The sequence below is a fragment of the Aethalodelphis obliquidens genome, unplaced genomic scaffold, assembly GCF_003676395.1.
Source record: "Aethalodelphis obliquidens isolate GAN/ISIS:26980383/991018 unplaced genomic scaffold, ASM367639v1 scaffold3, whole genome shotgun sequence".
NCBI lineage: Eukaryota > Metazoa > Chordata > Mammalia > Artiodactyla > Delphinidae > Aethalodelphis > Aethalodelphis obliquidens.
Window position 1 is genome coordinate 66,544,164 of NW_020837947.1, and position 144,179 is coordinate 66,688,342.

The 144,179-nt window shown below is 44.3% G+C and overlaps 3 protein-coding genes and 1 pseudogene across 3 annotated transcripts; 3 read left to right on the forward strand and 1 right to left on the reverse strand.

Annotated features, from left to right (window-relative positions):
• Positions 1–5,382: 5,382 nt before the first annotated feature.
• Positions 5,383–32,315, forward strand: UBE2J1 (ubiquitin conjugating enzyme E2 J1). The gene is made up of 8 exons (XM_027090601.1): positions 5,383–5,963; positions 14,170–14,243; positions 15,645–15,776; positions 17,932–18,016; positions 18,299–18,404; positions 21,001–21,130; positions 22,363–22,482; positions 28,803–32,315. Exons 1-8 carry the CDS (start codon positions 5,933–5,935, stop codon positions 29,079–29,081), a joined length of 957 nt encoding a protein of 318 aa, XP_026946402.1. The 5' UTR covers positions 5,383–5,932; the 3' UTR covers positions 29,082–32,315.
• A 1,562-nt stretch (positions 32,316–33,877) lies between these two features.
• Positions 33,878–72,350, forward strand: GABRR2 (gamma-aminobutyric acid type A receptor subunit rho2). The gene is made up of 10 exons (XM_027090618.1): positions 33,878–34,038; positions 35,828–35,878; positions 41,816–41,922; positions 59,965–60,032; positions 61,746–61,969; positions 63,043–63,125; positions 63,314–63,454; positions 65,553–65,705; positions 67,169–67,365; positions 71,619–72,350. The coding sequence occupies exons 1-10, from the start codon at positions 34,022–34,024 to the stop codon at positions 71,928–71,930; spliced, it is 1,353 nt and encodes a 450-aa protein (XP_026946419.1). The 5' UTR covers positions 33,878–34,021; the 3' UTR covers positions 71,931–72,350.
• A 6,715-nt stretch (positions 72,351–79,065) lies between these two features.
• On the reverse strand, positions 79,066–79,166 carry LOC113613316 (uncharacterized; annotated as a pseudogene).
• Positions 79,167–103,266: 24,100 nt separating this feature from the next.
• Positions 103,267–137,228, forward strand: GABRR1 (gamma-aminobutyric acid type A receptor subunit rho1). Its single transcript, XM_027090633.1, has 9 exons — positions 103,267–103,388; positions 119,496–119,602; positions 121,070–121,137; positions 122,198–122,421; positions 126,386–126,468; positions 128,606–128,746; positions 130,716–130,868; positions 133,403–133,599; positions 134,761–137,228. Exons 1-9 carry the CDS (start codon positions 103,267–103,269, stop codon positions 135,052–135,054), a joined length of 1,389 nt encoding a protein of 462 aa, XP_026946434.1. The 3' UTR covers positions 135,055–137,228.
• The last annotated feature ends 6,951 nt before the right edge of the window (positions 137,229–144,179 follow it).

The following is a 144,179-nucleotide window of genomic DNA, read 5'->3' on the forward strand; positions in this document are numbered from 1 at the left end:
TGGAGATTTTACTGCATCTCAGGAACCATTTGTTAAACATTGGGACAAGTGTTTTTTTTCCCCTGCATATTCACCATCTCCGCGAATAGGTCTTGTATTCCTTTTTCTAATACCTTTGTAAGAAGCTTACTAATTATGATCTCCAATGCTTGTTCTCCGTGGTCATAACCTCAGGAATAATTAATACATATGTTTTCACCGTTTCCCCCTGATTTTGCTAGCTGACCTTCATAAGATAGAAAACTGCCATCCCTTGAGGTCCTTTCAAGAGATGGTGTCTTCCTGAAGAGTACTTTGCTCAAAAAGGACACAGTAAAGAAAAAAATATAAGGCAACTCTCTTTTCTGAAGAACAATATTTTGGGGAAAGATTTGCTTTCTATCCTGGCATGTATGGTGTATACTTCCATTCAAGAACATCTGCACTTAAAACCCAGTTCAACTTCTGGGGAAGTCAGACTGGCCCAGCTCTTTTTTCACAAGATGCTATAAGGCAGACGGAGTATGGCATACCTGCAATTTTTTGGTTATTTTGTGCTAAAAGAATTCATTGTGGGGAAGTCCAGGACCACTTTTTAGAAGTGGATGATTTGGTTATTTTTCAAAATTTGCCTATAATCGTAACGTGAATTTTAATGGGAAGCAGGTAGGGTTGTTTGTTCTAAAGCCGTTAATAATATTGTCTAAATGCTCTGTGGCTGCAGAATTACTCTGAGTCCCATAATTCCTGTGCACCCTGAGCATCGTGTGTGTTTTGCACATCTATGAACTATTATTTTTTGAAAGTTTGTGGATGCTATAGTGGTAAATAAAATACAAGTTTGTTTAAAAGTATTGAACTCATAGTATTTTTTGTCGTTTTGCAATTTCCCAATAAATGGAAACCAAAACTTCTGTGAAGGTAGGGAGCAGAGTTCTAAGCTATTCTGGCTGGTTTGTAGCTGACCGAGTGTCATCCATCAGCAAGTGGCTAAAAGGGGTCCAGAGAGTGACAAATCGGGGTGTCAGGATATGGGGACACAAGAAAAAAGGCACAGACAGAGTGGCAGAGGGACAGTGCCCGAAGAGCTATTAGGAGAGGACTCGGTGCGAGAGAGAAGACGCAGCTGTGTAGGACTCTCTGCTGGCGCATCATGAAGTACCTTTCTTTCACTCATGAACACCAGTTTTATCTTAGTTGCAGGTGTTTCCTTTAGAGCTAAGTTTAGCAAATGAAAGATCTCGTGTCAAACTCATTGGTTCATCAGAACTAAGGAATATAATATGAGTATTGTCATTTTTGTTGCTAATTTTAAAAGCACCTTTATTTTGGAAAAAAAAAAACAAAGAAATGCAATCCACGCAAATAAAGCAAAAGCACAATACTAAGCAGGTTTCCTTTTCCTCATCCCTACTACCAAGAGCTGTAATTTGGGAGATGTCAGATAATTCAAAGCTATGGTAGCAAATTAGGTTTCCAAGAAAAGACGTCATTTTTAAGAAAGCCACAATAAAAATCATTTTAATAATGTTGCAAACAACTATTAAGTACTGTGTTTAGAAAATGCTTCTCTGCTTATTAATGGGGAAAATCTTTTAAAATGAGGTACGGGGTCATCTGGTGGAAGAAATCTACTGCACTAGTATTGTAAGCACTCCACTGGTTTCAAGTATACTCACTTGATGTCTCCCCATAATATTTTCTTCTGGAATATAGTATTAGAAATTGTTCAGATAGAATGAGCAGGGAAGACATTATCTCGACTATAGCAGAAATTGAGAAAGAAAAAATGAAGAGGCGTTTCTCTCCTGGATCTCTCAGCTGGCCACCAGATGGTAGACAAAAGCAAAGCTATTAGACCTGCAATGCAGTAAGGCGAGGCATGAAAAAAACAAAGAACTCCTTCCTGGCGGACATTTTTGTTTAGGTAACGAGAGTTTAAACTTGTGCCCCTGATAATAACCAACATTTCCTAACGTTAATACCAGCCAGCAAATTAGTACCATTTTTCTTATTAACCATTACAAAGGGGAAATCTTGGGGGGAAAAAAATAGTAGGAAAAACTATGCCAGCATTATTTTTGTTTTTTTTTTAATGAAAAATCAAAACCTCATGAAATATTCTAAGTAATTAATAAAATGTTTACAATAAAGTCAATACATGGCTTTCCGAGGTGTTTTTTATTTTGAATTATACTCTAGGAAGACACTGATATAAAATTTATCAATTCAAACTGTTAAAAAAACAGAATTCAACTGAGTTAAAGATCTAATTGACTTTATTGAAGGATTCATGAACCAGGCAGCATCCTATCTAACAAATAAAAAGGAGTTCCAAGGAGTTGTACAAGATGGAAGGCTTTTATAGGCAGAAAGGGGAAAAGGGTGGGTTATTTCAGTTTTAGATAACCTACCTACTGGGATGGCAGGGGGCTCTGTGGAAGATTACCTCATTGGTGCTGACCAGAAAATTCGACTGACCAGTGCAGAATGCATTCCTGGAAGAGGTCGTAACTACAGTTAGATTGGGTATTGAGTCTTGATTTGCTGACATGGGGCTTAACACAAGTGACTCCATTTTGGGCCTGTCATTTCCTTTTTAACAACATAAGGCAGGGACTTCCCCGGTGGTCCAGCGGTTAAGATTCTGTGCTTCTACTGCAGGCGGCACGGGTTTGATCCCTGGTCAGGGAACTAAGATCCCACATGTCTTGTGGTGTGGCAAAACAAACAAACAAACAAACAAGAAACGAGTCATTACTAGCTCTGTGGCTCGCAAAACAAGCAAGCCAGTTAGCTTATGGCAGGTATTTTTAGTGTAAAAAAAGTATAAACAACAGAATTTCAACCCTAATAACATACCTATGCTTTCTAAACAAAGGCTAAAGGTAAATACACTAAAATGTTAATCATGGCCATTTCTGAGCAGTAGAACTATAGGAGCTTTGTATTTTGTTCATATTCTAAATATTAAACAACAATCATGTATGACTTTTATGCTCAAGAAAAAAATCATTAAAAAAAAATAAAAACACTTTTAAATTTGGAAGAATAAATATGTTAAAGCAGGACCCTGCGGGGCCCTCCCAGGCACAAAAGTCTTCCTGTGTCCCCAGTTTCTTGTTTGGAGGAAAGAGGCTTCAGCCCCCTAGACTTTCTGCGAATTCCAAAGGGCAGATTCAAACGGTTACTGATCAGGGAAGTGATGTAATGCAGAAACAAAGGGAAAGCACTCAAGAAACAATAGTACAGTGAGAAAGCAGAGTCCTAGTTCCTCCTCAAGGGATATACATAGAGTCCTTCTATAGGAACTAAGGCCCCCATCCAGGTGGAGGATGGTAACTTCAGGCTGAGCGCAAGTTCCCTGGAGCACCACCCTGTTACCTCCCCACCAACCAATCAGAAGAAAGTCACACACCCTACAGCCCTCACCCCAAATGTTGCCTTTAAAAACTCCTCCCTGAAAACCATAAGGGAGTTTGGGTCTTTTGAGCACGAGCCGCCCATTCTCCTTGCTTGGCCCTGCCATAAACATTTCTCTGCTCCAAACTCCAACGTTCTGGCTTGTTTGGCCTCACTGTGCATCCAGCACACGAACTTGTGATCAGTAACAATAGTACCAGCTTCATAAGCCTCTCCATTGTGAGGCCTATTGCACGAATGCTGGCTTTTGCAGAGCTGTGGTACAGAGAGCGTGTCAAGCATTAGACAATTTGAAGATTCAACACAAAGAATGAGTGAATGAAGCAGCACACTGTGGTTCCATTTTGGATGCATACATGTGCCAATCAGTTTACCAGTTTACTTTTCAGAAAACATCACGGAATGTTTTAAAAGATACTATCTAGTTTTATTTTTGATATCCTCCACCTCCTACCCACACCTCCTCCAAATTTCACTCTTTACAAAGGGTTGCTGATACAATCAGATATCAAGAACTCAATTCACTTTACTTTTTTAAAATAAATAAATTTATTTATTTATTTATTTGGCCGCACTGTGTGCAGGCTTTCTCTAGTTGCGGCGAGTGGGGTCTACTCTTTGTTGCGGTGCGTGGGCTGCTCATCGCAGTGGCTTCTCTTGTGGTGGTGCGAAGGCTTCTCATTGCCGTGGCTTCTCTTATTGCGGAGCACGGGCTCTAGGCACGCAGGCTCAGTAGTTATGGCTCGCAGGCTCTAGAGCTCAGGCTCAGTAGTTGTGGCTCGTGGGCTTCATTGCTCTGTGGCATGTGGGATTTTCCTGGACCAGGGCTTGAATCCATGTCCCCTGCATTGACAGGTGGATTCTTAACGACTGTACCACCAGGGAAGCCCTCAATTCACTTTAGATTCTTAATTTTAACAATAGAAAATATAGGGAGGAAAATAATTTCCCTCTACTCTTATGAGTTCTTGGCTGAAACCCCTTGTAATACACAGATGAACAAAAGAAAAACAAGCCAAGTAACTCCCTGATTTGGCCCAAGTCACCACCTTAAATACTATCTTCAACTAAAGACAAAAGAAAGCTCTAGGGGGATTGGAGGGAGGCCAGTTATGGGAGGTCATAGGAAAAGCACTTAAACAAGGGTAAAGATTAGTTTGCAGATTTGTCAGTGCCTTCTCCATTGAGACTCTCTTGTGATTTAGAGTCAACCTTCCTTCTCTTTAGAGAGAGGGAGACGCTAACAAACGTAAATTTTGCCTAGAAAAGGGTAATTTCTACTCTGTTTTCAGAGATTCTCTTGAGCCTGCTCTTTCTCAAAAATACTCAGCTCAAAATAATCCTTATGCCAAAGAGGCATATTTTGAGGTGGCATATTCTGCTGCCTTTCAAAAAGAAAGTTTTCTACTTTTACATACCAAAATGAAACTTGCCCAACCTGATTAACCCTCTTCAACCCACCTAGACGTCTTTCCTTCCCTCTTCATCCTCCTCACCATCCCAATCTCCCCTCTTCCTAAGTCTTTGCTCCTGTTATAAGTCTTCAAAAGCCCCAGTCCTGTCCTCTTTTTCTCAATCCCACTCTTTCCGCAACGAAGCCTAAAGTGTGTTCTTTAAGGATATACCTTTCATATTTGTATGCTTTCCCCGATTCAATTCCTTTTTTTTAATCTCCCCAAATGCTTAAGTGCCTTGCACCTAAACACATTTGTCTGAAAAAGAATCCTTATAAAGCCCTACTCAATCCCTTGTCACTGGATTTTATCTTCCCGATTTAACTGTTTCCACCCCAAAACAACTATTGATCTAAAAACAAAGCTCTTGGCAGGCGCCGGTGCACGCGGGCGCCGGGCCGGGGGGGCTCTGAACCCGGTGTCGAGGGCCCGGGCCCGGACCCAGCCCGCCGCGAGCAGGGCCGGGGCGCTTCCTGCCGCGCCGCTCCGCGGGGAGCTCCGCGAGCGCCTGGGGACGTCGGATGGGCCCGGCGGAAGGTTGGCCTCCGGGCGGCCCTGGGTGAGAGGAAGACGACCTGGGCGCTGCTCGCTCTTTCAGATCTCGGAGCGGGCTTCCCGGGGCCGGCGAAGTGGCCCACGGCCGCGCCGCCCTCCCGCCACGAAGCGACTGCCACGTCAGGACAACTTCACAAAACCGGGGAGAGGGCGGGTGACGCAGGCAGGGCAGCCGCGCCAGCGTTGGACCCGCGGCCAGACGAGGACGCTGACCTCCAGCCCGGGCCCCCGCTTCAGCGACACCCGGGCCGGCGCCGGCGCCTGCCCAGCCCTCAGGGAGGCGGGGGAGCAGCGGAGGAGGCGGCGCTACCGCGGAGCCCGCGCCACTGCGGAGCCCGCGCCTCGCCCGTGCCTTCCCGCCCCGCCTGCAGTCCTGGCCAGGGCTGGGCGGCGTCCCCGGAGGTTCCTGGGCCAGGTCCGGTCGGTCCGAGCCGCGCTGAGACCCGGGCGGCAGCGGCGCGGAGAGGTGGCGGCATCGGCGGCGGCGAGCCGGGAGGCCGGAGCCGGGACAGCGACCCGCCATGGAGACCCGCTACAACCTGAAGAGTCCGGGTGAGCGGGGCTGCAGGCTGGGCGCGGTGCCGCACTGTGGGCGGGAGGGAGGAGTGACCCCGTACTCCAGGGCCCCGCGCCGTCGTCCCCTCGCGTCGGCCGCCGCTCGCGGCCCCGCTCCCGGTTTCGCGCTCTACGCGAGCCCGCCGCCTGCCGGGCTGGTGCAGGCCGCGCAGCAGGGCTGCCGAGCGGGCACCAAACCTGGGGACTCCCCTCGGCACCGCGACTGCCCTGCCCTCATTTTCGTAGCGTAGAGCTGGGTTATCAACTCATCCCCGAGCACAGGTGTAAAGGTGATGGCTCTGGGTAATAGTGATCATCAGCCCCTCGCCCTACCTGCGCCTTGAACACCGTCGTTAGCCCTTCTCCGTCACCGCCACCGGACTTTTATTAGCTGCTTGACCCACTCGCATTTGAGGATTTAGTTTAAACGTTCTGTTTGCAGCATTTGGGGCGAATAGAATTACAGACATAAAGGAAATGTTCTGGACCATACCAGTTAACCAAAAAGCTACGAAAACTAGTTGAGCCGTGTACTTTAGAGCTAACCATGATTTTTGCCATACTGACTAGTATGATGTATGTCTATGTTCAGTCATAGAAACTTCTCTTTCTGTATTTAATGCCCGTGCTTCAGTCACAGAAGCAGCCAAACGATCCTAGCCTCAAATTCTTTTCTGATGTATCATAAAGATGCACGAAAAGTAAGCGGCTCTCTCAGATTAAGACAGGCTTGAAATGAATCTTTGTGTTCTATAGATGGTATTCGAGCTGTACCTTGATAAATTTGTTAGGAGGCAGAAGCTCCACACTTTAGCTCTAAATGATAATCCTAGGATGTTAGTGATGGTTTGACCAACCCTTGCTAGTTCTTTTTTTCCTTCCAAAGAAGCAGTTTCTCAGTAAGAATCAGCAAGATTAGCATGCTCGTGGAAAGAGCTAATTGTGGATCCTTGATTTTTTAAAATAACTTAAAAACGTACAAAGAATCCAGAAAAGCCTGAGGATAGTGATTGAACAGAGCTTTGTTAACCAGAGTGCTGTCAGGCTAAGACACGTTCTTAGGTAACTAAGTTTACAGAATTGGTCATAACATTTGGGGAGGCAAAGACTTTTAAAAAAATCTGGCAAAGGCCATGGGCTCTCCAAGAAATACATTTATAGATTCAATTTCAGTGGATTCACAATCCCTGCCCCCAGCCCATCTCCTAAGAACACCAGGAAAAAAAAAAAAAAAAAGGAGATCAAAGAGAAAGAGGGAAAGAAAAGCTTAGTTTTAAGATTAGATGGTAGAATGACTAGATTGTTAAGATTGTGCTAGACTTTAATAAACTATGTAGGTAAAATGTAGGGTGACTCCTTGGTCACATGGTATCAAGTTCCTTGAGACAGCTGAGGTACTTAGTGGGATGTCCAGAGAATAATGAAAATGTACAATTGTACAATAGTGCAATTTGGAATGGAGGATTGGTAGGTCCCAAGAGATTGTTGTCAGAGGACCTTGCTCAGTTTTGTTAGGTTATCATACCTGAGATTGTGGTAAGCATTTAAAATTCTCCAGAATGTTGTATGTTTCTATACTATATGACCTACTTGTCATCTGGCCGAACTTGGGTAGACATGTTTCTACTGTGTAATAAATTGCTTCCTCTTTTTGGTTTCATTTCCTCAAAGGTAGTGCTGCTATTCTAAAAATGAAAAAAAATTTTTAAACCTTTTTTGGTCATTGTACAGATTATTTAGAGTTCATGGAAAAGGTAAATTAGATGAGATATGGGACTTATTGAATAAGTGCAGGAGGCCTAGTGCAAATGTTTCCTTCCTTTGTTTTATTGTCTTGTAACATTTCGTAGGGTAATGCATGTGTGAAAGGAAGTGTTTAAAAACACTGCACAATGTAAGAGATATAACACTTTTTCTCTCTATCTGATGTGGAGCTGTCTTAGAGGTATGGATGGGGCAATTAAGTTAAGACAGTACAAATAACTGGTTAAAGGCCAGTGTGTTAGCATATGGATAGTAAATTTGTTCATTTTATAGATGGGAAAACATTTTTTTAAATATCTTTATTGGAGTATAATTGCTTTACAATGGAAAACATATTTTTTTACAATCTTTCTGGAATGGACCTCTGGCTGTGTGCAGAGCTCTGTGTGGAACCACTTCATAAGCCTCTGGCTAGCGTATCAGTACTTGCCTCTGCATCAGACTCCCTGATCTCTTTTTGGGTCCGTTCTGGCCAAAGTCGCAGGATATCAGAGTACGAAGTAGGGAGACATATGTGTAATGAACCTCCTGTGGCAGATTTCTTTGGAAGAGCCCTATGGGTTGCGTTCAGCAGGTGATTGGCAGGCATATAAGAGATTGGTGTAAAGGCACCTACTACCTCCATCAGAAACCTAGCAGTTATTCTATCCATGCCCAGATGTTTACTGCCCCTTCACACTAATCATTCTCAAGCTTTAATGTCCAATTTAAACCCTTCTCCTAGGCTGTAGATACATAGAACTTACTGGTGATTTAACATCTTTACCCGAATTTCCCACAGACCAAAAAAATCTCTCCTAGGTATAAAAACCCAAAACCAAACTAATCAGTTTTCTCTCCTCCCCCAAGCTTGCCCCTCACCCTAATATTCCTAACCCAGGGTTTGACAGCCACCCAGGAATCCACTGGCGTCGTCTTTGATCTCTTGGTCTACTCCTTTACTCCACGCTCTACCCTGAAACACACACAAATGCATGCATTTTCACGCAGGTGCCAATACACACAGTCACATATATCTAATCCTTCGCTGTTGTCACCAGATCAATTAAAACAAAACAAAAACTGATTAGGTCACTCCTCAAATTGAAAACATTTCAGTAGCTTCCTGATAGCTGTGGATTAAGTTCAAAGTAAACTGTTTAGCTTGCCCTCCTCACCAGCCTCGTCTCCTATCACTCCTGTGCTCCTTTGCATTTTTACCATCTACCCATTTTGCCTGAGTGATTCTCCAGATGGAGCAGCTCTTCTCACCTATATGCCTTGGTCCCTGTTGGAACCTCTGCTTGGAATGCCTTCCCTTTTATCCATTTGAACTTCCTATTAATTCTTCAAGCTTCTTTAAGGTTCTGCCTTGTCCAGCTCCCATAGGCAGACTAAGGTAGTCCCTATATTTGTGCATACTTGGTCAATATTTGTGTTGTAATTGTTTTCATGTCTTTCTCTCTCACTACAAGCTTTTTGAAGACAAGAAGCAGGTCTTAGTCATTCTTCTATCTCCATGGCTCAGATATTTAAATTGAATGGATACCTTTGCAGGGTCTTTGTGGGCAGAAACATGAGTCCTTAAGTATTTGCTTAAGTGCCTTCACTATGGGAGCAGGAAGATGTGGTTGGGGAGCATGACGTTGGATTCACATCCTCGATAACCTGGAGATGGATGATATCAAGATATTCATTGATACTTTCCAAGAGAGACAGATGCATGAGAGACAGGGACGTGTAAAAGACCCCTTTAGCTGGAGCTTTGTCTCAAAGCCCAGTGAGCTACCTGGGCATGTGAAGAGCGCTAATGGGAGGCCCTTAGAGCCTAGAGTTTGGATCCAGAGTGATCATGTGGCCTCCATGAAAAGGAAGAACGAGGGCAGGCATGCAGGCGCTCCCCACCCTCCTTCTCTTTCCTGGCACATCTTGTCTTACCATGGTTGGAGAGTTCCACTGATAACCTTGCAAAGAGATAAGAGAGGAGCTGGAGTGGAAGAAGTTTCCTCACTATCCGTGTGGTAGCAAGAGATGGAGTATCAGGAGAGGCAGACTATGCTCTAGCCCTAGTTTCCAGGTGGTACTTTGAATCTTGACTATTCCATAGCAGTGATATTTCTTTTGGGGAGCTAGGGAGCCATGTCATGTGGCCAACTACATATACTTATGGCCTGGATTTGAACCAGGGAGAATCATTGAGAGGGCCTTAAATCTCAGTCCATTTCTGACCTGGGGAAGAGGAAGGGGTGAAAAGGAAAGAATTATGTGACAAAATTATTGACTTTCATTTGACAGATATGAACATTGAGGCAGAATAAGATTATAAGTGACTTGTTCAAGGATTTAGAGCTACAAAATATCAGAGCCATATTTTTAAAAATTTATTTATTTATTTATTTTTGGCTGCATCGGGTCTTCATTGCTACGTGTGGGCTTTCTCTAGTTGCAGCACGCAGGCTTCTCATTGTCGTGGCTTCTCTTGTTGTGGAGCACGGGCTCTAGGTGCGCAGGCTTTGGTAGTTGTGGCACGTGGGCTCAGTAGTTGTGGCTTGCAGGCTCTAGAGCACGGGCTCAGTAGTTGTGGCTTGCGGGCTCTAGAGCACAGGGTCAGTAGTTGTGGCGCACGGGCTTAGTTGCACTGCGGCATGTGGGATCTTCCCAGACCAGGGGTTGAACCTGTGTCCCCTGCATTGGCAGGTGGATTCTTAACCACTGTGCCACCAGGGAAGTCCCCAGAGCCAGAATTTTAATGCAGGTCTAATTCCAGAGTCCACGTTCTTTTTCACAAAGGTGTTCATAGTATATGTTGTTTCAGAAAAAATAGATTATAAAAACACTAGAATAATCTTACGTTATGTTTGGCTTTGTACTTTGTCTCTCACATGGTATGTGCCTGTGTGGCCCGTGGACTAATAAAATCAACTTGTGTAGTGGTTGAGCCAATGATTGTTCCTTTAAATTCTTTCCTGTAGCAATTCCGACCCTTTCATACATCTCTCATAATATCCGTTGGGTGTTTATTTTCCTCTGTTGAACGGAGCTGAGTGACGAAGAGGCAGAGAAAATGTGGTAATGTTATGGAATGGCATAAAATCTGACCTCTTCTGCTTAATCATTTTGCAGCCTGCTGATGAGGGATAAAGAAAAAACAGTCTTCCTGGCATCTTTGATTGCTGACAGCAGTAATCAAGTTAAACTAATTAACTTCATAACAACTTCCATGATTTTATTTATATCTAATTATATTCTTAGTGATATTTTTACACGGCTCTAAAACAGGGGCTTTCAGTTCTTTTTCCGTGGGCCCCTTAGGTAGAATGGGCGGATGGGGGTAAATAGCCTGAAGGCCCTTCCATGCTGGCTCTGCTGTTATGTTTTACCTATTGAGGTTCTCCTTAAACTTTTCTTTGAACAAAGGATTTTATCTCATTATCAAATAAATTTGAGTTTTGTTTTTTTTTTTGCGGTACGCGGGCCTCTCACTGTTGTGGCCTCTCCCGTTGCGGAGCACAGGCTCCGGACGCGCAGGCTCAGCGGCCATGGCTCACGGGCCCAGCTGCTCCGCGGCATGTGGGATCCTCCCAGACTGGGGCACGAACGCGTGTCCCCTGCATCGGCAGGCGGGCGGACTCTCAACCACTGCGCTACCAGGGAAGCCCCCTGCTTTTTTTTTTTTGACCACGCTGTGCGGCTTGCAGGATCTTAGCTCCCTGAAGCCGTGCCCCCTGCAGTGGAAGCACGGAGTCCTAACCACTGGATCTCCAGGAAAGTCCCCCAAACCACTGCATTTTAATCAGATCTTTGGAAAGAGTTTTGTTGGGGGGAAGATAGTAAAATTCATTTCAGCTAATATTTGAGTGCTTACTGTGTGCTAAGCCTTGAGGAGACTGCAGTGAAGTAAATGTTGTTGAGCAGGAAGGACAGGTGTTAATCACAAGTGAGATGAACTTTATGAAAGAAAAATTACAGGGTGTTAAGAGGACTTAGAGCAAGGGGACTCAAGCCAGTATCCAGGGCAGTGGTTTCCAAACGAAATAACTTAGAGAGCATTCCTGCGCTCCACTCTCCTGCCAGGACTCCTCAAGGATTTTTATTTGTCCAAATGGAAATCTCTAGTCGCTCCTCTGAGAGTGGACAAAGGAAGGTGTCAGGGAGACCTTCCTGAGTAAATTTCATAAAGGTCTGGTGGGAGCCAGACTCAATGATGAAGTGGGGGAAGGGAGGAGGAACAGCAGTGCAAGCTGAGGAATTGCTATGTAGGAAGGAAGGTCTGAAGTAGAGAGAAAGTGAACTGTGTGCGAAGAATTGAACAAAGCCTAGTTAGTGTCTGGAACTTGGCGGGAGATCGTGTCTCAGTATATATGTGCGTGTTTCTAATATAGCATTCATTTATCATGCTGATTTGTATTGACTCCTCCCCCCAGCCTATAAGCTCCTTGATAACAGACGCTATATTTTATTTTGGTTGTAGCTATAGCATCTAGTATGAACTTAATGAATATTTGCTAATCAGATGAACAAATTCTCTGTGTCAGAGATGGGAAAGAATATTAATAGTTATGGAATAGGGTAGTGACTTTAGAGTTTTTTTCCAGCTTAGGAACCCTTGATTAAAATGAAATTTTATGCAAAAAGTCCTGACACATACCGAACTGTTTGGTTGTAGTGTGTGAGAGTTGCTTCTCAGTTAACCTCTACCCGTAACGTTCCAACCTGTGCCACCACAAATTTACTTTTATTGTTTCCTCTGCTTATTCATACCGAGCTGGGTAATTCCTACTGTCTTTCTTTTGGATGTCAGTACCTGACCCCTTTTCTCTTCTGTCTGCTCTCAGGTTAGGTGCCCAGCTGGTGCACACCTCTCTCATAGCATGTATTGAACTGTGTCCGTTGGTTCTCTAGCAGAGTTTTGTAGAGCCTTGGGCCATCTGGTGTTTCCGTGGCTTTGCTCTCCTGCATCCTACACCAGTATCCTGACATTTTTTTAGCACCTAAAGCTTGAGGGCGAGGGGGCTGGAATCAAAGGATTGACCTTTGTGAACCAATAGGGGAGGAAAGAGGGTACAGATACACATAGGATTGTAAACTGTCATAAGCTATTAATAGTCATTGATCACGGGGCTAAAAGTCTGTGCCATTAACTGAAAGAGGCGGAAGAGAATTGAGAGTAAATAGGTGTGAGATAGTCTTGGACTTGTTGGAGGGGGTTGGGTGGAGGCTTCCTGGAGAAATGTAGGAACACAGGGTGGCATTGTGTCCCAGTGGAGATTGTTGTTAATAACTCTATAATGGCATCAATGTGCCCGTCTCTGACTTTTTAAACCCCCTTCAGTAATACTCAGCTGTTTGGGTATAGACTCCAGATAAAAAGATGGTTGGGGGACTTCCCTGGTAGCGCAGTGGTAAAGAATCCTCCTTCCAATTCAGGGGACACGGGTTTGATCCCTGGTCGGGCAACTAAGATGCCACAGCCGGCGGGGCAGCTAAGCCCGTGGGCCACAACTACTGAGCTCCGTCTCAATGAGAGTCCGCGCGTGGCAAACTACAGAGCCCACATGCCCTGGAGCCCATGCGCCACAACGAAGAGCCTGTGTGTGGCCACTAAGACCCGACACAGACAAAAAAAAAACAAGCCATAAATAAAATAAATATTAAAAAGAAAAAGAAGATGGTTGAGTTGACTCAGTTAGAATTAAATTTTGTCAGGGGAACATGAAAGAGGAACTCCTAAGAGCCAAAAGTGTGGATGAAGAGGGAAGTGAATATAGGTATAGGTGGGGTGAAGAATGTTATGGCGTCAGTGGATTGGAGGTTTTAATTAAGCCGAAGAATCATTTCAAAAAGGAATTCAGCTAGGGCTATAGAGATTCATTGACCTCTGGGGACAGTGCCATTAAGTTAATGCAAGATAGTGGGTAGAAAGTCCCACGAGGTTGAGGATATAGGGGTTTACTGTTCATGAGCATGAGTTCCAGAGGCCACGTTTTTGTTAAATATTTTAACAAGGTAGAGTTGGACTGCCTGTGTTGGAATCCTAGCTCTGTCATTTGTCAGCTGTGTGACCTTGGACGTGTTATATAATTTCTCCATGTCTCAGTTTCTTCATCTGGAAAATGGGGTTAAAAATCGCACCTATCTCATAGAGTTGTTTTGAGGATTACATGAATTAATATTTGAGTGCTACCATATAGGAAGTATATATAAGTACTTACTAAATAAAAATAGTGACTTTATGAGACTTCCCTATATATAATTTAACGTGTAACTCTTCTAGTGCCTAGCTACCATTTCCTCCCCACCATTATTACTATTATCCCATAATTAAATGATATGCTCTGTTGAACAAGTCCTCTACACATTTTTTGTTGAAGTAGAAACTTTTTCATTAGGTTTGTAAATCTGTGCTAATCACTTAGAAAAGTAAATTTTAAATGTCTCTATCTTGTGAATTTTATTTTAGCCGTTAAACGTTTAATGAAAGAAGCAGCAGAATTGAAAGATCCAACAGATCATTATCATGCACAGCCTTTAGAGGTTAGTTTCTATCTCTGTCTTCTACATATGTATTTTAATACTTTAATATTTTAAATAAGTTTCTTAAAATTATTTTTTCATTGCTTTGAGTCATTACAGATGTGTTTGATATGCTTTATTGATATATTTTATTCCCTATAGTTCCTGAGTTTTTTGGGTTTTTTTTTACTTTTTTTTAACCATTAAAAAAAATTGAAGTATAGTTAATTTATAATGTGTTAGTTTCAGGTGTACACTGAGTATTTCTATTAGCCATTCAGAATCAGACATTTTAGAAGAAGCAGATTTCTGGTCTCTATAAAGTGGGCCTCAGATACTAAATTAATTTTAGGTCTTCCCTCAGGAGGGAAAGTGGAAAGAACTCCAGACTCTACAGGTGGAAGACTTAGCCCCTTGAAGGGTCTCTACAGCTAGTTTGGGCTTTTTGTATGAACATCTCTACCTCTCTTCAGTCTTCCCATCTGTGAAAGGAGGGTATTTAAATGTGCCCAATCTGGTTTTCATGGTAATAGTGAGAATAAGATGTGATAATATGTGCAAGCATTTTGCAAACTATGAAGTACGTGGTTAACTGTAAGATGATGTTAACAGCCTATGTGTTAATATTACTGACCACTTACTAAAGAGCTTTTAGGCATCTATGAGGGATAATTTTTAAAGGTTTGCTAAAACAATCTAAATTTATAGTAAATTATTTGATTATATAAATAATAATTATCACTAATTAGGATATAAGGATTAATTTACAGTTTAATTAAGTCTATAATCTTTTTTTAGATCAAATGATTTTTTAACTAATTAATTAATTAGATCTCCATCCAGAAAACAATCAGGCATGAACTCAGAATAAATATCTTTTCAGACATACCAGAACACAAACTTTCTTCCTTGTGTTCCTTTCAGAGGCACATAGTTGACAGTAAACCACATCAAAATAATGCAAAAACCAAAAAAAACAAACAACAAGAAATAAATACAGAGGAAGATTGAGATTCCAGTAAACCTAGAAGACACTCAAGTGATGAATTTTGGAATGTGTCAAGAAAGCAATTAGTCCAGATTAAAACTTCAGGACTCCAGAAGAGATTTTCAGAGAAAATAGATGGAGCTAAAGTAATAGGAAATATGTAAATCTATAATCTTATTTATGAATATATAACAATGCTCAGATGTTTTAAAATGCATTTGTTTAAAAACATTTTAGCTCTTATGGGACATGAAAACTAGATTTAATAGCTTTTATTTATAACTTTTATACTTGAGACATTGTGTGCATTAGAAACTGTTCTAGCAGTATTATAAAACGTTAATTTTTCGCACCCATGTTTCTAATACTCACTGATAAAAAAAATCCAACTTTTTAATGTTCTTGATTCCTTGTTGGTTGTTGTTTTTGTCCAGGATAACCTTTTTGAGTGGCACTTCACAGTTAGAGGGCCCCCAGATTCAGATTTTGATGGAGGAGTTTATCATGGACGAATAGTACTGCCACCAGAGTATCCCATGAAACCACCAAGCATTATTCTTCTAACGGTAAGAATTCTTGACTTTTTGGAATGCTTCTGGTGTAACTCTTCCTGGTGGCTGTAAAGTGTGTATGCATACTCATTTTCATTAAGAAATAAAGTGGACCATTATTATTATAACTTTGCTTTTGGAGATCAGACCTTGGACTGTATTTTTTTCTGGAAAAAAATTCTTAGGAAGTTGAAGCATCTGAGAAGTACTCATGATACTAATTGCCATAGTGTGGTTGTTAGGATTCAGTGAATTAATGTATGCAAAGTGCTAGGCTGGCACATGGTAAGTACTCAATAAAGGGTAGTTACTGTTATTGTACCTCTTAATCACGTTATCTCCTTCAGTTTCTCACGTTTCTTATGCTTTGTTCTTGAGTTTCCTCATCTTTACGTGCAGCTCTTAGAATAAGAACTGACACAGTCCTCAATAAATGTTAGCTATGTTATTACTATTTATTTATATCTTAGAATTTCTCTCCATCTTCACATATTTTATCTCCATGTAAAGGAAAGCTGTTGATCCAGTTTTCTCTTTGGTTTCCTGGGACAGTATTCCATCAGTAAATTCCTCTCTTAAGTGTTAAGGTTTTCTTCCTTCATTTCCTTTCATTTATGTGTGTTTAATTATCCCCTAACCTTGAAAGAAGCAAAAATAAAACACAAAAACCTTCCCATATCTCTGCTACCACTTTAAGCTGCAGTTATTTTTCTCTTCTGATAACCTTCAAGGCATGCTAACTCTAGTTTAGCCTGTTGTGTTCTGGTTCCCACACATAGCACCCTGTTTAAACAGGCTTAAGACACCAGTCTCAGAGACCGGTTTGAGAAATCTCACCACCTCTTCTCAGTCTTCATCCTATTCCATCTAAGTTTAAGTTAAACATCTGATACACATGGGGTTAGCAAATGGTAAAAGAAAAGATATTCATTATCACCAAATTAATGTTGCTTTTACCTATATTGTTTGGTGTAGTGGAAAGAGCATTAGTTTTAGAACCAATAGCCCTGGATTCTGGCCAGTGCGGTTTCCATTACACCACGGGCAGGTTACATAAGCTCTTTGAAATTCAGTTTTCTCATTTGTCAAAAGGGATGTGTATGGTAAATATAATCACACTATAAAGTTCCTGGCATATAGAAGCTGCTTCCTAAACACTAGGTGTTGTTGAGAATTGTTAATGCTGGCAGTAGGGCTGGAGCAGGAGGCCCTGGAGGGGCCCTTCCCTTCTTTTAGTTGCTAGGTCGTGGGGAGAGCCAGGTGGTCTGAAGGGAGGGCTGGTGCGTGGGGAAACTGGTGGGGGCCAGTGGGGCAGCAGCTGTTCACTGATGATATCGTCATGTGTACTGGTTTTCAGTACTTACTCTTTCTGATTCACTTCCTCTCTTTGAAAAGTCTTCTCCAGCCTTCATTCAACAAATATTTATTAAACACGTGTCATGCACCCTGTGGGTGTGGCAGAGAATAAGTCAAATTCTCTGCCCACGTGGAACTTATATTCTAACTTCATGCCTCTTTTTCCTATCCTTCCCCTCAGTATGGATAGTCTACGAGTTCAGACTACAGCTGTTTTCTCTTATTTCTATGAAATGGTTTCAACGATCACCTCTGTGAAAGTCAGGTACCAGAAATGTATTATCTTCTTCTGATGCCAGCATGTCTGTATTTCTGCCTGCCTGCCGGACATCATCAGTAGCTCTTCTGCCAAGACAAAACTGAAATCATTCTCTCTCGTGTTTCACTTCTGTGTTCCTGTATGAAATTGCATCATCCTTCTGAGAATCACTCCCATCTCAGAGCCTTCCTCCCCCGTATCTAGTTTCTTCTCTTTTAGATCCTTCCCAGAGTCTAGCACCATACTAGACACAGAGGAGGATATCAGGACATCTTTATATGTCAGTTATTTAGATGTCACTTGTGCAACTCAGTTTCACAAAGCTGCTACAACTTCTAAAAACAGCTTTTATTATTCATTCAGAATCCAGCAAATATTTGTGGAGTATCTGTAAGAGGACAAAAATCTGTATCCCCTTGGAGGTTCCATCCTTTTAAAATTCTCTAAAAAATTATCTTTAAAAGTTCTTTATGTATAAAATATATTTATACTTTAAAGTATAAAACATTAAACACACACATGTATAACATTTAAAATACCTTATTTATTCCTAAGGCTAATGGACGATTTGAAGTAGGCAAGAAAATCTGTTTGAGCATCTCGGGACATCATCCTGAAACTTGGCAGCCGTCATGGAGTAGTGAGTATTTAAAGTGAATATAAATCTTATATAACTTTAGTCAATTCATAATAATAATGTATAATACTCTCCTGAGGTTGAAGCTGTTTTGGATAAATAATTTGATATTATTGAATAAATGATAAAATTCTTTTCCTTGTCTAGATTTTTGCATCATTTTAACACAATCCCCTACTTGTACCTCTTCAGTGAAACCCTATGAGTCTTTTCTTTTTCTCTTTCCAGAGTAAACCCAGTTCCTTTTACAGAGCAACTTAGATTGATGTTTACTTTTTATTTCAGTAAGAACAGCATTATTAGCCATCATTGGGTTTATGCCAACAAAAGGAGAGGGAGCCATAGGTTCTCTAGATTACACACCTGAGGAAAGAAGAACCCTTGCGAAAAAGTAAGTTTTGCATTTCCTTATTTGTTACGATCTGAATACTGTTCTGGATAATGGCTACTAGGAGCTAGGCTCTGTCTCTTTGTGACTCACCTTGGTTCTACAGGATCTAGTCTTAGTTTTGCTATTTCAGAAATTCAGTTGTATCAATTTCCCCAGGGGCGACCAGACTTTAAAGAATTTGTTTCATGCTATCTAGTTTTAAAAAGTAGTTGATAATATCAACCTACAATGAGCGATACCTTCTAGAAGATAGTACTGGTCATTTATCTCCACTTGGGCAGTTTTACAGATGGAAAAGAGCCAGAGTAATGATATGTATGTAGCTTTCCACAAAAGTTTAAGAACTCCTTGAAGGCAGGGAGGGAATCCATTTTATCATCTTTGTATCTGTAGCATCTGCCACATAGCAAGTGCTCATTAAATGATCTGGAATAAAGCAAAGATTTTCTTTATCAAGTTGTAGTTTCCCAGTGGTATTGCCTTCTTGGTTTTTTTCAAGTACATTCTGTCTGTATAACCCAGATTAGTCATTAGATTCAGAGTAGCCTCTCCTTTGAGTAGTGCTAAAACTAATTCTTGATTTTTTTTTTTTTTTTTTTTGCGGTACGCAGGCCTCTCACTGTTGTGGCCTCTCCCGTTGTGGAGCACAGGCTCCGGATGCGCAGGCTCAGTGGCCATGGCGCACGGGCCCAGCCGCTCCGCGGCATGTGGGGTCCTCCCGGACTGGGGCACGAACCCGCGTCCCCTGCATCGGCAGGCGGACTCCCAACCACTGCGCCACCAGGGAAGCCCTAATTCTTGATTTTGATCATTGTCCTGTTCTGGACTTTGCTGCCTACCACCTTTCAGACCTATTATGTTAATTAAATTATAGTATATCTTACCCTAGCACAGCCCAGAATTGGCCCTCCATAGATGTTTGTTAAATCAGATAGACTTTAGCCTCGGGAAGATTTGATACACTCCCTGTTTTATCAGCAACTTTTCTTTCTAAACCTTATTCCCAAGTTTGGTATATACCTTACAGCTACTATTCACAAACTATAATATGTACTTGGAGTACATAGCATTTGTTTTGATTTCCTATGTCGACTTTCTATCTTGATACTTCCATCCAGTTCATTTCATATACAAGGTAAAAAAAAAAAAAACCAAAAAACTTTTTGTTTAGACGTCTCACTCTATATATTCTAGGTTCTTAGTCTGTGATACAGGCTTTCTAAAACATGATTTTGCATTCAACCATGGTAGCATACTGTCCTTGTGGATAAACTAATACTAATATATTAAAAATAAACTTTCTCCTTTAAACTTCATCTGACTTCTCAGTTAAAAGTGAACACATTTTAAGGTAAATAATTTGGATACAACTGATTCTCAAAGGATATGGACAGCAATGCTACTTCTATTGAAACAAAAAACATTCATCAATAAACACTAAATTAGGGCTTCCCTGGTGGCGCAGTGGTTGAGAGTCCGCCTGCCGATGCAGGGGACACGGGTTCGTGCCCCGGTCCAGGAAGATCCCACATGCCGCGCAGCGGCTGGGCCCGTGAGCCATGGCTGCTGAGCCTGCGCGTCCGGAGCCTGTGCTCCGCAACGGGAGAGGCCACAACAGTGAGAGGCCTGCGTACCGCAAAAAAACCCGAAAAAAACACTAAATTAACACAACTTTTACATATATTTTGTCTACATGAAGTTATAAATAGTATATTCTTCAAGATCTAAGACTCTTATTTTGTTGAACTAGAAGTAGGACAAAGTAGTTTTTTTAAAAGTTCAGCAATGTAACAATATATATTTCTGCATATTATACACATTTACTTCCAGTCATACAAAGAAGAAAATAAAAACATACAGAAACAAATTAATATTAGGAAATAGTCTAGTTAGCAGGCTTATTTTGAGCCTCTACTTATTATAATGAATGATGAATTTCAGTGTCTGGATTTTCCACAAGTTCTCTGATCTTTCAAGTTGTACTACTATTTTGATGAGTAGGGTTTGTGAGTTTTTCCTTGGAAATGTCTGTAAATTCTATTTTATTTTATTAAAAAAAATTTGTTTTTATTTGGTTGCACCGCACGGCTTGTGGGATCTTAGTTCCCCTACCAGGGATCAAACCCGGGCCCACAGCAGTGAAAGTGCCAAGTCTTAACCACTGGACTGCCAGGGAATTCCCGATTTGAGCTTTGAAATGAACTTTTTACATAGACTTAACATAGGCTTGTTATGTGTGATCTTGAGGACAGTGTAGTTAAACAATTTATATGTTTTGTCTTACAGATCTAAAGCTTACTTTATTTAGGCAGTATGTTAGGGAAAAAAATGAAATCTAAGCCCTAGTTTGTGTTGTTTTTAAATTTCAGATTGTTAAAATTGAGGTATAATTGACATGGGTTTTTTTAAAAAACAGTTTAACTTGTGTATTTGTCTCAGAACTATAATTATTGCCAAAATTGTCTAATTTGCATGTAGATGAGTGTGATACGGCATTGTTGAGGGATCTTTTAAATTTAATCATTCAGTATTTGACTGTCTTGGATTAACTTTCAAGTATTTGATTTATACCCATCAAAAAATTACTTCTTACCAGATCACAAGATTTCTGTTGTGAGGGATGTGGCTTTGCCATGAAGGATGTCCTGTTGCCTTTAAAATCTGGAGGCGATTCAAGTCAGGCTGACCAAGAAGCCAAGGAACTGGCTAGACAAATCAGTTTCAAGGTACTCTAAATTTGTAAATAAATTCTAATTCTGTAGCCCTTTTGTTTATTGCCAACTTTTGGACAGAAAGTAAAGCAATGTAGTTCTGTCTCACTGAGATTTTTACAAATAATTTTTTCTCATTATAAAACTAATAATATATATTCACAGAAGCAGCATTATTATTATAGCATAGTAATGGTTAAAACCTAGACTCTGGTATACTGTGCCAGGGTTCAAATCTCAGCTTTGCTGCTTATTGTTAGTAGGACATCAGGCATATTACTTACATTGTACCTTTTTCTCATCTGTGAATAATAATGGTACTTGTAGGATTCTTACGAGAATTGAGTTGATGCTCATTTAAATGTATTGCATTTAGAACTGTCTCTGGTGCTTAATAAATTTTAAACTATTATTATAGAAAATATAGATAAACAATAAGAAGAAAATAACAGTCATGCATAATCCCATCCCCAAGAAATAGCTGTTATTAATATTTTGACATGTCTCTCATCCTTTTGCTCTGCATATAATTCCTTCCGGAATTTAATTTTTAGCTCCATCAAAAAAAGTCAACCTGCCTTAAGCAACATGCTGCCTCCTCCCTTTTCTCCCCTCTCTACATCTTGTATATCCTCCCGTGTCCAGTTCTTGGGAGAAATTTTCCCTTCTGTTTTACTGCGGTGCCTGGAAGAGGAGGTGGTTAATAAATGTTGGTTATTTTCTTCCTTCTGAGGATTCCTATTGTGCTTAACATTACTTCTCTGAAAATCTTAGGGCCAGATGTCTTTTGTACATCAGAATTTCAGATTTTAGGAATATTAAACCTATACTAACATCCATAGTGGGATCTAGGGCAGCACCCCATAATCAAATCTATTAATATCTCATCAGCAAACCTGGGAATATTTACAGTAATGTGCGATCGAGACTGTTCATAGCCTCACATGTCAGACTTTGCCTGAAAAACTACAAAAATCTTTAGTTTTTAGAGCTTTTTGGAGTGGATCGTGAACCAGAAGTGTTAGTTTTGTTCCTCACCAAGTAACGGCTCCTTGAGAATAGGTATTGTCTACTCTTCCTAAAATATCTAGCACAGTATTGGACACGAATGAATGCTCAGAGCTTAACTGACTAGTTGATATTAAAGTACTAATTAAAATAAATCCAGGAGAGGACTTAGTAGGTTGTGGGTTATTCTGTACATCTCCTCTTGTGACACTGCTCTTGGGTGTATCTTTTTTTTGTAGGCAGAAGTCAATTCATCTGGAAAGACTATCACTGAGTCGGACTTAAACCACTCTTTTTCACTAAACGATTTACAGGATGATATACCTACAACATTCCAGGGTGCTACAGCAAGTACATCGGTATGGCTCTTGTCTTTTATATCTATATCTATATCTATACCACTGTCATTATTTGCAGTAGAAGAGGCGATATCTAGATGAAATATCTGAATATTTTGGTCCTCCTAACAGTTGGGTTCTAGCCTAGCTCTCCCTCTAGTGAATTATAGTATCTTGGTTTTTTTTGTTGTTGTTGTTGTTTTTTGCGGTACGCGGGCCTCTCACTGTTGTGGCCTCTCCCGTTGCGGAGCAACAGGCTCCGGACGCGCAGGCTCAGTGGCCATGGCTCACGGGCCCAGCCGCTCCGCGGCATGTGGATCTTCCCGGACCGGGGCACAAACCCATGTCCCCTGCATTGGCAGGCAGACTCTCAACCACTGCGCCACCAGGGAAGCCCGAATTATAATATCTTAAGCAAGTTATTCATATCTTCTGAGCCTTCTTTTTTGTTAAATGGGGCTGGACTAAACAAATTTTAGGTCCTATTGTCCTTCCAGAATTCTATGACTTTCCTGAAAAGTTAGTTTCAATATAGTGCTAGACTCTGAATGAAACAAAATATACATACATTAGCTGCTTTCTAAATAGGCACTCTATCTCTGGAAGGTTTATTAAGCTGCATTAAGGCACTGACTTAAAGGCATTAAGGCAGTGACTTAAAGGCCTGGAGTCAAAGATTTGCCTTAGACCATCTCTGTCCAGTACAGTAGCCACTAGCCACATGTGACTATCTAAATTTGTATTTACCTTATTCAGAATGAAACTAAATTAAAAATTCAGTTCCTTAGTCACACTGGCTACATTTCAAGTATTCAAGAGCCACATGTGGCTAGTGGCTACTGTCTTAGACAGCATAGATACGGAACATTATCATCTCAGAAAGTTCTGTTGGACGGTGCTCCCTTGTACATAGTAAGTGTCTAATAAATAATTATTGAATGAAAGATTCCACGGATGCTGTGGGTCTTATTAGTTGTGCCCTGACCTATTGTCTAAACATTAGCGGGCTTTGGTCGTTGGAGAGAGTGATTAAGAAACTGTGACTGGACTGTTGCTAAATAATTAAGATTATGGGGGAAAACACTGACTTTCCTTTCTTTTTTTAAATTTTTTAATAAATTTATTTATTTATTTTTGGCTGCATTGGGTCTTCATTGCTGTGCATGGGCTTCCTCTAGTTGTGGTGAGCAGACACTACTCTTCCTTGCGGTGTACGGGTTTCTCTTGTTGTGGAGCACGGACTCTAGGCATGTGGGCTTCAGTAGTTGTGGCACACGGGCTCAGTAGTTGTGGCTCACGGGCTCTAGAGCGCGGGCTCAGTAGTTGTGGCGCATGGACGTAGTTGCTCTGCAGCATGTGGGATCTTCCTGGAGCAGGGCTCGAACCCGTGTCCCCTGTGTTGGCAGGCGGATTCTTAACCACTGCACCACCAGGGAAGTCCCTCCTTCCTATATATAAGAGAGGAACTGTCTTTTTCGTAACAGATTGTTTGGTTGAGTAGCCACATCTTTCCCCCCTGTCCACTTTATAGAGGATTTTAAAGGGTCAGGAAAATTGAAATAGAAGCTGGGCAAACACAGATTTTCCTTTTACTCAGGAATACTTATTATAAAGTGGGACTGAGTGATCTTCTCCCATTCAGAGAGTGAGATGGGCAGAAAGAAGTGGATTGGAGAAAGCAGGGGAGAGGGTGCTCTAAAGGAAGTTTTTGGGGGACTGGAGATGGAAGTATAAGAAAAAAGTGCATGCTAAGAGTTAAATCATTTTTACGTGTTGCCTATGTAATTTCATGAATTACAGAGATATAGTGAATTAATTTTAGTCAGTAAATGTTTTAGCTTGCAGTACTTTAAAAAAATTCAGGGCTTCCCTGGTGGCGCAGTGGTTGAGAGTCTGCCTGCCGATGCAGGGGGTGCGGGTTCGTGCCCCGGTCTGGGAGAATCCCACATGCCGCGGAGCGGCTGGGCCCGTGAGCCATGGCCGCTGAGCCTGCGCGTCCGGAGCCTGTGCTCCGCGACGGGAGAGGCCACGACAGTGAGAGGCCCGCGTACCGCAAAAAAAAAAAAAATTCAGATTACTTTTCACCTTTAGAATTCTAATCATTATTTATTTATTGGCTGCGTTGGGTCTTCCGTTGCTGTGCGTGGGCTTTCTCTAGTTGCGGCGAGCGGGGGCTACTCTTTGTTGCGGCAAGCGGGGGCTACTCGTCGTTTCGGTGTGAGGGCTTCTCATTGCAGTGGCTTCTCTTGCTGTGGAGCACAGGCTCTAGGCATGCAGGCTTCAGTAGTTGTGGCACGTAGGCTTAGTAGTTGTGGCTCGCAGGCTCTAGAGCGCAGGCTTAGTAGTTGTGGCACACGGGCTTAGTTGCTCTGCGGCATGTGGGATCTTCCTGGACCAGGGCTCGAACCCGTGCCCTCTGCATTGGCAGGCGGATTCTTAACCACTGCGCCACCAGGGAAGCCCTCTAATTTTTTTTTATATCATAAATAGTTTTTTTTTAAATAGAACCATCCTATTACAGACAGGAGGAGGGTAGTAATCATTTTTCACCTATAAGGACAGTCTCCTAATACTTGTGATGTATTTAAATCTGTCTTTAGTCTATTTTAAATCTATGTCAAGTCTCCTGTTGCATATTCCAATTATACTTATTCCAGTTGTAATTTATTTTATAATTAGTTATTTATTGTCTATCTCCCTTCCCAGAATGTAGGCTCCTTGAGGATCAGGGCTGTCTTTCTACTGCACGATATCCCTAGTGCTTGGCATAGTGCCTTGTATATAGTAGATGGTCAATCGGTATTTGTTGGTTGAATAAATGAATCTTAGGATTGGCACTTTAAAAAAAATACTAAAAAAATACTAGGAATACAGATAAAGAAGTCAAGAAGTTTAGTAAAAACTTCGATTGCACAAACAGTAGTTTTGTTATTGCAGTAGTCTTTTCCATTTTGATTTTTTTTCTCATTTTTTCTTCCAGTTTTATTGCAATATAATTGACATACAGCACTGTATAAGTTTAAAGGTGTACAGCATAGTGATCTGACTTACACCATGAAATGATTACCACAATAAGTTTAGTGAACATCCAATATCTCAGAGATACAAAATAAATGAAAAAAGAAAAAAATATTTCTTCCTTGTGATGAGAACTCTTAGGATTTCCTCTCTTAACAACTTTCATGCATAACAAAGAGCAGTGCTCATTCTATTAATGGTATTGTACATGACATCCCTAGTACTTATTTATCTTGTAACTGGGAATTTGTACCTTCATCCATTTCCCCTACCCCCAGGCCCATGTCTCTGGTAACCCCAAGTCGGATCTCTTTTTCTATGAGTTTGTTTGTTTTGGAAGTTTAACTTACCTACAACACTACGTTAGTTTGGTGCACAGCATCGTGATTTGATATTTCTATACATTGCAAAATGATCACCACCCATTTAGATTTTAAAGTACATAAAGCAGAACTCTTTTTCGTAGGTATAGGTAATTGATACCAATTCTGGTTAAAACAATAATTGCATACAGTTGCAAATTTAGCTCTTAACTACATTTACATACAGATTATCTCAGAGTGTGATTATATAATTTGATCACTGTGGAAGTAACTGAAACCTCATTTTGGCTGGGGATAGCTGCTTTACATGCAAGTGTAATATAAATTCACTGAGATGTTATACATCAAATCCCAGATAAGGTATGTTTTTTTAGCCTTGAGGGGGCGAGAGATTGCCCAAAGTCTAAATACAGCAGATAACATCAGGCCATCTGTTTATTTGATGCAGATTTTTTAGCTATGTAGAAATGGGAACAATACTGATGGTCGATTTATGTTTTTCCAGTCTATCAGACATTTTTCTTCTTCCCAGGGATTGAGGTTCTGAATAAGCCATTTCATTTTTTGTTAAAAAGCAAACACAAAACTCCCTCCCAGATGCTATTCTAGGTTACTATAGAAAAGCTTTTATATATAACAAGGGACTTATCTGTGACTGTGATTTTTTTATATATATTTAAATGTAATTTAATTAAATATAAACATCACATACTTTTACGTTCCCAGAAATATCACTTCATCTTAATGAAGGAAATGGAAACTATTATGACTTAAGTCTTCATTCTGTGATATGTGTGTTTGAACAAGTTTAGGCAAACAGCAGAGATTTAAAAGTCCTACCACCAAACCTCTGGCATTTTGAAAATGCTAAGGCCCACTTGATTCTCCATCTGCAGTTCAATGTGAACCACCAAAATTTAGTCCAATTAGTCCTTCAACTCCAAATAATCATACTAATAAAGTTCTGAAAAGCAGCCCTAAATAAAGTTCTGAAAAGCAGTCCTAAATAAAGTCATGACTTTTTTTGTTACCTAAATCTGGAGCCTTCAAAGGGATATATCGATAGTAATATTAATAATGACTAACATTTAATAAGCAATTGTGTATCCTAAGCACTTTATATCATTATCCTGTTTAATCTTCTCACCTACTGAACTGGATCGTATCCTTGTACAGGAGAGGGAGCTGAGTCTTAGGTTAAATGACTTGCTTAGGGTCACACATCTATGAAGTGGCGAAGCCAGCCTAGTAATGATAAGACTCCCTGTTTTAGTCAGGTATATGGGCAGGATAGTGTTCTCCCCTCAAACTAATGGAAAAAACAACATGTATAAAATCAAAGCTTTAGGATGAGTCAGTCTCTTATGCTAGTTTCTGAATTGATACTACCAGCTTGTTCTTTTATTTTCCTTAAGAACCCATTTCCCTGTAAGCCCTGAGTACTTTTGCTCTATCAGGCACTTTTGTCTGCTTGGCTGAATGGCTGGAAGAATGGGAGATTTCCCGCGGAATGTTGTAATAAGTCATTACATGACACAGTGCGGCAACATTAGACATCATAAAATGTAACAGCTTTGTGTATCTGCTCTTCAGTGAGCACCTTGCTCCTGAGCCCTGGAGTATGGAAGTCCAAGTTCATGCCCCTCTAACTCAGCATCGGCACTTTTAGTTTTAACTCAGAGTGGGTAGTTCCTTTCTGCCTCTGGGTTATGGGTCACTACATGTGAGTGCTTCCAAAGGATAGTTTTTAGAAACTCAGATTATTTAAATCTTTTAATGTTGGGGTGCTGTCAGAATTAAAATGTAATTTCTTCTGCAGGTAACTTAGATCAGCAGTTTTTCCCTATGTTTACAGTTGTTGCCAGGACAAAGCTCATTCTCTTACCTTTAAAAAAAAAAGGTATTTGAATTACATTATTAGATTCCTTTTTTTCCTAAATATTGAAAATTTCTATCATGAAAAGTATTTTCGTTCAATACTTTTTTTGTAATTACTCAATTTAAAAAGTTATTCTGAATAAAACATACATTCTTATTTTTTATTTGAAAGAATGTGTCTTGACACTATTATAATCAGCATAAAGTTGTTTTCAATATAAGAAAGACTGTTGGGTTATTAGAGGTAGAGTTAAGGTATCTATATAAATAAAGTGGAATTCATATTTTGTAGAGCTTTCTTGTCTATAGAACACATTGACGATTTTGAATCACTGGGTACCACATTGTGTTTATGCTTTGACCAAGCGTTCATTGAAACGATGGAAAGCAGTTGACATCCAGTGCTTTTCAGGGGGATACACTGAGTCTCCCCTAACCACCTCCACGTGTTTCTCAGCACATACCCAGGGCACTCTTGACAAGAGTTCATGCCTTACGTTCATAGAATAACACAGTTCAAACACACAGTAAACAGTTCTTCTAGACTTGTGTTCAATTCAGTTGACAGGGATTGTGAGAAATGATAAGCCTGGTTTGAAAACCACATCTATTTTTTATAACAATATTATTATGAAGAACATATGGTTTGAAATTATTTCCTATGTTCTGTGATTGTTGATGTAATAAGATAACACTGGGGGAAGAACACTGTTGCGAGTTGCCCTTTAGAATATAGCAAATTTTTATGTAGGAGTGGGAATCAAATTGCTTCCCTCCTTGACTCTCCTGAAAGAAGGGAGGTACCCAGATGCCTAGCAGATACTGTTTGAATTGCTGCTGGAGGAGAGTACAAAGCGATCTATGGAGAATATGGGCAAACTCTGTCCTTGTCTTATTTGTTGCTGGTAAATCCCTCCTCTACCTGGTGAGCACTCAGAATAAATTGTGTTGCTGGCTTATTCCGGGGGGTGAAGTACCAATCTCAGCATTCAGAGAATTCTTGGTAGTTTTGCCCTTAGTCATATTCAGCGCTCGGAGATTCCTCGTGCTGTTGAAGAGCCTGTATGTACGTATACAAGTGTTCTTTGCCAGTTTCAAACAAAATGTGTTAAAATTTCATAGTGTGGAGTCCAGAACACTTTAGCAGCGTCCCTTCAACAACCTGCCCAACCTGTAGCTGAGGATACCTCCATGAGCCCTCGACAGCGCCGGGCCCGGCAGCAGGGTCAGAGAAGGTCGTCTGCTTCACCAGCTGTGACCCAGGGCCGGCCACCAAGAGACCACCACACTGATCATGGCGGATCTGCTGTACTGATCGTCATCTTGACTTTGGCGTTGGCAGCTCTTATATTCCGACGGATATATCTGGCCAATGAGTACATATTTGACTTTGAGTTATAATATTGTTTCGTGTCTTAAGAGCTGTGACTCATCTACTTCATTAAACATTCTGCATTGGGTATAATCTAAGAATTGTTTACAAAAAGATTATTTTGTATTTACCCTTCATTCCTTTTTTGATCCTTATAATTCAGTATAAATAGAGCTAGACATTCAGACTGTGTCCTGCTTAGTATAAGGGACTGGAAGTCAAAGTCCCTTGTCTCTCTGTATGACCTGCTTTATAGGGAAATAACTTATTGTTGTTTCTCATGCCTCAGCTTCTCTTTATGTAAATTTGTGATACTTTTCTGTATAGCCCTTTAAACTTTTTGGATAAAAAATGGTATTTTAAGTTCCAATGAGTATTACTAGTTACTCAATACCATTTATTGAGTACTCTGTTTCTACTTAATGTAGAATGATATAGGGATAAGAGTTGAAAAAAAAGGGAAAATAAAACTCCTCAAATAGCTTGCTTAAAATGTATTCACATGAGACATACTGGAATTGCCCATTCTGTGACTGACGTTGTGTCCTAAACATTCTTCGGTGAAAGTAAACTATTTTGGTCAAACATTTCTGAGGAAATGAGATTACATCATTATTATTGGATGTTACTTGAAGAGGGAATAATGCTTTGTAACCACTTTGATATGCTGTTATCCCCTTCTCTCCAGTTCACACACAAGATTTTAAAAGAAAGAAGGAAAACAACCCTCCGTAGAGCTTTGATTTAAGGAAGGAAGGATCCAAGCCAGGAAACTGCTTGATTTTCTTCCACAAGTTAAAGGGGAGGATCTTAAGATTGGAATGTTTGCTGTACTTTGAATTGTATATCTTTTGAGTTGTATTATATGCCTAGCTTTATAATCACTATAAATTTAATTATTCCAGGAATATCATAATATTGAAATATTTCATGTACCATTTTAATATAAAAGCTCAGGGCCCATGTAACAGTGATAGAAATTAGAACTGCCCACCTAATCAAAGCCCAAGAGATAATTTTCAGTGCAAAATCAATATATCAATATATATCCATATATTTATTGATATATTGATCAATAAATCAGTATATAACTTAGTGCTAGCTAGCTCCACAGACTCTAGTAGATAATTTTATCATCATAAATAATGCCTGGTGAGAACATATAATCACAGAAAAATGTTACCTTCAGCATGTTCAAGAGCAGCGTTGAGGGCACTCTTGAGGGTATTGTTAATGAAGATTTAATTTTTAAATACAGGCAGTCCCCAGCTTTCAAATAGGTTATGCTCTAAAAGTGCATTTGTAAGTTAATTGTTTTTTTTTTGTTTGTTTTGTTACGACTCAGTGTTGTAAATCATGTTTAGGTTCTAGACAAGGCCACATTAGACAAAATCCATTAGTCCATAATGTATCTTGAATACTTAGGGGAATGGTATTTATAAAGTCCTTATGTAGCTTTAACTAACTGAAATTATGGACAAGATAGAAACAATTTGTAAAATGATTTTAAAGGCAAATTTAATTTTTACTCCTGCTCTGATAGGATTTTGGTTCTATGAACTATCTGACACAATTTGTTTTCATCTTATAGCCAGTTATGTCTGCATCTAAAATAAGAACGTATTGTATACTACTATATAATACACAGTTTTCTTAAATTTTAATAAATTGGCATTTTTAAAGTGTTTACAGATTGTTTCTCTTATATCTACAGCTGAAGTTGGTAAAGTCTAAAAGGCCCAAGGACTTTATGAAGACCTCGTATGTCAGGAAAATTATAGGTTACCATTTTATACCTTTATTGCCATGAGAAAGTACATTCTGAAGTCTTGGTTTGGAATGTAAAATATTAGAAATACTGGTTCAGTGGTCAGTGGTCTCCTAGCAAGAGGTCACTGACTCACGGGGGAAGACCAGGTAATGTTATCACCTGAGAAGAAGGAAATCCTCATTCTCTCAGCCTATCCTGAGGTTAATCGTGTGCTAGGAACAATCTTCCTCTCCATCACACTGAGCCAGCCTCGATCTATGTGATCTCGTTGCATGTTTCCGTGGTGTGTCTATACTTTAAAACTGATTAAGCCAAGAAGATTTCACGTTCTACAGATCTTCCTCTATCTGAGTTGCCTCTCTTCTTTCACCCATCAACAGCCAGGCCATCTCCTTCTTTGTGCTGTTTTTTTTTGTTTGTTTTTTTTTAAGCACCTGATACACGTATCTGAAAGTGGCATATCTTTTGCTTCTTCCCTTTCAGCTCATATTGCTACCTGAAACTCCTTAAGTTGTTGATCTGGCCCCCATTGTGGGGTTAATGAACAAAACTGGCCTTTGGAGCCATTCTTACATCCCGATAAAGGGCCTCTTCAGAAAACTATTATTTTTAAAGCCCCAGTTTAACCCCTTATTGACAGCATAAGGCCAAAACCGGACGTGTGATCTGGTAGGTAAAGGCTTAGGACTCCTTCAACCCTCAGGTTTAGGTAACTCATGGCTTTTCCTTTGACCGACATAGCACATATCAAGGTGGTTAAAATAGCATATGCTTGAAAAGATAAATAATGTCTGTTTCACCTGCAACTGTTTAAACCAATGAAACCTTTCAGATTTTATGTATCATGGGGCTTTTATGTAGCACTTTATATTTTCATGCTGCTTATAGTTTTATTCTACTGAAATAAATTTCATCAAAATTCTCAACTACTTTTTTTAAAAAACCTTCAAAAATTGTTTATTATTTTGACTATGAAAACATAAAATTTCCTATTTCAGGAGAGTAAGAAATCGTTTTGTTCTTTTGGGCTGTGAATAAACTTTCTGGTCCTTCAAGACCTCCCATTCTTATAGAGCAGAATCAGTAAACAGGCAGACCTCACACAATTGGACGTCGTTGTTCAGAAACCTAGGCTGAAGTACTGAAAAACTAATATTGTTTTATTACTTGCAAAGAAGTATATGAAAGGTGAATGCATTTAGTGAACCTGAGTTTTAACAAAGAAAAATGTGTATGTTAACATGTGTACTCTGGGAATTCCCTGGAGGTTCAGTGGTTAGGACTCTGCGCTTTCACTGCCCAGGGCCTGGGTTCAATCCCTGGTCAGGGAACTAAGATCCTGCAAGCTGTGCGGTGCAGCCAAAAAAAAAAAGTGTACTCTTAACAGGCATTGTGGGAGGCTGTAATTGCTCCAAAGCTATTTGCAGTGCCTCTTTAAAAGTTGCCTTCAGAACTAGTTTGAGCTGCTTAATAAAACCAGTGACTTTATTCATACCTGCTTTTGAGTTCTTTATGTCATTTGGTCTTATCTCCTGTTCATCGTACCTCCTTGAATATTCTCTTGCATTTTTCCACTTCTCTTCATGCTCACTGCCACTGCCCTAATTAGCCATCATCTCTCAACTAGTGCAATTATCTCTAACAAGTCTCCATTCCTGCCCCACTCTGCACACTGCAGCTGGAGTCTTCTCCAGTGCGTGGTACAGATCTGATCCCGTCTCTCCCATTGCTCTTAAAATAGGCCTGAACCCTTGATGTAGGACACAAGGCTGTGTGTGACCAGAGTCCCACCTAGCTCTGGCCTAATCTGGCTGCAGATGCTTACTGGGGCCTTTCCACAGCTCTTCACTTGATCCTCTGTCCTGAGAAATAAACAAATGTTAAAGTTATACACCCACTGCCTCATACCACATGCAAAATTAACCCAAAATGGATCTGAAACCTTAATGTCAGGGCAAAAACTCTTAGAAGAAAACATTGTCAATTTTTGTGGCCATGGGTTCAGCAGTGGTTTCTTAGATACGAGATGATTATATTTCATCAAAATGAAAAACCTTTTGTGTTTCAAGGAACATCGTTAATAAAGTGAAAACACAGAATGGGAGAAAACATTTGCAGATCACATATCTGATAAGAGATTGTATCGAGACTAAAGAACTCATATCTCAACAATAAAAAAGATAAATGACCTGGTTAAGAAGGGGCAAAGGATTTGAATAGACATTTGTACAAAGAAATACGTGAATCAGGCTTCCCTGGTGGCACAGTGGTTGAGAGTCCGCCTGCAGATGCAGGGGACATGGGTTCGTGCCCTGGTCCGGGAGGATCCCATATGCCGCAGAGCGGCTGGGCACGTGAGCCATGGCCACTGAGCCTGCGCGTCCGGAGCCTGTGCTCCGCAACTGGAGAGGCCACAACAGTGAGAGGCCCGCGTACCGCAAAATAAATAAGTAGATAAGATTTAAAGAAAAAATTGGTAGGATCTAAAGTTACATCTGGAGTGCAACAAAACAAATATTTCTTTAAAACCAACAACATCTGTGCAAAATTCTAGGGTTCCAGTCAGTCAGCCCTTGATAGGCCTGGTCCAAATGGAAGAGAGCAAAAGAGATCTTTTGAACAAAATTTATGGAGAAGAACTTTCATAAGTCTCATGTCTTCCTCACTAAATCTTTGGCAGGATTGAGACTTTTAAACAAATTACCTGGATAATTCTGAGGAGTGGCCAGATTTGGGAACCACTGAGTCGGTCCCCGTACTAAATTACTCCATTTCCCAGATTCCTATTTAATTCATTGCAATTTGGCTTCTTCCACATCACACAACTGAAACTACAGTTTATTGAAGTTAGGAGCAATGTTCTGGTTCTCAGGTCCAGGAACATATTTTGTTCACTTACGTCTGCCCAGCACTGACTGTTAACTGTCCCCCTCCTGAAGCTCCTTTGGTTTTCGTAGTCAACATCTCTGCTAGTTTTTCTATGCCTGTGTTCTGGCTGCCCACCCAGCCTTTAAGAGTACAGAGTCTCTAGGATTCTGCACTTGGGCTCCGACTTCTGTTCCGGGGAAGATCTCATCTTTTCCTGTAATTAAACTACCACCATTACACTGATGGTTCTGCATCTATTTCTTCAATCCAGACCTTTCTCCTGCGTTCCAGGCTCATACTCCAGCTGCCTACTGGGCATCCAGAAGTCCCATGATACCTCAAACTCCGTAAGTCAAAATTTATCTCATCCTCCCCCCCCGTACCCCACCAAACTTGTCCACCTCTCAGGGACATCAGATAATGGTGGCACCAACCCACCAGACGTGCCTCCAAACCAGGGTCCTAGCTTCCATTGTGTTCTCTCACCTCCTACTCTATTCAATCACCATGTATATTCTCCTTTGGTGATAACTTGACTGTTACATTCTTCTGTCTTCCCTCTTCTTCTCCTTCCCTCTTCCCATCCCTTAGAGCAGGACCTCATCCTCTTTTTTTTTTTTTGCCGTACGCGGGCCTCTCACTGTTGTGGTCCCTCCCGTTGCGGAGTGCAGGCTCAGCGGCCATGGCTCACGGGCCCAGCCGCTCCGCGGCATGTGGGATCTTCCCGGACCAGGTCACGAACCCGTATCCCCTGCATCGGCAGGCGGACTCTCAACCACTGCGCCACCATCCTCTTTGGTGGATGGGGAAGCCCCATCCTCTTTTAACATAGTCAAAAGAGATCAATCAGTTGGGTCTTCTCTGACCCAACTGATCCCACTTAGGAATTCCTGAAAAAATAAAGTGGATCATATCATTCTACTTTGCTTAAAGGGATCAAAAGAGCTTCTCTTGATTCTTTCTTACATAAGAAAACCCTAATTCTGTTTCAGTTTTAGCTATTGCTCCTTCTGACCTCCATCCTCATCTCCCTATGTCTCTACCACACTCATCATCTCCATTCCCAGGACACAGCAAGCAAGCAATAGGTAGTTTTTAAACATTTTCTTCTGCAGAGTATATGAAACATAACCACATGTATCTTTTCACTTCTAATGTTCATAATTCCATATCCCAGAATAGGAATCAAGCCTCATTTATGATGACATTATACATTTTTTAACATCTTTATTGGAGTATAATTGCTTTACAGCGGTGTGTTAGTTTCTGCTTTATAACAAAGTGAATCAGCGATGACCTTATACATTTTAGGATGAAAGACCAACATTAATCTAGTGCTCATGCTAGGAAGAAGAGCTTACATAATCACAAATTCTCCTTTGGTTTTTGCTTTCCTTCAAAATCAAAATATGTTTTATGTTTTGATAAGATGTGTTTTCACTGAAAAAAAAAAAGATGTGTATTTGGGGAAAAGCAAGCACCCTTGGCCATAGGTGAAGCACAGGCTCTTAGCTCAAGAAATAAAGCAACCCTGTGGAAACAGGTCATTTGAGTGTTTACTCAGCATTTCCGGGGCACATTCAGGTGCTCATCTCCGTGTGCACAAGTCTTCCCTGCAAATCCACTCAGAATCCAACCTGCTCCCTGGCGGATGTGACAGACTGGTTTTATGTCGCCAGAGAGATGGATTAATGATCTCAGCAAAAAGCTGGCATGTCCAAGAGATTTAATTTTTTTTTTTTTTTTTTTTTTTTTTTATATAACAGTTTTAGCCAAAGCTGTTCTAGGACTCAGCGGAAGCTGACCTTCACAGGAGAACCAACTTACTAATAGCCAATCACTAAGTAGCAGGGAAGGCAAAGCCTTGGTGTTTGTGTCATGGCCTGAGGGGGTGGGAAGTAGGGTGGCACAAGCATCAGTATCAATATTAAATCGGGAAACTCAGCCTGGCCAGCCATGCCCTCCTTGCTGCCCTGGCTCGAGGCAGAAGACCGAGTCAATGGTTAAGCCTGGGGGGATCTGCTCCGCTGCAGGTTACTGGAAAGCAGCTTGCAGCATCACAGACGTTCACAGGATGCCTTATTTTGCAAGACTCATTTTGTTCTTGTTTTGCCTGATGGTTCTTGTGGAGACCAGAAAGCCCAAGAAGAGGAGATGGACAGGGCAGCTGGAAACGTCCAAGCCAAGGTAAAGCTGTGGGCGGGAGGGGAGGGAGGTGACTCGTGGTGGCAGTGACACACAGTGGGACAGCTCCCGGGAGGGCTAGGGGTTAGATCGCCCGTCCTATTGGAATCTGTTTTCCAGCCGGGGGTAGATAGGACCTCGCCCTCACTCAACACAGCCTCTCCCTGGGCACAAATACACTATTGTGTCACCAGCAGCGAGAGAGGGAAGCTAGACTAGGCTGAGCCTTTCATTCTGATGTCTGTGTTCCACCAAAGCATTTTGATTTAAGTCAGGCAGTTGAAGACTTAGTGGGTAAAGCATCTTTGTACTTCTCAGATTGTGCCGCTTAGTTTCTTGGGATTACATCCTGTAGGGACCATAGATGACCTGCTAAGGAATCACACTCAAGAATTTTTTTTTTTTAAACTACCCACCCCATATTTCAGGGCTGCTCTCACTTTCCGAGACTACCCCATGCCCTCGGGCCACTCTTGCCTTCTGAGACGGCTCACGTTCTGTCTACAGAGTGTGTATCTCTCTAAATAAACCCGCTTTCACTTTAAAAAAAAAAAAAGAATTTTCTTTTTTGAGGGGAACTGTATATAGGAATGTAGTTTGACTTATTAAGAAAAAAATGTAACTGGGAGTTGTCTTCTTTATTTGATTGGGAACAATTTTATAATGCTATCAGGTTTCATTGTACTGTTTTGAATCTTAGAGAAGATGTTTGAAATTTGCTAGGTTATTAAAAATATACATGTGGACAACAGTGAAGGCTATTTCATGGTGTAATGGAAACACTTCCAAGAAATCACTGGTTAGGCCCAGAATTTGCACTTAACATAATTACATCACAAATCAAAGTTCCTTAATACGTTTGTTTTGAACTGATGTACGAAGCACGATATGCTAGGCCTGTTCAGCATGAAGAAAAGAGCAAGCAGCTAAGATATCCACGCCATGTGTAACACGCCATGTTACATGTCTGTTTTTCCATTCTACTAAGCACTGCGTGATTATGAATATTAACTAATACCTTGAGGCACATTTTCTAGGCCAGTGGTCTCCCTTTTTGATCACGTACCGCTATCAGTGACCATTTTTTGAAACCGTACCCCGTGATGTGTATACATATATATACACAAATTACATACCTTACTATTATAAATATGTAAATTAAAGCTGAAAAGTTTCCTTATTTTTATTTTTTTATTTTTAATTTTTTAAACATTTGTTTCTCACAGTTTGTTTTTTTATATAAATTTATTTATTTTATTTATTTATTTTTGGCTGCATTGGGTCTTCGTTGCTGCGCTCGGGCTTTCTCTAGATGCGTTGAACAGGGGCTACTCTTCGTTGCGGTGCGCGGGCTTCTCACTGTGGTGGCTTCTCTTGTTGCGGAGCACGGGCTCTAGGCGCGTGGGCTTCAGTAGTTGTGGCGCACGGGCTCAGTAGTTGTGGCTCGTGGGCTCTAGAGCTCAGGCTCAGTAGTTGTGGCACAGGGGCTTCATTGCTCCGCGGCATGTGGGATCTTCCTGGACCAGGGCTCAAACCCGTGTCCCCTGCATTGGCAGGTGGATTCTTAACCACTGTGCCACCAGGGAAGCCCCAAAACTTCCTTATTTTTAGATAAAAACTAACTATAAATGAGAGTTACAATTTCTACTTCTTGCATCCCAGTGGAGCATCCAGGTGTGCCCCTACTTTGGAGACTGCTGCTCTGGGAGATGTAAATACTCTGTGAAGTCTACTTCTACTCAGTCAGAAAGCCAACAGGTACAAATTGTCCAGGATATTGGGAAAGAGGCACCACTCTCGAAGACGCATCCTGGTTATGTAGCCAGAGTCCTAGGCTGTTGAACTGGCAGGAACTTCAGAGGTCACGGGGTCCAGCAATTCCCCTGAGTTCTAATTCTGTGAAATGTGAATAGGTGTTGTATAAAGAGGGGGTTCCAGGGTCAAAGAAGGTTGGGAAATCCTGGTTTAGACAGGTATCTTTATAGCAGAACTTATAGAACATTTATTATGCCAATAGAGGTTGTGAATCTGGAAGAGGAGGATAAATTATGCAGTTTTTCTTTAAAAAAAAGAAAAAGAGCAACACTTTTTTTTCTGGACTATCTGTGGGATTCATAGTCCACAGAGCACACATGGGGAAACACTGTCTTATTTTACAGATAGATGCTAAAACGTCGGCATGAGTAATTCATACAGCTCGGTAGTAGCTTGACAGGACCAGAACCTAGGATCCTGATTTACTAGGTCTGAAGGGAAATCGTGGTCTGAACCTGTCTCTTTTCTAATAATGGTGCTGGGGTTCAGCACAAGCCCCTCAGGGACCCTCAGGGATCCCACTTGGCAGCCTGGGCAGTTACAGCATCTCTGTTGCTCTCAGAAGACCCACAGTCTCATTCCCAGACACCTGCATGAGCTTGTGGACAGACTGAATTTATTAAAAAAATTTTTTTAATTGCAGTATAGTTGGTTTACAGTATTGTATTAGTTTCAGGTGTACAGCATAGTGATTCTAAATTTTTATACGTTATACTCCATTTATAGTTATTATAAAATATTGGCTGTATTCCCTGTGTTGTACAATGTATCCTTGTAGCTTATTTATTTTATACATTGTAGTTTGTACCTCTTAATCTCCTAAGCCCTATTTTGCCCCTCCCCCTTCCCTCTCCCCACTGGTAACCAGTAGTTTGTTCTCTATACCTGTGAGTCTGTTTTTTTAAATATTCACTAGTTTGTTTTGTTTCTTAGTTCCACATATAAATAATACCATACAGTCTACCATTTGTCTTTCTTTGTCTGACTTATTTCACTTAGCATAATACCCTCCAAGTCCATCCATGTTGTTGCAAATGGCAAATTTTCTTTCTTTTTTATGGCTGAGTAGTATTCCATTGTATATATAGACCACACTGTCTTTATCCATTCATCCGTTGACGGACACTTAGGTTGCTTCCACATTTTGGCCATTGTAAACAATGCTGCTACGGACATTGAGCTGCACATATCTTTTCAAATTAGTGTTTTCATTTTCTTCAGATATATACCTGGGAGTAGAATTGTTGGATCATATGGTAGTTCTATTTTTAGTTTTTTGAGGAAACTTTATACTGTTTATGGATGGATTGAATTTGACCCTTAGGGGTGAAGATAACTTTTTGAAATCTATCCCATGAGGTGTTAAAGTGGATGAAAAGATGAACATACACATTCAAAGAATATAAAATAATTATTGAACAGAAGCTGGGAAAAAGGATAGAGAAAATGTATCAGGGAACATGCTTCTAGGCCTTTCTGTAATCCACCAGGGCGTGCACACGCTCAGACAATCATAGAGCTACGTCTGTCTGTGAAAAATTTCAGCCAAACATCTGACTAAAAGGTACTTTCATTATTGACACAAGAGTTAAGCTATGCTAATAAATAGGAATGAAATGACCTGAACCTTTCTCATTACAGTCTTAGAGCAGTTCAGCTCTGTGGAGTAGCTCCTTCTCTTAGAAGTCCTGTTCACACACACACACACACCGAGAGGACTTCTTCTAACCTGTCAACCTTCCCTGTGTCACCCTGGCCAACACACCCTCGCAAAACAATTATTCTGTCCAGCAACTGCTTTTTCAAAACTGCTTCCGGTTTTCTGATCCTTTGTGTCCCTTTACTGAGTTGCTGCCAAGTGAGCCTGTTTGCTCTTAGCTGTTTGTTTTGTTCTGTTCTTCCTGCCTCTCAGCCTCCCAGGTTTATTCCCCGCCCTGCTGCCTAAGGCGGCCTCCCGACCACATGACTGCTTTCCTGCAAAGAGACGCCCTTCTCCCTTGAGATCTGAAAATACACCAAGATCTGGGAGTCTGGGCTCTGCCCTGATCACACTGTGTGGCCCCTCCTGGTCCCGAAGCCTGAGGTCCCCTTTCATCTTTCCTTCCCATTTGCTGCCCCTTTGGTTCCACCTGCCCTTGGCCATCCTTCTCTCCTTTGGCATCATGGTTCCAGTGCTGGACCCAGGAGCCGCTTTGCTCTCCTGCTACCCAGTGACCCTCACCCTCCCTAGAGTTCTGGGGAAGGAAGTGGGGTTGGGAAGTCAGGAGAAACCAGGTTCAGGCAGGTTCAGGCCCTGCTTCTGCTGCTCCCTGGCTGTGTGGCCCTGTTTCCTGACCTTTCTGAACCTGATTTCTCCAATTGAAACCCCCTGGAATGGTGTGTTGATTGCCGCTCACCAGCCCTGCTTCTCAAAGGCATAGTGAGCACTTTTTCTTCTCTCCCCGCTCCACACCCCGACAAGGCTGGGTTTGAGGTTCCGTGAAAGTTCTGGCAGCCCCGCCGCGGGGCTGGGGCTCGGCATATGGCCCCTGGAGTCTGGGGTGGGAGAGCTGGGCCCCTGGAGTCTGGGGCGGGAGAGCCGGGCCCCTGGAGTCTGGGGATGGGAGAGCCGGGCCCCTGGAGTCTGGGATGGGGCAGTGGCTGGCATCTCCTGTGGAGGATGGGTGCAGGGCATCCAGCTGACACCAATAGCCCAAGGATCAGGATATCAGCGGCCTGTGTTATCAAATAACTGGACCCGTAAGAAAAATTCTGGGTCCTTATTAACGGCACTGGGATTTCAATCTCCTCCCTCTCTCCAGGGTGCTGGCATGCTGGAACTTCCCTTCCCCTAATCCTCCCCTCTCAACTGAGAAACTGTGCTGACCGGGAGGGATTTGCTCCCCGCGAGCCAGGGCTGCCCTCACAAGTTAATGTCTGTGATCGGCTAAGCCCTCAGACTGAGCTCTGCTTCCACGTTCCCGGGGTGTCTCTGCTGGGGCTTCTGTATACGGCCCCCCAGCAGTCGCTGCACGGGGAGCCGGGCCTGGTCTGGCTCCACTTCTTGCGGAAGAGACCCGGGAGGGCAGAAGCTCCTTGGAAGGGCCCCTCCATGACCACACGTGTTTCTAGGGAACTTAGGTCCCACCTCCCAGCTACAGGAAGAAGCCATCGGCCTCTCGTCCTCGGAGTGTGCAGCTGCAACGGGCTTGTCCAAAAGCGTATCTGATCATAGCTTCTTTCTCCAAGTGCCCAACACCCTTCCTCTTCTTCCTTGGCTTTTGGATAAAAATAAAATTTTTTTTTTCTTTTTTTGGCCACGCAGCACACGGGAGCGCAGAGTCTTATCTGTGCCCAGCTGTGGCCTTGATGGCCGCTGGCTGTGAACTGTCTGTTCTCCCGAGGGTTGAGGCTCTCTCCACCAGGGTGGATTCTTCAGACAGCTGCCAACTGGATAGATGGAAAGAGCATCAGGTCTGCCTAGGATAACACCAGCCTTTTAAAACTTTAACTACATTTGTCTCAGAATTTTATTTTATTTTTTTAAATATGCCACTTTGGTATATTGATTTTAAAAACTATTTATTTATTATTTATTTATATTGGCTGTGCCGCGTCTTAGTTGCGGCATGCAGGATCTAGTTCCCTGACCAGGGAACGAACCCGGGCCCCCTGCATTGGGAGCGTGGAGTCTTACCCACTGGACCACCAGGGAAGTCCCTAAGAATTTTCCTTATCTCAAAACCAATATTATAAGAACACTGAAGAGAGATTTTAACAGAAAAAAAAGACCCATCATAATTCTCCACCATTAGACCCAACCATTGGTCATCCAATCAGGACTTTGGGCAAGACAGTTAGGAGCTTGCCAAGGTAGGATGGTGTCCTGCCTTGGGGGGATCTACTTTAGGAAGCCTCTGGAAGGGCCAGGTCCTCGGGCCAGCCCACCTGTGAAGGCCCGGGGTGGTGGAGGTAAGGGGTGGGGGGGACCCTTTATCTCTCGACCTCCCTTCAATGGAGAAAGAGGTGGTAGGATGGGCGAAAAGGTGAGTAACACGTAGACCCTGCAGGAAGTCATCTCCCCGAATCTTCTCACGCGATGTCTTGGTGGGCTGACGGAAAACAGTTTCTTGCTTGCCTTTGCAGTCACCTATATAAGAAGAACCTTGATGTGACCAAAATCCGAAAGGGAAAACCTCAGCCACTTCTCAGAGTGGATGACCATGATTTCACCATGAGGCCTGCCTTTGGAGGTAAGACTGCGTCCTCCCCTCGGCCCTCTGGGGACTGATCCCAGGGCTGCTTCCTGCTGCTCCTGCACTGGGTTCCCTTAGACACAGCCCTCCCCCCGGGGTCCCTGATTTTCCCCCTCACACTCAGAGAAGCCCAGCTGGCTCCCAGTCATTAATTATCCCCAGGAGAAAAGAGCTGGAAGGAAGTGAGTGGAGAGGGCTGTTGAGAAAAGGACCTGAGGGTGATTAAGCTGTTTACATTCACCGAGGCCCAGCACTGCTGCTGCCAACTTTCCTTTATGAAAAAAATAAGAGCATAAGAGCTGCATGGGCAGGGGGCAGGGGGAGGGTGGGTGGCAGGGCTGGAGCGTCCACACAGAAAAGGACCCCCTCGCTCTGCTATCCCGTGCCTGGCTGGGAATTTGGGGTTCTGAGGGGGGGCCCCCTGCTTGCCAATGCAGCGATAGTTTAACGCCTGGCAAAGGTCCCTTGCAGAATTGCCCCAAAGGAGCTTCCCTGCTTCGGCGGGGTGGGGAGGAGTGGTGGCCGGAACAGGAGGAATGCCACAGAGGGGAGGGGGCTGGGAAAGGAGCCAGCCATCTGCACCCACCAGGCAGGGAGAGGGATGAGAACTGCAGAATGCATGAGACACGGGGCCCACGTCCCCCCTGTGCAGGTGGGGAAACTGAGGCCCGGAGCATGGCCGCTGATGGGCCTCCGGCCAGAGAGACCTAGGCAGGAGGGTTTCCATTTCCCCTTTATCTCGCTCTTGAGCTCCTCTCAGGTGCAAACGTTCTCCTGGGGCAGCAGGAAGAAGTAGAGGTGAGTTGTGGGCAAGTCACCGACCCTCACTGAGCTTCTGCTTGCTGGTTTGTGAAATGCGGATAGTAATCCGTCCATCTGGGGCTGCTGTCAGGATTAAATGAGATCATGTATGTAAAGCCCTGGCACATACAGGCTCACAGCCCCTTAGAAAAACCCAGCTGTCAGGCCTCCCTCGTGTGACTGTTAGGGGATTAGGACATTAATTTATCCCAGAGGCCGTTGCAATTTACAAGGACTCAAAGCCTCCCACTCAGTTCCCTGAGGCCTGACACCTGCCGAGCAGGAGAAGAGAGCAGGTGACAGATGACAAGCCCCTGCCTCTTCCTCCTGCCCCGATGGAATGCTGCACAGCTAGGGGTTCTGGTGCCCTCGAGGGCTTGTTTTGGGTAATGCCACCAAAGAGTTTTTTCTAAAATTCAATAACATTTCCGTGAATAAGCAGCTCTAAAATTAGCTGTATGTGCTCCAGGAAGTCCAAGCTAGACATCCTTGCTCCCCTTGACTTTCCTCTAGAGGGTCGGGTAAGATGCAGAGGGCAACTGGAACAAGGTTGACAAACAACAGCATTAATGACAACGAACAACTTCTAGTGACTTCTGTTTCAGGCACCATTCTACTCAGGGTGCTTACAGACACGATCTGACTTCATTCCTCACAACTCCGTGAAGTAGGTACTATTATTATGCCCAGATGGGGAAACTGAGGTGCGGAGAGGTGAGGTGACTGGTCCAGGTCACACAGCTACTGAGGCAGGCCCACTCTCCTAGCTGGGTCTCTTTCTTACCCCCTCAATCCGCATGTCCCCCAGTGCTGGGCCACTAGGCAGAGCAGGCGTGTTTAGGGCTCACAAGGAATACTCCTAGGGGCCCCTGATAAGATGTTATTTTAAAGTCAGAAGAAAAAAATAAAATTTTAGGTAGAAGAAAACGTTAATATATAATATTAATATATTCATCTTTATACCACCACAGTTGTATGCTTTTTAAATATGTTTTTTTCTGGTGGAAGGGCCCACGAAGGCAAAAGTGCCCAGCACCCTCAAAAGTCGCAACGTGACCCTGCCTCAGTGCACAGTGTTGTAGGGCAGCTGTGTGTATCTGGGTGTGGGTGATCTTCTGAATAACACATTGTAACTTTCTGACGGAGGCTGATGTTGCAGCAGGAGCCTGAGCCATCACCTGGTTAGGACTTTCAGTTTACAGAAGAAGAGCCTGGGGTCCAGGGGGTTAAGTGATGGCCACAGAACAACTGGGGGCAGAACTTGGGTTTCCTCTGTGATGTCACATGCAAAAGTGAAAGCCTCATTAAAACGCCCTCCTCCTCTGGGAGAAAGCCAGGGGAGCCAGGAGCTAGCTCTCAGGACTGGCAGGTGAAATCCTGCCACGTTCCCAGAAAACCCAGCTCTGAGTAGAATCATCCAACAGGCTGCGGCCTCAGTCAGGGTGCTCCTTCCTCGAGCCACATTTGAGGAGCAAATTGGACTTCGTGTATCCTGATCCCTGCAACTTCTGGTGCCGCCCAGAGTGTGGAAGATGAGGACAGTCCCTTGCCCCTGCCTGAGTGAGCCTCTGAGGCTGGGAAACACCCTGACTTTAGGGAAAGCCGCCGGGGAAGGAGGTGTCACCTCCAGCAGGTGCGGTAAGACCTGAGGCTCTTACATCAGCTGTCAAGATCTGGGTCACTAAAGCCAAGGGAGGGGCTATACCTCCTTTCCGAGCCCTCCCCCCAGAGCAGCTGGTCTTCTGGGCACCGTTTCTCCCCTGCAGGGCTTTCCTGGATGTCTAGATGTCACTTGGATGAAATAGGACCAGGGGAGCACATGGTGAGGTACACACACATGAACTCATAAATAAGAATCTTTGCAACTCGTGGAGTCCTGGCTGTTGCCAATCTGGCTCCCTGTGCACCGACGCCGGATAAAAATACGGAGACAGAGAACTGGAAGATAAGAGATAGAGAGGCTTTTGATTTTCCTTGCCAGGCAAAGGGAAGACACAGGAGGCTAACGCCTCAAGAACTGTGCCCGCCTCCTTGGGGAATCGGAGACGATTTTACACGTGGGCCTCGGCTCGAAGCGGTATATGATAAGGATCAAAAGTAGTGAAGGTCTTGCATTTCTTTTCTTCTGCAAATTCATGGCCAAAGCTGGCATCAGGCAGCTCAGCACCCGGGTCTGGTGTCCCTGAAGTTATCGGCCCGTGAACTCCTTTCTGAGATGAAGAGTGCTACAAGGGAGTGTAGGGGGAGAAGAAAGGCCAGGTGCAACGGGTCATTTGTATGGAGTCAGAGAGGAATCAGCTTGTGAAGGACAAGTCTAGCTACAAGTGTTTGTTAGTAGTAACAGCTAAACAATAACCAAGATTGCTTAACTCTTTCAGACCTGTTTATGTTGATTCCCCAGCCTGTTCATTGTTTCCTTATTTTCCTCGTTTATCAGAAAGGTCTCATTTCTATTTTTGCTGCAACATGGCCAAGCAGGCTGGATGGGGCCATCAGAGGAGGGAGCTTCCCACCGCCTGGGGTTCCAATGATTGCCATAATCCATAATCCCTGGAGCATCTGCAGATGGTTTAGAGCCAAGAAGCCTTCCTTGCAGGTCCTCCTGAGGGTCTCCATTCCATCCAGCCCCTCACTTCTGCGCAGAGGCACTGGCCAGGGGGTGCGTGTGTCTCTGAGGGAGGAGGCTTGCAGACAGCACGTAGATGGCTCTGTGTGAGTAAGAGAAAGGCCGCCTTCCTTGGGGGCAGCCCTGTGCCAGATACCTGGTCCAAAGCAGAGCCTGGGTTCAACCGGCCCTAATGCCTGCCCAGCCTAACACACCCCTCTAAAAGGCAGCCATGCACGCTCAGCAGGCCATGCCAACAAGATGCCCGTCAACAACTGTGGGGTACGTGTTGCATCCCTGTATTCTCTTCCTAACTTGTTTTTCGAAGAGGGGCTTCCTTGTGGACTGACATTTAAAAATAATTGCTAGAGAGGAATTTGCCTAAGGCTAGATATCCCTCGGATGACCTTTTCAGTCTGGAAAAAGAAAAGATTAAAAATCTAGCAGCTTCCTAATAATCCCAGGGATCAGTTGAAACAAAAATATCTGGTCTAAGCTCCCAGCTGCCTGGTTTGCTGGTGTGTCCTGGTTAGGAGAACCTCCAGAGGCCTGGGGTTTCCCCTCCATTTGTCAGGAGAACGAGTGCAATGCTGATTTTTTAAAATTAAAATTCAAAAGACTGTGCTAAAACACACATAGCAGAAAATGTACCATTTTAACCATATAGTTCGGTGGCGAAAGAATATTCACGTTGTTGTGCAACCGTCACCAGCACACATCTCCAGAACTTTTTCATCTTCCTAAATTGTCAACGAAACAATAACTCTTTTTTTTAAAAAACAAATTTATCTATTTATTTTTGGCTGCGCACAGGCTTTCTCTAGTTGCAGAGAGCAGGGGCTGCTCTTCGTTGTGGTGCGTGGGCTTCTCATTGTGGTGGCTTCTCTTGTTGCGGAACATGGGCTCTAGGTACGCGGGCTTCAGTAGTTGTGGCTTGCGGTCTCTAGAGCACAGGCTCAGTAGTTGTGGCGCACGGACTTAGTTGCTCTGCGGCATGTGGGATCCTCCTGGACCAGGGATCGAACCTGTGTCCCCTGCATTGGCAGGCAGATCCTTAACCACTGCACCACCAGGGAAGTCCCGAAACAATAACTCTTTACTCCTGCTTCCCCCTGCCCCTGGCAACCACCATTCCCCTTTCTGTCTCTATGAATTTGCCCGCTCTAGGTTTCTCACGTTAGTGGAATCATACACTATTTGTCTTTTTGTGACTGGCTTATTCACTTAGCATTATGCCTTCGAGGTTCATCCATGTTGTAGCGTGTAAGGCCAAATAATATTCTATTGTATGAATATATCACATCTTGTTTAATTGCCATTCATCTGTCAATGGACATTTGGGTTGTTTTTACCTTTTGGCTCCCGGGAATAATTCTGCCATGGACATGTGTGTGCAAACATCTATTCAAGACCCTGTTTTCAGTTCTTCGGGGTATATACCCAGAAGTGGAATTGCTGGGTCACATGGTAGCTCTATGTTTAGTTTTTTCAGAAACTCCCACACTTTCTTCTACAGCAGCTGCATCAGTTTACATCCTCACCAGCATGATACTGATTTTTAATTCAAACTGTAGAGATGGAAGGTAAAGGTGGGGTGTAATGTCATCACGGATTCTTTTGAATTACATCCAAGGAGTTTGTTAGGATGGTCAGGAAGTGACCACAAAGTAGGTTAGGTTCTCCAACCAAAATACTTTCACTTTCATTCATAAGACAAGTACGGTGTGTTTTGGAGCTGTTATGTGTGAAGCAGGGTCCGTGGCATTCGGGGACCCAGCAGTGAGCAAGACAGCCACAGTCCTTGGAGTGTCAATGCTCTGGTTGGGGAGACCAGTGTTAATGAAATCCTCACATCAAGTTGTTAAATTATGGAGAGCTGCTGGAAGGACAGGGGAGCCGTGGGGTGCGAGCAGCAGGGTCTGGCCGTGGGCACCAGGGAAGGGTGGCCCCGAGGAGCCTGGGAGGATGAAGGCCAAGGAGCCACCATTGCCGGGAAGGGTGTGCATTCGGTCACTCCGCCTGACACGACAGAGTGTTCCCAGGAAGCTAACAGTCTACAAGGGAAACAGAGAAATGACTAAGTGCAGTCAAGTATCACAGAAGCAATGTAGGGCATCTCTGCTGACGGGGGGAACTGAGTGGTCAGCTCCATCCAGAGAGAGGAAACCAGCAAGTTGGCAGTGACGCCTTCATTCAGGAGGCGATGCTCGCAATGAGTCGGGAAAGATGCGCAGGGGTGAGCCCAGCGGGTGGGAGGGAAGGAGGGATCAGGGAGGAGGGTGCTCACGGATAACAGGAGGGCAGCGGAATGCGAGCAGCGCGTGTGTGTGTGTGTGTGTGTGTGTGTGTGTGTGTGTGCATATGTGTGTAGAGGGGGCAGTGCAGCCCAGGCTGCGGAAGGGCAAGATGATACCTGTGCTTTAGAAAGCTCCCTGAGGGTCTGCTAGGAAGAGGCTGGAGCAGCTAAGAATGGATGCGGGACGCTAGCTGGCCACTTCAGCCATGGTCCAGGTCTGAGTTGATGGGGGTTAAGCTAAGGCCTAGAAAGAATGGATAAAGAAGATGTGTGGCTTCCCCAGTGGCGTAGTGGTTAAGAATCCGCCTGCCAATGCAGGGGACTCAGGTTCGAGCCCTGGTCTGGAAAGATCCCACATGCCGCAGAGCAACTAAGCCCGTGCACCACAGCTACTGAACTTGCGCACCTAGAGCCCGTGCTCTGCAACAAGAGAAACCACCGCAATGAGAACCCCTCACAATGCAACAAAGAATAGCCCCTCTCGCTGCAACTAGAGAAAGCCCACGTGCAGCAACGAAGACCCAACGCAGACAAAAATAAATAACTAAACTAAAAAAAAAAAAGATGTGGTACATATATACAATGTAATATTAGCCATAAAAAAATGAAATAATGCCATTTGCAGCAACATGGATGAACCTAGAGATTTTCATACTGAGTGAAGTAAGTCAGACAGAGAAAGACAAATATCATATGATATCACTCATATGTGGAATCTAATTTTAAAAAATGATACAAATGAACTTATTTACAAACCAGAAACAGACTCACAGATTTCAGAAACAAACTTATGGTTACCAAAGGGAAAATGTTAGGGGGACGGATAAATCAGGAGTTTGGGATTAACATACACACACTACTATACATAAGATAGATAACCAACAAGGACCTACTGTATAGCACAGGGAACTCTACTCAATATTCTGTGATAACCTATATCAGAAGAGAATCTGAAAAAGAATGGATATATGTATATGTATAACTGAGTCACTTTGCTGTACACCTAAAACGAACACAACATTGTAAATCAACTATACTCCAATTAAAAAAAAAAAAAGTGGAGGGATCGTGAGAAGTGAAGGAGGGAGACAGCCACCGATGGAACCGGAGGAAGCTGGGACACCTGAGTGTCTGCCTGGGGGCGGCCATCCACCCAGAAGGAGCCCAGGCGGGAGGCATTGGGAAAAGCTACAGTAACAGTGGGGGGACAGTGGAGAGTTTAATGAAGGTCTGTTCACAAAGGGGTGGGCAGGGTTAAAGGAAACCAGCAAGCTGGCAGTGAAGCCTTGAGGGCTGGAAGAGTGTGGAGCCTTCACCAGGTTAGGGGTGGAGGGCAAGAGGAGGGAGCAGTTCCCAGAATCTGGAAAAGAGCCAGAGCCTTGGGAAGGGGGTGCCCTACAGGGGAGCCGTGGCGTCCAGGAGAGGACGGGCCCATGAAGCCTGCAGGGAGGGCTGGGGGAGAGAATCAGTTCGTCTTCATCTCCTCCAGCCTTCTGAGACCCGCTGGCACCTTCATTGGCTGAACCAACCAGAAGGCAGAAGACGAGGGCCCGCTGTGAGCAGCGGCCATAGGTCAAGGCAAGGGGGTCCTGTGTGTGATCCTCACCTGCACTCAGGGCGTGGTCTGTGGGCCAAGAGGACGTGCCCACCTGAGATTTCCCTTCTAGGCCACACTTGGGTACTGGGACCCAGAATCATGTCCACACAGCCCAGAGCCCACCTCGGGACCTGCCTGGGCCTCCTCCCTAGGTGAGCCCCGGGGGTGGGGTTGGGGGCTGTACTGCGCATGCGGGGTCCCCCCCCCGCCCCTCCCCTTCCACCCCTCCCCTTCCATCCCTCCCCTTCCATCCCTCCCCTTCCACCCCTCCCCAGCCCTACCCCACCCCACCCCACCCCACCCCCTGGTGCTGAGTGGGGCTGAGGGCTGCCTTTCAGACGGCTTTGGATAGAGCTCAGATAGTGGGCAGGGGTGTCCACCGGCACACGCCAGGCTCTTCTCTGTGCCGGCTGCTGCTGTGGGTGGGAAAAGGGCAGCTCCGGAGCTGGGCCCGCTCTCCCTGCCCTGCCACGTCCCAGCCGGAGCTCCCAGGAGTCAGAGTTCTGAGGCTGGGCTTGGCCTTCCGGGTTGATATGAACGTGTATTTGTCAAAGAAGTAGGCGAGGCTATATCTCGTTTTGCAGTTTCTTAGCTTGATTTATAACATTTAGACATTCAAACATGTGGCATATGGGCCCCCAGTTGTGCTCCTGCCTGGGGGTGGGTTTGTAAATGTGGACGCTGCCCTTACTGGTCAGCTGCCCAGCACAGAGCAGGGCGGAGTGTGGGTCTGCTTTCCCAGAGGGGCAACGGCTGGACCGGCCGAGATTGAGTGAGCGGGGAAGGTGGGACCAGGGGCAGGTTGGGGCAGTGGCTGGGCCTGCAGTACTCTCCCCATGTCAGCTTCTAGAGCACAGGAGAACCCTTCCTGCACCACATGCAACCACCAAAGGGCTGAATTTAGGAGATGAAATACTGGCTCCTGTGCTTCCTTGAGATAACTGCAAAACCCATACTTCCAGCCATCACTTAGGCAACCTGCTGATTTTCTATCAGCTTTCTCTTAGGTGACTCAGGCAGGGAGCTGTGGAGACCTTGCTGATTTTGCCCCCCTCCCTCCTGCCCTTTCCCCTCCTAGATCAACCAAGTTGAATCAATTCATGCATCACAGTGTCTCTCAGATCTGCCCCCTCACACCACACATTCTCAATGCCTTCTTGGGGGGTGAAAAAAATCTTAGACATTACAATGCTTGTGGCCCTCCAAAGCTCCACCTTCCCTTCCCATCTTATTCCTTAGTATTTAATTTAAATTTAAATGAATTCATACTTAAATAAATTAAATTTTCTCTTTCGTGGATGATAATGATAAGAAGGTTGGAAGTACTACCGAAACCAACACCATGGCCCCCAAACCACACCTCATAGCCAAATTCACCTTCTGGAAACACCCCTTCCCTGTGCTGCTCCCTCAGAAACTTCAGGGCTTCCCATATTCCACGGGATGAAATGCAGACCCGCCTCTCCCCTCTGTGTCCCGAAAGTTCCACGGTCTGGCCCAGCTGCCTCCCCAGCTTACCTCCCCCTGACAGGACTCTTCTGTCGTAGAAGGCTGTCTCTTGCTGCACGTCTGTGCTCGAGTCTGCTATGAAAATCTGTCCATGGTGGCCCCCTTGCTTCATCTGACAGCCTGTCAGATGAAAGAGAAATTAAGGAAAGAATCCCATTCACCATTGCAACAAAAAGAATAAAATACCTAGGAATAAATCTACCTAGGGAGACAAAAGACCTGTATGCAGAAAACTATAAGACACTGATGAAAGAAATTAAAGATGATACAAACAGATGGAGAGATATACCATGTTCTTGGATTGGAAGAATCAATATTGTGAAAATGACTCTACTACCCAAAGCAATCTACTGATTCAGTGCAATCCTTATCAAATTACCAATGGCTTTTTTTACAGAACTAGAACAAAAAATCTTACAATTTGTATGGAGACACAAAAGACCCCAAATAGCCAAAGGCAATCTTGAGGGAAAAAAAAAAACGGAGCTGGAGGAATCAGACTCCCTGACTTCAGACTACACTACAAAGCTAAAGTAATGAAGATAATATGGTACTGGCACAAAAGCAGAAATATAGATCAATGGAACAGGATAGAAAGTCCAGAGATAAACCCGCGCTCCTATGGTCAACTAATCTATGACAAAGGAGGCAAGGATATACAATGGAGAAAAGACAGCCTCTTCAATAAGTGGTGCTGGGAAAACTGGACAGGTACGTGTAAAAGAATGAAATTAGAACACTCCCTAACACCATACACAAAAATAAACTCAAACTGGATTAAAGACCTAAATGTAAGACCGGACATTATAAAACTCTTAGAGGAAAACATAGGAAGAACAGTCTTTGACATAAATCACAGCAAGATGGTTTTTGACCCACCTCCTAGAGAAATGGAAATAAAAACAAGAATAAACAAATGGGACCTAAGGAAACTTAAAAGCTTTTGCACAGCAAAGGAAACTATAAACAAGACCAAAAGCCAACCCTCAGAATGGGAGAAAAAATTGGCAAACGAAGCAACAGGCAAATCTCCAAAATACATAAACAGCTCATGCAGCTCAATATCAGAAAAACAAACAGCCCCATCCAAAAACGGGCAGAAGACCTGAATAGACATTTCTCCAAAGAAGACATACAGATTGCCAAGAGGCACATGAAAAGCTGCTTGAAATCACTAATTATTAGAGAAATGCCAACCAAATCTACAATGAGGTGTCACCTCACACCAGTTAGAATGGGCATCATCAGAAAATCTGCAAACAACAAATGCTGGAGAGGGTGTGGAGAAAAGGGAACCCTCTTGCATGTTGGTGGGAATGTAAATTGGTTCAGCCACTATGGAGAACAGTATGGAGGTTCCTTAAAAAACTAAAAATAGAACTACCATATGACCCAGCAATCCCACTACTGGGCATATACCCTGAGAAAACCATAATTCAAGAAGACACATGCACCCCAGTGTTCATTGCAGCACTATTTACAATAGCCAGGTATGGAATCAACCTAAATGCCCATCGACAGATGAATGGATAAAGAAGATGTGGTACATATATTACTCAGCCATAAAAAGGAACGAAATTGGGTCATGTGTAGAGACGTGGATGGACCTAGAGACTGTCATACAGAGTAGAATAAGTCAGAAAGAGCAAAACAAATATTGTATATTAACGCATATATGTGGAATCTAGAAAAATGGGACAGATGAACCGGTTTGCAAGGCAGAAATAGAGACACAGATGTAGAGAACAAACGTATGGACACCAAGAGGGGAAAGCGGGGAGTGGGGTTGAGGGGGTGGGAGGGTGGGAGGGGGTGGGATGAACTGGGAGATTGGGATTGACATGTATACACTAATATGTATAAAATAGATAAATAATAAGAACCTGCTGTATAAAAAAATTTTTTTTAATAAATTAAAAAAAAAGGAATGCTCTGGTCAGCATAATGCATTCGTTAGAGCAGGGGCTCTGGAGGTGGACCCCTGGGATCAGCTTGTGGTGTGCCTCTCTCTGATGGGGACCTCCATCGCTTCTCTAGTTCTCAGATTCTCACCTGTAGAATGGAGGTAATATCAGTACCTTCCTCACCAGATTGTCATGAAAATGGACTCAAGTGTCCCACAGGAAGCACTGAGCACAGCAGAGACCGTGTGTGTGTGTGTGTGTGTGTGTGTGTGTGTGTGTGTGTGTCGGGGGGAAGGGGATGGTGGAGGCAGTGCATCAAAGCACTGGTTGCTGACGTGATAAAGACATGGCTACGGCCCCAGGGAGCTCATGGCCTCCTAGACTCACAGCCTACGCTCCCTTAGGGCCTCTCCTGGGATAAAGGCTTGTACTGTTACTACTACTATGATCTGTTCTGCTCACAACGCTTCTGACTCAAATGTGTGGGTTTTCCGCACCAAGCAATTCCCCTGTTGTCTGTGGACACCAGCTGGGTGTCCTACAATTTAATTCAGTTCTAACACTACCTGGGGTTAGTGCAGACACCACAGGTTAAGGGCTCAGGCCCAGAAGACTGCCCCTCAGTTCAGATACCAATCACAAGTAGTGGGTCCCCGAGTTACCTGCACTTCTCTCCGACTTGGCTGCAAAATTGAGGGTTCCCACAACCCCCTTCTCAGGTGTGATAATTTGCTATAATGGCTCATAGAATCAGGGAAACACTTTACTTATGGTTCCCAGCTTATTATAAAGAACATTATATAAGACACAGATGGATAGCGGATGAAGAGGGGCATAGAGTGAGGACCGGAAGGGTGCTGAGCTCAGGGGTTTCTGTCCCGCGGAGTTGGGGTCACTACCTTCCTGGCATGTGGATGTGTTCACCAACCAGGAAGCTCACCGAACCCTGCTGTTCAGGGGTTTTATGGATGTTCCACTGTGTAGACATGATTGATGAAATCATTGGCCACTGGTGATTAATTCAACCTCCAGCCCCTCCCCCCTCCCCCTCCTTGGGAGTTGGGAGGTGGGGCTGAAAGTTCCAACCCTCTAATCACATGGCTGTTCCTTGGCAACCAGCCCCATCTTGAAACTATCCAGGAGCCCAGGAGAGCCACCACACTAGCATAAACTCAGGTGTGGTTGGTAAGGGGTTGTTATAAATAACAAAATACACTCCTCTCACCCCTCTCACTCAGGAAGTTACAAGGGTTTTAGGAGCTCTGTGCCAGGAACTGGGGCTGAGGACCAAATACATATTTCTCATTATATCACAGTATCACATCACGATATCACAACTGCTGTGTCACTTTGCAAGGTTAATGCCTAGTTACGTCTCCAGCTGGACTGTCTCCAGTGTGATGCCTTCCTAGGGAATTTTCTAGGAACACACGTGTTTCACCCAGTATACTTTAGCTCCACCCCCATTTAAGGTGCCCTCTGTGTTTGGGGCACCCAGACTGTGTGGGGAGACCCTCCCGAATGCTCCCATGCTTTACTCCGTAGCCTTCAACCCCTGAACTTCCAAGCCACTGGAGTCTGGCCACCAAGGCCCCAAATGCCACTCAGCTGGCCCAGCTGAGGCCCATGGAGCCAGTTCAAGGCAGGGTCATGCCTCATTTTGGAGCTGGGGTCTCCTCCCTGAATGCTTCTCAGGCCTCCCTGGCTCTGCCTCCCCTGTTCCTCATGCTGGGTAAGGTCTAGTGCTCCATTGTTACAGTGAATGGGTTAGAGCGCCAAAGCTAGGGAGAAAGCCAGCCTTCTGGGTCTCTGGCAGCCTTCTTCCCAGGATCTCCTGCCCTCAGAGGAGACCCCTCTGATTCCTCCTCAGTGCCTTTGGCCCTTCCCTTCTGGAGAACAAACCCTCACTCACACTCACACCCTGTTCCCGTTACCAAATTGAACTTGGGTCCACTTGGCCACCTCATAGCAAAGTCAATCTACTGTCCCTGGGTTGTGGTGAAGGACAGCTTGTGCTCCAAAGACCTGACCACCCTGATTCCTTTCAGGGAAGGGTTTCTAAAGGCAACATTTGGAGTAAGTGTTGCAACTTGTGGACTTCCTTCTGTTTGGTTGGTGGTGGGGTAACAGGGAGAGGCTTGGGGAATCTTAATCTTCAGCCTTTTGGTTCCAACCAGTCTGCATGTAATCACCATCCTCCACTTGGGTGGGGGGCTCTTAGTTTCTGCAGAACAGCTCAGAGATATGGGTCAGATCATTATATATACCCGTTGAAGAGGAACTAGGACTCTGTTTTATCGCTGAACTATTGTTTAAGCTATCATTACTTTTCTTGTTTGACTGCTCTTCCTTTGTTTCTGCATTCCCTCACTTCCCTGATTAGTAACTGCTTGAGACTGGCACTCAGGGAAGGCCTAGGAGAATAAAGCCTTTTTCTACAAAAAAGAAATGGGGCACATGGTAGGGGGTATTGTACCCAAGAGGGCCTCACAGGGTCCTGTTCAGTTTCAACCGCCACATTTCTTTGATGCTCCTCAATCATCAGAGGAACAAGGGCAGGACAAGAAAGGGAACAAAGTTTTGGATAGAGGGGTTAATGATAAACTCGGCAGAGGAGCTCAGTTTCAGTGGGACTCAGTTTCACAACTACTGGCTCCTTCCCCTAAAATTAAACTCCTCTTCCTGGCCTCTTCCTCCTCTGCCATCCCCTCCAGGCAATCTCACTCCTTCCCTCCCTGACCCCATTTAACCCCGGTGACCAAGCAGGTCACCATGTGCCTGAAGGACAGGGTGCTGGGCAGTGGGGCAGGGCTGGGCCCCGAATAGACAAGTCTGTTTGGGATGTTAAATTTAAGAACTTGGTTAGATATCCAGGGGGGACCTCTGTTAGACTTCAACAACAACAGGGTCAGAGTCCGGGTCAGAGATCGAGCCCAGGAGGGGCCCAAGGACCTCAGAGAAGGAGCCGGGGAAGAGCTGTGTCACAGAGATGGAAGAGGGACGGGGTTTCAGCTAAGGAGGTTGGTCATGGGAGGGAGGTCAGGCTTGGGTAAAGACTGCTCGACTCAGCAAGTATTATGGGGGAAGGAAGGCATGGATAGGTAGGAAGTGGAGCAAGCTGGTGGAGATGGGATCGTGAAAAAGGTTGAAAACAAGAGAAAAATGGTAACCAGGACATGGGACGTTGTAAAATCTCACTCCTGGGGGTTCCTTAAAGATCAGTTGTCCTGGGCTTCCCTGGTGGCGCAGTGGTTGAGAGCCCGCCTGCCGATGCAGGGGACACGGGTTCGTGCCCTGGTCTGGGAAGATTCCATGTGCCGCGGAGCAGCTGGGCCCGTGAGCCATGGCCACTGAGCCTGTGCGTCCGGAGCCTGTGCTCCGCAACGGGAGAGGCCGCAACAGTGAGAGGCCCGCGTACAGCAAAAAAAAAAAAAAAAAGATCAGTTGTCCAGTGCCCTCAGACTTGACTGTGGATCAGCAGGACTTGTGATGTCTCCGGTGCAGGAGGCTCAGGGTGGGGTCCAAGAATTGCATCTCTAACAAATGCCTGCTGATGCTGATGCTGCTTGTGGAAGGGAGAGCCCCTGAGTCCAGCCTCGCCCACCCCACCCCAGGTGGATGGTTAAATGCCTGCCACATGGCACTCACTGCCTGCTCAGGAAGCAGTGCTCACCATGAGAAAAGTCAGGCCTCTTTTAAAACTGAAATGTTTGATTACACCCAACAATAAGGGAAAGTGTCTCAACCAATATTTCAAATTAACTCAGACTTTGCAAGAAGTCCTCAAGGAAAGGGAAGGGCCATGGAGGAAAGTCAAGCCATGCAACCTGCAGTGATGAAAATTTTATAGTGTTGTTGCGTGTAACTATACATTCCATTGTATGAATATACCACAATGTATTTAACCTATTCTGTAGATAGACTGCGTCATGAGGTTTATATATCTTCCATTTTGCTGGATAATGCCTTCTAAGGTAGTTGTACCAATTTACACCCACCACTGGCAGAGTATGAGCGTTCTTGTTGCTCCATATCCTTATCAACACTTGGTGTAGCTACTCTCATATGAGCCAAGTTTGTTAGTATATAGTAGTAATATCTCACTGTGGTTCTAAGGGAGCTGTTAATGCAATTGAGTACTTTCTCATTTGTCTATTGTTTATTTCTTCTTTTGCAAAATGCCTATTCAGATCTCTTGCCCCTTTTTGTATTGGATTGTCTGATTTTTTTCTTAATGGAACTCTTAGGAGTTTTTAATTTTTTTTTATTTTATTTTTTTGCGGTATGCGGGCCTCTCACTGCTGTGGCCTCTCCCGCTGTGGAGCACAGGCTCCGGACGCGCAGGCTCAGTGGCCATGGCTCACGGGTCCAACTGCTCCACGGCATGTGGGATCTTCCCGGACTGGGGCACGAACCCGCGTCCCCTGCATCGGCAGGCAGACTCTCAACCACTGCGCCACCAGGGAAGCCCCCTATTATATCCTTTTTATTGTCCAACCTATTCTTTATGTTCTCTCTTTTTTTTCTCCTTCCTTTCTTGCTTTTGTTTAGACTGATTATTTTTGGTTATACCTATTTTGGCTTTTCTAGTTTTGAAAATATATACCCTTACTACTTTTTTTTTGTGGTTCCCTAGAAAACAACATGAATCTTTGGCTTATAGTACTAGTATGTTAAGTAACTATTTTTACTGTCCTCCAGACAATGCAAAGACCTCAGAACACTTTCACTCCATTTATACCTCTCCCTTCTTAAATGTTGTATATTTTTATTTAGTTTTTTCAATCCTACAACACATGGTTAATATTGTTTTATATAGTCAGTGTTCCCTTAGAATCATACATATATTTACTATTTTTGTTGGTCTTTCATTCTTGCGTCTCCAGCTTTCTTTCTGGATCATGCTCCTTCTGCTTGAAAAACACCTTCATTTAGGGCAGGATGCCTGTTGGCAAATTCTGTTTTAGTTTGTCTTAAAATTCTACCTCACATTTATTCTTGTAGAGTCAGTGGAGAAGAAATGACATATAGCTTTATTTCAAAAATGGATAAATCCCTAACGTGTGCTTTCCAGGACCATGTGAGGAGAAATAATTGCAGAAAGGCTAGGAACCAAGAATAGCTCTTGGCTAAACACGTATTTCCCTTCTGAATTTGTTGCCTCACTGGCTACACTGCCTGAAATTCCACCAGTGACTTCCATTTGGCTCACCAGATCCCTCTCTGAAAGTAGAAAAACCCACGTCAGTGTTCAGGGGCCAAGGCACAAATGCCTAGTTAGCTTATCTTCTTTCTAACACCTTATAGGACTCAATCATACTCTAAACATAAAACTGCTCACAGAAAAAGGAGAAAGACCAGTCATTTGGAAGAATTTCTCGAAAATCAGGTTGGGAAGGGCCACAAAATGAAGAGCTCGGGAGATCCTGGGGGTGGAGCGTTAGTCTTGGGCTGTGGGGCAAGTCAGAGGCAAAGGTCACCTCCATTGCACTTGGACCAAGGAGGGCAGAGCTGTTGGTCCCATTCAAGCTTGGGGTGCGAGTCCCCGAGCGCAGCTCTGGAGCCTCCTGAGCACACAGATGTTTTCCAACAACCCAGAATCCTTGGAGCCTGACCTGCAGTCCCATGTGGGCAATACCTCCAGAGGCTGAATGCCACCCTCACAGCCGTTATCAAATTTCTCTCCAAAGGACGGCTGGAACTGCGGAGAGCAAGGCAGGCCCCGGGGGACAGAGAGACACAGTGACAGGCACCAAGCAAGCTGTTGTACTTTATCTGGAAAATGTCCGTTGCCAAAACCAGCTGCTGGTCAAACACTGTGCCCATTATCTGAAAACCAGGCCACAGGGAAGTGGGTCCAAAGAGGGTGATGGCTATACTGTTTCTGCCCTTTGGCTCTTGGGACGACTGGATGTGGCACTTTAGAGAAAGGGAACAAGGGGGAAAGGTGATGAGGGTTAAGAGCTCCAGCCCTGGGCTGTTTTAATGTCTCAAGTGAAGGAAGGTCCGTCCAGGGGACGGGGAATTAACCAGCCCTGCTTCCCATGGTGATGTTGGGAACACACGGTCCTGCACAGGGGCTCAGGGGTCTGGGTCCTGGGAGGGGGCCCCAGCCAGGCTGCTGGCAGACCCTCCCTCGTGTTGCAGGCCCCTTGGGGGAGGAAGGCAGGCCAGTCAGCCCTGAGGAGGGGGCTTCAGCCTCACACTGGCCATTCCACTCTGCCCCTTCAGTGCCCTCCTGGAGCCTGGAGTGAGAGAAGGCTCCGGCTGCTAGAGCAGTCATCTCTCATGGGGCCTGACCTGAGCCCTCGGTTGAGAGCACAGGAAAATAAAAAGATCAGCTTATGACCCAATTTATCTGGGAGGGGAAAATAAAAAATAAAATGTTGTGGGAATTCCCTGGCGGTCCAGTGGTTAGGACTCGGTGCTTTCACTGCTGTGGGCCCGGGTTCGATCCCTGGTTCAAAAAAAAAAAAAAAAAAAAAAAAGATTGTGCTCATTTGCTTTCTCGTTTAAGAACACAGAAAATATCCACTAAATCCCACCAGTAATAAATAAAATGCTCCCATTCTATCGGGCTCAGCCACAAGCCCCAAATCTTTCATGGTGGGATTGCAAGTCTTAGCAAACCTACCCGGGGGGAGGTTTGGGGAGAGTCGGCGAGCCCATTCGATGCCCTGGCCCACCAGATCCTGTCGGGATCTCTGATCCTCCTCCCCTGCCTTCAGCCAAAGTCCCCGGCCCTTCCAGTCGTCATTCCCTAAGACCCAGACTCCCCCTGCCACCCTAAGCTTCTCCCAGCTCAGACCACGGTGGGTCGGCACGCCCCGGTCCTGCACTCCCTGGCCAGGGCCCAGAGGACCCAGGCGCAGTGGGCTGGCCTCTCAGGAGGCCCCGCCCAGATGCCGCCTGACGCTCTCAGAGACATTTTTTTGCCTGTGAATGGAATAGCATTTATTAATATGCTTGACAGACACAGGTTTTTTCGTTTTCCCCATTTAAGGCTTTTTTTAAATATTAAAATCTGAAAACACATTTTGTGGAAGCATAAACATACATAATCTAGCTCATCCACTCATGCAATAAGCATGGGTTAAACACCCATGTTGGCCCAGGAAAGGCACTTAAGGTAGACACAGTCCCCGCCCTCATGGAGAAAGCTCAGGCACCCAACCTGCCAGGAAGTAGCGAGAAAACCCTCATGGAATCTGAACCACTGCCTCACCCCTGCTCCGCTCAGGCTCCCCTGGGAAGGGGGTAGGGGCTCTCTGCTTGCCCAGTGCTAGAGAGGAAGGCGCCTTAACCAGCCGTCTTTGCCTCTCTGCAGGCCCTGCCATCCCGGTGGGCGTGGACGTGCAGGTGGAGAGCCTGGACAGCATCTCGGAGGTGGACATGGTACGAGGCGCGCAAGGCGGGCAGCGCCGGGGCGGGCTGCTGTGGCCGAGGTCCCTTGGGGGCCTGCGGTGGGTGGGGCCACGCTGGGGCAGGCTGCGTCTGGGGGCGGGGCCAGAGCTGGAGGGGATAAAGCCGGGATTTGGAGGTTGGCCTAGGTTTAGTAAAATCCAGAGCCTGGCTTCTGCAGTTTCGTGGGTAAAAATAACTTGGGGGCGGGTGTGTGTGTGTGTGTGCGTGTGCGTGTGCGTGTGCGTGTGTGTGTGTGTGTTGGGGCGTGTTAAATGCAGATCCAAGGCCCCGCCCCAGACTTCCCGATTCGGTTTATGGGAGTGAGGCCCAGCCCTCTACGTCCTGAACGCGCCCCTTTAGCGGTGTGAGGGGCTGGACCCGCCACACTTGGAGGAGCGGCGGAGGTGGACGTTATTCACCTTCAAATTCTGTAGGTCTCTGCGCGCCAGCGCCCGTCGGGAGCACAGCTTCCCGGCTCACTCCTTGGCAGCGCCCAGCAGGCTCAGGCGGGTACCGGAGCGTCTTTGAAGAAGCCTCGTTTCAGCTGAGACCTGACAGCTGTAGGGAGGGCCAAGCAAGAGCACATACGAGGTCTCTGAGGCAGAAGAACAGGGAGTTTGCAAACTGAAAGAGTGGCGGACAAAACGGGGAAGAGAGGGGCTGCTGAGGTGGGCCAGTGGGGCGGTGCCCCCCTCCACGGGCGGGCCTCCGGAACAGGCAGGAGGAGCCTGGGTGTGGTTGGCAGAGCAGACGGGGGCCACCGCATGCGTCCTTCCAGCCTTCCTTCACCTGCTCCTGGAACAGGCTCTTTTGGGTAGTTATTTATTCATTGGCGTTCATGTATTAGCTCTGGCTACAGTGTAAGGGCTACACTCTTGGTTTCAGGCATCGGCTATGCAGACGAGGAGACACTTTTTAACAGTATAAGCCTTCAGGCTGAAATTATACTAGACATGCAGCTGCCCATCTCCTCATTCATTCATTTCCCCCCATTTTTCCATTCTGCAGATATTTATTGAGCATCCACTATTGTGCCTTGCCAGGCACTAAACTAGGGTCTGGAGATTCAGGGGTGGGCAGGAAACAATTCTGCCTTTAAAGATACTACAAGCCTAATGGTAGAAACCCTCCAAAATTGGATACTTAGGACTTCCCAGGCGGTCCAGTGGTTAAGACTCCATGCTTCCGCTGCAGGGGGGCACAGGTTTGAGCCCTGGTCAGGGAACTAAGGTCCTGCATGCCACGCAGTGTGGCCACACACACACACACAAAACGGCAAAATGGGACACTTGACTGTTCAGGTTTCTAGAAGTGTTTGCTAAGTTGAATTGAATGGTTAGCCAATAGGTAAGGAGCCATGTGTGCAAAGGTCTAGGTGAGAGTGCAGGGCTTTGTGGGAATCCAGCCCTGCTGGCCCCAGGGCAGGCGGTGGGCATCACAGCTGCCATTTTCCTTTGCAAAGCCTGAAGGAGGGGCTGTGCTGTCTCTTGGGCTCCAGCCTCATGAGGCACAAACATGAGCCGTTCTCTTTCCTGTGGCAGCAGCGCCACTGCCTTGGCCATCGTCCCGCGGGGCTGCAGAACTGTTTCCTTCAACTCGGGAGGCTGAGCCTGAGGTGTCCGTCACAGCGGTGGACGGAGGGTCGGCTGTCAGGAAGAGAGCTTTGTAAGCCATCTCTGTCTGGTCTCCCCCCCACTCCCACAGGACTTCACCATGACCCTCTACCTGCGGCATTACTGGAAGGATGAGCGGCTGGTCTTCCCCAGCACCAGCAACAAGAGCATGACCTTCGACGGCCGGCTGGTGAAGAAGATCTGGGTCCCCGACGTCTTCTTTGTTCACTCCAAAAGGTCATTCATCCACGACACCACCACGGACAACATCATGCTGAGGGTGTTCCCAGATGGGCAGGTGCTGTACAGCCTGAGGTAACTGTCCACGGGGTCGTGGCATCCTAATATGTGTGGACAATGCCAGGGATCGTTTGACTGATGTACCACTGTCTCGTCAGAGCTAAACTGTGCTTTTCACAGTATTTGTGGAATGAATTAGCTAGTCAACTCTCGGTTTAAAAACCACCACAAAAAACCCTCTATTAAAAAAAAAATGTATATGTGTGGTCTGTCCCTTTGGCCCCGAAGAGTTTGTCACTGTGTTTGGGTCTACGGGTTACATGGGAGGGTCTGAACCTTCTGATGATAGTTAGAACTCTCTAAAGACGAAATGAGCACCGTAGTAGGTGCTGACTTCCCTGTCATCGGGGGTCTTAAGGTTAGGTTAGGAGACTAATTGAACCTGAGTGATCTGAGGGAGACGGTGACCTTCTATGTACCCTCCACCCCTGAGAGCCTATGATTCTAGTTTATTGGTAATAAACAAAAATAGGTAATTATTGGTAATAAACAAAAATTAGGGAAATAACCATAGCTACTCTTTATTAGGTGCTACTGCAGATTGGCTTCTGGGCTGACTTGAGTGATTACACAGTTTCATCCCACACCTTGTACAGTTCGCCAGAATTCAGTGCTAATAGCCTTGAGTCGGGGCTAGGGAGGCAGGGCATAACCTCCGGGCATCTCTGGGGAAGACGAGTCTCTGGATGTGGGCAATGCCCAGAGAAGGGTCCAGGTGTGGGCCATGCACAGCCAGCAGCCTCAGGAGCTGGGATCCGGGCAGAGCAAATACCATCATCTACAGAAGACAAAACTCTAAAAGTTAACTTAGAGGGACTTCCCTGGCAGTCCAGTGCTTAAGACTCAGTGCTCCCAATGCTGGTGGCACGGGTTCAATCCCTGGTCAGGGCGCTAAGATCCCGCATGCTGCACCGTGCGGCAAAAAAAAAAAAAAAAAAAAAAAAAAAGTTAGAGTCCTGGGTTTCCAAGCTTCTGACGTAGACGTGAAGAGGCAGCTGCCCTTGGTCGTGTCTTTGTCCTCCTTACTCTGGGCAGGTATATGAGCCAGTAACTCACTGCATGAGCCAACATGTTTGTTTGGGTTCTAGGATTACAGTCACCGCCATGTGCAACATGGATTTCAGCCACTTTCCCCTGGACTCCCAGACCTGTTCTTTGGAGCTGGAAAGCTGTAAGTGTCTGTATTCGTAACGACAAATCTTCGCCTTATTCCCTCTCTGTGCCATTTTAGTAACTATGAGACTGAGTACTGCCTGCCAGGGATAAGACCTATTTAATCCCTGGCTGAGGTAGAATGGCCCTGTTGCTCCTGCCTCAGAAGAAAAGGAGTGAAATTAACTTATTTTCCTCTTCCCAAAGATGCATATACAGATGAAGATCTGATGCTGTACTGGAAGAATGGGGACGAATCCCTGAAAACAGATGAGAAGATCTCCCTGTCTCAGTTTCTGATTCAGAAATTCCACACCACTTCCAGACTGGCCTTCTATAGCAGCACTGGTAGCTAACTTCTTCCATGGTCGGATTCAAATGTGGAAGAAAACACATGAGAATTCTTTTTCAGTGTTAACTTTTTCCCCTTCCAATGAAAATAACTTTTCATTATTCTAATAATGCCCAGTCCAACAAGACATAAACAACACTTAAAAGCAGAGGCTTTAAAAGTTGCTGCCCTCTGAAACTCCATGGTCAGAGGTAGTCATTCTGAACAATTCAGCAAACACCCTTGCAGACATCCTGCTTTAATTATGTAATTTTACAAAAGTAGGGTCAGAGTGTACACGCTATTCTGCAACCTGATTCGTTTGACTTAACGATGTGGGGAAATGTATTTATTACCTATTTATTTATGTATTTATTACTGTATTTACCTGTGTATTTATTACCTATATTCAGAGGTATAGATTCATTTCTTATGCGTAGTGTGACCTCTTCTTGGACCTTGGGGCCATGGTTGAAGTTTTGAGAGGATCCATTTGTCCGCTCTTCTTGAATCTCACTGTCAGCCCTTGTGTTAGTTTCCTAGAGCCGTCCTAACAGAGTACCACAAACTGGGTGCTTGAAACGATAGCAATGTGTTCACTCACAGTGCTGGAGGCCAGGAGCCTGAGCGCCATGCTCCTTCTGAAGGCTCTGGGGAGGACTCCTTCCTTGCCTCTTACTGGTCCTGGTGGTTATGGCATCACTCCAACCTCTGCCTCTGTTGTCACGTGGCATTCTCCCTGTGACTCTGGTATTCCCATGGTGTGTCTCTGTGCATCTATGTGCAAACATCCCTCTTCTTTAAGGACACTGGTCACTGGATTATGGGCCACCCTAACTCAATATGACCTCGTCTTACTTTGATTACATGTACAGAGACCTGATTTCTCAATAAAGTCACATTTGCAGGTGGTGGGATTTAGGACTTCAACATACCTTTATATGCTACACAGCTCTGCAATATAGAGCTGCAATACACAGCTCTGCCGCAGCCACGGGACCCTGGAGGACTTCTCACTTCCTTACCCTTTGTCCCAGTGCTGAGAAGCCTAGGCCTGGCTGTGAGAAGTTTTTGGGCTACCGTCTGCCCCTGCATGGCCACCATCCCCCCCGCCCCCCCGTTCGCCTGCCCCCAGCCCCACCCTTCTGTTTGCAACATCAAACACTGGAGAAGAGCGGGCCCCAGCCAAGGTTGCCTTGGTGTCAGGACAGCCCACACCTGCTTTCCCTTTATGCCCATACTGCTCACCCCATCCCTTTCTTCTCCTTTGCTCTGATGTGCATTGCCACACAGTTTTCTTTTCTCATCTGTTCTTGGCAAGTCCAAATCAACTCTCTTTCTAAAACCATTTTTAAGAGTTCCTGGTATAACTTTTACTATGTGTCACTGTTTTGAGTGCTTTGTATGAATTAACTAATTTCTACCCAACAAATCTATGGTGTAGATCGTAGTATCCCCAGTTTACAGATGAGAAAACTGAGACTCAGAGAGATTAGATTTTAGAAAGGAAATGTATTATACGAAGCCAACCAATCATTAACTTTTTTTTTGGTTGCACTGTGAGGCTTGTAGGATCTTAGTTCCCCGATCAGGGTTTGACCCCAGGCCCCAGCAGTGAGAGCAAGGGGTCCTAACCACGGGACCGCAGGGAATTCCCTGTTTTTTTTTTTGATCATTAACTCTTTTTAAATTTATTTTTGGCTGTGCAGATCTTAGTTGTGGCACACGGGATCTTTGCTGCAGTGTGAGGGCTCTTCGTTGTGGTATGCAGGCTTCTCTCTGGTTGTGGTGCCAGGGCTCCAGAGCATGCAGGTTCAGTAGTTGTGGTGCATGGGCTTTCTAGTTGTGGTGTATGAGCTCAGTAGTTGCGGCATGCAGGCTTAGTTGCCCCGCAGCATGTGGGATCTTAGTTCCCTGACCAGGGATCATACCCACGTCCCCTGCATTGGAAGGCAGATTCTTAACCACTGGACTGCCAGGGAAGTCCCTTGGGTCATTCACTTTTAACTTTCTGCTGAAGATGAGTGTGGTGACAGGGGAGGAAGGGCCCCCAGGGAAGGAGTTTGTTTTTGCCTCTGCGATGGAACCTCACTGGCTTCTTCCTGTGTCCCCCAGGCTGGTACAACCGTCTCTACATTAACTTCACGTTGCGTCGCCACATCTTCTTCTTCTTGCTGCAAACCTACTTTCCCGCCACCCTGATGGTCATGCTGTCCTGGGTGTCCTTCTGGATCGACCGCAGAGCTGTGCCCGCCAGAGTTTCACTGGGTAAAAGCATTTGATAAGGTGTGATAGGGTGGTTATTTTTTTTCAATCAATCACTATGTAAAGAAGAAGTAAAATCATCATTCAGGGTCCTTAACCGACGGGCTGTCAGAGTCAGAAGGAGGGAACTTTCCGCCTGCTTCTTGCTTTCCATTCACATACTGCCCTCAGTTTCCCAGACTACACTGTGAAAACCACAGGGCGCTCAAACCGCATCAGCTCTGCTCGAATCGTTTCAGAAAGATAGCACCTACCTGGGGTGTAGACTTCCACCACTGGCAGTATCAGAGCTCAGTACTTTGATAAATAAGACAATTTGACAAATGCCCAAACTTACTGTGCAAATACAAAAACTTCGTTGGTCTTATTTAGATAGACTGAGAGTTTGGGAGCAGGGCCCATATTTCATGATTTCTGGGAAGGAGAGGGCTGTACTCCCTGGAGCTGTGGTTTAGTCCTTCACAGACCCTAAATGCCAGAGTAAACATTTGCAACTCATCAGAGATTTGGACAAAATCAGGTTGGGCACTGAGACATGTGAGGGTTTGACCAGCAAGGCACAGTGAAGAAGAAACCTGTATGACAGGCTTCCAGGAATTTCCAGTCTTCCTGGACTCAGGTGAGGGAGGATGTGTTCTTTCCTTGAAGTTTGGGAAGGTTCCTTGAGAGGGGTCCTGTAGCCCCTGCTTTTTAATTTTTATTTTTTATTGAAATAGAGTTGATTTTCATAGCCACTGTTTTAAAGTCCACATCTGAGCAGATCCTTTGGGAAGCTCTGCTGATCTTAGCAACCACATCACAGAAACCCAGGCTCCCAAGTGGCTCAGAGTGAAAGGGGACAGGCAGTTGGCTGGGAGGAGAATGGGTTGGCTGCTCGGGAGCAGATCCTTGCAGATCCTCACACCTCTATGAGGTGGAAACGTGCCCTGGCCACTTCCTATTAGATGTAAGAGAGAGCAAATGGGGCTTCCCTGGTTGGTGCAGTGGTTGAGAGTCCGCCTGCCAATGCAGGGGACACAGGTTCGTGCCCTGGTCCGGGAAGATCCCACACGCCGCGGAGCGGCTGGGCCCGTGAGCCATGGCCGCTGGGCCTGCGCGTCTGGAGCCTGTGCTCTGTGGCGGGAGAGGCCACAACGGTGAGAGGCCCGTGTACCGCAAAAAAAAATAAAAAGAGAGAGCAAATGTAAAATGGGACTTAGTGAACTTATTTACAAAACAGAAATAGAGTTACAGATGTAGAAAACAACCTTATGGTTACCAGAGGGGGAGGGATAAATTGGGAGATTGGGATGGACATATACACACTACTATACATAAAATCTCTTTAAGCATCATAAGACCTTGGAAGAAACATACTACAAAAATCAATATAAAATGGTTAATAGTTGAAAAAAAAAGGGACTTAGTGAAATGTGAGGGCAGCTGTGTACCCTTGTCAGTGGCTGAACTAAAGCTGGTTGCTGCAGGGATCACCACGGTGCTGACCATGTCCACCATCATCACGGGTGTGAACGCCTCCATGCCCCGCGTGTCCTACATCAAGGCCGTGGACATCTACCTCTGGGTCAGCTTCGTGTTCGTGTTCCTCTCGGTGCTGGAGTACGCGGCCGTCAACTACCTGACCACCGTGCAGGAGAGGAAACAGCGGAAGCTGCAGGAGAAGGTGAGAGAAGTTTCATTCATTTCCTTGTTGGAGCCCATGCTGCTGGTTGGATGAGAATAGCGGGAGGGAGCTTTCATGGAGAAAAGGGAGATGTTTGTGCAAAAGGAGGAGGATCCGTTTTAGAATATTCTAGCTTCCATCACAAAAGATCCCAGAAAGTAGAAAGCCTTTGGACAAAGACTAGGAAGACTTGGGTTCTTGGACCCAACTCTGCCATTTATGTTGGGCCTCAGTTTCCTCATCTGTTAAAAAAAAGTATAACAGAACCCTCACCCCACCTTCCTCCCAGGGTTATTGTAAGGGTCACAATGCCCTTACAAAAATGTGTATGAGAGTTGTTTTGAAACTGTGTGGTTCTAGATGCACATAAATTATCACTATCATTACTGAACCTGTCTAGGGAGAATGTCTCTACGTCCTGTGAACAGACAGGAGGAAAGTTCTAGAATAAAAAACTCCTGTATTTATCAGTGCTCTGGCCCAGTGAAAATTCAGCCACACACAACCTTAGCCTTTAGACTCATTGGAAATACTATGCTATCTATACGATACTGCACTATAGTAAAGTCTACTGTGGGATGGAATGCAAAGGGGGAATTCAGGGCAGTGCACCTGGGCAGAGAGGGAAAATCTATCCTATTCATATGCGGACTCTTATTAATCACATTAAGAAATAAAATGCCAACTTGTTACCAAATCCTTGCTAGTCATTGTACTAATCAAAATGGGTGTTTACCTAAAAGTTGTAGAGATCAGGGGACGTGAAAATTCCACATTTATGTGTGTCTAGCTGGCTGAGAGCTCCTTAGCAAAGGGAGCTTTAAGTTTTAGGAAAGAGGACCTGTTGCCTTTTTAAAAATAGTCTTTTAATGCCCACATTGTACCTGTTAAATATTTCCAGTTGTCTTCAAATATGCTAGATTTTTTAAGAGTTTATATTTTAAGTTGTCTTCAAAATACTTTTGCTTCAGCATTTGAGAATTTGTTCAATTTTTTTCCCAGCTGGTGGGATCTTAGTTCCCCAACCAGGGATCGAACCCAGGCCCTTGGCAATGAGTCCTAACCCCTGGACCACCAGGGAATTCCCTCAAATTTTGATAATCTGTGCATTGATCATTATCAGATGCCTTTGGAATATACTTAAACACTTTTGATTTGTAATCTGTTAGGCTTTCCTTGTGTAGAGCTGTTCAAAAAATAGCAAAGCCTTCATCCGACAGATATGCGCCCATGAACCATTAACAGCGCATAACTTGTACTCAGGCAGATCATTATTAACCTGTTACCATATGATGGGCCCAGTGTTTGCCAGTGATGATACGATGCTGGCTAAAGAGCAATGAGGAAATCATATGTGGACAGCCCTTTGGGCTCCGAGTCTAGCTCCATGTCTATGGGAACAGACAGCTGGGAAGCGAGGGCTTGTTCTCCATTGTTGTCAAGCACGCAGTTGAAAGGCTGAGAAGCTGTGGTTGCTGGGGAGGCGGACTGGTGGGAGGACACGAAATCTCTCTCCCGCTGCCCCACAGAGAAGCCACTGTTCACAACGTTAACATGGCCCCCAGTGGAGCCGAGGTTCCCAAAGTGGGAGCCCAGGGGCACCTGGCCTGGATTCACCTTCTCAGCCTATTAAAGATGAAGATTAAGGGCTGTACCCCAGACCTACGGGCTCAGAATCTCCAGAGATGGCACCCTGGAATTGGCCTTGCTGACAAGCTCCCAGGCAGTTCTGATGCTCCCTGAGGTTTGACTTCTGCTCTGCAGAGGGCAAAGTTGACTGGAGCCTGCTAGGTTCACCATGGTTCAAAAGGGGACCCACGCTGCTTTGGGTTGAAGCCGGCAGGCAGAGTGTAGTTCTGCTTCCCTATATGTGCTTGAATTCTTTGACTGATCATCCAGACCTGTCCAATGCGCCAGATGCCACTTAAATTTTCTTAGAAATGAGCTGATGTGGGAAATAGAGATTTTCCATAATTTGGGGCATTTCCTGATTCTAACTCAAAACCTTAAATGTCTCTTTTTATTTTAGCAGAAAGAATTTCAGTTTAGAGCAAGGAAAAAGAAGACCCATGTCGTACAAAAGAAGAAGTCCCCAGTGATATAACAATATCTCACAATTTTACCAAAGTTTGGGTGTGATTTTATCTAAATGCAAAGAGTTGAATAGATGACCTCTCACTGACCTTCTATCCTTAAAATCTATGAGTTAATTATTCTAGGAATGTATTAACGTGCTACTTAATTATTGTTGCTGATGGGACAAGACATAGAAATAGTGATGAAACAATCATGCCTGATTAAGAAAATAGCTCTCCAAACCACAGATTTCTTCAAGTGTAAAAGTACTTCAAGTAGTTCTGATTTGACATAAAATCATTCATCTATTTTTGCATTCTAAAGCTTCCTGGTATCCATCTGCTTGCGTATTTCAGGATCCATGACAATAGGAGGAAATGTGTGAAATGCCATTATTTCACTTTCCCAGATGGAAAAACAGAGGCACCACAGGGCTGAGAGCCAGGTTAGAAACGTATTAAAGCCAGCAGGTTGAGAATAAACCCAAGGTCAGTTGGCTGGATCAGGCAAGCGTCCTACCTCTGGCCAGCAACAGCCAAACACAAACCTTTTTTACTTGGGTATGTGAATCCTTGTTTAAATTTTCAATAATCTGTACATTGATTATTATCAAATACCTTTGGATTATATTTAAATACTTTTGATTTATAATGCATTGGACTTTCCTGTATAGAGTCATTCAAAACATGCCAAAGCCTCAGGGCTTCCCTGGTGGTGCAGTGTTTAAGAATCCGCCTGCCAATGCAGGGGACACAGGTTCGAGCCCTGGTCAGGGAAGTTCCCACATGCCATGGAGCAACTAAGCCCATGTGCCACAACTACTGAGCCCATGCACCACAACTACTGAGCCCATGTGCCACAACTACTGAAGCCTGTGCACCTAGAGCCCGTGCTCAGCAACAAGAGGAGCCACTGCAATGAGAAGCCCGAGCACTGCAATGAAGAGTAGCCCTTGCGCGCCACAACTAGAGAAAGCCCGTGCCGCAGCAATGAAGACCCAAAGCAGCCAAAAATAAATAAATTAAAAAAAAAAAAAAAAAAAAAAAAAACATAGCAAAGCCTTCATCCAACAAATATGGGTTCATGAACCAGCTGTTAACCGGAGCCAGCTTTGCTGACTCTAACAGTGGGGAGGAGTTAGACAAGACCGTTCCCTTCCCTCCACCTTATAATTTCTTATAAACATTTTCATACTCACGGAAATGGTTGAAAAAAATAGGATAATATACATTCATACACCCTGCCCCTCCATCCAACATTGTTGACACTTTGCCATTTTTGTGTGAGCTTTTTCTCATATAAACATACTTTTGTTGGTGCAGCTGAACCATTAAAAAAATACATGACGGGGAAAGTGGGGAGGGGGATAAATTAGGAGTTTGGATTAACGGATACACACTACTATATATAAAAGAGATAAACAACAAGGTCCTATTGTATAGTGCAGGGAACTATCTTGTTATAACCTATAATGGAGAAGAATCTGAAAAAACGTTTTACATATATGTGTATGTATCTATCTCTCTCTCTATATATATCTGAATCACTTTGTTGGACACCTGAAATTATGCAACACTGTAAATCAATTATACGTCAATTTAAATAAAAAACTTGGAGGATTATCTAAGAAAAAATATATAAATAAAAAAAGAAAAATACATGATAGGTACCATGACCCTTTACCCTTAAGTGCAACTCGTTAGAATAAGGACACTCTCCTACCTAATCATCTTCTGATTCATGCACATAGTGGTGGAGGTCCACGGCTGGAACCAGAAGATGTGTGTTTAAAGTCCTGAATCTGACACTAACTGTCTGATCCCAGGAGAATTGTATAGCCTCTCTTGGTCTTAGTTTTTCCTTCTGCAATTGAGGGCATTTGGACTAAATCAGTGGTTCTGGACCCTGGCTGCATAGCAGAATCACCTGGAAGCCTTAAATTAATTAGTCTAGAGTGGAGCCTGGGCATGGCCAGTTTAAAGAGCTCCCAAGGTGACTCCAATACACAGCCAGGATAGAGAATCGTTGGACAAAGTGATCTCTGGAGATGCTTCTAGTTCTGCCTTTTCTGTGGTTCTGAGAAGCCATGGGCTTTACTCTCGGCCCAGGCAGCCTCCTCTGGGCCTCTCACAGGCCGAAACATGCCTGACATCTCCCCTTGTGTTTGCTGCCCACAGTTCCCATGCATGCGTGGAATGCTCCACTCAAGAACCATGATGCTGGGTGGAAGCTACAGTGAGTCTGAGGCCAACAGCCTGGCTGGGTACCCGAGAAGCCATATTCTGACAGAAGAAGAAAGGCAAGACAAAATAGTGGTCCACCTGGCCCTGAGCAGTGAATCCAACTCCTCCAGGAAGAAGGGGCTTCTGAAGGGCCAGGTGGGTCTTCGCATCTTCCAGAACACCCACGCCATCGACAAATACTCCCGGTTGATATTCCCAGCTTCCTACATATTTTTCAACTTAATTTACTGGTCAGTGTTAGCCTAGGAGCTCTGAGGCTATGCCTGGGGAAGGGCACGGACATCTCTGGTGTCTGGCCGGCCGCCCACACGTGGACCTGCTGAGTGTGACCCCTCACAGACAGAGCAGCAGACCCTGGACCACCTCAAGCAGCATCCTGGCTCCCGGAGGAGCCCAGGGGCTCTCCAGCTGCCCTCCCCCAGGCCTCGTGGGCTTGCTCATCGTTCATGCTGTGTTGTGTCCCACTTCTTGCCACTCTGGGACTGTCTTCTTCTGTTCTTGTGTGTGAACAGGTTCATGAGAGCCTCCCTCCAATAAAAAAAAGACTCAAATGCCTCCCAGATGAATGTTCTGAGACCCTTAGGAAGCCTAGGATTCAGTTATAAAGGGAAGGGAAAAATGAAGGGCAAGCTTAGGGGCATTCTGGATAGGAGACAGGAAATTAAGATTCAAAATAGGAAATTAAGATTCAAAATAGGAGACAGGAAATTAAGATTCAAAATAGACAGGAAATTAAGATTCAAAATAGGAATAAAAAAATCTGTAAATCCCACACTGGATTAAGTGCCTATCTAGGAAAGAAAAAGAAAACTCAGATCCCAGATGAAATGATTTGACCTGGGTGAGTCTGGCAACTCGCATGATTTTGCAATATTAAGGGACATCGTTCATTCATACATCCATTCAACCGTTCATTAAATATTGAATACCTGCCCTGTGCCAGTGCTTATTTTTCTCAGCAATGTGTGACGACATGCACTGAGTATTGCCAACCAGGGAAACATCACCCAAACCCATCAAAGTGTAGAGTTTTTACTGGGGGCTGGCCATCTGAATACAGCTGACCGCCTGTATGGCTGACCTTAGTCTCCAGTTCCTTCAGAGGCTGAGCTGATACGTCTCAGCCTGAGACCCCATCATAAACCACATTGTTGGCTTAGACCGTCTGGCATGGCCGTAGGCCCCCAGGTGAACAAAGACCCTCAATCAGGCAGGACAGTCCAGGGGTTTAGAAGTTACCTCCCAGGAGCTAGAGGCCAAGGCCCAAACCTTTCTTTTGTCAAGATTCATCCTTTACTGCACAGCAATCATTGTCAATTCCTCATTGTTAATGTGAATTACTCTGCTTCTAGTATAGATTCATGCAGCAAACATTAAAAAATCCCTGGACTAGGTATTGTAGGGTCCACATTAAGAGTAAGAGATCATCTTATTCTTGTATAGCTCTCAGAAAAAGGACGGGTCAAGGATATCGTATACGATTACGTGTAAGTTAAAAAAGTATTAAGCACCACAAAAATGGTTCATCATGTAATGGGAATTCTAAGGAAGGAAAGAATGATTTCCAGTGGAAGACTGGATCTCGTGGAGAAAACAGCTTCTGAGCTGCTCCTTGAAGGTTGGGGATTTGGAGAAGAAATGTTCATGCTAGGTGCACATGTAGAAAGTACATGCTAGATATGTGCGGTCCGATATGGTAGCCACTGGCTATATATTTATTTAAATTTAAGTTAATTAAAGTTAAATAAAATTAAAAACTCAGTTCTTGCCACGTCGTGCTAGCCACATTTCAAGTGCTCTACTCAACAGCCACATGTGGCCAGTGACTACTGTATTCAATAGTGCAGATCTCGAGAACATTTCCACAGTCACAGAAAGTCCTGTTACACAGTGCTACTGCAGATGGAAGGATTGGCCTGAGCAAAGGCACGAGAGAGGCAGGAAAGTTTGGGATTGCAGAGTATAATTTGCGGGGCAAGTCATCTGTTTTGGCTGGATCCTAGGTTGTAGGAAGAGGTGAGAGACCAGCTTTTTCTGCAACTCTAGGGGTCACAGCAGGTCCCCCATCCCTCCCAGTGTTCATCAGGACAGCTTCCCCTCCGTGGAGTTGCCTGGCCCAAGACCAGCGGCTCTCCCAGCTTCAGGGACAAATGAAGAATGAAGGTACATAAACAAGGAAATTGGATGGTACAGGGCACCTGGACATGTTTAGAAACTTGTACTCTCTAGAGACTCTCCTAGGCCACAGTGCTACTCAAAGAATGATAATTATTGATACACTGTCGTTAAATATATCCTATTGCTTTGGTTGTCTTATGTAATTCCAATACTGCTGTGCTGCTGACTACGTTGTCTTCATAAATTGAGGCTCATATAACATGGTGGCCTGATCACACTTAAAAAAAAAATAAAGATGTATTTTAACTAGCTTATACAGTGAAACTGGAGTTCGTTCTGTAGCAAACATGTAGAATTGTAAATAGCATTTTATCATGTGGGACCATGAACCAATGACACCATCAGATTTAGCACAGCTTTATTGCAGTGTGATAATCTGACTCTACTTGAGAAAAGTAGAAAATTAAACGAGGTAAAAAGGACACAACAGTAGGAGTAGAGAACAGGAACTAAGGAAATTTTGAGAATTGAACGATTGACCTTAAAGACAGGAAGATAGAAGAGTAAACATAACTGTTATCAGGGATGCTTGAATGATACTTTATTTCACTGAATCTAAGACACTGTCAAGTGTAAGATGCACCCATAGTTTATGTACCACCAAGAAAGAAAAAATGCTGCTAATTAAATTATAGCATCCAATGATTATAAGATGAAGCCTGACTCCACCCATATTAAATTGTGAAAAATGTGCATGTAAGAATAAAAGAAATGGGTGTTATACAAAAACTGATGATCAGACATACCTCTTTGACAATAAGGAACCAACATGTATTGTGCACTTGTCTTCAAGGCCTTGTGCCTGGGTGAGGGGAGGGGGCGATGACAGATAAAGAAATGCATGGGAAACAGCTTTCAGTCATTAAGAAGCTTACAGTGGCAGCGGGCATGGTTCAAAGGAGGGGGAGATTACAGCATTTGAAGAGTAGTGTTATTTATGGTAAATTCTGAGCAATGGATAGATATAATTTCAACTGGGGAGGGAATATTAACATGGAGAAGGAAAGCTTGGGTATGTCTAGGGAACAGCGAGCAGACGCTCCACCAAATGCACAAAAGTCTTGGGTTCTCATCCTTCTAGTTCCATGACCCTGGTGTCAAGGGTCCTTCCAGGTTCATTCCGCTTAGAATAAACCTGGGGAAGAAACTGGACGGGTCTGGTCTGGGCCACGTATGTCAAAGATAATCAGTGTTCTGGGCTGTGAGTAAGTTGAGACAGAACTCTTTGAAACCACTTTGATTTGGTTCAATCTTTTTGTAAACCTCAGCAGAAGGGAGAGCATGAATTTGGAAAATGGAGAGCTGCTGAGTTTCAGGGAACCAATGAGGCAGGAAAATAATGAGAATAATGTTAAGCTCAGTGATGTTTGAGAACCTCTGCCTGTGTGCTGACGCTGACAGAGACCAGGAAGCCAGGCGAAGGCGCTATTCCAGTGGAAGGTGAGGAGTTCGGTCTGGCAAGCAAGTGAGATGTCAAGTAAACAGTTATAAACACTGGTTTGCGGCTGGAGGGAGGCAAAGATTTGGAACTACCCTCCCCGATGTGCTCAATGAATGAAGCTATCAAGGTGGACAAAACTCCTAAGGAGAGAAGCGGAAGAGAGAAGGCCTGCAAACGAGAGCTTGGGAGTATTTATTTAGGTGGGAAGAGAAGGGTTGATCAGAGAAATGGAAGGAGAACCAGAAGAGTGTGTCACAGATGCAGGAAGAAGGCATACTCTCAAGTGGAGGAGGGTAGGGCTGGGGGCAAATAATAACCACAAAACTTGAGAAGGGTAAGGGCTATGAACAGACATGGTGAGATGGAGTCCAGAGGCTAGGTGGGATAAATCATGCAGGTAGATGGCCTTCCGTGGCAAAGAAGAGAGACCGTTCTCTCCAGTGTAAGAGGTTTATGTCGGTAGAAGGAAAAGTGTTCAGAGAACTGCTATTTACAATGGAAAACTGGACTTCCCTGGTGGTCCGGTGGTTAAGCCTCCGCGCTTCCAGTGCAGGGGGTGTGGGTTCCATTCCTGGTCAGGGAGCTAAGATCCCATAAGCTGCGTGGAGAAGCCAAAAAAATAATAATACCATGGAAGACTATTTTAGACTCTTGTTTACTTGAAGAACTTAAAAATAACACTACGGCATACCTTGTGTGGGTGAAGGTTGTGGTCTCAATGGTGCGTTCCCCAAACTCTTCAGTTGGAACTGGGGGGCGTGGTCCAAGAACAGAGTCTATAACCCAGCTACCAGGTCTGTGGACAGAGCTTGGGGAGCAGCAGTCTCGAGGACTCGTGCCGTCCTCTGTCTCCATACACGTGGGGTGGGCGCTGCCGGGCGGGAGCGCGACACCCGCCTCAGCCGCCACAGAAGGCGGGAGGACAGACATTAAAGCAACTGCTCCGGGACTTCCCTGGCGGTCCAGTGGTTAACGCTCTGAGCTGCTACTGCAGGGGGCGAGGGTTCGATCTGTGGCTGGGGAACTAGGATCTCGCAGGCCGCACAGTGTGGGCAGCTGCGTTGTGTAAAGGATGGCATATCGAGTGCCTTCTCTGTGCCTGGTGCCACGGTGAGAGCGGGACGTAGGGTTCCTAATTCAGTTCTCCCATAAATCCTGCCAAGGTTGGAAGGATTTCCCCTAGTACACACCCACGGAAGAGTGCTGCCTTCCATAACTGTGTGAACACATCAGGTAGGTGGACTTTGCATGAAACAATTCATTTCGCACAGTATTTTCAGGGAAAAGTGATTTATTTCCTTACTTAGATGGACAGAGAAGGGGCTGAAAATAAAACCCAAATTGGCCTGGGTTGTGCTGAAACATGTCGGCCTGGAGTTATCCCTACACCCAGATGGAACCTGGAATTAAACTAGACCACGGGGTTGGCTCCTTGAGGCTGGAAGCTGGCCTGTGGGACGTGCAGCCATTCAGAGGGTCCTACCCACCCCCAACTCCCCACCAATCCCTAAGAAATGTGACACAAGTTAAAATGGTACCCACAAGGAAGGCTGTGTGCCCAACATGTGTCTGAGGGCAAGTACACTGGTCTCTCTGCACTGAGAGCTAAATCCGGTGCGAGAAGGGCCCTACATCCCAGCCTGTCCAACCTCCAGAGCCATCGGACAGTGTCCACACCTGTAGTATAAATACATTCCCCACTAGCAGATTGACTAAAACACTCAGTCCTCCCCTTCAGACCTGCAGATGTCATCATGGAATGGCATTCGGGTCAACCCTTGAGAACATTACATTTGGGGTTTAAAAGATAAATAGAAAAACCAACCTCAGGTGTAGGAAACCATTGATGAATCTAGACTGGCCAGGTTTATGATGCAAATGCACTTCACCTCACGCATTTAGCCCAAGGCATCTCACACTTTAACGTGCCTATTAGTAACCTGGAGACCTTGTTAATAAACTTTATTTATTTTTTAAACTTTTAAAATTAATTTATTTATTTTGGCTGTGCCGGGTCTCAGTTGTGGCCCATGGGATCTTTAGTTACGGCATGCGGACTCTTAGTTGTGGCATGCATGCAGGATCTACTTCTCCATCCAGGGATTGAACCCGGGCCCCCTGCATTGGGAGCGCGGAATCTTACCCCCTGGACCACCAGGGAAGTCCCTGTAGACCTTGTTAAAATGCAGATTATCATTCAGTAGGTTTGGGAGGGGACCTAGAATTATGCGTTTCTAAACAGCGTCCTGGAGACATCAGTGCTGCTGGTCTGCAGACCATATCTCAAGTAGGGAGGCCCTAGAGACCACCTTCCCTCATTTAAAGTTGAGCTCAGATGTCACCTCCCCTTTGTGACTTTTCCTGACATCCTCTCCCTTGCCCAGGCTTAATTTATTTTTAACTCACCTGTGTTTCCAAAGCATCTTATGCATTTGTGCACTGACGCACTACCTCTATGTTGTGATTATTCTCCTTAATCCATGCTTCCCAGCCCTGGTTTAGTCACCTGGGGAGCTGTTGAAAAAAATCTCAGTGCCTGAGCCCATCCCCAGAGTTCCTGGTTTTCTTGTACTCACAACTCTTTTTTTGGTTTTTGTTGTTAATAACATTAACTCTTTTTTAAAGGCTGGTACTAAAGTCTGAAATAAGTTTCTCTGGGAGAGTTTTGCATAGTTTGCAAACTGGGTTCCCTGGGATACAAGGGGCTCTCTGGGGGTGCTTCAGGGTCTGCTCTGGGGGAGGACCCTGGGAGATAGGAGAGCAGGAATGAGCAGAGTGTGTGGGGACTGGGCTGTGGACCCAGCCAGAAAGTGAGGGAGGGCACTGAGGAAAAGAAGCCCACCCTTCCTCTTCCCAGCGATCTGTTCATCCCAATCTTGGGCAAACCAACCAGCCCAACAAGGATGCTTAACCTACTATGAGCAGGTGCTTCTACAGGAACCCAGTCCTTTAATCCTTCCAAGAATCCAGTGAAGTAGGGTTTAAAGGCGGTAAGAGGTAAAGATGGCAAGTTACAGGCCAGAAATGGAACTTCTGGCCCCAAAACCTTTTCACTTTTTACGTTTTCCTCCTATAAAGCTCTGGGGTCCGAGACACAAAGGGCCCAAGGGAAGTTTCCATCTTCTCCTATCAACATTCCTCCCATCAGTCCAGAAGGTACCTAGTCTCCTGGCATGGGTGGAATGGAGGCCGGAGGTGGGAGGGACAGGCAGGCACCACCACCCGCAGAGCTTTGGTTTTCTGCTCTGACATCAGATTTGCCCAAACTGCTGGGAGGAAGATTCCAACCCCAGGTCCTGGTCCTCCGGTTGCCAGACTCTTCTAGCCTCCAGCCTTTATCCAGGTCCTCCTCCCGTCACCTTTCCTTTTCCCCCAGAGAGCACCTCTTCTCCCCCATGTCTGTACTGCCGTGGCATCGGAAGGGCTGCAGAGTCGAGCATGGCCACGAGCCTCTCTCCTTCCTCCTGTGAGCAGAGAGAGTACACCTGGGTGAAAGCTGTAGCAGAGGATGTAATCACAGAGGTAACAAGCCCTAGAACGTCAGCTCCAGGGAGAACGGTTTTTGTCTATTTTCTTAGCTGCTGTATCTCAGGGTACATAACAGTGTTTGGCACATGTTAGATGCTCAGTAAGTACTGACAGAAGGAGTTAATGAAAGCTACTGGTTTTTTTGTTGTCGTGTTTTTTTCTTTAATTGAAGTATAGTTGATTTACAATGTTGTGTTAGTTTCTGCTATATAGCAAAGTGATTTTGTTATACATAAAAAATATGAACGGTTCACAAATTTGCTTGTCATCCTTGAGCAGGGGCCATGCTAATCTTCTCTGTATTGTTCTGATTTTAGTATACAGTATGTGCTGCTGAAGCGACACGAAAGCTACCGTTTGTAAGTACCCACTATGCTCTAGATGCTGTGCTACACACAGATGATGGTCATTTTTCTCTCCAAAAACTTAGGCTTTTGCATTTGTTTAATTTTAATTTCACTGTTTTCCTTGATTATTTTCTTTTTTAAATTGAGATGTTGGAGAAGCAGGAGACAGTTGTGCCTCACCTATTGCAAAAATAAACTTCCTCAAACTAAGATATTCTTCATAGTTACACTGTTTACACATAAGGACACAGGTATGTTTTTTACAGAAATTTTTTTTTAACTCTCCTGTTTGTAGAGAAATTGTTTCAAAGATATTGCCTTATAGCTTTGCAATTAGAAAAAAAAGATGCTTTACTTACATCATGTCATTTACTCTTACCTGTTGCAATATCTTATTCCTGTTCAATATGCAGGCAGGAAACTAGAGATTAAGTGAATGCATTTTGCCAGCTGTGTGCCCTTGAGTAATCTACTACTCTCTCTGAGTTTTAGTTTCTCCATCTGAAAAAAAAGAAGGTGATAATTTTGGCCTCTTAGGATGGATGTGAGGACTGAGTTAAAGTGTCTGAAGTACTCAGCCCAGTGCTGGGCCCAGAAAAATAAGAAGTAGACAAAGGAGAGGAGAAGGAAGAAGGAAGAGAAGGAAAGGAGAGGGAAGAAGGGGAGGAAGAGCGTTGCCAACTTTTAACTTTGCTAGACGAAAACATTTAAAACCACCCCACTAGGGCTTCCCTGGTGGCGCGGTGGTTGAGAGTCCGCCTGCCGATGCAGGGGACGCGGGTTCGGGCCCCGGTCCGGGAAGATCCCACGTGCCGCGGAGCGGCTGGGCCCGTGAGCCATGGCCGCAGAGCCTGCGCGTCCGGAGCCTGTGCTCCGCAACGGGAGAGGCCACACGGAGCTTTTGCGGACCACCTTTCTAGGGGGATGTCTCGCCCTTCATTTTGCAGATAAAAAGACCCAGAGAGGTTGAGTAACAGGCATCATGTGAGACGGCTAGTTTTTAAAGGAAAAGTGCCTGCCCAGATATCCTCTTCTGCTGGTTATAGAATTCAAATTAGTTAATATGCATCGAATTACATGAAGTTGGTGACAGCACGTGACCTGGGTTGAGACTTGTCACTTTGGCTACAGATTTCATCCTCTCAGCCCTCTGACCCAGTGGGACACCTGTGAACACCCAGACTGCACAGGTTCTCCCTGAAGTTGGAATATGATGGCCCACCTCTCAGGATTCTTCACTGAATCATGCTTTTCACTGAGCATCGTAGAGTGTATTTCTGGCCTCAGGAGAAGTCCTTTGAAAAAATTTGCTTGATGTCACTGAATGCCATCCAGGTTGATGTATTTGCTCTCAGTGACTTGCTGAATGTCATCTGTCTCAGTTTCAATTAGACTCAGCTACGAGCGACAGAACATGGGCTTAAGAAGAAAGAAGTCTGGAAGTGGCAGTCCAGCGTGGTATAGCAACTCTGCTCTATGCAGTCCTCAGGGACTGAAAACTCAGGCTCCTCCCAGCTCACGGCATGTGGCCCTAGAGTGTGACCCTTGACCTCATGATCTAAGATGGTGGCAAGAGCTTTAGCCATCTTTTCTGCCACTGGAGAAGCAGGAAGCTTAAGGGGATAAAGGAGAAAAAGGGCATGCTGGCTAGCTTTCAAGGAAAGTTCCAGGAGGCTGCCACACACTTTCCATTGGCCAGAACTTGGTCCCTTGGTCACATCCACCTGCAGAGAATGCTGAGAAATATACTTATTCTGAATAGACATATACCTAGCCCCAAACAGGGAAGTCTGGAAGAAAGGGAAAGCATAGAGCGTAGGAAAGAGCAGTTCCTGCCATACTAGGCAAGAGCACACCCACTGGTTTCCAGTAAGCACCAGCTGAGAATTGTGAGGAAGCTCATATCTGAGAACAAAATATTTGGCCTTTGCCTTCTCCCTCCCTTTCTGTTCTACCTCAAGTGTGAGGCGGAGAGAAATGGGGCTTTCTAAAGCATTGTGGTGATACCAGGAGCTTCTGTTACAGCTGAGCTCAGAGAGACTTGGAATGTTTCTGTGCCTAGAAATAGGACCTGGGCAGTGAGTCCCCACCGCTGTTTATTTTGGGAGAGGGTAGGGTTTCTCCCTTTCCCTCCAGCTCTGCCGATTTGAGGGGCAAGCAATGGGGTCGGTAAATCTGAGCAATTCTCCTTGGGGTAGTCTGTGGAGTCCCAAAGCCCCCAATTCCACCGCTGCCCCCTGTCCTCCCCACACTCTAAGGGGAGATTGATCACCAGATTCAAGAGGGCAGCACACGGCCTCCAGGGTGATTCGCCGCCTTAGTTGTCTTCCCAGGAGTGATGGAGGGTTTGTCCAGAGTTACCCCCATCCTCGTCGTCAACAATAGTACATTGTTTTGAGATGTCCTGCTGGCTGAAGGGATGTAAATGTGATCACAGAGGAGAGGAGAGGTTCTTCTGAGTTTGACTATTTTTAAGAAATCGAGTCAGTAAGTAAATATGATAGACATGTATTGAAAATAAGAAGAATACAGGAGTGAGATAAGTAGCTGGAGTTTATTGCTCTGGAAGTTCTTTCTTAATAAAAGAAAAAAGACTACATTTAAAAACAACATTGTGAATAACAATGCGTCACTAAAGGAGTTACTAGTCTGGACCATTTGATTCAAGTTACTGCTTACCTTAAGGTCGTAGTGTCCAAGAACAAAGGTATCTGTTGTCTTCTACCAAATTATCCTGCTCTTGTCTATTGAATGTTAGTCAATAGTCTGCATGAATATGGACATCTAAATAGTTGGCATGTCTAGTCATATCTGTATTTCTGGAAGAGCTACCTTTTAATAAACAATTATTACATAACCTACAGCTGACAGTTTTTATTGGACATGATTTACATGCGCAGACCTTAAGTGTACCGTGCAATGAATTTTAATGTATATAACCTTTAACCCACCTTCCCGTCGAAAGATAGACCATTTCTGACACCTCATAAAGCCTCCTCGCATCCCATTTCCAGTCAGTCCTCATGTTCACCTCCCCATGACCCGACAGCCAATGTTCTGTATCACCGTTAGATTTGTTCTGTCATTTCTAAAACTGCATATAAATGGTAGTATAAGGTAGGCACCCTTTTATGTTTTTTCACTCTACGTAACATTTTTGAGATGAATTCATGTAGTTACATGTATCTGTAGTTCATTCCTGTTTGCTGCTGAGAAGTAGCCCATTGTTGGAATAAATTGTGATTTCTTTATCCATTCTCCTGTGATAGATATTTGGATTGTTTCCAGTTTGGAGAAGTAAAGCCTCTTATAATAATTAAAATAAATAAGTTAAATAAACAAATAATGACTTTATAACTCATAAACAAAGAAACTGGCAGGTGTGCAGGTGTGTGTGCCTGACTTAGCAGCACAGAAACATGCTCATCAAGAAGTCCCTGGACTACATTGACAGATGGATGGATAAAGAAGTTGTGGCACATATATACAATGGAATATTACTCAGCCATAAAAAAGAATGAAACTGAGTTATTTGTATGGAGGTGGATGGACCTAGAGTCTGTCATACAGAATGAAGTAAGTCAGAAAGAGAAAAACAAATACTGTATGCTAACACATATATATACAGAATAAAAAAAAATGGTTCTGAAGAACCTAGGGGCAGGACAGGAATAAAGAATTTGTAGAAGTTGGTAGGATGAAGCAAAATTCATGCAGTTTAAAAAAGTTGTTATCTATCAGTTGCAATCAAATGAGGAAAATAGGCTTGGTTTGAAAAGGCATGTCTACAATTTAGAGATGAGGCAATCCTGATGGGCTCTTCATTGTTCCATTTTACGGTGGAGAACATCCCTGGGCTCTTAGTTTCCTTAGCTGTAAAGCGGAGGCACTAATTCCCACCTAGCCGACCTCCTAGGGTTGGTGTGAGAAGCAAATGAGAGAATGTTAGCTTAAAGCTCTAAGGGCAAGGTGGTGGTGGGCTCTATCACAGCTTCACAGTTTTCCCTTGAGAGACTACAGTGGAACATTTTACATGTCGCACACTTTTTGTTTATTAACTCATTTACCTCCCTAAGAAGTAAGTGCAGTTGATGTCTTTCCATTTTACAGATGAAGAACTTGAAGCCTTGGCAGGTTTACACCCAGAAGCCACCCAGGTATACATGGCAGCACTGGGATTTGAACCCAGGTCAAACTAGCTCAAATCTGAGCTGTTACTATTGTGCCATCTGCCTTTCTAAGCACTTGTCATCATACCTCCTCCTAGCCGCCCACTGTACAGTAAATGTCTTCATCCACAGCCTTTCTTTCCTCGTGGGAGGGTTGCTATATTCAAATTCTTTGGCATGTTATCTACTAGATGTAACAGAAGGAAGCTGAAAGTTTGCCTAAAATCTTAATGATTTTCCTTTTTGGTCTTCCTGGAGGTTTGCAGTGGGACGGTTGAGTCAGCCGTATTCTTGGGGTAAACTTTGTATTTGCAAAACAATCAAAACCTCTAACCAGCTGAAACAAAATCCCGTGAGCTCCTACATGTGGCTGCCTTTCTCAGGACACACAGCGAGGTGTCCCACGGAGGTGGGAAATGCCCCATGGCATTGACTGCTAAGAAGAGAGCCTCTTCACACCCAAGGCCATTTGGTCATTTACTCAATGTCTCTGTCCTCAGTGCCTGGACGGTCTGGACTTGCTTCTTATAGAATCCTAAGGCACTTCAGGGCCCACCTCCTTCTGTCTGAGAGGTTGTGAATAACCGAGTTGGGGAAGCCATTTGCAAGACTGAGTGCGGACAGGTGGGGATGGGCAGTCCAGCTTTCCTTTTTCTTTTCCATTTAAAAATTACTAGGTGGCAGGGGGGAGAGATAAATTAGGAATTTGGGATTAACAGATACACACTACTATATATAAAATAGGTAAGCAACAAGGACCTACTGTATAGCACAGGGAACTATATTCAATGTCTTGTAATAACCTATAATGGAAAAGAATCTGAAAAAGTTATACATATATATACACACACATATATATATGTATAACTGAATCACTTTGCTGTGCACCTGAAACATTGTAAATCAACTATACTTCAATTTAAAAAAAAATTACTAGGGACAACCAATTAGCGCCTGTAAATGGACCTGAAAGTAAAATGCGGTTTTTAAGCAAATGAACGATGTCTAAAAATTATATGTCCCTAACAATGAGGTTTCAGAGCGTGAACTGTGAAAATTCTAAAGTTAGATGAAACTTCATTCAGCAACTCCTGAAACGACTGACTATATGCTTCAAGAATCAACCGAGAAAACCACAGGCATTGCTCTCTTTTGCATTTTCTACAGAACAGTTAGAAGCAGGAGTCACGGCTCCAATCCCACAGTCGCCAGGGATTGGCCGGCTCTATCTCCAGCACTGACTAAAACCAGGAAATACTAGTTGTAACTAAATGGAACCAATAAAACAAGAACCTCCTTTGACTTTATAGCCACTTGGAAAAAGCAACTAAAACCAAATCACCCATCTGGACCCATTTTCTGGTGGTAAATGAGGCAGGTTAACCTGGGGGAGTCCCAACACCTATGCCAGCTGGAAGAGTCATGATTCTGTACACTTGGGCCACCAACGGTCAAGGGCTGCAATCCTCCACACACCTGCGATGTTCACCTCTGAGCTGTCCTGGGTGGTCTCCCAGTGGGGTGGCAGGGTGATTGCAGAAGCCCCCAGAGAAATTCTAACCCTAACCCTCAGAGGGCGGAAGGTGGACACAAATCTACAAAAATCCTTTGTGTCACTGACTCTTGAAGATCTCCAGTGGTTTCTCTCTCCTTAAAGCAAAGAACCAAATCATTTGGAAACATGGCAACAAATGAATACACTCTGAAGCTTGCTATTTAAAAATTTTTTTCAACGGATTCAAAGAAAAAATGGAATTTATGTTAAATTACTTTAAGAAATTATATGCAACCAAAGTTAATCTGTGAGCCAAGATAGTGACATGCTGGGACTTCCCTGGTGGTCCAGTGCTTAAGACTTCTTGCTTCCCCTGCAGGGGACACAGGTTTGACCCCTGGTCAGGGAACTAAGATCCCACATGCTGCATGACCAAAAAAAAAAAATGGAAAAAAAGAAGATAGTGACATGCTGAAAAAAGTTAAATGGTGAGGGGGAGCAGAATAGGTCACCTCCAAATAGGCCAATTTGACACGTGGATTATTTTGAGCTGAAGGTAATCAAGACCCAGCAGACTAAGGGAAAACTTTTACCTTTCCCTTAACTGCCTAAAAGAATTTAGATAACGGGCCTGGTCCTGAAAGAGAGATACTACCAGAGATAACGTTTTACTGAATGACCTATCTTCATGGCAGGGTGAACATCTAATCGTCAAACACCTGCTCTTCTTATCTTCTTGTGAATTACCCTCCTCCCCTTTGAAGACCCCGGGCCCCTATCCCAATCCTTGACTTAGGACGACATATAATAAGCCTCAGTTGCCCAACTTACCTTTAGGTCTCAAGCTTTTGTGGGACTCTTGTCAAAATTAAATTTGGTTTTCTCTTGTTAATCTGTCTTATGTCAATTTACTTATTAGACCAGCCAAAGAACCTAGAATGGAAATTTTTGCCACCCCTAGAATAGTCATATATTAAATTGCCCAACTGTCCTTTTCTGTTGTACATTTACCCATGAGTTCAGTTTAAGTCTCTTGTTTATTTTGTCATACAATTAAATTACATTCTTTTCTTCAACAATTGAATAGTTCCAAATGTGACTTTTCATTCAAAGAATTCATTCTTACCATCGCCAAAAACCCTCTATTTCATTCAAATGAATCAGCTCCTCTAATTAGCAGGAAATAATCTGGAACTAATTAACTAAAAGATCTGAGTTGTGGGAACCCTCTTGCACTGTTGGTGGGAAAGTAAATTGATACAGCCACTATGGAGAACACTATGGAGGGTCCTTAAAAAACTAAAAATAGAATTGCCATATGACCCAGCAATCCCACTACTGGACATACACCCAGAGAAAGCTATAATTCAAAAAGACACAGGCAACCCAATGTTCATTGCAGCTCTATTTACAATAGCCAGGTCATGGAAGCAACCTAAATGCCCATCGACAGACGAACGGATAAAGAAGATGTGGTACATATATACAATGGAATATTGCTCAGCCATAAAAAGGAATGAAATGGGTTCATTTGTAGAGACGTGGATGGACCTAGAGACTGTCATACAGAGTGAAGTAAGTCAGAAAGAGGAAAACAAATATCGTATATTAACACATATATGTGGAATCTAGAAAAATGTTACAGATGTTACAGATGAAACAGTTTGCAAGGCAGAAATAGAGACACAGATGTAGAGAACAAACGTATGGACACCAAAGGGGGAAAGCAGGGTGAGGGGTGTGGTGGTGATGGTGGTGGGATAAATTGGGAGATTGGGACTGACATCTATACACTAATATGTATAAAATAGGTAACTAATAAGAACCTGCTGTATAAAAAATAAATAAATAAATGAAATTTTAAAAGATCTGAGTTGTCATCAAAATGCTTTGGGAAACATGTTAAGTAAGATAATAAAATCACTTTACAGAACAGCCAGGAAGGGAGAAGAGGGTATAGAGTCAATGGAAAAGCACAGGCCCTGGGATTGAAAGCACAAATTTTCCTATTTATTAACCACGTGTCCTGGGGAAAATAACTTAATGTCTTGGGGCCTCAGGTTCCTCACTGATGAAGTGAAGGTAGTAACCTGTTATGCCTGCTTCCAGAGCTCATTCTTGGGACCAAATGAATCATGTAAAAATGTTTCGTAAATGCCAAAGGACCATTCAATTGCAAACTACAATTATTCAGTAGTTGGGTTGCTTTGGAGACAGCAGAAAAAGTCCTTGTGTTTTACATTCAGCCCTCAGACCACGTAATACTGCTGAGGGAACCCCACATTTGCATGCCCTCTTCTAACCCAGCAGACCCCCTAAGGGGTTCCTCATGGTTTCTGTGGCTTTAGGCCTGGATTGATCTCATAGAATTTCCTCTTTTCTCCACAACGATTCCCCTGGAGCCATGACAAGCATATCACAGTCTATCAACAAGAAACTAGGCAACTTTTTGCGAAGTTAGACTTGAACCTAGAAGCCTATGCATTTCGGTTAAAAACAGACTTGGAAACAAATAAAAAGTTCAACAATTTTGCTATGATTCCAGTAGAGGGCGACAGGGCCACAGTGACTCTCCCACAGGAACTGTAATGTAACTCAAAGGTTAACAGCACACAGAGCCTGCCTTCCTTCTTTCCTTTCTAATCAGATGATCATAGTCATAATTTTAATACCTCTTTGTAGAGAAAAGACATGGCCGAAGGCCATTATGCATTCAGCTGCACTTCCCAAACACTTCCAGAATGGGTCTGCATTTTTTAAATCACAGGAGCCACTAGGGCATTTGGAAACAGCAACAAAGGCACATAATGTGTTCAGTCTCCGGATGCTTCACACCTGTGGGCACCATTGGTGGCAGAGCCAGCATTCACCCTGTTTTCTTTCTTCCTGAATCAGAACCTGGGGGTTGTTCAAGCATCTGTCCCATTTCCAGTCCAGAAGAGGGTCCTGATTAGTCTAAGCCAATCAGAGCATGTTTTAACCTGGTAAATGTAACTGGTCCAGGGATGGACTTAGGGCTTTACTTGGCCCAGTCAGACTGAAGTGTAGGGCTTATCTTCTATGATCTGGGAAAAAGTTTTCCCTCTTTCTCTCCCACTGGATATGAATGAGGAAACGTGTTGCTATTGGCAGCCATATTGTAAGGGTGGGTAAGATGGCCAGAGGAAAAATAAGGAGGGAAGGAAATAACCCAGGTTTTTGGTGACGCCACTAAATCCAACAGCCCTGTCACCTAGACTTCTTGTCTTGTGAGATAATACATTTCTGTTTAAACCTGCTTTGGTCAAGCCTTTATTTTTTGCAGATACCATACGTATATGGATTAATGAGCTCCCTTCACTTTTCCCAAGGCCACCCACTGGGTGAGTTGAAATAGTGGTTGAGAGCAACTACTTTGGACTATTTTCATCTTAAACTATCTATTGGTTTTCCGTGGGTCACTTGCTGAGGATGTTGCGTATTATTTCTGTGATACTATCCTTTTCATTAACCCAGTGCTTTAGAGACACTTGTTATTTATTCCTAGTCCTAGATGGATCTATAACTGAGAGGGGTTATCTCTAAGTGAGAGGTTGTAGTACAGTAAGTCAAAACATGTACAAAGTCACCCAATATGTCCATGACTGTGCTGAAAATACTGTATACTTCATAAGTGCTCTTCTCATTTGTAGTGCTAGCCTGGTGGAGGGAAAAATTCAGGTTATCTAACATAGCAAACTATGGTAGTTTTAAAAAACAGAAATCTTTAGTGCTGTCTTACTTTGTTCTCTTTTTCTTTTTTTTATAAATTTATTTTATTTATTTTTGGCTGTGTTGGTCTTCATTGCTGTGCGCGGGCTTTCTCTAGTTGCGGCAAGTGGGGGCTACTCTTCATTGTGGTGCGCTGGCTTCTCATTCTCATTGCAGAGCACAGGCTCTAGACGCACGGGCTTCAGTAGTTGTGGCTCGCGGGCTCAGTAGTTGTGGAGCACGGGCTTAGTTGCTCTGCAGCATGTGGGATCCTCCCAGACCAGGGCTCGAACCCGTGTCTCCTGCATTGACAGGTGGATTCTTAACCACTGCACCACCAGGGAAGTCCCTGTTCTCTTTTTCAAGGTTGGGGGATTATACATGTGTTTTTTCTTACTGATTTTGCATTGCTAGTTTATATTCATAACTTCTAATGAGTTTAAACCAAAAACCACATTTTAAAAGCCTCTTGTGGCTCCTGGTGGAAAGAGCTTGCCAAAGCAGGGTAGTGGTTGCCTCACAGGAAGGAGACCAGGGGGCCCAACATTCCAAGGATTTGGGCCAAGTGTTTGAGGGATTGTTCAGAGAATCACCAGATAAATGGTCTAAGCATTCATGAAACAGTTATTATTTGGTCATAATTATGAGACATAAAGAATCAAAAAGGAGGGGAGTTCCCTGGCGGTCCAGTATTTAGGACTTGGTGCTTTCACTGCCATGGCCCGGGTTCAATCCCTGGTTGGGGTACTAAGCTCCCCCTGCAAGCTGTGCAGAACAGCCAAAAAAAAAAGAAAAAGAATCAAAAAGGAATGTAATTTTTCAGCCAACAATATACAAAGTCTTGTGCTGAGTAATGTTGTGATTAAAAGATGTCCTTAGAGAAAGAAGACTCATACAGTATATGGGAAATAAGTAGCCAAATATTTTAGGCAGCAGAAAATGAAATGCTCAAGTTAAGAGGTATAGAATAAGTGTTATCAGTACACAGCGAAAAGGGCTTAGAATGAGCTATTGTGATCAGGAGAGGTTTTTTTATGGAGGAAAAGAGATAAACAGTATGGTTTGGATGTGGATGAACTTTCAAGGTGAGAAAATTGGGGCAATTATGGTATGGTGTTTAAAAAATTAAATCAATACTAGTCATAAATAATTTTTGTTTCAAACATTGTTGTTAAAAATGTTCCCAAAAAAAAAAAAAAAAAAAATGTTCCCAAGATGTATTAATACATGAGGATCTGAAATTGTTTATAATATTTTGGAATATTTTGAAATTAAACTTAGACAAAAATGTAAACAAATTTATACATTATCTTCCTTAGGAAATAAAAGCATTGGGTATTTAATAGGTTCATTTATTCATTTACTAAATATTTATTGAGCACCTACTGTTTACCAGCTAATGTTCTAAGTGATGAGCAAAACAGATATGCCTCATTGATGATTAAAATCTTAGTCAGGGATATCAACAAGGTCTCTTCAGATCACAAGATTTACACAGTTAAAAAAAGTCAACTCTAGGTAACTAGAAGCTTCTTGTTAATTCAGACTTCCCACCAATCATGCAAATTTCAGTATAGATGGTGGGTAGTCTCCAGAGAGCCTATTGTCATTGCTATATTAAATAACTTGAATTAAATAATCTAAGTGCTTTTAGTGGGATTGGTGGTTCAACAGGGAAGGGGCCACAGGGAAATGACAAAGAGAGTGCACATTACAGATGGGCTTTAAAAGACCTAGGGATCAAGGACTCTGACCTGAATTAAAATAGCGATGCAGAAGGGGGTGGATGCTCGCCATAAATACCACAGCCTTCTCAACATGCCTCAGATTAATGGTCTGACTGACATTTTGTCCCCTCTTTCTTTAGTCTGGATGCTCTGACCGATCTGGAATGTTTAGCTCTACATATAAAGTGGGCCAAGGAGGAAAGGGGCCCAGTAAACCCCAGCAAATGGGGTTTATAGGAATAGAAGTTGCGATTCAAGTCACTGCTACCTGATTCCTAAGATGGAAAGCAAAACTGGGGAGTTTGGCAGACTTTTGAGTGTTCTCCCCAGTTTATTCTCCTTTTTTCCCATAGCGATGGAGTTTTAGCTAGACAGAAGGTGACTCAGCTAGAGGCTGCATTTCTCAGACTCCTCATAGCTAGGAGTGGCTACGTGGCCAAGTTCTTGCCAACGGTCCAGTGGTTAAGACTCTGAGCTTCCACTGCAGGGGGCACGGGTTTGATCCCTGGTTGGGGAACTAAGATCCCGCAGGCCACACAGTGTGGCCAAAAAAAAAGCCATCTAAAGTCTCCCTCAGTGCCTTTGTGGCCTGAGGTTTTTAATGTACTCAACTCCAGAATGTTCCCTATTTGCTACTTTGGCTCTTCAGATCAGCAAGTCACTATCAGTTAAGTATCTAATCGTGCTTAGCTTATATTGACCTCTGGAGACATCACATATTCTGCCTTTATTTCTGTATGTTGAACTGTTTCCAACATGTGTTTATTTAAAGTGCTTTAGGCTGATTTATATAAGAGGATTGAATCATGACTCATATAACTATAAAATGAACATGTGTCAAAGATTTTGTTTAACTCATTAATTAGTGAGGGGACCAGTAGGATGTTATAACTGGTTCAAATGAGGATTTGATTTACAGAGCTTTATATTTCCTAGTGGACGAAAGGAATAATTTGCATAGCTATGGACAGGAAGGATATGCATTACTATCAGTTTTCTACATGTTAATATCTACCTTTCACAGAGTTGTAAAATAGCCTGGTCAAAGACAATCAACCCTCCTACACTGTTGGTGGGAATGTAAATTGGTATAGCCACTATGGAGAACAGTATGGAGGTTCCTTAAAACACTAAAAAGAGGGCTACTATATGATCTGGTAATCCCACTCCTGGGGATATATCCGGAGAAAACCATACTTCTAAAATATACATGCACCCCAATGTTCATTGCAGCACTATTTACAATAGCCAAGACATGGAAGCAACCTAAATGCCCATTGACAGACGAATGGATAAAGAAGACGTGGTACCTATATACAATGGAATATCACTCAGCCATAAAAAAAAGAATGAAATAATGCCATTTGCAGCAACATGGATGGACCTAGAGAATTCTACGTGAAGCCAGACAGAGAAGGACAAATATCATATGATATCACTTATATGTGGAATCTAAAAAAATGGTAAATGAACTTATTTGTAAAACAGATATTAGACTAACAGACTTAGAAAACAAACTTATGGTTACCAAAGTGGAAAGGCAAGGTGGGGAGGGATAAATTAGGAGTTTGGGATTAACATATACACACTACTACACATAAAATAGATAATCAACAAGGACCTACTGTATAGCACAGGGAACTCTTACTCAATACTCTGTAATAACTTATATGGGAAAAGAATATGAAAAAGAATAGATATATGTATATGTATAGCTAAGTCACTTTGCTGTACCCCTGAAACTAACACAACATTGTAACTCAAATATACTCCAATATAAAAAATAAAGAAAAAATGAAAAAATACAATAAAAGAACATATTTACCACTCTCCACATCAAAACAAAACAAAACCAAACCAAAGATAATCCAAACCACATCCCTAGAGGATCAGAAAATCCCTGGAGGGTTCACTGGACAAGACTTAGCCTTCTGTTGAAAGGACCCCCAGTAATCTCTTTTGCCCATTTCAAAGTTTGACAGCTTTTCCTGACAGTCTTCCTTCCCCTGTGATCATACATAATTTCAAAGAAAGATTATTCTTGATCAACAAGATTATTCTTTTTTTTTTTTGTGGTACGCGGGCCTCTCACTGCTGTGGCCTCTCCCGTTGCGGAGCACAGGCTCCGGACGCGCAGGCTCAGCGGCGATGGCTCATGGGCCCAGCCGCTCCGCAGCATGTGGGATCTTCCCGGACCGGGGCACGAACCCGTGTCCCCTGCATCGGCAGGCGGACTCTCAACCACTGCGCCACCAGGGAAGCCCAAGATTATTTTTGATTACTGAACTAGGTGTGTCAAGAGTGTTAATTCACCAAAGAGGGCTCCTTCAGCCTGCTTTGCAAAAATCTAGAGCCATAGAGTGTTGAATGATTCCAAATAAACTTCGGCCTGGAAATTATAAGGAATCTTAGATTGAACTTTTAAAAGCAACTTTTATTTGCTATTATAAGGGAGCAAAACTTGCTACCCCAAAATGTCTCTCTTTGGCACGCGGATTATTTTGAGCTGAAAACCATCAAGGCCTGAAGGACTCAGGAAGAACTCTTGACCTTCCCTCTAACTGCCTAAAAGAATGAAGATAGAGGACCTGTTCTGGGAAGGGAGATATCACCATAGATCACTGTAGTATGAATTAGGTGTATGGACAGGAAGGATCCTAGCAAAATCTGTTTGTTAAAATTCCTCTCTGTGTCCCATTGTCTCTATAGGACCCAGCAAACATTTGTTTACCAAACATTTGCTTTTTCATCTCCAAGTGAATTGCCTGTCTCCCCTTTGAGGTCCCAAATGAGCTGCCTGCAACATCCTCTTTCATCTTTAGCTGAAGATGGTATTTAAGGTGAAGGTTTAAGTCATTTTGGTGAGTTACTCAGTTTTCCTGGGTCTCTCCCATGTATACATGTTATTAAACTTTTGTTTGATTTTTTCCTGTTAATGTGTCTCATGCCAATTTAATTCTTAAACAATTCTAGGTTCTTCTGGCTGGTTTTAGGTACCTGCAAGTACCTATATATTTGGGTGAATTTCTCTTCCTGAAGTTTCAAAAACTACCCCAAAGGCCTGCCTGGAAGTGACCTTCCTTGCTACCGTGATGCTGGATCCTATAAACTAGTCCCAGGCCAGTTTTCCTGGGACGACTTTGTAGCCATTGGCTTCATAAGTACAGCCAAACTTTGTTCTTTAAAATGGCTTGTCACCCCTAGTTAACGGAACATCATTCTCAACTACACCATTCCAGGCAAGGCCTTGATTGTAGAATTGATTTTTCCAATTATATTCTGGTAAAAAAGAAGACATAGTCTTTTTTTAAAAAAATGTTTTTTAATTTTGAATTAAAAAATTTTAATACAATTTTAAAGGTTATATTCCATTTACAGTTATTACAAAATATTGGCTATATTCCCCATGTTGTACAATACATACTTGAGCTTGTCTTATACCCAATAGTTTGTACCTACCGGTCCTCCCCATTTTTGCCCCTCTCCCCGCCACCGGTAACCTCTCAATTGTTCTCTATATCTGTGAAGGGAAGATACACGTGTGTATGTGTGTGTGTGTGTGTGTGTGTGTTTGCATATACATACATATATATATATATATATATATATATATACTTTTTTTTTTTTGGCCGTGCTCTGTGGCTTGCAGGATCTCAGTTTCCTGACCAGGGACTGAACCTAGGGAACAGCAGTGAAAGCCCATAATTCTAACCACTAGGCCACCAGGGAGCTCCCTGGGAAGGCATATTGTTAATGAACATATGCCACTATATTGCCATGGGAAGTAAGGATATTGTGTAAGAGTTTCTGAATTCGGAGGAGGGGAATTGTGTCAGTAAGACTTATATATCTTTTTTTTTTTTTTTTTTTTTTTGTGGTATGCGGGCCTCTCACTGTCGTGGCCTCTCCCGTTGCGGAGCACAGGCTCCGGACGCGCAGGCTCAGCAGCCATGGCTCACGGGCCCAGCCGCTCCACGGCATGTGGGATCTTCCCGGACCAGGGCACAAACCCGTGTCCCCTGCATCAGCAGGCGCACTCTCAACCACTGGGCCACCAGGGGAGCCCCATATATCATTTTTAAGTGTCTCATTTTGGTTTACAACAGCAGAATTTACAAAATTATTGTGAATTACAGATAGCATAAGAAGAAGAAAGGGCCTCCTTACATATCCAGGAAATAGAACATTAAAACAAATCAACAATATTCCAAATAACTTCAATAACATTTCCCCCATCAATTCGTTCCATTCTGTGTAGTGAATTCTTGTTCTGTTAGATCTTGGTTTAGCAGTTTGATGAAAACTTTTTGCTTTTCAACTATAAAGAATCCTAGAAATCCTGACTCCATCTACCAATATGCTCTGAAAGTTGCTGTCCTTTTCCACGAGGCTCTGTGACTGTCCCTCCTGGTTGAAGACACAAACTCTGGCCTGTAGATTATAGCAGATTTTTTTTTTTTTTTTTTTTGCGGTACGCGGGCCTCTCACTGTTGTGGCCTCTCCCGTTGCGGAGCACAGGCTCCGGACGCGCAGGCTCAGCGGCCTAGCCGCAGCATGTGGGATCTTCCCGGACCGGGTCACGAACCCATGTCCCCTGCATCTGCAGGCAGACGCTCAACCACTGTGCCACCAGCGAAGCCCCCATAGCAGCGTCTTTGATCAAGCATCAAAGGAAAAGAAAAACTATCTACAGTGTTAAAAAACAAAATTCAAATAAGTGAATTTTGAAGCTCTTATTGACTTTATTCAATTCATGAATCAGGCAGCGTTCAGTCTAGCAAGGAGCTAGAAAGGAGCTCCGAGGAGTGGTACAAAATAAAAGATTGTTACAGGCAGAAGGGAGTGGGAACACTAGGTAAAAAAGCAGGTTGGTTATTGCAAGATTACTTTCCTTTAAGGGACAGTAGGGGCCAACCAGGCAGATTAGCTAGCCAGCGCTTATCAAATGACACCTCATTGGCTGGTTTAAGATTCCATTTCAACTTCCGGGAAGATGGCGGAAGCGTAAGACGCGGAGATCATCTTCCTCCCCCCAGATACACCAGAAATACATCTACATGTGGAACAACTCCTACAGAACACCTACTGAACGCTGGCAGAAGACCTCAGACCTCCCAAAAGGCAAGAAACCCCCCACGTACCTTGGTAGGTAAAAAGAAAAAAGAATAAACAGAGACAAAAGGATAGGGACGGGACCTGCTCCAGCGGGAGGGAGCCGTGAAGGAGGAAAGGTTTTCACACACTAGGAAGCCCCTTCGCGGGCGGAGACTGCGGGTGGCGCAGGGGAAAAGCTTCGGAGCCGCGGAGGAGAGCGCAGCCAGAGGGGTGTGGAGGGCAAAGCGGCGAGATTCCCGCACAGAGGATCAGGGCCGACCGGCACTCACAAGCACGAGAGGCTTGTCTGCTCCCCCGCTGGGGCGGGCGGGGCTGGGAGCTGAGGCTTGGGCTTCGGTCGGAGCGCAGGGAGAGGACTGGGGTTGGTGGCGTGAACACAGCCTGCAGGGGGTTAGTGCGCCACGGCTAGCCGGGAGGGACCTGCCGAAGAGGCAAGAGACTTTTTCTTACCTCTTTGTTTCCTGGTGCGCGAGGAGAGGAGATTAAGGGCGCCGCTTAAAAGAGCTCCAGAGACGGGCGCGAGCCGCGGCTATCAGCGCGGACCCCAGAAACGGGCATGAGACGCTAAGGCTGTTGCCGCCACCAAGAAGCCTGTGTGCAAGCACAGGTTGCAAGCCTGTGCAGCCCACCACTGCCAGGGTCCCGTGATCCAGGGACAACTCCCCCGGGAGAACACACGGCGGCCTCAGGCTGGTGCAACGTCACGCCGGCCTCTGCCGCAGCAGGCTCGCCCCGCACTCCGTGCCCCTCCCTCCCCCCGGCCTGAGTGAGCCAGAGCCCCTGAATCAGCGGCTCCTTTAACCCCGTCTTGTCTGAGCGAAGAACAGACGCCCTCAGGCGATCTACACGCAGAGGCGGGGCCAAATCCAAAGCTGAGCCCCTGGGAGCTGTGAGAACAAAGAAGAGAAAGGGAAATCGCTCCCAACAGCCTCAGGAGCAATGGATTAAAGCTCCACGATCAACTTGATGTACCCTGCATCTGTGGAATACCTGAATAGACAACGAATCATCCCAAATTAAGGAGGTGGAATTTGAGAGCAAGAGTTATGATTTTTTCCCCTTTTCCTCTTTTTGTGTGTATCTGTATGCTTCTGTGTGAGATTTTGTCTGTATAGCTTTGCTTCCACCATTTGTCCTAGCGTTCTATCTGTCCGTTTTTTTTCTTTTTTCTCTTAATAATTATTTTTTTATTTTAATAACTTTATTATATTTTATCTTACTTTATTTTATTTTACTTTATCTTTTCTTTCTTTTTTTCCTTCCTTCCCTCCTTCCTTCATTCCTTCCTCCTTCCCTCCCTCCCTCCTTTCATTCTTTCTACTTCTACTAATTCTTGCTTTCTACTTTTTCTCCCTTTTATTCTGAGCCGTGTGGATGAAAGCCTCTTGGTGCTACAGCCAGGAGTCAGTGCTTTGCCTCTGAGGTGGGAGAGCCAACTTTAGGACACTGGTCAACAAGAGACCTCCCAGCTCCACATAATATCAAATGGCGAAAATCTCCCAGATATCTCCATTTTAACACCAGCACCCAGCTTCACTCAACGACCAGCAAGCTACAGTGCTGGACATCCTATGCCAAACAACTAGCAAGACAGGAACACAACCCCACCCATTAGCAGAGAGGCTGCCTAAAATCATAATAAGTCCACAGACACCCCAAAACACACCACCAGACGTGGACCTGCCCACCAGAAAGACAAGATCCAACCTCATCCACCAGAACACAGGCACTAGTCCCCTCCACCAGGAAGCCTACACAACCCACTGAACCAACCTCAGTCACTGGGGACAGACACCAAAAACAACGGGAACTACGAACCTGCAGCCTGCAAAAAGGAGACCCCAAACACAGTAAGATAAGCAAAATGAGAAGACAGAGAAACACACAGCAGATGAAGGAGCAAGATAAAAACCCACCAGACCTAACAAATGAAGAGGAAATAGGCAGTCTACCTGAAAAAGAATTCAGAATAATGATAGTAAAGATGATCCAAAATCTTGGAAATAGAATAGACAAAATGCAAGAAACATTTAACAAGGACCTAGAAGAACTAAAGATGAAACAAACAACGATGAACAACACAATCAATGAAATTAAAAATACTCTAGATGGGATCAATAGCAGAATAACTGAGGCAGAAGAACGGATAAGTGACCTGGAAGATAAAATAGTGGAAATAACTACTGCAGAGCAGAATAAAGAAAAAAGAATGAAAAGAATTGAGGACAGTCTCAGAGACCTCTGGGACAATATTAAACGCACCAACATTCGAATTATAGGGGTTCCAGAAGAAGAAGAGTAAAAGAAAGGGACTGAGAAAATATTTGAAGAGATTATAGTTGAAAACTTCCCCAATATGGGAAAGGAAATAGTTAATCAAGTCCAGGAAGCACAGAGAGTCCTATACAGGATAAATCCAAGGAGAAATATGCCAAGACACATATTAATCAAACTGTCAGAAATTAAATACAAAGAAAACATATTAAAAGCAGCAAGGAAAAACAACAAATAACACACAAGGGAATCCCCATAAGGTTAACAGCTGATCTTTCAGCAGAAACTCTGCAAGCAGAAGGGACTGGCAGGACATATTTAAAGTGATGAAGGAGAAAAACCTGCAACCAAGATTACTCTACCCAGCAAGGATCTCATTCAGATTTGATGGAGAAATTAAAACCTTTACAGACAAGCAAAAGCTGAGAGAGTTCAGCACCACCAAATCAGCTCTACAACAACTACTAAAGGAATTTCTCTAGGCAAGAAACACAAGAGAAGGAAAAGACCTACAATAATGAACCCAAAACAATTAAGAAAATGGAAATAGGAACGTACATATCGATAATTACCTTAAATGTAAATGGACTAAATGCTCCCACCAAAAGACACAGATTGGCTGAATGGATAAAAAACAAGACCCATATATTTGCTGTCTACAAGAGACCCACTTCAGACCTAGAGACACATACAGACTGAAAGTAAGGGGATGGAAAAAGATATTTCATGCAAATGGAAAACAAAAGAAAGCTGGAGTAGCAATTCTCATATCAGACAAAATAGACTTTAAAATAAAGACTATTAGAAGAGACAAAGAAGGACACTACATAATGATCAAGGGATCAATCCAAGAAGAAGATATAACAATTGTAAATATTTATGCATCCAACATAGGAGCACCTCAATACATAAGGCAAATACTAACAGCCATAAAAGGGGAAATCGACAGTAACACATTCCTAGTAGGGGACTTTAACACCACACTTTCACCCATGGACAGATCATCCAAAATGAAAATAAATAAGGAAACACAAGCTTTAAATGATATATTAAACAAGATGGACTTAATTGATATTTATAGGACATTCCATCCAAAAACAACAGAATACACATTTTTCTCTAGTGCTCATGGAACATTTTCCAGGATATATCATATCTTGGGTCACACAAATCAAGCCTTGGTAAATTTAAGAAAATTAAAATTGTATCAAGTATCTTTTCCGACCACAATGCTATGAGACTAGATATCAGTTACAGGAAAAGATCTGTAAAAAATACAAATGCATGGAGGCTAAACAATACACTACTTAATAACGAAGTGATCACTGAAGAAATCAAAGAAGAAATTAAAAATACCTAGAAACAAATGACAATGGAGACACGACGACCCAAAATCTATAGGATGCAGCAAAAGCAGTTCTAAGAGGGAAGTTTATAGCAATACAATCCTACCTTATGAACAGGAAACATCTCGAATAAATAACCTAACCTTGCACATAAAGCAATTACAGAAAGAAGAACAAAAAAACCCCAAAGTTAGCAGAAGGAAAGAAATCATAAAAATCAGATCAGAAATAAATGAAAAAGAAATGAAGGAAATGATAGCAAAGATCAATAAAACTAAAAGCTGGTTCTTTGAGAAGATAAACAAAATTGATAAACCATTAGTCAGATTCATCAAGAAAAAAAAGGAGAAGACTCAAATCAATAGAATTAGAAATGAAAAAGGAGAAGTAACAACTAACACTGCAGAAATAAAAAAGATCATGAGAGATTACTACAAGCAACTCTATGCCAATAAAATGGACAACCTGGAAGAAATGGACAAATTCTTAGAAATGCACAACCTGCCAAGGCTGAATCAGGAAGAAATAGAAAATATGAACAGCCCGATCACAAGCACTGAAATTGAAACTGTGATTAAAAATCTTCCAACAAACAAAAGCCCAGGACCAGATGGCTTCACAGGCGAATTCTATCAAACATTTAGAGAAGAGCTAACACCTATCCTTCTCAAACTCTTCCAAAATATAGCAGAGGGAGGAACACTCCCCAACTCATTCTACGAGGCCACCATCACCCTGATACCAAAATCAGACAAGGATGTCACAAAGAAAGAAAACTACAGGCCAATATCACTGATGAACATAGATGCAAAAATGCTCAACAAAATAGTAGCAAACAGAATCCAACAGCACATTAAAAGGATCATACATCATGATCAAGTGGGGTTTATTCCAGGAATGCAAGGATTCTTCAATATATGCAAATCAATCAACGTGATACACCATATTAACAAATTGAAGGAGAAAAACCATATGATCATGTCAATAGATGCAGAGAAAGCTTTCAACAAAATTCAACACCCATTTATGATAAAAACCCTGCAGAAAGTAGGCATAGAGGGAACTTTCCTCAACATAATAAAGGCCATATATGACAAACCCACAGCCAACATCGTTCTCAATGGTGAAAAACTGAAAGCATTTCCACTAATATCAGGAAGAAGACAAGGTTGCCCACTCTCACCACTCTTATTCAACATAGTTTGGGAAGTTTTAGCCTCAGCAATCAGAGAAGAAAAGGAAATAAAAGGAATCCAAATCAGTAAAGAAGAAGTAAAGCTGTCACTGTTTGCAGATGACATGATACCATACATAGAGAATCCTAAAGATACTACCAGAAAACTACTAGAGCTAATCAATGAATTTGGTAAAGTAGCAGGATACAAAATTAATGCACAGAAATCTCTGGCATTCCTATACACTGATGATGAAAAATCTGAAAGTGAAATCAAGAAAATACTCCCATTGCAACAAGAAGAATAAAATATCTAGGAATAAACCTACCTGAGGAGACAAAAGACCTGTATGCAGAAAATTATAAGACACTGATGAAAGAAATTAAAAATGATACAAATAGATGGAGAGATATACCATGTTTTTGGATTGGAAGAATCAACATTGTGAAAACGACTCTACTACCAAAAGCAATCTATAGATTCAATGCAATCCCTATCAAACTACCACTGGCATTTTTCACAGAACTAGAACAAAAAATTTCACAATTTGTATGGAAACACAAAAGACCCTGAATCGCCAAAGCAATCTTGAGAACGAAAAACGGAGCTGGAGGAATCAGGCTCCCTGACTTCATACTATACTACAAAGCTACAGTAATCAAGACAGTACAGTACTGGCACAAAAACAGAAAGATAGATCAATGGAACAGGATAGAAAGCCCAGAGATAAACCCACGCACCTATGGTCATCTTATCTTTGATAAAGGAGGCAGAAATGTACAGTGGAGAATGGACAGCCTCTTCAATAAGTGGTGCTGGGAAAACTGGACAAGTACACGTAAAAGTATGAGATTAGATCACTCCCTAACACCATACACAAAAATAAGCTCAAAATGGATTAAAGACCTAAATGTAAGGCCAGAAACTATCAAACTCTTAGAGGAAAACATAGGCAGGACACTCTATGACATAAATCACAGCAAGATCCTTTTTGACCCACCTACTAGAGAAATGGAAATAAAAACAAAAATAAACAAATGGGGCCTAATGAAACTTCAAAGCTTTTGCACAGCAAAGGAAACCGTAAACAAGACCAAAAGACAACCCTCAGAATGGGAGAAAGTATTTTCACATGAAGCAACGGACAAAGGATTAATCTCCAAAATTTACAAGCAGCTCATGCAGCTCAATAACAAAAAAACAAACGACCCAATCCAAAAATGGGCAGAAGACCTAAATAGACATTTCTCCAAAGAAGATATACAGACTGCCAACAAACACATGAAAGAAGGCTCAACATCATTAATCATTAGAGAAATGCAACTCAAAACTACAATGAGATATCATCTCACACCAGTCAGAATGGCCATCATCCAAAAATCTAGAAACAATAAATGCTGGAGAGGGTGTGGAGAAAAGGGAACACTCTTGCACTGCTGGTGGGAATGTGAATCGGTACAGCCACTATGGAGAACTGTATGGAGGTTCCTTAAAAAATTAAAAATAGAACTACCATATGAACCAGCAATCCCACTACTGGGCATATACCCTGAGAAAACCATAATTCAAAAAGAGTCATGTACCAAAATGTTCATTGCAGCTCTATTTACAATAGCCCGGAGATGGAAACAACCTAAGGGTCCATCATTGGATGAATGGATAAAGAAGATGTGGCACATATATACAATGGAATATTACTCAGCCATAAAAAGAAACGAAATTGAGCTATTTGTAATGAGGTGGATAGACCTAGAGTCTGTCACACAGAGTGAAGTAAGTCAGAAAGAGAGAGACAAATACTGTATGCTAACACATATATATGGAATTAAAAAAAAAAAAGTCATGAAGAACCTAGGGGTAAAACAGGAATAAAGACACAGACCTACTAGAGAATGGACTTGAGGACACAGGGAGGAGGAAGGGTAAGCTGTGACAAAGCGAGAGAGAGGCATGGACATACATACACTACCAAACATAAGGTAGATAGCTAGTGGGAAGCAGCCGCATAGCACAGGGAGATCAGCTTGGTGCTTTGTGACCGCCTGGAGGGGAGGGATAGGGAGGGTGGGAGGGAGGGAGACGCAAGAGGGAAGAGATATGGGAACATATGTATATATATAACGGATTCATTTTGTTGTAAAGCGGAAACTAACACACCATTGTAAAGCAATTATACTCCAATAAAGATGTTAAAAAAAAAAAGATTCCATTTCTGGGAGAGCTGAAACGAATGAAGTTGTCTCCTTTTGGTGATGTGGAGCTTAGCATAAGCAACTCCATTTTGGGCCTCTGTCTTGTTTTTAACAATGGATAACTCAGACTTAATTGTTATTGTTAATTTATTACTGATATTTTCCAAGTGTGAAAAGTCTGATGAGGTTCACAGTATGAATAGTACTACTGATAAGAGAATTTCACTCTTACTGTGCAAAAAACAAAGACCAAAAAAAAAAGCCTCCTTCCCCCTAGCCCTCCCAACCGCAGCCAGATAGATAACGGCACAGGTACAGAGCCCTGAGTTTCACAGATTCAACCACAGGAAGGAGTGAGGGTGGGGAACCATCCAAATCCAGCCCTCAGCTAAAGCAAATAATAATGGCGAAAAGCTTTAAATAGATCCAGGGAGGAGCTCATTTTCGGGGCATAAGAAGCAGTGCAGCACCTCAGGTATGCCTTGTTTCAGAAATTGCTTTGGTTTGTTTTTACTTCCTTCTATTCTGTTGGAACAGAAAATACAGACCTTTTACGAACGTATTCACCACGTCTGACGATGAACTCATTTAGACCAGCCAAAATAATTGTCCGACAGGGACACAGGACTTCAACCTCAGTTCAGAAAATCCCTGACATCTGACGTAGGAGGATTTATAGGTTTAGTGGAAATTGCTTTTTCTCCTGCGCTCCAGATTACAGACTGTGGGTTGATTTTTTTTTTTTTTTTTTGCATGAGTAAACATCTTTCTAATAATGAACAGAACAATAATGTGTTAAGAGAGAAAAAGAACATCCTTTTCCTTTTTTGCTGTTTCTTGAGAGAACTGTTTGGATTTGGAAACGCATGCTGGCTGTCCAGAACATGAAAGTTGGCCTTTTCCTTTTGTGGTGGCCATGGGCTTTGGCTACTGAAAGCAGAGTGCACTGGCGAAAAAGAGACGTACAGGAGATGTCGAAGAAAGGCAGGTGAGTGGACTTCCCCTGATGGAGAATTTAGGGGAAGAGGGTACGTAAAGCAAGCTTCTGGTTTTGTTGTGGAATCGTTTACAATATATGGTGTTTCCCGTGGATGCCTTTTGCCTTTTTACTCCTTTTCCCTTTGTTTTCCTGCTTCCGCCTACTCCCCCTTTTAGGAAGTTAGAATTATGTTTTCTTTTTAAATGATGCTAGATTTGATACAGTGCTATCATTGCATATTCTTCAATCTCTTAGGAATTGTCCTGGGTAAAAGTAGATACTGGATAAAAGAATATATGCACATTAAAAGAAAATAAGGGCAGTTATTTGATGTGTGCATCCTAGGTTGGAGCAAATCTGGGAATTCTCAAATAACCCATGGGACCTCTAATTAGTGAGAATGATTCTGTGAGTTCTAATTATTGCTGCTAGATGTGTAAGTCCCTTTTAACATCTTTTAAAAGAAGAAAGCAGCTGTCTTCAAGCTGTGTGGCTAGGAGGATCGTTAGGTTGTCCCCACCAGTAGTGAATCGGGAGGAGGCAGGGATGGACCTGCCTGAGGACCAGCCACTGCTGGTTACCAGCGCGGTACACGTCACCCTGGCCATACCAGCCTGCGGAGGGAGCTTAGACAGAGCCAGACCGATCCTTCAGCATCGGTCTCACCTGGGCAGCTCTGTGACAGAGCTGGTAATGGAATACCTGCATACCTGCTTGTCCGATATGCATCAATAAAATAGTACATTTGGAGATCCCCCATTCCAACTCTCTCTCTCTCACTGAGGAAGAGATGGAGGCAGGAAGGGCACTGATTCTTGGTTCTTTATCAGCCTGAGTCCAAATTGAGCTTCAGCTTTCTTCATCTCTGAACGTAACGTGAATAGAGGTCATAAAAAAGCAATTAGTATGGAAGGAAGTCCAGCTTTCTGGAGTTTGGGGCTAGTGGTTGGGCTGGGTGTCTTGTTCCTCAGCGCCCAGCTCTGTGTTTGAGAGAGCCCTCCACACATGGGATCCGGAACAGCCAGCTCTGGCTCACAGCGCTTGTTTCAAGCTGTTTTAGCAACATCACAAAGCTAGGAGCTGAAATATCCAGTGGTCATGGTGAGCCCGGGACGCAGACAGAGACCGCTGTGCACAAGCCATATGTCCTGTTACAGTCAAGAGTCAGAAGCTGCTGGGCAAACGGTGGAATCAGTGGAGCGGTGCTGCCATAGAGATGCTCTGAACCAAATGTGCCCTCGAGGATTAAAAACAACGACAGCAACAAATCCTATGGGTTGTCGCCAAAAACTTCTCAGCCTCTCTCCCAAGCCAGAGCTAGAGGGGGAGCTATTAGTAAATACCACTGAGGAAGAGAAGTCTAGAGAGTGAAATAGATTTTCTTTTAAAAATTACTTAAAAGAACTTTCACTTTTTTTAAATTATGAAAGCCATATATGACCATTATTTTAAAAAGCATAGGAACAAAAATTTTTTCAACACACAGAAATCACCCATAATCCCCAAACCTAGAAGTAAGCTTGTTAACATTTTTGTGTATTTTCTTCCAGTCTTTTTTTTCTCTAAGCATATATTGAGTATTTACTAGCACTGGGATTATTCTATGCATATAATTTTGTAACCTCATTGTACTTAATACAATGATTTTGTTTACTTATTTGAAGTCTATAGAATTATCATTTGAATGCCCACACTATAATGCATAATAGTGTATAATTACCACCATTTAAGCATCTTCCTCTATTTGTGGACATTTAATTGCTTCCTCTTTGTTATTATAAATATTCTGTATGAATATCTTTGTACATAGGGTAGTTGCCTACATACACGATTATTTAATTAGGATAGACTCCTGGAAGTGTACTGGGTCAAATGGCAGAAGAACATTTAAAGCTCCAATATAACTGGCAGAATTGCTTTCCAGAATGGTGAACCCAGCAAGGTTTTTGTTTTTATGTAGCCTCAACTTTTAAAGGCTCACTTAATTTCAGCCAGACTCTAAACTCATAAGCTGCTGGTAATTTGTATCCAGGCTTCGTTTCATGGGTCATAATAATAACATAGGAAGCAAGGTGAACTCATGCACACAATGGGGGTGAGGCAAGTAAGGTGGCTACGATGCAAACTTAAAGGAGGCCCTTGCACGACCTGAGAGGGAGTGCCTCCTTACATTTTGTGCCTTACTTGACTCTCGGTAAAGATCAGAATGCCAGGGCGATGTTTCTAGAATGAATCAATACTTATGGTCTCTCCCTCCTCCCTGGAAGAATGAAGATCTAGGGACTTCCCTGGGGGTCCAGTGGTTAAGACTCCGTGCTCCCAATGTTGGCGGGCACGGGTTTGATCCCTGGTTGGGGAACTAAGATCCTGCAGGCCACACTGTGTGGCCAGAAAAAAAGAATAAAGATCTAGCCTGTCTATACCACAGGCCCCTGGACAAATGCTGGCTCAAGCTCTAGGAGGGTAAACTGATAACATCAGAAACAAAGTACCATTATCATATTGCTTTGTCTTGCTAAAGAATTCAAATTTACTCTGAAGGTAGAGAGGATCTAATAGTTTCAGCTGATTTCCATTTTGGAGAGATGACACTGGTGGCAGGGTGGCAGGAGGATGGGAAAAGTGCTACAGGGGGGACAGAGAAAGTCATCCAGTGTGTCTGCTTTAGACCAGATGAGAGATGGTGAGAGCCGGAACCAGGATATGAGTAGGATGAAATGAACAGGGATGGGGAAGATGGATGAGAGCTTTAAGGAGGTAGAATTGTCAGAATTAGACTGGGTGAAAGTCTAGCAGGTATTTGGATGGTATAACTGGGTAGAGGGTGGTACCAGAGAAGGGAGAGCAGGAAGAGAAGCATGTTTGGGGGAAAATATGATGATTTTAGTATGAGCATGTGGACCTGGATGTGCCTGCAAGATACCAGGAGATGGTTGTCCAGTTGACAGGAAGGCCTACAGGTCCGCAGCTTGGGAGGGAATTCGGGCCTGGAGATGTAGTTGTAAAGAGAGTCCTCCTAGGGCTTCCCTGGTGGCGCAGTGGTTGAGAGTCCGCCTTCCAATGCAGGGGACACGGGTTCGTGCCCCGGTCCGGGAGGATCCCACATGCCGCAGAGCGGCTGGGCCCGTGAGCCATGGCCACTGAGCCTGCGTGTCCGGAGCCTGTGCTCCGCAACGGGAGAGGCCACAACAGTGGCCCGCGTACCGCAAAAAAAAAAAAAAGTCCTCCTAGGTGGTGGTGGATGAGGTGACCCAAAGACAGTGTGTAGCATAAAATAAGAGCAGGACAAAGGACAGAGCCTTGGGGACGGACAACATTTAAGGAGAGGTTGGAGGAAGAGGACTCGGTGAAGGAAGCTGAAAACGAGGGACCAGAAAAGTAGATGTAGCGCTGGAATCGAGAGGTATCAAGAGGCGAAGGGAGCACCTTTGGGACAGTTATCAGTTGCTTGTTACAGGGCAGGCACTGTGCCTCGCCAATGACTGAATCAGATACAGTCTCTGCCTGCAAGAGGCTGACAGACCAGAGAAGTGTTCCAGTGCTGTGTCAAGGGTTTCCAGAAGGAGGGAGCGATCAACAGGGTCAGATCCCACCAGAGTAAAAATCAGTTAGGCAGAGGGCCAAGATGTGAGTGGGCCAAGAGATACGGTATGAAGAGCCATTAACAACCTCAGCAAGAAGAGACGGGTGGTGGTGTGTTAAGAAGAGAAAACGGAGTGAATGTGGTTCACTCTTAACAAGACACCTGGCTGTGAACTGGGAGACTGAGACTAGAGAAGGTGAGAGGGAGAGACAGGCAAGAGCTTCCAGGCAAGGGGAGACGAGCGGGTTCAGGTGATGAAGGGCAGAGGCCGGGAGGGAGGCAGTGATCACGCACGAGGCACTGCTGTCACATCCTGTCCTGCCAAAGCGCAAGCCTCTGGCTTATGGACAGCATCTCTCTGATTGCCCTAAACACCATGGAATGTGATTTCCTCTTAAGTTACTAGTGTTCTCTCTGCATCTCATCCCTTCATTCTCCAGAGAGTTTGCTGGAACTTTGAGTCTCCACTTTGTGCTTCTCTCTCATCTGGTATGAGCTGCCCCTCATACTGATGGCTTCCTGAGCCTCTGCTGGGCTGCTCCCATGCTTATGACACCCGTCTCTTCCCACTTCCTCTGGCTCAAGTCTTTTCCTCCTCTAATATTTAGCACAGATGTCACCTTCTCTGAGGAGCCTTCCTTGGCCCTCCCCTACCCCTGCCTCTCAAGTCTCAGGTAACTTTCTTCGGAAATTCCACGGCCCCTGATCGGTCCTATCTCAGAGGAATAATCATTCAGCATTATCACTTTTCTTCATCTGTCTCAGCTTCTAGACTGTGAGCCCCTTGCGGGCTGTCTGCTCAGGCAGCCATAACCAAACACCACAGCCTGGGTGGCTTAAACAACAGACATTTATTTTCTCATAGTCCTGGAGGCTAGAAGGCCGTGACCAAGGTGCTGGCAAATTCGATTTCTGGTAGGGATTCTCTTCCTGCCTTGTAGATGCCACCTTCTCACATGGCCTTTCCTTTGTGCTCGTCAATGCGGAGTGGGGTAGTGGGGGAGGATCCAGGTGTCTTTTCCTCTCCTTATGAGGACACCAGTCCTACTGGGTCTGGGGCCCACCCTCATGATCTCATTTAACCTTAAGTACCTCCCTAAAGGCCCTATCTCCAAATACAGTCACACAAAGAGTTAGGGGACTATATGAATTGGGGAGGGGCACAATTCAGTTCAGAACAAGGGCTCAACCAGCACATTTATTCTTGTCTCCCCAGGTTCAAGTACAATATCTGGTAGATAGTAGATGCTCAAGAAATGTTGGGCATGAATAAATGAGTGACTCCTAACCCTTGCTATTCCTGTACTTCACTCACTCATTCCTTCAGTCATTCATTCATTCAACAAATATGTGTTGACCACACTGCCCCAGGCACTGGAGGCAACGGAGAGGAACGTGGACCTCACTCCTTCCCGTGTCGTGCTGACAGTTTAGTGGGGGTGACAGACCTTAATCCAATAATTTTTACAGAATGTCAGAATATCAAAGACTTTAGAAAGCCCCTCCTTTTAAAGATGAGGAGAGAAAGTCCCAGAAAGGTATGGAACTCATGCCACCCCGCGTACCCTCAGAGTTCCGCGTCCCCTGTTTCTCTACTTCCTGTGCCCTACTATGACCACCATAAAATGAGAACAGGAAGTTCTATTCATGGATGTGAAAGTCAGGTTGAACCATATGAGAATGTTTTGATACTTCAAAAACAGTGGAATATCAGCCATTTCCCGTGGTTCTAGCTAACATTTTCTTGTTTAATTCTTACAGTGACCCCCTAAGGTTAGTATTATTCCCCCATTTTATGGGAAACAGAAAGATCAAGGAACCCACCCAAGGTTAACAGCTAGTTGGTGGCCACCCTAGGATTCAAACTGAAGTCTGAATGGTGCCAAATCAGTGACCCTTCCAATACCACGAGCAGCCTCGTTAAAGAAATCTAACTTCCAACAAGTGATTGTAACTTGTGATTTCTGTGACATTGGGATCTGTGACCCCCTGTTCTAGGCCTGGTCTCCTCCCCATTCCTTGGGTGAGAGGGCGGGAGGTCACTAGGCTGAGAAGTCACCCAGCAACTTCTCATTCCCAAACGCATCACAGGCTCCTTGATGTACATACGCTTTGTTTTGTTTTGTTTAACAGCTGGTGTATTTAATTAGTGATGGGAATTCCACTCATAAGACATTTATTGCAAGTCTAAAATGTTCAAAGCCATATAGGTACATTGTGAATAGGATATGATCACTAAACAAAGGTGCTCATAAAGCAGGTGGTGTTGGTATTAGGGACAGATATTGATCTACAAGTTAGAAAGTAGAATGTTCTATAACGTATGGGAAAAATACAACCTGAGAATTCTGATAAAGAGAATAGGTGGGGAAAATTCAGAGCTTTAAACTAAAAAAAAAAAAAAAAAAAAGTAATGCAGTGTCTTCGAATGGGAAGGCATAGAGAATTTATGTTCAGACATACGAACAAGGAAAAAGGGATGATCTAGGTCGAGATTTTACCTGAAAAGCAGGTGGACAAACATGCTCCTACTGTGCCCTCTTGTCTCCCTGGGAGGGCCACAGCAGGCCAGGTCTGCGAGTTGAGGACCCATCAGCTTGGTGGGAACCTGGGTCTGTCATGGTGGCGAGAAGAAGGCTTGATCAGAGGAACCCAAGATAATACAGAAGCCACATCCAAGCTGGGCTGGTCCCACCCACACCAGACACAGCCTTCTGGGTCCAGGTGACTCAGGTCTGCCACGGGTATGCAGACTTCAGGTGTCAAGGAGTATTCACACTCTGGATTAGTCAGGGTTCTCCAGAGAAGTAGAACCAATAGGATATATATAATACCTATTTCTCTCTCTCTCTCTCTCTCTCTCTCTCTTACCTACACATATGTGTATTGTGTAACATATATATAGTGTAATATGTGTGTGTGTGTGTGTGTGTGTGTGTGTGTGTGTGTGTGTGTGTGGTGTATGTATGGAGAGATAGGGGGAGGAGGATTTATTTAAAGAATTGGTTCACATGATTGTGTGGGCCACCAAGTCTGAAATTTATGGGGCAGGCAGGCTGGAAATTCCAGAGGGAATTGATGTTACAGCTCTAATCTGAAGGTAGTCTGGGCTTCCCTGGTGGCGCAGTGGTTGAGAGTCCGCCTGCCACTGCAGGGGACATGGGTTCGTGCCCCGGTCCGGGAAAATCCCACATGCCGCGGAGCGGCTGGGCCTGTGAGCCATGGCCGCTGAGCCTGCGCGTCCGGAGCCTGTGCTCCGCAACGGGAGAGGCCACAGCAGTGAGAGGCCCGTGTACCGCAAAAAAAAAAAAAAAAAAGAAAAAAGAAAAAAAAAAATTAAGGTAGTCTGCAGGGAGAATTCCCTCTTCCTCAGAGGACCTTAGGAGAAAAGACTGAGTTGATTAGGTGAGACCTACCCACATTACGAAGGGTAGTCTGCTTTATTTAAAGGCTACTGATTTAAATGTTAATTACATCTTAAGAATAGCTTCACAGCTACATCTTAAGAATAGCTTCACAGCAACATCTAGGCTGGCATTTAACTAAAAACTGGTACCATAGCCTAACCAAGTTGACACCGAAAATTACCTATCACACCTTCTTAGAGGCAGTGGTTTGAAAAAGAGATTGTTGGTTACCCCAAAATCCACTTAGTGAGGAATCAAAGGAAATAAACTATTTATACTTGAGGGAAAATACACAATACTGACTCATGATGTGGACGAATGCACAGCCTCTATAGCAATTCAAGAAGTGCAATGTAAATAACATTATGATAACATAAATAAATACCATAAATACAAATTAAATGCACACACACACACCCCATGCTGGCGGGTCCAGGGGAACACAAAACCGTCTTTGTGGGGCCCTGACAGTGGACTGACCCTTTCCACATCACCATCTGCCAACAGGACTAGAGCTGTAAAGTACGTCTGAGGGATGATGCTTCTGGAACAGACTTGAAAGGTCTCAAAGCTGCCCTGTGGCCCAATCCCTTATTTCATGGCAGAGGAAACAGACTTGGAGAGAGGAGGAACGTGCCGTGTTCCCTCATCAGTCAGAAAAGCTGGGGCTCCCGGCAGTGTGCCAGCCCCCTAACTGCCCAGTGCCCTCCGTGCCACGACAGGTCACTGCCTCAAAGACCTGTGCAGAAGAGCAGGGTGTGCAAACGTCACAGCAGCGTCACTTGGGTGGAAAACCAAGACACTAGCCCACGTTCAACCCTAGCTCAGCGGCAGAGGGAGCGCAGCTGGTCTGGCATGGGTCTCCTCTCCCTTCTGCTGTCCAACCAGCTTGGCCACACCGAGCAAGTCCCATCTCATGGCCTTTGTCCCTGCTGTGCCTCTGCCTGGACCACTCTTTTCCAGAATCGGCAGGTCGTTCTCTCACCTCCCTCAGGCCTCTGCTAGGTTGTCACCCTCTCAGGGATGTGTTCCCTGGCCACCGATATAAAACAACCCCCCCAGCGGCCCATTCCGTAACCCCTAACCCTGCTTACCATCACAGCCCCGAATTTTGTTCCCATAAGGTAAGATGGAGCCCTGGATGCGTGTCCGTGAGGATTTCCTTCGAAGTCTTGGCTTGGGCACGAACAGTTACGGGCAACCCCAAGAATCCGTCACCAAAGCTCCCAAGCCAGAGGGACCAAGTCAGGCTCAAACTGAAAGAGTGCCTGGCTTTGGGACCTGCCACTGCCACGTTCTCACACCGTGACTTTGGACAAGTTGCTGGATATCTTCAAGTCTGCCCCTTCCACAGAGCGGAGTCAATTATGTCTGTCACCTCAGGGTTATTGTAAGGATCATGTGGGCCAATGCATGTCAAAGAACTTTGACTGTAAAGCTCGAAAACCCATAAAGATGCTGGGCCTCGTTTATGCAGTCTTATGGCGGACACAGATCAGAAAGGCCTGTGCAGACCCTCATCCACCAGGAGCCCCGTAGAGGTGCCTTTGCTTTGAGGACAGTTATACTCCACACATCACCCAGTGATACTCCCTGATTTGCCAACATGGGAGTCCTGCCCAGGGGAAGGAGACCACTTCAGGGTGTCTTGCCCTGTCTGAACTCACACTGAACTCACATGCTATTGACATGATGGGACCCAATAATGTTCCTAAGTCATCTGTGTAATCAAAGTTCTAGAACATGGCCAGGAATCAACCTGGAGCTTAACCTCAGCAGTTTCCACGATACTCTTTTTTTCTTCTTTGTGAATCTCAAGAAAGCGGCTTTCCATCTCCAGTTTTCTGGCTTCTCTCCTAGTTTCCAGGTTTTCTCTGCTGCAGGATCCTTAAGTTTCTTGAGCTGTAATTCATCTGGGTCTGCAGGCTTGAGTTCCATTTAAAAAGCTAGAGTAGTTGTTCTCTATGTTGGCTGAGGAGGTCTGAAAGCTGTTGATGGCTGGGTCCCACCCTTGGTCTGGGGTGTGGCCTGGGAGTTTTTAAGTCTCTCAAGTGAACCCAATGTGTGATCAAGGCTGAGAAACACTGAGTGAGATTATCTCAGGTTATCATTTTCACCACGCTGGTCAGCCGCTAATTCTTTTCACTCTTCCCTTCCCAATTTGAAGACCATTCTCTTTGATGGAGAGTAGCAAAGTAAAATTGGATTCTGTTAGCAGAATTACTGTCTTATTGTAATTGTCCACATTGCTCCATCTTTTCCAAGCAGTACTTCCTTCTACTGACTGTCCTGGTTCAGAATCCAACTTTAAAGAATTCTGCTTGTCTTTAGCACCTTTTTTGAGCCTTGCCTCGTTTACACCTTGGTCTTCTTGCCATATTGCTTATGGACCCATTCATCTCTTTGGAATACACCTGTGGGTTTGTGTTTCTCCTTCCATATTTTGTATATATCTTAGTAAAGTCTGAGCTCTGCAAACCGTTAGGAGCTGGGGCCACAGAGATGTATGAGATAGAGTCCCTCCGACATAGAGTGCACAGGGAAGTGGGTGGTCTGATCAGAAAGCCCCCGCTGTGCAGGATGGAGCACATTCTGATGAAGGTATTGACTTCAGTGGGAAGGAGGGAAGCCCAGGAACTCTTCCCGGAGGAGGTGATATTGATCTGGGTGTGCAAGGCATCGTCTGGGTAAGAAAGTGTACAAAGACTAGTGGAAAGGACCTTCCAGGTAGATGGGACAGCAGGAGCAAAGGCATGGGGCATGGGGGGTATAACTGGCAGCTGCAAGAAGAGGGGGGCAGAGAGGGAGCTGCGGCTGGGGAGGTGGGCAGGAGGCTTATTATAGGCCTTGTATGCCTAAGTTGTATAGATTTCACTTTGAGGGTGAAGGGTTTTAAGAGGGGAAGTGGCATGATTGTGATTCCCATACCATGCTGTTGGTGTGATGGTTGGATTAGAGTAGGGTGAGACCAGAGGCGAGGAAGTCTTCTGCCTCCCATGGGAGAGATGATGGGCAGAGGGGGTGGGAAAGGAGAGGCCAGGATATGGAGAGAGGCCATGAGGGGGAAGCTCATCCAGGACTGGCTGAGCTCCTGGGGTGGCCGAGGCTGGCCGAGCCAGGAGGGCAGCCCTATGAACAGATACACCTCCAAGCAGTGCAGCTAGGGCTACACATGCCCCACTGCTCTCCACGGCCCTGGCTGGGGGTGTGAAGGAGGATGACATCCAGGTGGTTTGGACCCCACATTCAGGGTTTCTCTCCTTGGCTATTCATATGCCAAGAAAGCAAGAACATTTCAGTAGCAGGTTCTTTCTTTCTTCTTTTTTTTTTGTTTGGATTTTTAAAAAAATTGAAGTGCAGTTGAGGTACAATATTACATAAGTTACAGGTGTACAGTATAGTGGTTCACAATTTTTAAAGGTTATACCCAATTTATAGTTATTATAAAATATTGGCTATAGTCCCTGTGTTATACAATATATCCTTGTAGCTTATTTATTTTATACGTAGTAGTTTGTACATCTTAATCCCCTACCCCTATCTTTCCCCTCCTCTCTTCCCTCTCCCCTCTGGTAACCACTAGTTTGCTCTCTATATCTGTGAGTCTGTTTCTTTTTTGTTATATTTAGTAGTTTGTTTTATTTTTTAGATTCCACATATAAGTGATATACAGTATTTTTCTTTCTCTGTCTGACTTATTTTACTAAGTATAATGCCCTCCAAGTCCATCCGTGTCACTGCAAATGGCCTTATTTCATTCTTTCTTTATGGCTGAGTAATATTCTGTTGTATATATAGACCACATCTTCTTTATCCATTCATCTGTTGATAGACACTTAGGTTGCTTCCATATCTTGGCAACTGTAAATAATGCTGCTATGAACAATGGGGTGCATGTATCTTTTTGAATTAATGTTTTTTTGGATATATGCCCAGGGGTGGAATTGCTGGGTCATATGGTTCATTAGCTAGTTCTTGCTTTCTTGTCAAAATTAAGTTCTCTACCTTCAGAGGTGAAATAATCAGCAAAGTGAAGTATAACTTATCAAGTGCTCTGCTATTGGCTGAATGAGACTTCCGGCCGATCCCTTGTTTCTCACACTCCCCCATCCCTGTTTTATCTAACCTCTGGGAGATGTTCTGAGAAAACATCATCCACTTACAAACTGATGAGGACAGCACAGCAAGGAAACATCAAGAAGAAGAACCATAGGTCAAAACTTTTCCTTTTCTCCAAGAGGATAGAAAAAAGATATCAGTAGATGTTCAAAGAATGTACACCCGCTGTTCATTCTAAAAAGCTGTCTCAAATGTCATCCTGTATCATCATAACTTGGGACATGTCAATTCCTTCTTCATAACTTTCCAGGGACTCATTCAATAAATGCACTCGTTTAATCAGTGAGTGGCCACCAGTTTTCTGCAAGGTCCATGCTGGCTTCTCTGTGAGGGGAAAGGTAAGGTTGGATGTTCCGCATGTAACCCACATTCCAGGCAATGGGAGCCAGGTCTTCCATCGAGACACTGTGGCCAACCTAGCCTCTCACCCTTGGAACCAGAGCCTCTGGATTTGCCTCCTGGCTCCTTCACTTTTACAAGTTATTCAAACCCTCTGTGTCTTAGTTTCCTCGTGTATAAAATGGGGACAGTGGCAAAGCATACCTCACAGGGTTGTTCTGAACACTAACCCAAGTTAATACATGTAATATAGGTAGCGTGATAACTGGCAGAGCGCTCAGGCAGTGTTAGTTATTCCTATTATCTGATGTGTGTCACACTTCATTTCAAGGTTAATAATCATACCTCGGCTGGTAAAAAGATGCTGTTGACAGGAAAAATATTTGAAGATGTATTGTAACTTGAGTTAAAAGCAATATTTGAAGATATATTATAACTTGAGTTAAAAGCAAGTTACAGTATTTCTCTCTCAGGAGTGTAAGGATATACTCAGGATGGCACAGGTTATTTCTTAGTGGTTTTCAGCCTCTCCTTTATGTTTAAATCTATTTTTCAAAAAGTTTTAACATGGGCATGTAAACAGAAAAAAAGTTATTTTAAAATATTAAACAACAACAATTTAAAAAAAAGACTTTAAGGGAATTCCCTGGAGGTCAAGTGGTTAGGACTTGGGACTTTCACTGCTGTGTCCCGGGGTTCAATCCCTGGTCCGGGAACTAAGATCCTGCAAGCCATGTGGTGAGGCCAAAAAAAAAAAGCCTTTAAGTATCCTATTTATCAGTTTTTTCTAAGCTAGAATCTAAGCTTCATGACGGCAAAGGCAGTGACATCTCAGAATTTGACAAACCTCCTTTAGTCAGTGCCCAGTTCTGTTTCAGCCTGGCCCAAAGCCACAGTAAGACCAGGGCCAAACCTGATTTTCATTCCCGCCCCTTCTTTTGGTCCCTCCTGGCTCTCTTTCCTGGTGCCTGTCCAAGGCACTGATCCCTTCCTTCATTCACGAACATGTGCTGGGAGTCCACAGGGGCCCAGCACTGTGCAAAGTGCTGATGATGAAGAGGACTCTGCCCTTGGTGGCCTGTGATCTCATCCTGCCCCTCCTGACCACCTGCCCGTTGCCCAACAGGCCGCCCTCCCTGTAATCTTAGCCCTTCCCACCCCCTGGGACCTGTCCCCGCACACCTGTCCCTGCTCCACTTTGCCGCGGATGACATAATCCCTATGCATCAGCCCTGACGTGTCCCTGGGCATCAGTCTGGTCCTGACCGAAAACAGCGCCGCACTCAAAAGGGCTTAAGCAATAATTAAACAAAGGGACTGCTCGCAGAGCTGTGCAAAGGGTTCCGGGAAGCACCCAGGCAGGTGGCTGCCCCCCAAGCACTAGGAACAGAAGGAAGCCATGATGACCCACAGGCCTGAAGGGTAAATTGTGTTATTGGAGCTTATCGACGATACTGTGATTACCTGTAATCACAGAGCAACACAGACATTGCTAGTCCCTGGCATCAAAGCAGAGAGAGAAGGAGAAATAAACACGCTGTGTTTCATCTCCTGCTAGTGCCCATTTGGCCGAATCCCTAAACCCGGGGGCAAGGACGCCCAAGTGATACAGTCCACCTGGCAATGTGTTCCTCTCCGTACTGACAGCTTCATGGTAGATCCAGGTTAAGAATGCCATCAATTTCAGTGGGGGAGATAGTTTAGGTCAGACCTTTTCAAATCAGGCCTACTGAGTAATTAATCCTCCAATTCCTCTTCCTGTGGGTCCTGCGAAAATGCTCATCAAAAAGCTAAATTAGGGCTTCCCTGGTGGCGCAGTGGTTGAGGGTCTGCCTGCCGATGCAGGGGACACGGGTTCGTGCCCCGGTCCGGGAGGATCCCACATGCCGTGGAGCGGCTGGGCCCGTGAGCCATGGCCGCTGAGCCTGCGCGTCCGGAGCCTGTGCTCCGCAACGGGAGAGGCAACAACAGTGAGCCGCCCACACAAAAAAAAAAAAAAAAAAAAAAAAAGCTAAATTAATGCATTGCAGCTTCATAGATTTTTTTTTTTTTTTCACATTTTATTCTGGTTAGATTTGAAGCAAATCTGGAGGGTGAGGGATGCTTTGTTGATTTGAGTACCTAGACTCTCTAGAACACTTTTATTTTTAATTTTCATGGTAAGCCTCAAAGACAGAGACCAGGAGCACACAAAGATGCCCTCACTGGCCAGAGGTACACACACACCATCCTAAGGGGGTCTCTTCCCCACACCTCGGCTGCAGTGATTTTCAGCAGCACCCCAACCCCTGGCCAAGGGGTGGGAAGCAGAGGGTGGGACAAGAGGAAGGGGGAGCTGGAAAGGAGGAGAAGGGAGGTGGCTCCCAGCTCCAGTGGGAGAGAGAGAGGAGGTGGGCGGCCATGGGGACCCCAGCTTCCTCCATTCCATCCACCAGCAGTGTAGCTCTGCCTGATTCACTAGTCCCAGTTCTTCCCCTGGGCCGCTGCCTTTGCTGCCAGCACAATGCTTTCCTTCCTTTAGGAGGAATCTTCCTTATTGGCTCAGAAACGACAATGGCTCCTCCCATTTGCGTTTCCACCTTAGAGTTTGAAAAGCACACGCACGATCTCATTGGCCCCTCACACCCCTGGTCAGGTCACAGAGCTTCACCTTTAATCAGGCGAGAAAACCGAGTCTCAGGGAAATAAGATGCCCATAGGCACAGAGTAGGCAGGTCAGTGGAGGGCAGAGCTCTGTTTTTCTGTCTCCCAGACATATATCCCCCCCACCCCAAAGGATAAGGAATTTCTTCAGGAAAGCAGATAGCAAAGGACTTTAAAGGTGGACGGAGCCAGTTATAAGGAAGGAAACTGTGTGTTGAGGATGAAGGCATCAGGGCCGTGGTTCTCAAAGTACTGTCTGACCACCGGTAGAAGCAGCAACTGGGAACTCATTAGAGTTCAGCAACTGGGAATCTCATTAGAGATGCAGATTCTTAGACCTCAGCACAGACCTACTAAATCAGAAGCTATGGGGCAAAGAGAGGTTCAGGAACCTAGGTTTGAACCAGCCCTCTAGGAGATGCTGATGCAGGCCAAAGTGTGGGAAATGTGCATTGAAAGGAAGAAGTGAGTGTGTGTGTTACCCGGGAGAGCACACACACTGGTGTTGGAACAAGGAGGAACTAGGAGAGCAGTTCATTGTTTCTGTGGGTTTTAGAGATGGTGATGATGGGTAAATGAAGGCCGTGCACTGATTGAAACAGCAAAAGACTGGCAGCAACTCACATGTCCACCAATAGAGGACTGAGTGTGTGAGCGATGGTGCATCCGTGCAATGGAACACTGTGCAGTGCGAAACAGAATATGAGGCTTAGGACATTTTGCTATGGGAAAAAAATCCAAGTCATATATAAAGAAAGAAAGAAAAAGTATAAGAGTTTATATAATATGTAAACTTTGTGTATAAAAATAGGAGACCCTTTGTGACAATGTGGATGACAAATACTGTGTGATCTCACTTCTGTGTGGGATCTGAAAAAACGAACTTGTAGACACAAGAGAACAGACAGGTGGTTGCCACAGGTGGGGATAGGGTGTGGGTGAAATGGGTGAAGGGGATCAAAAGGTACGAGCTTCCAGTTATAAGATAAATAAGTCCTGAGGAGGTAATATACAGCATGGTGACATAGTCAGCAATACTGTATTGTATATTTGAAAGCTGCTAAGAGAGTAGCTCAAAGTTTCTCATCACAAGGAAAAAACAAATCTGTGACTATGTAAGGTGATGATGTTAACTAGATTTATTGCAGTGATAATTTTACCGCAAAATATGCATGTATCAAATCATCAGGTTGTACACCTAAAACTAAGACAATGTTATGTGTTAATTATATTTCAGTGAAACTGGAAAAATGTAGGAGATCTAAGAATATATATTTGTATTTACTTGTACCTACAAGATACTCTGGACAGATAGACCAGAAACCAATAAGAGAGGTCCCAGAGGATGGGGGAATGGGATGGGTAAGAGGCCAACTTTTCACTGTATTTCTGTTTTAAAAAATTGTCAAACCCTGCAAATATAATGCCTATTTAGAAAAAGTGAAAATAAATTAAAATGGCCCTAGATGCTATTCAGAAGCAGAAGCACAAGAAACTGCCTCCCAGGGAGCCAGGATGATTGGCATTTGACCCAAGGGCAAGTCCATGCTCCCTCCACAGGATGGGCCAGCAGAGGCCAAGGGAGCTGGGCTCAGCCCACACCCGCCGCCTCTCTCCTCTAGCTCCAACCTGCCCAAAATGGCCGAGGAACTTTGGGTGAGTTAGGCTTATTAGTAAGCCCAGGACCAGCAGTTCTCAGCCTTGGTTACACATTAAAATCATCTGGGAAGCTTTTAAAAACACCAATGTCCAGGCCCCATTCCCAGACCACCCAAATCAGCACCTCTAAGATGGGGCCTGGATGTTGGTATTTTTAAAGTCCCTCATTCACACTCCTAAACCCCTGTCTTGGACCTTCTGGGTCAGTTCATTTATCCAGAAAGCTGGAGGAAGAGAGGATTTCCATCAGCTTTAAAGAAGAAATAACACATCCCATCAAACTTGTCAAGATCAAGTCTGAATGCAAATGGGTTTTATCTGGCTTAATTAGGTTATGTGATCAACCTGTTTTCTCCCCCTCTGCAGCCCAGTTCTTAAACGCAGCCCTGATATTACCAAATCGCCACTGACAAAGTCAGAACAGCTCCTGAGGATAGACGACCACGATTTCAGCATGAGGCCTGGCTTTGGAGGTATGAAACACGCATGTGGGGGCTTGTCTTCTTTCTACAGGTCCTTCTGTCTGTCTGTGGGCAGAAATCAAGCCAAGGGTCCGCTCACCGTTGCTCCCTGCATTCAAGTCTGCCTTGGTTGTGCTTGGTGAACAAGGCCCCTGAGCCCCCAGCATCATCTGAGGACCTCCCCTGGCCGGCCTGCCCTGGGCTCTGCTGAACGCATTCTTGGGAGGCGGCTGCTGGTTGGTGGCCAGGCCAGCCCAGCCGAGCTGTCCTCGGGCCACTGCTGACAGGGATGGCTCAGCATCGGGGAGCCCAGCAGCTGGCTGTGAGGACGGCAATGGGAAGACAGGGCAGCTGCATCCCAAAGCTGCCTCCCGAAAATGCTCGGAAAGCACGATCTTGTACTAAATTTGTTCTCGTCTGGGAGCTGGCAGACAGAACTCTGGGTCCACATCCAAGGGCAGAGTGTGGTCTGCTGGGTTTAATTAAATGAAAGTAGTTAGAGAAAATAATGATTTAGTGCTGAGGGATGCCAAAGCCCTCTGAAGCTTAGCCTGCAGCTGCCAGGTTTCAGCTTTCTTAGTGTCAAATAGGGTTTTCATCGTTACGGGTTTTTTCCCTGGAAAAAAAAAAAATTTATTTCAGAAATCATTCTCATGCCTTTTATTTCTTCCAGTCACCTTTGCCTAAAGAATAAACAGGTTCTGGAAGGGAGTTTCTGTCCAGTCCATAATCAGCTGCTGTTGGATCCAAACCCACCTTTTTACTCTGTGATGATCTAAGTGTGCTCCATGCCTGCCCTACACGCCTGAAAGCAGGGAGGAAAAGAGGCAACAGTTTACTTCCCTTATAATACTTTCTTTCTCTTTATGAATATTGTGTTTATGGCCTATAAACACCCCCCCCCCAAATCTAATGTTTTCATATCCATCCCAGTGTATCACATCCCCCATGGAAGCTACTCCATCATGTAGCAAAGAAGCAGATCTGTGGGCTTGGCTAATGTTTTGAATATGACTTTGGGCACTGATTTACCAAGCAATGCCTTTCTTATGGCCAGAGACGTTGGCTTCCAAGATGAAAGAGGGTACAAAACCAGGAGGTAAATATAAAAATATAAAATGTGTGACCTCATGCTGAGGAGTAACTCCTTAGATGGGACCTGACTTTGATCTAGGTCTTCATCGTCCCCTTAGATGAGCATGTGTAACCAAAGACAGATGCTTTATATTAATCTAATTGTTTCAGAATCACCTGGATGATTCAGACCAGAAACATTTCTTTTCACCTTAGTTGGAATATTCTAGGGAGCCAGCCCATGACTCCACCCTTTTATCTCTGGTTATCCTGGCATGTGGGACACCAAACCTTCAAATCTGACAAGACACGGAGGTTCCAGGGGAAATGCTCCTTACGCCTGTCTCATTCACAGTCAGAGTTCAAGTGAAAAGAATAAATGCTCTTGCTGTGCCCTGTCCCCAGGCCCGGCCATTCCTGTTGGCGTGGATGTGCAGGTGGAGAGCTTGGACAGCATCTCAGAGGTCGACATGGTAAGTGCTTCTCTAACCAGAGCTGCAGACAGGGAGATTCCCACAGGGCCTATGGCGGGCCAGGAGCTCCACACACCAGAATTCACCAGGCTCATAACTCCCCAGGTGGTGGGAATTCCCACACTCGTTTTACAGTTCAGGGAGGTTGAGACACTTGCTCAAAGCTACACAATTGGTATGAAACAGAGCCAGATGACAAACATGATCTTCCCTGCCCCAGTGTCCAGGGTCTTGCCACTGGGACTGTTCTCCGGGCAAAGGCTCTCCAACACAAACAGCAGGGTCCAAGGATCCAGATATATGCTACTGCTGTGGATTCTGTGTCTGGCTGTGAAAATGCAGACAAAGCAAAAGTTTGCTTTGTTTTTCCTTTTTAGTGGGCTTAGATAAAAGATAGAACATTCCACAGCTCCTTGACTTACAGGACTTTGTAGGGCCTTATCTTAGTTTCGGTTCCCCAAGAAGCAGACCTGAGACAAGCATTCCAGCACAAGCAGTTTATTGCAGGCGATCCCGGGAAACACAAGAGGCTGGGGACAGGGGAAGGGAAGGAAGCAGAAAGGGCCATGCCATCCAACCAGATCTACGTGAGACTCGGTCCCTCGGGGGTACTCCGAGTCAGCAAAGAACTCACCTCAGCGTTGTCGCAGCTGAGGGGTCGGGAGCTGGGTTACTTATCCATCTCCCAACCCTTCCCCCAGCTCCACTCCCTGGCTGAGGGCTGCTTCCAGAGGCTTGAACTGTCTGGCATTTGGGGCTGGCCCTGTGCGTGGGCTGGGAGCCCTCAGGCTGTGGGTCTCATTGCCGTCGGTAGCAGCCTTTGCCCAGCGGAGGCGAGTGTCAGAGGATGGAGTGGGGCTCAGGTCCCCGCTCTGTAGAGCCTCTTGCTGAGTCCCCCTGCCCCAAGCAGGGTTCGAGAGCCTCCTGCGGCAGCAAACCCCAGGGACTAGAAGCAAGGCCTTCCCGGGCTCAGTTTCCTCCCCAGCCTGGGGTACAGAGGGTCCTGCCATCACCCAGCTGTTCAGTGGGTGGGGTCTCCCTCTCTGCCCTCGCCCCCCAGGACTTCACGATGACCCTCTACCTGCGGCACTACTGGAAGGACGAGAGGCTGTCCTTCCCGAGCACCAAAAACCTCAGCATGACGTTTGACGGCCGGCTGGTGAAGAAGATCTGGGTCCCCGACATGTTTTTCGTGCACTCCAAGCGCTCCTTCATCCACGACACCACCACGGACAACGTGATGCTGCGGGTCCAGCCCGACGGCAAAGTGCTCTACAGCCTCAGGTGAGCCCTTTCTGGCCTCCCTCTTTCCCTCGGAGTCCTCTTACTCCCGAAGCTGGGAGGAAGGGAAAACTTTTGTCAACCAAGAACATCACTGGTCCCACCACAGCAGTTTTGCTTTTACCTTTTTTTCTGGCCACGCCACGTGGCTTGTGGGATTTTAGTTCCCCAGCAGGGATGGAACTGGTGCCCCCTGCAGTCGAAGCGGAGTCCTAACCATGGACCGCCAGGGAATTCTGCTTTTTGGCTTTGAACAGCTTAGCTTCTAACTTTCCAGGAGCTGCCGACTTTTCAACATCAAGAAAACCTAACTCTACACACGAGTAAACATTTATTTATTTATTTATTTATCTACCTTTGGCTGCGTTGGGTCTTCGTTGCCGCACGTGGGCTCTCTAGCTGTGGCGAAGGGGGGCTACTCTTCATTGGGCTCAGTAGTTGTAGCACGCAGGCTCAGTAATCGTGGCGCATGGGCTTAGTTGCTCCGCAGCATGTGGGATCTTCCTGGACCAGGGCGCGAACCCGTGTCCCCTGCATTGGCAGGCGGATTCTTAACCACTGTGCCACCAGGGAAGCCCCAGAGTAAACATTTTAAAGAATTATTTCGTCTTGCAAATACACTTGGGGAAATTTCTCAGGCTGGTGCTTATGATTTATGCCCTATTCAAATTCAATTTCAAACGTTTAATGAAAGTTTTATTTCTCTAGTAGGGGTCAGAGAAGTAGCTAACGTATTCTTCTCAAAGACCTGCCTCCTTCAACTCCTCCGATTCCCAATTTCCGATTTGAAATTTTGGTTTAGAAAAAAAATTGTTTACCTCGCCTGGCCAGCTCAGGCTTGTTTTTTGTCCCTTCTCCCTGGTGTTCTCCTTGAGAAACTATGGGGACCCTGGGCCGCTTGATGATTTTAAATGCTATTTTGAGCATCACTTTGAAAACATAAAGAATAAGATCTTCTCACAAGCTTAGATACCTTAGAAATGTTTCTTTCTTTCATTTATTTATTTATTTATTAAAGTATAGCTGATTTACAATATTACATTAGTTTCAGGTGTACAGCATAGTGGTTCAATATTTTTATAGTCTATACTCCATTTACAGTTATTAGAAAATATGGGCTCTATTCCCTGTGCTGTGCAGTAGCCTTAGAAATGTTTAATTGCTCATCAAGCACTGACGTGGGGAAGCTTTCCTTAAGCACAGGCATGCAGTGGGGCTTTCCCTGTACGCCCAATTTAGAAACTTGTGGTGCTCGCCTCCCGCTGGGAGGGCGTGTGGAGATGAGCTCAGGCCTTCACAGAGAGGCGACTCAGCTGCTGCCTGAGATTGACTCCTTCTGTGCTGTGCTGATGGTACATTTCAGTTTTACAGACTTAGTTTCGGTAAAGCTGAATCCGCACACCAGTGCCTACGTAGGGGGCGTCTGCGTGGATGCAGTGTATCTTTAGAGTCAGAGATGGCAGTGTCGAAGCTGACTTTCCGCCCCCATCTCCCAAAGGAATATTTATAATAAGCCTTCATTCCTCATGCTGGCTTGGAATCTAAGCAGTTAGATACCAGACTCAAGAGCAGGGTCATGGGGTATTCCTCTGCAGGGCCTGAAATACCTCCTCTCACAGGAGTACCCAGGTGGCTCAAGGGTGTGCAACCCCTTCCCCAAGCCATGTTGGGTTGATTCTCCCGGGAGTCCTCACATCTGAGGCAGCTGCCAAGACCTCTTCAGCTCAACAACCACCAACAAAATAACCCGATCGAATAACACCAGGGATTCAGAGGACTAGACCAAAACACTAGGTAGCTTGAAAAACCAATCCCATGGCTCTTGAATTCCCAGTCAGCTTCAAGATATGAGAGTCAGTGATTGTGGGAGGAAGAGATGTTTTGGGGGAGAGCTGGGGGCACTGCATGAGCGGGCCTGCAGTGGGACCACGGGGACCACTTGGAGAGCTTGGAGCATGTGTGCCTACAGTTGGGGGACACTGCAGTTAGTGGGCGAGAGAAGAGCTACCTAACCACCTAGGGGCAGAGCCAGTGGGCTCGGTCTGCATTACCAGGGTTGTTGGGAGTAGTTCAGTGTGTGTGGGATGGACAGTGGGTGAGCCAAGAGCTGGCATGGGAGATGCGGCTGAAGGATGCTGGTGTCCAGCGGTGGGAATGAAGGACACAGGAAAGAAAGTCTCCGCTTCAACTGCATAGCAGGCCCAGAGAGCTTGAAGCCACCCTCACCAGAGAACTGTCCTGCCCCCCCCCACCGCCCTCACTTCTGCCCACGTAGGTAGGAGGCGACCAGAGATGGGCAGACACTGACCACTCAGATGTCAGCTCTGCCTTAGCTGGGGACGGGGAGAAGAAGTCTCAATGTGAATGAAATTTGAAGTGTTGATTAATATCTCGGACCAAAATTCTTTTAATTTCGGAAGCGAAATGTGTTTTGTTACTTCTGAGGGTTTTGACTGCCTGTCACATGAGAGTAAGCAGGAAAATCCCAGGACCTGGCAAGTTTTCATCCAAGACAGGGGACGATCCTCCCACTGGAACAGTTTAAAGGGACTTGTGGGAAGCATAATAATAAACACGGGTGAGATCACACCACACACTGTGCTTGTTCAGTGTGTGGGCTACAAGTGGAAAAGCATCAAGTCAGGGTGCCAAGAACCAGTCTGATGATGTCTGTGGTTCTAAAAACATCTGTTCCTGTACCTACTGATACAGAGAGTAGAGCTATTTAATCCTTTTGTTCACAGCAAAAACTGCCTGCATTTGACATTTCATGTCCCCAAAGTGTGCCACAAGTGTCTCCAAGCTTAGTTCCTAGTTTCTTTCTTGCTGGTGATGCTATCAGGTGTGGTTATCTGGTGATGTGCCCGGAGAAATGGGAGGCTGGCTACTCACTAAGTGTCCAAGTCAGGGGCCAGCCTGACAACCCCCCAAAAACATCCTGTATATCAGTATTTCTAGGGGAGATGAGATGACCCAGCTGTTAACAATACAGAAACCCTCCCAGAACACGACCATTCCAACACTCAAATGGAACGAGGAAAATAAGGTGAATATATGGATAATTAATTTCTTCAAGAAAGCTCTTTTCCTTGAAATTTCCATTTACAAGTGAATTTTTTTCTTTTTGGCCGTGAATTATCCAGATAATTTTTACAACTTACACATAACCAATTTTCTGTGGTTGAAGGAAAAATAGTATGTTCACTAGCCAATGACTGTTAATCGTAACCCGCCATGGGATTCCACACTGGGCGGGAGGTCTTTCTTCCATGACTGACAATCTGTATTTGCTTCTTCTCTGATGCAGAATCTTACTTTCCTGTGTAAACTCTGAAGCAAAACCGTTAGATGCCAACAAGTGCTTGCGTGTTGATACCGTAAGATCTTCCAGTGTTTTTCCATTACTGTGATCTCCATGGAATTACCCATTAAAAACACCTGCGTCCACTAGTAGACGTTATTATCAACATAGAAATATCAACATTGTAAAAAAAAAAAGTGCCGATTTGGCAACTGGCATAAGTACTTCATGAATATTATCTCTAAGACACTGGACACAAATACTGAATATCAATAAAATCAGTAAAAGAAGCATTTGAATGATCTGAAACAGGAGAGCAATAAATGCGCCTATGGTTTAAGGAACCATATCAGATGAGTTGTGATTTCACATTGTTTTATCGAATGAGACCATTGCTTTACTACAATGCTTGCATGTGATAGGAGTTTAGTGCAATCATTGTTTTCCCCACACTGACCCTGGGGTTAAACATAAACACCCAAGAGTACTCCAGTGTGGGTATCACACATAAGATGCTTGGTTCTCTAAATCCTGGCGCACTGCTTATGAATTACAAGAAGGAGGCAGTTGTATTGGGAGGAAGCAGAGGGCTTTCTGCTTGTTTTATCATTTTGCACTTGTACTTTGCAGCCTCTGCACACTTGGATTTTGTCTTTTTGCTTCTAGGGTTACAGTGACCGCCATGTGCAACATGGACTTCAGCCGGTTTCCCCTGGACACACAAACGTGCTCGCTCGAAATTGAGAGCTGTGAGTAGACTTGTGCCCGGATATCCACACACACATCTGAAGTTACTCTAAACACCTCTGACCCTCAACAGGAGCAGGACGTGTTCCTAATCGTGCCTATGCTTTTAAAATGACTTTTTAGATAGAAGCGAAGTCTGGGGTAAGTTTGAAAATTGGAAACAAATTTGGGACTCAAACCTTCTATTCCCATAACTGACCCTTTTAATGCCCATGGCAATGGCTTTGAACTTTGGTGCGCGCGCACACACACACACACACACACACACACACACACACGCCCTGGAAAGTTAAACACCAGCCCCAGGAAGAGCAAGGCTGCGGCAGCATCCAGGACTAGCCGCTGGCATCTCTAGCTCTCTGCGAACCTGCCCCCATGCCCCAATCTCTGCCAAAACGTTTCCTCTTATGGGCACAGTCTGGACCCTCCCATGACTCCCATTCCTATACTTCTCCCGAACCAACACACACCCACTGCCATGTCTCAGCCTGTGTCAAAGTCCCGTAAGGAGTCATGTTGGCCCAAGGCACCTTGGTAAGCCTCCCCAGGCGGTGGTGGTGCAGCAGGGGTCCCCTGGCTCCAGTCAACCAGGGCCAAGGAGCGCAGGGACGTGGACCCCCATGTAGCAGGGGCCGCATGGACAGCTCTGCAGGGCGCTTAGTGTGGGACCACGGGGAATAAACCCCAGGACCAAGGGGGTGACTGCTTCCTGCACCACGGCTTTCCACCTGCTCTGTCCTTTAATCCTCCCAAGCTCCCTGTGATCTCCATTACACAGAGGAGGGGCGTAACACAGTGAAGGACTAATCGTTGGCTCCAGAACCTTGCTTTCCCCACAATACCCAGGCGGCAGCATCTGTCAGGGTTCCACCAGAGAAGCAGAACCATAGGAGATACACAGGGAGAGAGTTAGTACAGGGGACCGGAGCGTAGGGCTCGGCGATCACCTGCAAGGCGGGCCATGGGGAAGGGCAGGCTGGGGACTCTCGGGCAGGAGCCCACCCTGCTGCCCACAGGTGGAATGTCTTCTTCCTCTGGGAAACCTCAGGTCCGCTCTTAAGGCCTTTCAACTGATTGGATCAGGCCCACCCAGATTAATCTGGGTCATCGCCTTTACTTCACATGAACTGGTTGTGGATGTCACAACTACAAAGCATCTTCCCAGCAGCACCTGGATTAGTGTCGGATTGAATCACTGGGTTCTTACTATAGCCTGGCCAAGGGGACACGTGAAAGCAGCCGTCACACAGGTCAAGGGTTAGAGGCAGAATAAAAGAGGAATAAAATAGAGCCTCAGGGAGCCCCAGAAAGAACTGTTTACACACGAGCAGACTGGACCAGCAACCCCTGAGGGTGTTATCCCAGTTCTGCCCCCGCAGCAGGTAGGTCTGCTTGGCTGGGGTAGGTGGTGTGCTCAGCCAGGTGGGCAGGGTGGGGAAGCGTAGCGCCAGAGGGGAAGCAATCCTCAGGGGAATCGCTCTGATTCTACCCCGGGCTGGAGCAACTGGAAGCCTGCAGAGAAGGAACTTGTTCTGCTGCATCTCTTTATGGGTCCTTTCTTGCTGGAATGCAGCCCTTATTACCTGAGAGAGTGTTTAAAGGTATTTGCCGGGCTTCCCTGGTGGCGCAGTGGCTGAGAGTCCGCCTGCCGATGCAGGGGACGCGGGTTCGTGCCCCAGTCCGGGAAGATCCCACATGCCGCTAAAAACAAGAAAAGAACAACAAAGGAACAAAGGTATTTGCCATCAATAATGCATCGTCACCCTTTGAAAGAAGAAAGGTGTAAATCACCCATGGTTTAGAAAGCTGAACCATATGAAATGTTGCCGCTATTTAACCTGCAAACAAATTTTTTAAAAGAGCAAATTGTAGTTTCTGGTCTACAAGTATAGCAATTTCATCTGGTTTGAGGCTGAATTGAGGGGTGAGCGCTTTTGCAGCGATGATGATCATTTAGGCCTGAAGGCTTTGCCCTGATGACTTTTGGAAGGCCGAGGAGAATTAGATTTGTCTTTTTGGATTTACTTTTGCTTCATTTAGACTGCGGTTTGTTTATTCAGACCATCTTATCCCAATCCCCACAGAGCCTCACAGGCTCGTCGTCTTTCCTGGCGTCTGACGCTGTCTCTGTCTTTCCAGATGCCTACACGGAAGACGACCTCATGCTATACTGGAAGAAAGGCAATGACTCTTTAAAGACAGATGAGCGGATCTCACTCTCCCAGTTCCTCATCCAGGAGTTCCACACCACCACCAAACTGGCCTTCTACAGCAGCACAGGTGGGGGCGGGGCTAAGAGAGGGGCGGGGCTGAGAGGGGCGGGGCATCCTCCATCTCAGAAAGCCTGTGAATTTGTGGTCAAGTGAGCAGAGCCTGTGCCACTTGGATTTGAAACCAAGGATCTGGACTTCTAGATCAGGTCTAGAGGGTGGTGAGCATTGGGTGGGGGTGATTTTTTGATACTTCCAAAGCATCAGAAGTGATAACCTAGAAAATGCTGGTAAGGGCTCCAACATAAACCCCATGGGGAGGTCTGTTTGAGACGACAGCATCGCCAGTTTAGCAGCAGGAATCTCACCCTGATATAACTCCCAGAGCGCCCTCTCCTATGGGCAAGAAATAGTCCAATTTCAGGTTTATTGTTTTCCGTTCACGTTCTCTTGGCTTCAGCCCCTTTGAGTGCTTCTCTCTTAACCAATCCCCTCCTACCATACGGCTTGCACGACCCTCTTGGTGAGCCACGGTGCAGGAACTACTCGTCATTGGTCATTCTCTGTGGGCAATGTTGTTGCTTTCTGAACCAAGGGCCTGGGCAAGCTTGCCAACCCTCCCCCCCCCCCCCCCAACCGCCCGACGTTGCCTGAGGGCAGGCGCTGTGGTATTCCTCTTGGCCGCTGAGGTTACAGCTGAGCTTCACTCTCTCCAACCCTTGCCTCTTTCTTGACCAATTACCTTTCAGGCTGATTTTGCTCTAATCTTCATGCAGTTTCTGTTGCTAAAACATCGCATGGTTGACTACCCAGAGAAGTACCACCGTTTGAGTCTCTCTGATCTGTAACAGAGGGCACTGCTCCCTTCCAACACGTGGCGATCCCGCGTCTCTTAGCTTTTGCATACATCACCCACCAGTCTTGGTCCTTTGGGGGATCCCCCATTCCTTTGACTCTTAGCATTTTGACCTTCCTCCTTGCGTGAGTCCATTTCAGGCTGCTATAACAAAGTACCATAGACTGGGTAGCTTCCAAACAACAGAAATTTATTTCGCACAGTTCTGGAGGCTAGGAAGTCCAAAATCAAGGTCCTGGCAGATTCAGTGTCTATGAGAGCCCGCTCCCTAGTTCAGAGACTCACTGTGTCCTCACATGGGGGAAGAGGCGACGGAGCTCTCCGAGACACATGTTATAAGGGCAGCAATCCCGTTCATGATGTAATCACCTCCCAAAGGCCCCACCTCCAAATACCATCACATAGAGGATTAAGTTTCAACACACGAATTTGAGAAGGACACAGGCAGTCCGGAAGCACCTCCACAGTCACTTTTTGGAGCTGTTATAATTATAACCGTTGCACTAAAATTGTCCTGGATGCGAAGTTTTCTAGTTAATGTTGCCAAGTCCCCATTTTATTTTCAGCCCTCATCATGTCAAATTTATCCTGCCTTTTCCTCTCCTTCCACCATTCTCCTGTTCCTTTCAACTCCTCCCTGTACGTTTTCCTTGTAAAGAACAACAGGGTGGAGCTAAAGCATAGCCTAAATGCATTGTTGTAGTTAGCTTGGTATTTTAACTTCAAACATATTTTCCCCCGTAAGAAATCCAACGGGCGTTGTTAAATCCATACATCTCAAGCTTTAACGTGTACAGGAATCATGTGGAGAGGAGTGTTAAAAGGACTTTCTGAGTCAGTAGGATCTGGGGCGGGGCCCGAGAGTCTGCAGTTCCAACAAGCAACCAAGTGATGGCGGTACTGCTGGGCCCTGTGCTGTAGTTTGAGTAACAAGAGTCTTCAATGGCCTGGTTCCCTTTACGTACAGAACGAGGGCCAAAATTCCTTGAGATGGACTCACCCATGCGGTATGAGTTATCGTATAATCACTCTGTTCCATGTTTTTTCTCACTTCCCCTTTATAAAGGTAGGGTAAGTTTCCAGGGAAGCATCTAAGGCATTTATGATTCTCTGAATAAAGTTTGTCCTATGAAGGAGCTGAGTGGCTCTGCTGTGTGTTCTCTTTTCTTCCTGTGTCCCCCAGGCTGGTACAACCGTCTCTACATTAACTTCACGTTGCGTCGCCACATCTTCTTCTTCTTGCTGCAAACCTACTTTCCCGCCACCCTGATGGTCATGCTGTCCTGGGTGTCCTTCTGGATCGACCGCAGAGCTGTGCCCGCCAGAGTCCCTTTAGGTAAGAAACCTCTCAAGTGCACATTCCAGATATCTGAAAATACAAGTAATTCCTTCCAGATAAAACCATTCTTTCCAAATTGGCCCTGAACCCCTGTTGGTATTATAACTTGGAAAAACTTTGTTATTCATTCACAGGTAAAATGCCACTATTAAGAATCTATGTAGCAGGAATTCCCTGGTGGTCCAATGGCTAGGACTCTGTGCTTTCATGGCTGAGGGCCCGGCTTCCATCCCTGGTCTGGGCACTAAGATCCCAAAAGCATAGAGGCCAAAAAAGAAAAAAAGAAAAAAAAATCTGTGCAGCAAAGCTGTTTCTAGGTCCCCATAGGTTCCCATGTAAACAACTCATCTTTAATCTTGTTAGAGCTGAGTTCTGGGGTGGGTGGTCCTGGTCTGTGGTGCTTTCTCTGCCCACCTGCCTAAGAAAGTCACATTCTGTAATGGGGTTTCTCCAAAGGTGGCCCAAGGGATTTTTGTGACAGTCTTTGGGGGAAATTGTTTAAAATGAAGAATCCGGGGTCCCATCTACATGTACAGGATCAGAAGCTCTGAGAGAGGACCAGGAATTTGCATTTGGAACAAGCTCCCCCAGTAATTTTTTTTTCTGTAAATGTTTTATATTTTGATTTGTATGGTAGTTATAGAAATATATAAATTCATTGAGCTCAATATTTAGGATTTATGCACTTTATTGTAAGCAAATTATTCTTCAATTTATCTCTCCGTTTTTAAAAATTTATTTATTTTCTTTTGGCTGCATTGAGTCTTCACTGCTGCGCACGGCTTTCTCTAGTTGCGGCGAGTGGGGGCTACTCTTCGTTGTGGTGCGCGGGCTTCCCATCGCGGTGGCTTCTCCTGTTGCGGAGCTTGGGCTCTAGGCGCGTGGGCTCAGTAGTTGTGGCTCGCAGGCTCCAGAGCACAGGCTCAGTAGTTGTGGCGCACGGGCCTAGTTGCTCCGCGACATGTGGGATCTTCCCGGACCAGGGCTCGAACCCATGTCCCCTGCATTGGCAGGCAGTTTCTTAACCACTGCGCCACCAGGGAAGTCCCACATTCTTCAAGTTAAAGTCAGAAAACTAACCAGATTTTAGGAAGTCTCGCTTTTTTAAATTGCTTGTCCAAATTTCTTTTTTTATTGTTATTTTTCCACTTTCTTGCGCATCTATTACCTTTTCCTGTCTTGACTGGTTTCCTCTTCTTACTCATTGATCTGTTGATCAAGTCTTTGTGATCTTTTGCCTTAGTTCACAAAGATAAAAACACCTTATCATTGGTGTCTGTCACTGCTTTCAATCCATAAGGTAACATAGTAACAGCTAATACTAATTGTGAAGTATTGGGCTGTTTTACATACATTATCCCACTTAATTCGCATAAAAAAAGCTCACGAACTAGCTATTATTATCATTGTTTTACTGACCACCCCCCCTACCCCGCCCCCGTAATTCCTATACATACTCAAGTCTGAGAATCCCTACTCTACAAGCCTTCCATCAACAGCTATTTGCTATCAACTCTCTTCCCCGCTTTAAATATCGTACCCACTCCGCACACGGCACCATTGCTAATACGTCCAGGAGCTTCAAGGGAGAGATGACCCACCAGGTTTTAGTGGAATAGGATTGGTGCTGGCCCTTAAGATGACCCCAATCCGCTGTGATTTGGTGTTTGCCAAGCAAATGTTCTGAGCTTAATTTGAAATCTTGGGGAAATTTCCACTGACAGATGCCCTGGCCTTTAACGGTTGTTCTGTAGCTTGAACAGTTACTGTGCTCAATAAATAAACATTCTAGTTTAAAAAATCTGTTTCCCATAAATGAGGTTAACATCATTCTTGGTAAAATTGACTGAGTCCTCAAGTCAACATGGCAGAATGCGCAGCCAGGTGCAGCATAGTGGGATGGGGCTCTGCCAGAAGTGCCCTGACAGCTGGTAATATAGGCCCAGGACTGCTACACCAGCAACAAGGGCACAAAGATTAAAATAAAACTTGTGTACCTTTTTTCCCTTTTTTGGAGAAGGAGTTACAAGAAATATACATACCTGCTCATATATGCAATCTTTGTTTTTTTATTCATTTATATTTTATTTATTTATTTTTTGGCCGTGCCCCGCGACTTGCGGGATCTCAGTTCCCCGACCAGGGATTGAATCCGGGTCAGGGCAGTGATAGCCCAGAATCCTTACCGTTAGGCCACCAGGGAAGTCCCCGGCAATCTTTGTTTTGAGCAATTGAATGGGAAGACCCTGCCAACCTGTCAGGGGCTCTCTGCCGAAGAACAGAGTGATGCAAAGGCTGTGATGAAGATGCAGGGACACAGCTGGGAGAGGGTGAGCACGGGGGATGGAGAAACAGGAGAAGCTTCATAAAAGCTAAAACTGGAAAGGTGAGCAGGTGTTTGCTAGACAGAGGGGGCAGGGATGGAGACATTCTAGGCTAGAGGAGCAGCTGGGAGAAAGAACAGAGGCACGAAGCCATCCAGTGGGTTTGGTGAAAGACAAACCCATGCTTCTTTCTCACTGTGTCTGCAGGGATCACCACGGTGCTGACCATGTCCACCATCATCACGGGTGTGAACGCCTCCATGCCCCGCGTGTCCTACATCAAGGCCGTGGACATCTACCTCTGGGTCAGCTTCGTGTTCGTGTTCCTCTCGGTGCTGGAGTACGCGGCCGTCAACTACCTGACCACCGTGCAGGAGAGGAAAGAGCGGAAGCCGCAGGAGAAGGTGACTTTACCATGAGCTGGAGTGTCTGCCCTGGAATGGGCGCCTGGACTAGCTCTGGACCCTGGCCAGGTCCAACCTCCTCTGTAAAATGGGACAATGACACCCCCTCCTCCACCTACTTCATGGGTTGGTGTGAAGAGCAAACAAAAACGGTGTGAAATTTACTCTGGGCTACTTCTTTCATTCATTCAAATATTTATTTGGCACCTACCATATACCAGGAGCTGGTAAGCCAAGTTAACTAAGACGTGGTCCCTTTAATCTTGGTGGTGTTGGTAGTTTAGTGATAGAAATAAATGGCAGTTCAACACAGTGGAACAAATGATTTATGAACATAGAGGTATCATAAAAGAAGCTTCCAGGAATTTCTTTTTCCAAGACATTCTTTTTAATAGTGGGATAATAATAAGTGCCTTGGATGTAACATGATTTATTCCCCTATTAATGGGCAGTATATTGTTTCCATTTTTTGCCACTATAATAAATGCTTCAATAAACATTAATATATAAATATATATACATATATATTTATATATATACACATATAATATATATTATACATATTTATATATATATAAAAGCTTCCAGGGAAACATATCCTCCATTCTAGGAAATTTTCCTCCACATGTGACCTCATACATCTCCCATCACTTCCCAGATCATCTTCCCTCCTACCTGGTTTCCCTTTCATCCTCCTGTCTGCAATTCAATGGTTATCTCCTCCAGAAAACTCTAGCTACATAGGAGGAACTATCCCCACAATGCCACACCTTTCAAATTCCCCCCCATCCCTCCCCCCCCACCCCCCCGCGCTCTCTCTCTCTCTCTCTCACTCTCACACACACACACACACACACACACACACATGCAATAATTGTAAACATTTTTATCAGGGCTCATATCAGTTTATGATCTCATGGAGAACATGCCGATTATCTGATCATGAACCTTCTTGTGCGTCTCTGATATGACGTGATGTTTCCTAACAGTTGACGGGTTACCTGCTGTTTTAGAATGTTTACTGTGCCACCACCGTTTTTCCCCCAACCCCATAATAAAAACTAGAAAAAGGCAATGCTCTCCACTAGGCAGCTTCTTTGGTAGGGCTTCTGAGAGAGGATGCTGAGCTCACATCCCAACGTGTGTTTGCTGTGTCCGCAGGTTCCCTGCACCTGCGGGTTGCCTCAGCCACACGCGGTCCTGCTGGACAGCAGCTACAGTGATGGGGAGGTGAATGACCTGGGCAACTACACGCCCGAGAACGGAGACAAGCCAGACAGGATGATGGTGCAGCTGACGCTGGCCTCGGACAGGAGCTCCCCACAGAGGAAAAGCCAGAGGAGCAGCTACGTGAGCATGAAGATTGACACTCATGCCATTGATAAATACTCCAGAATCATTTTTCCAGCTGCATACATCTTATTCAATTTAATATACTGGTCGATTTTCTCATAAATGCCTGTAATTCTATAAATTTCACATTCTTCTATCTGTACTACAGAAATACCTGAATGATGAAAAATAACTTAAGGTTATGATGAAAAGAAAGTTCACAGCACCCACCCTTCTCCATCTTTCCAAAACTACTGACAAGACACTTACTGGTTTAATTTGCACTTACTGACCACCTATTGTGTACACAGCATTATACTCAGTGCTGCAGGTATAAACACCCATAGCAACTGATGATAGTTGTTACCGAGATCCCCTAGAAAAGCACGCTGCCAGTGAGGTGGGCACACTGTGGTTCAACCTCTTTTAGACCCTAAATGCTTATTCATACGAACCATGTCCCTTACGTGAGTGTCATTCTATTCTCTGGACCAGGTGGAACTGGGAAGCACCTAAAGTTCATTTACATAGAACATACATGCACCTAAACCCCACTTGGATCAAAATTCATACTTCAGTTTATAGCCTCTTACCTATTTTATATGCATCTCCTCATGTTGATTTCAATACAAGGCAATAATAATATTCCTCCTTTTATTTACCTCTTGTGGTTCCTGAGGTTTTACCTCTTCACCAGAAAAGCTCTTTTGACTGGGTGCAATGGCTTCTGATTTGGGTAGGAAATTTCCCTGGTAGGGAAACTTTGAAGAAGAGGGTATATGCATGCATTTTGTCCGTTTTGTCATAGAGGTAACTAGCCTAGAAAACGTGTGTGTAAGTGTTCCCTGTTTAATAGTTGCTGCTTCATGGATCTCCACCTTGGAGCATGTCCAAGTTCAAAGTGACGTCAGTAATGTGATATCTTCACTGAGGAACTTGGGAATAGACTGATTTTTTTTCTGCATAAACTTTTCAAGGAAATGCATAATTTGGGACTACCTGTAACTCTTTAGGATGAGAAATACACGGTTTCTGAATTTTGAAAAAAGAAACGGGAGCACATCACTGGTCATCTCCATTTATACTCAGTGAATACCAGCATTTTCTGTGAACCAGAAAACAATGGCCACTGATGTAAGAGCATGGGATAAAGGAGAGTGTTCTATTATTTAAAAAACAAATAGCTATTCATACCATATATCTACAGGATCAACCCCTACCAAACTTATCCCAACAGCATTTGCTTGAAACTCAACTAAATTCTGTACACAGTAATGCCATTTTTATTCCAAAGTTAATTTGATCCCTATACTAAATAATATCATGTTATTTCTTAATGAGGGCTATACTTTAATCTTTAAAAAGACCCAAATTTGCAGAAAGCCTAATTACAAGGCAATCTCCCATTTCTTCCAATAAAAGCTCATCAAAAAAAAAAAAAGATTTTTTAGCAAACTCTAGTAGAAAAACGTAAAGGAATATAGATGAAATAGTTGAACGTCAACTTTTAGTATTAAAAAATATTTTTAGAACATTACCTTTTTCATGCTTATTTTATGAAACAATTTCAATCAAACTTCACAAACATCTTTGCCACTTGCTTTGTCCTCATGAGCAAGGCCACTTTAAACCATCTGGCAGGTTTCTGGGGCACATAATCTGAACTTCTATCTACCCCATTTGGGAAACTCCACCATTTGAATCAACATATAGGATGCTGTATTAGTCTGCTCAGGCCGCCAGAGCAAAGTACCGTTGACTGGGCAGCTTAAACAACAGAAATTTATTTCCTTTCAGTTCTGGAGGCTGGAAGTCCGAGATCAAGGTGTCAGCAGGTTTGGTTTCTCCTGAGGCCTCTTACCTTGGCTGGCAGACGGCCGCCTTCTTGCTGTGTCTTCACATGGCTTTTTTCTCTGAATACATGCATCCCTGGTGTCGCTTCCTTTTCTTTTAGGGACAGTCGTCATGCTGGATTAGAGCCCAGCCCTTATGATCTCATTTAACCTAAATTACCTCTTTAAAGGCCCTATCTTTTAATAAGTTGCACTGTGGGGTGAGGGCTTCAACATACGAATTTGGGGAGGACACAATTCAGCCCATAACAGATGCCCATGGGAATTATTCAGCTGCATAATAGTGATATCCAGTGCATCTTATAGGTATTTACACTTGATCTTTGCAACATAATCATATACAGTATTGTTTTTTAAACTTATCTTTAAAAGGCTTGTTTACATTGATATCTATACTAGTGATTATGAAGAATAAGTTATTAAATTCATGTTGTTTCTTTGCTATCTTTTCTAGCAATTCTCTCAGGTGACCTCTACAAGCATTTAAAAGTAGCATCGACTGAGGTGATTTCCATGGTAATGTTTTCCCAAGACAGTACTTTGCTCTCAAAGCTATGTAACTGAGAGAGAACTCTGTAATTTGACTTTGTAAAGACCCAAATACAAAGCAACTCTCTTTTCTGATAATTTTGGAGAAAACCTCACCTTATATGTGGGCATCTATAGTACTTAATCAACTTTTGCTGGCATGACTGGAGAATAGGAAGATTTGGTTAATAATATTGTCTGGTTAATATGCAGGTACCATATGGCCATATTGAATAATTAATTTTTAAAGAGTTAAAATACTGTAAAGTACACTTGACTAAAACTATATCAAAAATAATTTATTCTCTGTTGGATAGTTCAAAAGGCACTCCAGGAGTCTGAGGGATTCTTATTATTGTTGTGATACAATGTGGACATCACAAAGATGTGCAGAGTGTTAGCCAAGAGAGCACTGGGGCTAGTCAGACCAGCTTTTATTTCATGGCGACATTCTGTTCCTGAGTTTTATGTTCCTAACCAATATTCTTTAGTTTTTTCATAATTCATATTTCATAGAGAAGTGTAGTGATGCTAGGTTTTAGAGAGAATAAAAAAATGGAAACAACCTAAGTGTCCATTGACAGATGAATGGATAAAGATGTGGTATATGTATTACACAATGGAATACTACTCAGCCATAAAAAATAACAAAGTCTTGCCATTTGCAACAACATGGGTGGGCCTAGAGGGAATTACGCTAAGCAAAATAAGTCAGACAGGGAAAGACAAATACCATATGATCTCACATATATGTGGAATCTAAAAACAAGACAAGACAAAAACACACAAAAAAATGAACAAGCAAAATAAAACAGAACCAAACTGATAGATACAGAGATCAGATTAGTGGTTACCAGAGGGGAAGGGGTTGGGAGGGTGGGAGAAATGGGTGAAGGGGCTCAACCATACGGTGATGGGTGGTAACTAGACTTGTGGCAGTGATCACTTTACAGTGTATACTGACGTTGAAGTATAATGCTGTACACCTGAAACTTATACTTAAAGAAAAAAAAGGTTTGTTAATAACAATGAAACCTCACATTTGTAAAACCCAGTTTTATAAAAAAGGAAAAAGTACTTTCACATTCGCTGTTTCATTTGAAGCTGAATGAGGAAATTTTAAAGGCAGAGAAAGACTGACTGGCATGTATTGATAACATGGCTAACAGGTAGAAGACTCCTAACTCAGTTCTCATTCACCTTATTACAGATAATGGATGAATACTGAACAAGTAAACAAACTGTCACACACAATACATAAACATTAGTATGAGGGGGCTTCCCTGGTGGTGCAGTGGTTGAGAATCTGTCTGCTAATGCAGGGGACACGGGTTCGAGCCCTGGTCTGGGAGGATCCCACATGCCGCGGAGCAACTAGGCCCGTGAGCCACAACTACTGAGCCTGCGTGTCTGGAGCCTGTGCTCTGCAACAAGAGAGGCTGCGATAGTGAGAGGCCCTCACACCGCGATGAAGAGTGGCCCCCGCGCACCACAACTAGAGAAAGCCCTCACACAGAAATGAAGACCCAACACAGCCATCCATAAATAAATAAATAAATAAATAGATAAATAAATAAATAAACAAATAAATAAATAAATAGCTAAGCATTTGAAGCCCTTTTTAAAACAACAACAACAAAACATTAGTATGAGGAAATTTTTTTTACCAGTGGCACCTTTTTGTCTATTCCTTCATTCAGCAAGTAATTCTGAGCACCTACTGTGTAGCACGCAATGTTCAAGACCAGTACTTCTCAAACCATCTGTGGTGAAGGACCAGTTTAATTATTTTATATTTCCAATCCAGTGGAGAATTCCTCACAATCCCAGGTCTGAGCCTGCATTCCACCCTTTAGGAACACGGACTTGTGGGTTTGACCATGGTGCTCAAAACCGTGTGTGGATGTGAGTCACAACGATCACAATAAAGTATGTGGAGAAAGAACAATTTCATTTTGATGTTATTAAGAACAACTGTTACAACTGAGTTTCTGTGTATGGGAAATTCCCATATCTGCAGTAATAAGGAAGCACATTATCCAGTGAGCACACCAGTAACGTTAGAATAACACCATTTAGTTAGGTTCAGTATTATCACAATTCTCAAAATAATGGGATGCTTTAACTTTTCAATTTCATATTCTGAATTTAATTTTAATCTATTTTCTTTCAATCATTTTTTAGTATTAGTTCCTTTGTGTGTAAGGAGACATCTTTGATTTTTCTTGACATCAGAGTATTTTATAAACTGTTTATTTCAAAAACAATTTACCTATTGGTGAGTTTAGTGGGTTTCAAGTAGCTCTTTTTTAAAAAAATAAATTTATTTACTTACTCATTTATTTTTGGTTGCATTGGGTCTTTGCTGCTGCACGAGGGCTTTCTCTAGTTGCGGTGAGCAGGGGCTAACTCTTCATTGCGGTGCGTGGGCTTCTCATTATGGTGGCTTCTCTTGTGGCAGAGCACGGGCTTCAGCAGCTGCAGCAAGTGGGCTCAGTAGTTGCAGCATGCAGGCCCCAGGGTGCGTGGGTTTCAGTAGTTGCGATGCATGGGCTCAGTAGTTGCAGCACACAGGCTCTAGAGTGCAGGCTCAGTAGTTGTGGTGCATGGGCTTAGTTGCTCCACGGCATGTGGGATCTTCCCGGACCAGGGCTTGAACCCGTGTCCCCTGCATTGGCAGGCGGATTCTTAACCACTGCGCCACCAGGGAAGTCTCCAAGTGAGGGTTAAACACAACCCTAGTGACTGTGAGATAAAATTCAATGCCTTTTGGGTCTATACAATGTCTGACAGTTTGACTAGTCTGATCAATTGAACAGTAGCTTTGGCATTTTGTAGACTGAACCCTCCTTACTTATCTGAATTTTGATTCTCCAATTTATAAACATTGTGATTCCCCGGTGGCTGGGGAAAAGCCATTGGAGCAAGAAAACTGGTGTTGGCAACAAATAAAATGTGAATTTTTTGTTGTTGTTGCAATGTAGAACCTAGATAAATGTAATTCCAGAACGTTGTCCCTAAAAATGATGGATTCCAAGGAAAAAGAAATTTTTGCAGAGGTCAACGTAATTGTTTGATAAGGATTAAATAAAGAGTCACGGAAGTTGCTTTAGGAAAATTTCCTGGCTACTACAGCAAGATTTCCTTTGAGCAAAGGCCAAGTTTTAAATCTCACTCAGGCATGTTTTAACAGGATTCCACTTGTAATTTTCCAGTAGGTTTCTTTCTCTTAGAGCTATTGGAAAGCAACCAACTTTAGTATTGCCCAACTTAATGATACACCCAGAAAAATAGTTCAAGTATGAAAAAATGATAACTTAAAAAATTATCTGAAAATGATAATCTGAAAATTTCTCAGTCTTCACCCCAAATTGGCACCGTTTTCTCATGTTGTGCATCTGAATATAACTATCCTTATTTAAAAATCAATTTTAATGTTCTGGCTTTTCCCAAATATACCATGACTACAACTTAATATGAACTTAGTTAACATAGTTACTGGCTTTGCCGTTACAAATAGTTAACAATCTTTGCACAATGGTATTTAGTTATGAAATACGGCATGACTGTACTCCAATATATCTGGGAGCTAAAATCCAAGGATTTAAGCTACAGTATTACAACTGTTTTCCCATTTTGTAATACTGTTCCATAATAAGATTTAATTACCATGGAATTCCTCAAGTTGGAGTTCCATTTTGGGGTAATCACTGCACCTCTTTTTAACTGGGACAAATGCAATTCCCAGAACAGTGCTGGCGTTACCTAGGAACACGTTAGGAAAGCAGAATCTCAAGCTCCACCCCACACCCAGTTAGAACTTTTATTTTAACAAGTTCCCTAGGTGAGTCTTATGTGCATTCAAGTGAGCAAAGCACTGAACTAGCGTTCGCCTAACCATATGCCTTTGAGTATCATTCACAAAAAGTGATATGAGAGCTGCATTTATACATTAATCAACTCAATATTGCGGGCTTACTGTATGTGATAAGCACTGTGTTCCGAGCTGTAGCTGCTTTGTTGATCTCATTCAGGTTGGTAAAGAACCCTCCTAAAGTCTACAGCCCTCAAGTACCAAACCCACATTAAAGAAACACAAATGCCTCTACAAAATAGGAAGAAATGTTTTTCCAGGAATATTTTAAAAATATTCCTCTACCACAAAGCTCAATTGAGTTAAAAATTTTTTTTAATTCTAAGGGAGTATGAATCTGAGTTACCAGAAATTTAAGTACAGATTTGGGAGGTGTATTTCCTTTCTTTTCCACCTTTATTTTGGTGGAGCAGGGGTAATTTGTAAAGTTCAAGTTATAAAAAGCAGGAAAAAAACCCATTCATAATCCTATCAGCCATGGGCAAGTATTACTTCTCATCTTTTTTTCTATATAGTTTTATATAGTTGCCATCATATTTTAGATACAAATTGATATAGGTTCTTTTCCATGACATAGTATGACCATTTTTCCTACTAAAAACTCCCTGTATTTTGCAGCCAATAAAATCACTCCATACTATGGATGTACAAGGCAATCTTTTCTTTAACACGGGATAAAAAATACTGTGATGGATATTCTTAAGCATATATTCTTGTCACACTCTAGACTACTTCCTCATATTAACAACGAATGTATAGAATGGATGCTGATTTGAGACCAATACTCTGTTACGTTGAACAAACTGTGTGTAGTATAGTTTCAGGTCCTTAGCTTTTTAAGACTTTAAAAATCACAAAAGGTATTACACTATACCTTAGTGGTATCTGATTCTGTGGAATAGTAACCCACTCAAACTAGCTTAAGAAGAAGAACACAGGAATTGCACAGACATGAAGTAAATAGAGAGAGGCAGAGCTGTGCCTGATGAGAACTGCAAAGATTTCAGACAGCTTCTCTTTCTCGGCAGTTACCTTTACATTTTTCTGGTTGATTGCTTTATTTGCTATGAAGAATGTCCTCTGCCCACACATGACATTCAGGCTCCAGATTTGTTGACCTTAAAATTCCAGGGCTCATCATCATCTAAATGGCCGCACTTCAACTCTAAATTTCCAGGAGAGCTAATTCAAGAGTCTCTCCACCCTTATCAGAATTCCATTTCAGTTTGTACAGGCCCTCTAGAGAGCTGAAAGGGGGTGAGCTGGCCCTTCAGGAGATGTGAAAGGAATTAGTAACCAGAGCTGGAATTAGATTTTTTTCTACTCAAACTACCCTGAGCTCAATGATGGCTGTCTGCAAATGAGGCCAGAATAAGGATCCTTCACACTGTTAAAAACAAATAAACAAACCCTCCAAATAACCAAAACATCAACAACTGGTTCAACATGAAGAACATGCTTCTGAATATGCAGAAAATATATTTCTTTGGCAGTGGGAATGGATAGATCAGGCCATATATTAATAGGTAATAAATGTGGTTATGACATATTGGAGTGAGGACAGAAAACAAGTTTTATTAGTCAAATTATCTGTTATCATCTTAGAATAAGAAATTTGTGCTTTGTGCGTTAATTTCTAAGCCTTTGTAGCTTCTTCCCCTTGATTTTCTAAATTCATTTTTGTCCAACCTTGGATCAATGGAATAAATATTTAGGCCAGAACTTAAAAAGTGGCAGAGAGTGGGTGGGGTAATAGCAACATCAGAAGCTGGAGAACACGGGCTAAAATGTGATTGGAGACACCTACTTTATCTATTGGAGAGATAAAAATCCAAAATAACCATGGTTGCAATCTCTTTCTGGCTGGGATTTTCTATCACAAACTCTTCTTATATACATATTGTTTCACAAGGAAGCTTCTCTTAAGAAACACACAACCCACCTAAGTGGGTTTTGTGACTTGGGATAAATGGGCAGAAGCTAAAAGCTTTCTAAAGACAATGGGAGGACTTCCCTGGTGGCGCAGTGGTTAAGAATCCACCTGCCAACACACGGTACACGGGTTCAAGCCCCGGTCCGGGAGGATCCCACATGCCGTGGTGCAGCTAAGCCCGTGTGCCACAACTACTGAGCCTGCACTCTAGAGCCCGCGAGCCCCAACTACTGAGCCCACATGCTGCAACTACTGAAGCCCGTGCGCCTAGAGCCCATGCTCCACAACAAGAGAAGCCACCGCAACGAGAAGCCGGTGCACCACAACGAAGAGTAGCCCCCACTCGCCACAACCAGAGAAAGCCCATGCGCAGCAACAAAGACCCAACGCAGCCAAAATAAATAAATAAATAAATTTATATAAAAATAAAGACAATGGGAGGTATACCAAACAGTTGCTATGGGTAACCGCTCCATCTCTAAAGAAACATTAGGCTGAACGATAACTTAGTACCCATTACCACTTTCAGCGATTAATGGGGCTTGGACAATAGTTTAAAACTTTAGGCTTCAACTGCAATCTAAGTCTACTTCTTCAAAGGTGGCATCCTACCCGTCTATCAAGCTATAAGCAAACTTGAACTCTTTACTCACAATCAAGGGGTACTTAGGTTCACATCAAACTCTTTAAGGTCCTCATACACAACACATGATCCTCCTGCAGGGAATGACTCAGATCAGATGACAAGGCATGAAGTGGTCGTGAATCCTGAATCCGTATCATTTACAGGCAGCAACAATGCTTGGACCTAGAAGGTTTGGTATTCTTTGAATAAATTAAACTCAAGTGGGAAAACACGAAGTTTTTGAACTGCTTTCCATTGTCTTGAGCCAAACAAAATATTGTCAGGCATTAGTGACACAACAAATAGATAAAAGTTCAAACTCTCTCAAATGCAATTTATTGTTTACCCAGTGGGGCAGTGTCTACTTAGTCTTTGACCTAAACGAGATTCTTGTCTATTTAAGACCTTGACCTGATATTCTTTTGTATTTTGTAT

What these genes read in the sequence shown, in the direction of transcription:
- GABRR2 (XM_027090618.1), top strand. An exon ending in CTGGAAACGTCCAAGCCAAG is followed by an intron (nt 35,879 to 41,815) that starts GTAAAGCTGTGG and finishes TTGCCTTTGCAG; the next exon opens with TCACCTATATAAGAAGAACC. An exon ending in GCCCGCCAGAGTTTCACTGG is followed by an intron (nt 65,706 to 67,168) that starts GTAAAAGCATTT and finishes TGGTTGCTGCAG; the next exon opens with GGATCACCACGGTGCTGACC.
- GABRR1 (XM_027090633.1), top strand. Translation starts at nt 103,267, where the DNA reads ATGCTGGCTGTCCAGAACATGAAAGTTGGCCTTTTCCTTTTGTGGTGG. An exon ending in CATGAGGCCTGGCTTTGGAG is followed by an intron (nt 119,603 to 121,069) that starts GTATGAAACACG and finishes CCCTGTCCCCAG; the next exon opens with GCCCGGCCATTCCTGTTGGC. An exon ending in GCCCGCCAGAGTCCCTTTAG is followed by an intron (nt 130,869 to 133,402) that starts GTAAGAAACCTC and finishes CTGTGTCTGCAG; the next exon opens with GGATCACCACGGTGCTGACC.
- UBE2J1 (XM_027090601.1), top strand. Translation starts at nt 5,933, where the DNA reads ATGGAGACCCGCTACAACCTGAAGAGTCCGG. An exon ending in TTGGCAGCCGTCATGGAGTA is followed by an intron (nt 18,017 to 18,298) that starts GTGAGTATTTAA and finishes TTTTTATTTCAG; the next exon opens with TAAGAACAGCATTATTAGCC. An exon ending in GTGCTACAGCAAGTACATCG is followed by an intron (nt 22,483 to 28,802) that starts GTATGGCTCTTG and finishes AAAATTTCATAG; the next exon opens with TGTGGAGTCCAGAACACTTT.